Source organism: Zingiber officinale, chromosome 3A (genome assembly GCF_018446385.1).
Source record: "Zingiber officinale cultivar Zhangliang chromosome 3A, Zo_v1.1, whole genome shotgun sequence".
Classification (NCBI taxonomy): domain Eukaryota; kingdom Viridiplantae; phylum Streptophyta; class Magnoliopsida; order Zingiberales; family Zingiberaceae; genus Zingiber; species Zingiber officinale.
This window is the reverse complement of record NC_055990.1, coordinates 29,391,118-29,522,933: the sequence shown is the minus strand read 5'-3', so window position 1 is coordinate 29,522,933 and position 131,816 is coordinate 29,391,118. Positions and strand designations below refer to the sequence as shown.

Genomic DNA, 131,816 nt, shown 5'->3' with positions numbered 1-131,816 from the left:
TACAAACATGACCTAACTTGACTTGGTTGACCATATTAATACCAATCTGGGGTAGTTACAGAAAGATGTTGAGGTCACATGCATATAAACCATTGCAATTATTTTAAAATTTAAACGTTTCAAATGTGGCTCGGATGTATCGGAAATCAATGTGTAGAAAGTTAATGTTAGTGGGAGGGGTAGAATGAGGATGCTACTCAAATTACTATGCTCTTTGGTAAATTCTCATAATTTTTTTTATCATCTATAAGTAAGATCGGATTTCTACGGTAGAAATTCAATCTATGTGTGTGTAAATTAAAATATTGTTATTATTATGTGTCTTGAATTTTTATTCAATTATTTTGTTAAAGAATAATATCTCTTAATAAAAAAAATTAGATTAGATTTGTCTAGTTATTCGAGTTGATCGAGTTATTAAGGTTCATGTTTATAATTTTTAGATTGATTCAAATTTAGATCAAGTTTAGATTTAAATTATTTTTTATTATATCTATGTGACAACTTAACTTGAACAGTTGAATTCATCCGATCTACTTGAATTGACACTCCTAATACACTTAGGGTTATAAACTCAAGAAAGGTAAGAAATTTACCTTCCGCATTTGAACAATTGGGATAGTTAGGTCATTGTTTTGACTATGTTTTATGCTTCTAAATTTATCTTGATGATTAATAAAAAAAATTTTATAGTCGGATGAGTCATAATTAGGATTAGTCAGAGGAAAGGATCTGGATTAAAAAAACTCACTTAAATAATTATTTTAAATAAAATTAATGAGTGAACTCCTCTGTTAGATTCAAGTAGAGTAAAGGAAAAAAAAATACTATTTTAATTGAATCTCATATATTTTTATTTTTCATAATGCTCAAATTATAACGTCATCGAACTTTATTTTATAAGTTTGTATTTCCATGATTAATTTATTAAGGTAAAAAAAATATATGATAAATATTTGTCAGTGAGTTAAAGAATTATAATAAATAAATACATTCTATTCTATTCAATTTTTGTTTTTGATTTTAAATAAAAAAGTTGAGGAAAAAATCATGAATGAAGCAAAATTTTGGATTGTGAGTTTTTTTTTAATAATTGCATTAATCTGCCATATCAACCACAAAATCGCACCACAATCAACCATCCAAAAAAAAAATGAGAAAAGAAATTATTATTATTACTTTAAAGGAAAAAAAGAAGAAACTTTGGGAATAAGTGAGGAAATAAATTACATTCCTACTCTGTTTTAATTTTCTTGGCGGCTGAAGCAGGGGACGGCGACACCGCTGGGAGGAAGACGGCGGAGAGGTCACTGGGTACGGCGAAGAAACACCGGGAAACTCCGTCGCCGTAGGCCTTCCTCTTCGCAGGACGCGGTTTCCTCGGTGGCGGGGGGCACGTCAACAATTCCGGCGAGCTTTGCGCTGGCTTGGGCGTGGCAGGGCAGTCCTCCACTGCTTCCTCGGTAGCCTCCGTCAACGGGAGCAGCGGCAATTGTTCCCCGGCGGCGAACTTCAACCCCATGGCATAGAGTGAACTTTGTAGAACGAGGAGAAGGTAGTGGTGGTGATGATCGTAGAAAGAGGACGAGATTCGAAGGAAGGTGCAAACTAAGGATGGTTAAATAAAATGAGAGAGATGATTTTATAAGTGGATGCATGATAAGGTTTGAGTAATTTTAATCAACTTGAAAAGGCATATGTTTATATAATAATATTTTATAATAATAATTTGATAAAAGTAAAGTAATTTTGCTTCATAAATATATTGAATTTTAAATTTATTTGAACTCAAGACAACTTGTTCTTCAATCCTTCATCTTTTCTTTATAATCATCATCGTTGACTTTTTAATTAAAAACATGTTGCTTGAGGGTGCATGAAATTTTTGAGTGATCCTAGAACCATCAACTCGTCTTGTCTTTCTCTCCTGTAACAAAACAAAAGCTTCTTTTATTTGACGTGATTTTATTAATTCTATAAATGATTTATACCGTCATAATTTTTACCTACCACCAAGGATAAATGCTGAATTGTTATAACAAAAAGTGAAATGTCTCTCGTATTTTAGAAAGTGATAAATTATGAGAAATGTTTTACTCTAACACAATAATCCTTTATATGAGAAATATTAGATATCCAACTGTATTTTGTGTACATGTTAAAAATTGACCTAATATCTGTTGTAACAAAATGAATGCTGAATTGTTGATCATATGAGAAGAGTACAAATAAAATAATAAATCAAAACAATAAATCAATGTAGGCATCTCAATATAATCTGATGGAGACTATGGTTTAGATGGAGGCTCCTGATCATATTTTCTTTCACTTCTTCCTCTAACTCCCTGTTTTTTCACCTTTTTAGCATTAGCAGTTACAGGACAAGACATACACCTTAATTGACTCAAATGCCAATTTGATCAAACCAAAAAAAAAAGGAACTGATACCATAATTACAATCATGAAAGAAAGTCATAGTGTCTGATACCATGATCAGTATGTGCTGATGAACTGTAACGCCCCGATCCAGACGGACCTCACCCAGACCGAATCGGAAACGCCACCAGAATTATCCATCAAGTTGACAACTAACTCCACAGACCACCGGAGGTCCTTTCAACGTGTTTTGTCCTCACTCGGATGCACCCTGAAAAACTTTCCAAGAGGTCATCCATCCTTAGATTTCTCCAAGTCAAACATGCTTTGAAATTTTAAAGTTTGGACTTCCGAAAAAAAGATGCACCTTGATGATATGAATAATATCATCTAACCTTTTAAGTCATACTTAACCAAAATCTCAGAACCGAAATATTACATGAACAGAAATTGAATTTAGGCGAAGATCCTTGGGAAGAAATATTTACACAAAATGAGGTTGCAGCTAATCAAAACAGGAAGATAGAAAACTAATCACATTTGACTAAAAGTAGAAGATACATGTTTGAATAACATTGCCCCTTTTTGCGCGAAATATCTCATCTGCTCGATGTATCACAAGTTCTTGATCAGTGAATATGACTGCAGAATACAGTTCCAGAGACAAAGGGAAAAAATGGAAATGAGCTGATTCAGGTAACAGTGTGATTCTGCTGATTGACTGCAATGTCAAAAAGGGATGCCGAAGTCAATGGTCGCAATTCAGCCAGTGATATTGTAAGTTATTGTCCCTTCTTTTGGTTCTGGCAAAGCTTACATTGTTGATTTAGCCCTGATTTTTGAGAGATCCCTCATTTTGCCCTGAAGACACACAGAAACATGATTTAGCATTAATCAAACTGTAAACCATGTTTGTTTCATGGATAAATATAGTTTATTGTTTTATTTAGTGGAAGTGAAATCTCTCAATAGATTCTTCTGTATAAGTATCACATATTACTGAGAACACCCATCTTATGCAGCGAATGTTGAGACCTTAAGTTTCAATAAACAAACTAATAAACAGAAACAAAAACTAACTGATATTCAAGGTACATTTAATTGAGTATGAGTGACAGTTTTCCTAATTTCTCAATATCTTTTTTTTTTCTCAAGTTTGTCAATGCTTTAACTGGCAGTAGAATAAGAAGAAAGAAAATATTGGAAACTCTTACAATCTTTCCTCATTAACCAAAAACATAAAACAGATCAAGTAGTTGAATCTGTATAGGCAGCTAGTTAAGGATGCAGGGAAATGTTTGATTTCATCAAAATCAGATAGAGATTATTCATCAACATTCAAAAGCAATCATCTAACAATAAAAAAAATCACAGAAGCTGTAAATGTTAAAGGTGATTCATCTAGCAGAAGGAAATATGGCTCGAGTTTAGGAGAAACAACAATTCCAGTCTCTACCGTCTTTGCCCACACAATTCCGCATGGATTGCACAAGGTCCTTTGTCCATCAGGCCCACGGCGCATCATCGGTGTAGACTGTGCGCTAGCGCCGCAGTTATAACATCTGTGCAAATCCATAACTGTATATTAGATTTTCAAATTCAAAATTATTGATCAATATAGTATACATATGAGATCACCAAGCAATAATAGTCAGCATTGATGGTATCTAGAATAATTTCAATATGAGATACAATCATTATCGTCAAGTTATGTTTGTCTCAACTATTTAGGGTTGGTACATGGATTTTATCCTTGAACCCTATGCAAAGCTGTGACTTCTAATATTCAAATATCTTAAACCACTTACTTTACATTAATTAATTTTTCTTAATTTCCATCAGCCTCTATGCATTCACTGATTCAACTTGTTAACTATTGAATCCATAAAAGGACAGTTCGGTGCACAAGACTCCTGCTAATGCGGGGTCTTGAGGAAGGATCGTACGTAGCCTTATCCTGCATTGAAGAGGCTATTTTCGTGACTCGAACTTGTGACCTCTCCGTTGCACCAAGGCTCCCCTTCAACTATTGAATCAATCAAGTGAGAAATTGACATTTGAAATATAGAATAAGATAGCCTACCACCTAAACCAAACAAAAGGTAGATACTTATAGGAACAAGGAACCACTTGATGAGTATAAGAAATTTTATTCCTATGTTCATCATTCCAAAGATTTTAATTTAGGTATTTATATTTTCTATTTTTAACTTTCGTGGTAAACAAAGAACATATGCACACTAGGAACTCCTTTTCCAACAAAGATTATCCAATCCCATTCCTTTGATTGCTTAGCAAACCCAAAAATCTTTCCATTTTACTACTACTGCAGTCTCCAGACAACTAAATCTTCATCATTATTGAGTAATTTTGCTTCTACAAAAATCAAAAACTACAGCAAAAGGCACATATTATTTTGAAAACTTACGCAGATGCCCCTACAATCTTATTCTCCGGTGAACCAGAATCTTGGTCGGCAGCAGTACTATCACTCGTGGATCCAGTAGTCTTTGATTTTGATGATGCAAATTGACCCTTGTTCCGTTGCATCCTGTAACATGTCCAACCAGAAGCTAAATTCCAAAATGGAAAAAGATATACTAAGAAATTTGGAAAGATAAAGATGTTCTTTCTTATGATACAAAAAGAAATTCTTGCTAGTGGTGTTTCATTTTTGTAGCATGGGAGTGTGTTGTCCATATACATAGGTCAGTAATCTATTGCTACATCCTATATATCCCAATGCTACATATGCCAGTGCACATAAGTAAATCTGATAAGGTATTAGAGAAGACAAGCTGTGTCCATAGTGAGACAATCACATGTATAGTCATCAAACACTAAGATCGATAGTTTGCCCTCTATTTTTAGGATGCAATGACTTTTACTGATGGCCGTGCAGGCAACCTTAAGGGCAGAAATGCAAAATTGACTTGCAAGGATACAAGTTGTGCCTAGAAGCAGGAGGATGATCTGAGTTGTAACTAAAGAAAACATTGAAAATAAATAATGATCTTTACATTGCTAACCCACACGGTCTAGCTCTCTAACAATAACAGTTATTTTTGCACTATTCATTGATTGGTTAGAAACAATGATGGTTATGTGTTCTAAAAGATTGATTAGCATAAAAAAGTGAAATGGTCCATAACATTAATCCTCTACATTATTAACAATTGTCATCACTCCCATGATACTACCAAATGAGCCTTAAGTATAGCAAGAGCCTAATGTTGGATATTAAAAGAATAAGAGAACAAGGATATGTACAAGAAATTATAAGGACACATCACCAGATAAAATTCAATAGTTAGAAATTAACAAACATTAAATGGTCCTACAGAGTTTGAGAAACCACAATTCATCTAACTTCTGTAGGCCGAACCTTATAAAATAGCAATAAAATTAAATGGTCCTACCTTGATGCAACTTCCTTGCGAACAGCATATCGTATTTTCTTATCAAAATTCCTATCTTTCCGCTTTTCTCTAAACCTCATCAAGGATGCAATTCTATGAGGAATATCTCCAGGCTGCTGCCATATACCAAAAACAGATAAATTAACAAACGCACTTAATACAATTCTACATCGAGCAATGCTTGACAGTACTTGAATTTGAGTAGAAGATGACGGAAAAGGACTTGATCCAGATTGTGTCTCACGGCCTCCCAGTAACAAAAGTATGGATTGAACCTACAATTTGAAGCAGCAGGTGTAAAAGAAGGAATTTTTTAACTTCAAAAACGGCCTTTTGAACTACAGCAAGCGAAACAAAAAGATAGGGAAAAAAAAACCTGGTCGGCAGAAACAGAATCAAAGACGTAGACAGCGTCCTCAAACGAGAGCGTAAGCCGATTCCAGCCTACCTGTGCTGGTACCGCAGCAAGAGGTTCTTCTGCCTCCATATAGTCGCTCTCCAAGACTCCTACGCCGTCCTCTTCCATCCCGTTATTGCTGCTGCTGCAGTTCGCTTCCTTGTACTGCTGCCAGGCCTGCGCATCGGCGGCGGCAATCAACTCTCCGTTGCCGCCGCCGCCAATTGCGTGGGCATCGCCTACGTTGGGCGGAAGGGCCACGACAGGCAGCGCATGATGATCGGCCGACATGTGGTGGACATGGTGTCCCGGCAACGTATCGACACTAGCCGGGTTCCCGCCAGCCAGCGGGTTTCTGTCTCCGCTCATCGTTGGAAGCCAAAATCCCGATCGCGCGCTCGAATTCTGACAATTTTGTAAATCAATCAGAAAAACCAGGAACCAAAACCAAAACCAAGGATTAACAGGAACCACTCGACAGAAGGATCTGAAAAGAATCACAAGTACAATTATTTTCCAACGCTTGTGATTGCTCCAGGGACGAAGGAAATCGGAGCACAAATCACCACCGCCTTCACGAATCACAGGCAATATCAATGGATGAAATCTGTGGACGTGGAAACCCTAGAGCCGTAGAACGGGAAAAAGGCTGACAGGCGCTTATAAGATTTTCCTTTTTAAAAAGACTTTCCTTTTCAAAGAAACAAAAAATCTAAAGATATTATCAATTTAACTACAATTATGGTAAAAGTTTGACAAATAAATAAATTTATTATTAAAAAAATTCTTTTAAATTTTAAATTATTTTAGGTTCATTATGATTTTTTTCCTAGTCTAAAAAAAATATTGTTTTTATATAGTATATACCTCTCGTGTAGGTTTATTTTCTATTTCTATAGGATTTAGTCTTGTAATATTTTTTTTATTACATATTCAATTGTGAATATCTTTTTGTTGGCACGTAACAATATTAAAAATAGATAAGATTTTAATCAATCCAACTAATTTAATTTAATTTGTTGAAAATACTCTTAATTTATTATAATGGGAAATCACATGTTTGCATATGATGATAGTGAGGTGAATTTGATATATTTTTTTCCTAGTTTATAAAATACAGGATTCAAAAATATAATATTCTAAATTATATAGGGTAGGGTAAAATAAAAGATAAACAAATTATATAGGCTAATGTATATATATATATATATACTTAACTAGTCGTAGCTGTCTCAAATGAACATCACGTCTCAAATTTCATAACACACTAAGAATTGATCAACTTGATTGTAGTCATTAACTGATACAAGACTAAGGAGGTTTTTGATTCTTTTCTAGAAATAGGAATCAAAATGAGAATCATTATATTATGCAATGGGAATGAGTATGAGCATGGATATCACTCTTAAAAGTAATGTTTGGTTAGTTGCATATTTTCTATCAGAATAAATCAAAATTTCTTTTTTTACCCTTAAAGGAAAATAAGAGAAAAAATTAGATGTGAGAGAAAAATATGATGAAAGAGAATGATGAGAGAGAAAATATGATGAGAGAGAAAATATGATGAGAGATAAAGTGTGATGAGAAAGAATGAAGAGAGAAAAAGTGTGATGAGAGAAAATGAGAGTGTAATAGGAGAGAGCATGATGAGAGAGAAAATATGATGTGAGAGAAAGTATGATGGAAGAGAATGAAGAGAGAGAAAATATAATGAGAAAAAAATGAGGAGAGAGAGTGTGATGAAAGAGATTGAGGAGAGAGAAAGTATGATGAGAGATAACGTGTGATGAGAAAAAAAAAAGAACAGTGAGTGTGATGGGAGAGATTGAAGAGAGAGAAAGTATGATGAGAGAGTAAGTGTGTTGAGGAAAAAAAAAGAGGAAATGTGACAATAGAGATTGAGGAGAGAGAAAGTGTGATGAGAGCGAAAATGTGATGAGAAAAAAAAGAAAAAAGAGAATATGATGGGAGAGATTGAAGAGAGAGAAAGTATGATTAGAGAGAAAGTATGATGAGAAAAAAAAAGAGGAAAAGAGTGCGATGGAAGAGATTGAGGAGAGAGAAAGTATGATGAGAGAGAAAGTGTAATGAGAAAAAAGAGAAAAGCGAGTGTGATAGAAGAGATTAAGGGGGAGAGAAAGTGTGTGATAAAATAATGAGAGAGAAAATATGATGAGAGAGAACAAGGAAAGAGAAGTGATATGAAAGAAAAAATATATATATATATTTTGATATTTGATATTAAGGGAGAAAATTTTAGTTTTAGGTCAAGGGTATTTTTGGAATAAGGGAATATTTTGATTGATGAAAATAGGGTAATGACTCATTGAAGGGGAGGTACATGAGAATGAGTTATTACCCAATTTCAAGGATTCATTCCCTTATTTGTATTCCTATTCCTATAATCCAAACATTAACAATGACAATTGATCCGGTGGTAAGGACGGGGGACCCTCATGGGCGGAGGGTCAAAAACACGTGGAGGTCAACCCCAAGTTCGAGCCGAACGAAGGATGTCGAGCCGAGCGGAAGCATGCCGGCCCGAACGGAAGGATGCCCTGCCGAACGGAAGGATGCCGGGCCGAATGGAAGGCTGTCCTGCCGAACGGAAGGATGCCGGGCCGAACGGAAGGATGCCGAGCCGACCTGACATTCGGCCAGGAGCTTCCCGGGCCGGACAGAAGACAACCCGACCATGGGCGGGTTCCGACGCTCATAGTGAAAAGGGTCACCTGGCCGAGCGGATAGCTCGCTCGGCCGAAGCATAAAGCATCGTTGTTGTGGAACACTCTCAGCCGAGCACCCGGTCGGACCGATACCTACGCCCGGTCGAACCTATGCTTGCCGAGCGGCTGGCCGCTCGGCGCGGGAACAGAAGAAACAAAAGGACAAAGGAAATATCGGGGGAACATCTCCTGACAGCGGGTATGTTCAACGATCAGGCCATACGCAAGATCTTACAATAGAGGATCCCGCTGTCCATCATAGATGTGCTCGGCTGTAGCAGTATGGTGTCAGGTAAACTCTTATGACAAGCCCATACCGAGGTATGGACAGAGGACACGTATGCACCTCGGTATATGTGCCCGAGCCTCTTCACAACTTTATATAAAGGGTCCTCACCCTTCGGCGGAGGTACGCGTTCTACGATTTTTGGAGCCCCTTCTTTGTTGTCGAGCTTTGCCTGACTTGAGCGTCGGATGGTCGTCGCCGGGAACCCTTTCCCGGCTCGACTTCTGTGCAGGTTCGCCGGAAGTCCGTGCGGATAGTCAGGAGATCTACGTCAGCCGCTGGAAGAGCGCCACGTGCCCAGCGTCCGTTGATTCAGCTTTCGAATAGGATCAACAATCAATGATTCTTATTCCCATTCCCCACTCCTATTCTCCTAAACCAAACACCCCCTAATTTCTTTTCTGAAGCCCAAAAGAAATTGAAAAACACATATTTTTTTTTCCATATTTTGAGGTTAATATTTGGGTTGAATCTCCATTCCCCTTTTCTTCAGGCTTCTTATTTCAATGTGCAATTTTCAGCTCCAACAATTATTAATTGTCTGAATATTTCAGTTTGTCACCAAATAATAAATCCATTAAGATAAAAATCACCTTCCTGCAGTGTCCAATATTAATTTCTTGATTTATCTTTTCACATATGACTGTGAAACCGATCGTATAAGACAGTTGGATAACCGATTCTATCTTTTTACTATATTAGACGTGAATAGTATTTCCATATATAAGAAAAAACACATCAGACTACAAACTACTTGTTTGGAATTTAATTGTATCTCATTTTTTATTTCGAGTAAAATTATTTACTGGATATGAGTTCGGGTACACAAGGCCTTCGTGACCGTCTATTTTCGATAGTTTGATTGGATCGAACGATCGGGATTCGGAGAAGTGGTGGGAACATGTTAGCTTAAAATTTTCCCTCCCTAAATTTTTTTTAAGGATTTTGAGAAGACCCGAATCTAACGGTGGAGAGCATGGGAAGAGTACGTAGTATCAAAAAGATATCTGTTTTGATACTTGAACTATTTAAAGGGTGAGAGAAGAATCTGTGGAGACGCTTGCGTCGGTTCCTGACAGGGGGAGAGAGAGGGATTAGGGTTTCTCTGAGACGGGGGCCTCCATGTAGCTTTGGTAAGACCAATTTTTACACCCATTTGTTCCTTCGATTCGCTACTTGATGCATTATTGTCATGAATATGCTGCCTTGAGGTGCGAAATTTCCCTCTTTTATCGGATGTTACCTGGTTAGTGAATATCGCACTATCGTCTCGGTGATTATTTTCAAATTTGCTGGTCATATAGCTTGATTGGTGGATTTGATATGTGGGATATTGCTAGATTCGAGGGTATGCAGTGTGGTCCAGTTGACTATACTAGATTTTTTTTTGGAAGTTCATGATGAGGAATGTTTGGTTAGTGTACAGAGGAATCTGTGAAATGATGTTAGAAATGTGAAGTTGTTTTGTTGTATTTAGGTCAAAGATGGTGGATGCCAATATTTGATGGGTTGCTATTACACACTAATGATTTCTACACGGTTCAGGGTGTTTCGACACCATTTCGGATATTTCTAGGGTTCTTTTTTTGGAATGTGGGATTTCTTTTATTTTAAACAATTGAAATTAGAGGAATAATCTACAACATGATTCGATTTGATTAAGAAAAAAAAAATTATTGGTTGTGAACGAATTGGTACAATAGAGGTTAAAGTCAAAAGAATATAAAAGAAGATAGAAAAGAGTGATAAAGTAAAAAATAGAAAAAAGGATATCTACAATCCATCAAGTGTTATAGATAAACGTTTAATCCTATTTGTAAGGACAATAACGCTCTTAGTTGAGCTCAATAAAAGGCTCAAGCTTGGCTCGAGCTTAATAAAATTTCTAATAAACAAGCTTGAACAAGCTCGATAAGTAAATAACAAGCTTGAACACAGCTAAGCTCAGCTCGGCTTGGCTCGTTTACTACCCTATAAAAATTAGACTATAATAATCAGACTATAGAAACAAGTTATAAAATATAACTAGTTGAGATATCATTAGTTGGATTCATCTCAATATGCTTTGGTACATACCAAAATGTACTAAATGTTGACACAGTAGAATCCTTCTTGGCACAGGCAACACGTTCAGTACAAGAGAGAATATCTACGTCAACTAGGATTGATTTTGGTAATTTACTAGTACAGTAAAATTCAGTTATGTCGCTTGATAAGACATAAAATTCCAAATCATGTAACTAACATTTACTATGTTTATCATTTGCAAAGTATGTATTTAAGTTAATACTTGTAAATTATAAATAGAGCATCTACAAATTTTATGTTATTTTGGTTTAATATAAATTGGTTCAAATGAATTATATTAGATTTTTTTTTTGTTCGACATGTGGTCAGCAGAATATGTGGCCCATGCAAGGGCAGTTTAAAATCATGGCTAGGGTTTGGGCGATGTAGAATAGATTGGACCATGATTTAAAGGGATAATTAAGTAGGTTTAGTACAATCTATCCTCAACGAGTAGCAAGAACAATTTTATTTAACTTAGATGTATATAACAATCTCATCTTATTATTTGGTATTTTTTATATTCAGAATAAATTGATAAGGTGGCATTCACACATGTTATTCTATATATTGTGTTAGATAATAAAGTGACTAGTCACATCATCATCATGTGTATTTCTCAACCATTTGTGGTGAGCTTCATGAAACTTATCCTTTTATCGAGCTTTATGCAAGGTTATAAAAGTGCCTACTCACATAAATGATTAAAAGAAGCTTGTGCAAGTTGAATGTTGAGTGGGAATAACATTTAAGTTTGTAGGATTTTCTTATGTGACTAACATTTATTGGGGCTAATGGGCCATTTAACCTAATAGGTGAGATATTGCCACATCAATTTAACTTAGTTTTAACAAATGCTTACCACATTAATTTAACTTGGACCAACACATATGGTGTTGATATGATAAAAGTTCAAGGTTGAGTGGCATGCCTCGGTAATGTTAACGCATGCGGAGGCATTGGCATTCAATGCCTTGACATGCATGATTGCATGTGCATGTATTCTCTTCTTATTAGTTTTGTCACCGATAAGTTGCATCTTGTCAGTCTCATCAGGTGACTATTTAATCTGTGGTTGATTACAGAGTTGTTAAAATTGTCAAATGTCTCCAAGCCATGAAGAATGCCATTGCGATACCTCCAGAAATCCTATTTATAGTGACAAGAAAAAATTTGAACTGTCTCCTAGTGGGACAATAACTTCATCTGGAAGCTGGACTGATGTATCTATGCCAAGTGATGTGTTCATGAGTTCAGGACATATGGCTAATAAGTATGTCTACAAGAGGAGGAAACTACAAGGAAATTCACTTGCTCTTCTCCCAGAAGACAATAATATAACCGATACCGATAAGGAACAATTTGAACTTCCTCCTAGGGAGCCAGTAGTTTCATCTGGAAGCTGGACATCTGTGTCAAATCCAAATGAATTGTGCACAAGTTCAGGACATAAGAGTGACGGATATTCATATGTCTACAAGAGAAGGAAGTTACAAAGAAATTCACTTGCTCTTCTTCCAGAAGATAATAATATAACAGATGGAACACAAAATTTTGGTGCTGAATTGTGCATTGATTCCAAGGACTGCTTGTTGGAAGTTCATAAAGCTGATCCTGAGACAACTCCTGTTGCTGTTCCTACCATAAACATTGACTCATTTCAAGACTCTGGCTTGCATGATATGTGTTCTATTGGAGAATTTAGAGTGCTAGATAAAACAAATATTGTAAAATTTTCGAAATCTACACAGGAGAGTTACCATAATTTAAATGATAGATCTTCATCATCAAAATCTAATTTTGAACTTACTTCGACTTTTATCAAGATACATACAGATGACCCCTCTTCTGATGTTCTGGAACTAGGAGAATTTAATTCAGCAAAGGATCTTTGTATCTATGTACTCAAGAAACATGGGCTGATTGGAAATTGTTGTGCTAGCAGCAGTCATTCTGATTTACAAATTCCGTTTGATGATAATAGCAAGCTTTCTCAGATATGCAAAAAATGTGGGCTATTTGATGACCCACTGCAGATGCTTATTTGTGACCAGTGTGATGAAACATATCATCAGTCTTGTTGTGTTCCTCGTGTGACAAAGATTCCAGGGAATGAATGGTATTGCCAACTTTGCTTCAAGAAAAGGCCAAAACTTCTTATCAGCAAGTCACCTGATACCATAGGTGAAATCTCTGGTCACACATATAATATATCCTCCAGAAAGTATTCCATATCATTCATGTTGAAGGACAGTAAACCATATACCACTGGGGTTCGAATTGGTAAAGATTTTCAAGCTGAAATTATGGACTGGTCTGAACCAGTTACCAAGTACGCCAGCTTTTCACCTCTCATTGAATTTCCTAGTTTGTTGAGATGATATGAGATATGTTAATTCATATTTCTGTTTTGTGGATGAAATCTGACCTAGAGTAGATATTGGTTCCTATTGTTGAAACATTCTCTTGTATTCACTTAAAGATAGAATCTGTTTTATTGTAATCCAAGCCTACAAAATTAAATGTCATATATTGCAAGTGGTACACAAAATTTTCTTGCAATCACATTATTAACCTACATATTGTTGCATTTGAATTCATCTACAAAAATCACTTTTATGGCCATCAAAGAAAAGTTGTATGAGCTTTCATGTAAGTTATTTTTGTGTTTTCCAAAAAACGCAATATGGGACATAATTCACATGTCAAACATTTTATTTACCTTGAATGATGCTACTGAAAATTGATAGTAAATGGAATCCACAAGTTAGATAATACTTGACCCCATGATGAATTAAAAATAAGCTAAGAAGAAACTGTCTTGTTCAAGATGACTGGCTATCTATAAATGTTTACTTTATCCCATAGAGAATGTTACTAGTTTTTATGATAATAACAATACACACTAGCTTTTATTTGTCAATCCTATGTTCATTTCCATTGTTTATTTGGTTCCAATTTGCCATCGAAGATATTCCATTCCTTTGTGCATGCAGTTCCTGTAGAGTGGCTTCAAATTGGTCCCTTAAGCTTCAATTGGTTATCCAAGCCACGATCCATATTGTTCCTGATGTATTCTCATTAATTATGCAGTGAAGATGATTATTTTGATGAACCTTCTGAAATGGATATTGATGAATCCGTAGATTTGAATGTAAGTTGTAAAGCTTTTATCTAAGTAATCTTATTTCACATTGTTTTGGATGCTAAATGTTATAGATTATACTAGGTATGGAGAGGAAGAAAGACACAATGTCCTAGCAGTATTGGTAATTGGGTCCAATGCCGGGAGTTCTTGTCTTCAGATGGACCTAAAGAGGGGATTATTTGTGGAAAGTGGCGCAGGTGAATTTCTTTTTCTTATTTTCTTTTGGAAGATTTAATATCTATTTCTATACCAACAACTGAAAAAAACATACCCAAATATCTTTTTAATTGATTATGGTTAGATTTACTAGCTGAATTCTCATATATATATATATATGTATATATATATATATATATATGTATATATATATATATATATATAGAGAGAGAGAGAGAGAGAGGTTTGCCACCTCATGGTGCACACCTTGTGAGTTGTAATTTTTTTAAAAATTTCTTTAGCATAAATACTATAACCTAAGCCCTAAGCTCTTAAAAAAATACACTTGCTCACAAGGTGTGCACCATGAGTTGAACTCAAAGCTTAAGTATGCTGTAAAAATTTAGAAATTACAGATTTTAGGCTAAGCAAAACTAAATTTAATATGTGAAATACAATTTCAATATAAGAAAGAAGTGAGGTGTAGTTACTTTGGATGGAGTAAAAAGAATCTTTGCAGCTATGAGTTTAAGATATCATGGATCTGTTGGAGATATTGATGAAGACATTGTTAATATGAAAATGATTAAGTGGTTAAAATGAAAAAGAACTTCTTGAGTTTTATTAGATAATTCTTTGTCCCTACGGGAAAATTTTATAAAATTGGTATGACCAATCATACTTCATGGCTGGGATTTTAATTTTTATGTAGTTAGAAAACATATAATTAAGTCTGTTTAATAGAAATGAGAACTCTAAATGAGTTATGAGGCTATCATACTCTACACATTCAAAGAACACTCAGAAAAAATGTATAGTTAAACAAGTAGAATTGATTAAAATTGAAGATGTCAAAGGTGATCCAAGAAAAATCTACTAAACATAATCAAAAGTGATTTAAGAGATCTGTGTACTACTAGGAGATAATCTTATAGAGAACTAAGATCTATGTAATGCTCCTTGTTGAAACACAATTTGTTCTTGTAGTAGGTTACCAAATTTGCTAATCATACAATTTTATTTTGTTGAGTTCTAGAAACTAAGGGTGCGTTTGGTACGCGCGTTTTTCATTTTCATTTTCATTTTCTGGAAAACGCGCGTTTTCTAGAAAACAGAAAACGACTTTTTGTCATTTTTTGTTTTTCTAGAAAATGCAAGCTATTTTTTTAGAAAACAAGCATGAAAAATGCAAACCAAACATCATTTTTCAGAAAACGCGCATTTTCTAGAAAATAAAAATGGAAAACGCGTGTACCAAACACACCCTAAGTGTTTTCAGCATGACTAAAATTGGATATAACATGGCAATGATAAAACAAGAAACAATGACATGATCAAGCTAAGATATTTGGATTTAACTTTCGTCATGAATGGTAGATTCATGGAGAAAGGTATATTTGAAGTGGAAGTGAGCATCAGACAGTCTAGATAGTTAAAGATAATTCTGTAAGATTAAAAATTGAGTTTGATCCTCATCCTTTAAATGCTTCTTCAAGATGTTTCTTGTATGTACTCTAGAAGAGTTTGAAGATGTGGTTAACTCAATGTACATTGCAGGGCTCCTCTTTTCATTGTTCAGAGTGAAGATTGGGATTGCTCATGTGCTGTTCAGTGGGATCCAATTCATGCAGATTGTGCAGTGCCTCAGGTGAGTAATCTATAGTAAATCAACTAGCCTTTTAGGCGATGCTTGTCTGCTTATTTCCAATTGTCCGCTCCTTATTGTATTCCAAGTAACCTATGCGATAATGTGATATTATTGATCAGTGAAATATCTTGTTTTCTGTTATAATTCATTCTACCTCTTTCTGCTTACCTGAGTTCAAAATTGAAACCTTTTTGTTTGTTTTAGCTTGATGGTTTCTTAATACGGCTAATAGTATATAAATGTGATTTATCAGTTTTACAAGTCATAATGTGTCAGGAATTTTATTTGAATTGATCATCTTTGATGGTTTATTGTATGTATTTCACTAATTTTGTCCTGCTCTTGTATACTTGTAGGAGCTCAAAACTGAAGAGGTTCTCAACGATCTGAAACTTGTAAAATGGGTACACGTCAACAACTATATCTGTTATTTAATCCAATGTTTTCCGTAAATTTTGTTGCCTGCATATTTGGTACACCATCTTAGAAATATACTGTCTTTGCCACATGTATAGAATTCATGATACTTGGGGTTAGAATTGAATGTTTATCTAGAAGTCGCCTACCTATCCACTAATATCATGGATTCCAATGTAGTTCTTGTATCTTCTTACATATCAGAAATATATTTGTGATGCATGGAATAGTTAGATAGAGGTGTGTTGATTAGTTGGTTCGATCAGCCAAATCAAAGTTCAAATGCAACCTTGGATTAGAATCAAATCAAACTGAAACTCCCCAACCTTTTATAATTTTACTCATTCTTGTTTCTATACATATCAAACATCTAGATTCCATCCATTGTATAACTTTTGTTCGTTATTTAACCACAACTGGTATATCGGCGAGCCTTGGGTATCTAGATGAGAAATTAATTTAATTAGGCGAGCCAAAATGGCTCTTCACTTAAGGATTCTTAGCATGGATCCTTCGACATTCAAGTTAGTTTTGAGTGCGAATAAGAAGTGCTTGATTGGATGGTGCAAGGAAAGTAAAGTTCTATCTCTAAAACTCAATTTTTTGGCAAGCGTATTAGCTAGCTTTACACACTTGGATTAGTAAATGTCAGTGTCCTCTGAGTCAATGGCTCATGGTTGATATGGCTAGGCCATGCCGAGCTTCCATCTGATGGTGATACATCACCTCCTCGGCGATGCTCGGTCCATAAGGTGTTCCTCAAGGCGACGGACATTCGGCCAGAAGACTTGCCCCTCTTAGTGTGTTCAGTTGAATTGAAATAGATTGTTTGTTTACTTGTATTGAAACTTAGTACTTTTATATTGTTTTGTTTCTGAACATGCCAATGCCATGCAGCTGAGGCATCATCTGAGTGACAAATCGATGAAAGACGACTCCAACTGAAGTGTCGATTTGGAGGATACAAATGCTATGCCCCCTGTTTAGTTTCTTACATCTTACTCTAGGAATTTTGTTGTGTGGAAACTTTACACCATCACACCCATATAATTCTTGTGCATATAAATATGATTTTGAGTACTCGATGTAGACGAGCATTATTTTATTTCCAGATTTTTTGAGAAATGTAAGAGGCACTGGAAGAATGATATTGTTGTAAAGAAAATGAAACAGTTTTGTTGTAAAAGTTAAAGAGGGCAAGTTCCCCCAGTTTTTCTCGAGCTTGCATTTATTCAATTTCTGAAACTTTACTGCTTTTTTTTCACAAAAAACCGCTAGGAGTGCAAGAATCAAGATATTCTTGAGCAATTACCCAGATAGCCCCTGGTACTGAAAAGGTATTTGTGAGTGAGGTCCTTATATTTCAAAATATCTAAATTAGCCCTTTTCATTGTACCAATAATTGCTTGACTAGCGACAAATATAACTGATTGATTAATATTATGGAACAGAATTAAATATTATTATTTTATGAATGTAAAACGATCCGTTGTAGTCTAGCTGGTTAGGATATTCGGCTCTCACCCGAAAGACCCGGGTTCGAGTCCCGGCAACGGAATCCTTTTATGATGCAAAAAATGGTAAAATGATTTTTCGATAAATTTTTTATTTAAAAATGAAAGTTTTTTCTTTCTAGAATGCAAGTGGAATGGCATTTATGTAAAAAAAGAAACAGAAAAAAAACACACACCGAAAGAAGAACGTATTAATGGATCCTGATTTTGTGATCCGAATCCAAATCCGGCCCGAATTATTGGCCCCCGATTATCTAGTCCGATACCCACTGAGTTTTCCCCAAGTCTCCCGGTCACTGCCATAGCTGTCGCCGGCGACCTCCCTCCCCTGCTCGCCGCCCCTTTGATTAGCCCTCGCCACTGCCACCGCCTCCCTCGTCCACCGTACGCTTCTCGAAGTTATTCGATCGATCTGAAGAGTATATTTCTCCCTTTAGAAAAAGTTCAAATCTGGTTTATATTTTATCGTTCCTGAAAACAAAATTGGTGGATCGGGATTCTATGTGCTGTTATTAGGTTGATTTCATGTGAAGATTTTCTTTTTCATGTTCCGTATAGCCAGAAAAAATTATTGCTTGGATTAGTACTACTCTTTCCTAGACAAATAGGGAAGGAGAGATACTGTCTTCATGGCCTTTAGGCAATCTCCTCGCTATGTGTTCCATTTATATCTTCGCCGACGGACTATTCTACTTGTTGTTATTATTATTATTATTTTTTGTTTAGGGATTTGGTTAGTTTCTTTCATTCGTATACTTACATTTAAGGATATTAGCTAGATTAATTCTATTAGAGGCAACTTTAAAAGGGAAGAGTGTTTAACCACAGCTTTGCGAGCAACTGGGTGGATAAACCTTTAATCTCGACCATATTAACTACTTTATTTGCTTATTTATCATTGTCATGTTTGCTTATGAACTTTGAAATACCTTTTCTTAGCTTGTGAGTGTCCTTATGACATGAGAGCTCAATGAGTAACATCGATGAGCTTCACATGGACATATTCTCTAACATAGGTTTATGTGGCAATTAACCATCCTCAAATTCCACCACATCAGCAAGAGTCTAGTTCAGTTTCAGAGCACGTATAAAGCTTTACAGTTTTCAATGTTTTCAGAAGGTGTAAGACTCGAACTTAGTGATGACTATAGGTTCTAAGTTTCCGCCTTAGATTAGTCTGTTATATGTGAATACATACCTATTGCAAAATCAACTGAACTACTGTTGTAATTGTTTGTTTTGCCCATGTGGCTAAATCATACGTTGGTTATGGATCTATTAGCCAATTTGAGAACATGTTTGCTTCAACATGTATTGTGGAGTAATTCCATGTTTCTTTTTGTCCAGAGAATTGCCCAAGCTTGTTTTTCCACAAACTTAAATCAGGAACACAATTGATTCTTAGCCTCTGTGTTCATCCATAAAATACAAAATAAAGCTGTTGAAGCAGTTTGCTTGGTCAGAGATGGGCATGTTTGCTCCTATGGCAAAGTGGATTCCTCAGGATGATCTTTTGTTGAAGAATGCTGTTGAGGTATTAATTCCCTCTTTCCCTTTTCCTTGGGTTATATGGTTGCCTGATTGATGTTGTTCTTGTGGATTTTTTTTATCTGTCTTTGTTGTTCTCTTATCTCCTTTGTTTATTTCTTCACGTGGCTGACTTCATTCAATTCTATAGTAAGAAATGGACCAATGTTGATTTCTTCATAATCCCTACTTATATGAGTGATAGTATAAGTGAGAATGGGTAGACTACTCACTTTCATTCACACTTTAAATTGCTGACAGACTTCCCCATTTGTTATTCATATCATTGTTAGAATTGAATATGAAGACAAATGCTACAGGCCCTTTCATTTGACAGGCTGGTGCTTCTCTGGAGTCATTGGCTAAAGGTGCAGTACAATTTTCCCGACGATTTACCATACAAGAATTACAAAGCCGTTGGTATTCACTTCTTTATGACCTCGATGCATCAGAAGATGCATCTACTCGTTTTATCGAGATTGAGTTTCAACTTTCTTTACCCGGACATTCTAAAGGAAGCAGAATATATGATTCTAAAAGCATGCAAACTTCATTTGGAAAAAGGAAAGGCCAGAGTGTTCAGAGCTATTATTATGCAATGCAAAAGAGAGTTTGCAATGATCCATGTGCTTCAGCTTCTCTTGATTTCGTTACACAAGCTGGTCCACATATCATTAAACCATATGCTAGTAGCCATGAAGATCAATTAACTCATGACAATTATCAAGTCAATGATCTTCCTGGATCAACTAACTTTTATTATGATGCTGAGATCTATGAACATTGTAGGTCAGATGCAGTTGTTGGTGATGATAAAATTCTGAGTCATGCTAATGACCATGTTGACTTTGTTGAAGAGGAAACTTCACATGAGAAAATCGACATAGATTTCTTAGAGCCCTTGTCTGAGGATAATTTAAGCTCAGAGATTGGAGAACTTGGTAATACATGTGATAGCTTATGCTATTTATCTCCGTCTCTTAAGTTACCTTATGAGAGCAGAAATGAGGACAAGAGGATCGATTCAAGTTGTCCTGGTGTGGAATTAGAGCCAGAACTAGATGCTGGAGCATCAGAAACTATTTTAGATAATCCCCATATCTCAGAAGAAGGCATGGAATTCCTGAATCACCACACACACTGTCATGAAGATGATAACCTTCTAATTGGCATGGATATGTACAATGAAGTGAAGCCTTCTTTTGTAAACATAGACTCAATTTTCTCTAGTACTTATTGTGGTGCAAATGAAGCTGTTATGCCCAATTCTGATCAGCATACTGCAACAGAGGTTTCAAAAACATTACTTACTGATATTGCAACTGGCAATGCTTGTAATGTAACTAATGTCAGTTCCTCTCCTTCAGAAGTCCTTTTTCCATCAAATTTTCCAGAGTCAAGTTCTACGACCTGTTTTTTAAACACAGAAGATCAGGAAATTCCGTGCAATGATCACGTTTTTCTTCCATTGTTTTGTTCCTCAAAACATGAAGGAAAGGATGACTTTTCTTCTGCAAAGGGTTTTCCACTGGGCAGAGACAGATCTGTAGGATTGATGACTTCCAGAAAGCAAGAACAGGTTAAGCATTTATTTCAAACATGTAATCACGACAAGATGGATCGTTGGTCACTTCGAGGTGATCACTCCTCTGGCGCTAGCATAAAAGTAGTTCTACTTGTTCATCCCATCCATAAGTTCATATTTAAGCAAGCATGAAAACTATAAGCTTTCTTTTCGTGCAGATTCAACTTCTTATAATGTGCCACAAGGTGTGCTTCCATCACATGCAGAGAAATTTTCCCAGCAATTGTTACTGCCTGTTCCATTAAAAAAATCCCCAACAGACGATAAAGAGGAGAGTTTTCTAGACAGTGGATTTGACATACCTAGATCTGCTGAGATCGAAGCTATGGTAAAATGTGACTTCAACTTCTTTGAATTTGCTGTACTGTAGCTTTGAAATTTGCAATAAATCCATGCTTGGGTTCCACAAGTTGTATAACTTATCTGTGAGCTTTTCTTTCTAGATTCTTGATATGGACTTGGATTTATACGATCAGGGATCTTGTTCCTTTACTAAGGAAGGTAATATTTGCTTATTTGTCTGAACATTTAGAGTAAATATCTGGCAATTTCCTTGGCCCTCTCAAAATGGTTTTATCTGCTGCATGACATAGTGGAACTCCTCCTGCTGAAGTGGAAATGAACATGATATTGGTTTTTTTGGCATGGGCTCTCAATTTACAAGTCCATTATCTTCTGTATTTAACTTAATTTTTTTACAGCCACAGAATTTTATAGCACTTGCTTTCTTTCTCAGCTGCAAGATACCAATCAGACGTGGGTAAGAAGGCAATCATAAGGCTCGAACTGGGTGCTAGATCATTCATAAATAGAGCAATTTCTTCTTGTGGCGCTTTAGCAGTTCTCTACGGTCGTCATTTGAAATATTTCATGAGAAAGACAAAGGTAGTCTTTCCCATTATTGGCCATTTTATGCCTAACGTTCTGAACTTAATTTGAGATTAGAATCTGTTTTATAAGTTATCCAGTCTGTTCCTGAGTTGCTTTACCCATTTGTTCAGGATTCCAATTCTACAGTTTTAATTTTATTCTTCATGGACTTTCATATAGTTGATTTATAGACAATTAGCAGTAATTACCTATATTGTTACTACTAGCAAGATTCTTCTCAGTTTAGGCAGAAGATTGGGATTGAATTAAAAGATTTAAGAATTCTAGTAAGTATTTCTAAGCAACTTCTTCAGGTTTGTATTATATATTAGTAAGGATCATATAACTGCTGCATTTTTCTATCACTATCTCCTTATTTACTTCCTTACTCTTGCGATATAATTTCTCTCGCATTCCTGTACTAGAAGTCTTAAAACCCAGTGAAGTAATGATAAGCTTGCAAAAAAGTCTTCAAACTTAGTGAAGTAACCAATTTGTTATACTTGGCTTCACATCCTCTTTCTCTTTTGAATGTTTTCAACGTAGGTTTCAATGGGAAGAGCAACTCAAGAGGCAAAAGTTGACATTGACTTGGGACGAGAAGGACGTGCCAATAAAATATCTCGATTCCAGGTATAGAGCATTATTTGATTGCAAGCAAAGATACACTTTCGTTTCAAACCTGAAAACTACTGAAATCCCTGATGGAATGTCTAAAGCTTATGCTTAAAATGGATTTCAGATGATTAGAACAAGGCATAAGATTGTTCGGCAGAAAATCATTATTCTCTTGAGAAACACAATTTACACATGGCCATTGGGGATAATCACTTGACCCACCAGACGAATATCTATCTCTATCTTTTTATTCTTGAATTTTTAGGAGGATGAACCTTTTTCTTACAGGCAACAATTAAGATGCGTAAAGATGGATCATTTGTTCTCAAGAACTTTGGTAAGCATTCGATATTCGTCAATGGCAAGGAAGTGGCAACCAAAAGTTGGATACACCTAAAATCTGAATCCTTGGTTGAGGTACGCGGATAGTCAACTTTGTAAACATTCCAACCACACTAGAGTTGCAATTCCTGGTTTAACCGGTTGAACTGGCTGCCCAGTCTGATTTTACAAACACTAGTCCTCGTGACACTGGTCTTACATAGACAAATGCAGTAGTCTGTTCATTTTGGAATGGAGTAGAATCAGCCCAATTCAATATCAGTAATTCATACAGTTGATCACTGATGGATGATGCAGATCGATGTGTTTGTAGGTTATGTCTATGCCACTCATGTTCGAGGTGAACGAGACTGCAGTGAGGCGATACGTAGCGACGTCACAAGACTAGAGGACATGTCAGTAGAATCCAGATAAATATTGTGTAAATAATATTATTATTTGCTTTGGTGGATGCCATGTTTGCGTATTAAGACTGCGACATCTACTCACTGTGTATATGTAAATTGCATACCAATGCTACTAATTACGAAACGAAATCCAGAAACATTAAAAATTTTCATTTAAAATTGAACAAAGAAATGGAACTACATACTACAAGCCACCCTTGGCGATCAATCTCGAAAAAAATTGCAGTTTCAAGGGGATGATTAAACTCCAAATTTACTCAACAAGAAGGTGTATAATTGTGAAAAGGAAAGGAAATTACGGAGAAACTCGTGTGTTTGAAGAATTGTTTGTTGGAAATGTGAATGAAATAAAGAGGTGGAGAAAAAGAAATTTAATTGTGTATGAGTTTTTAGTTTTACATAAAGAGTTTCTTGATTTTATTATTGGTGTAAATTATGACATATGTATTAATGTTGTGAGCATATGCATGAGAAGGTTCTTTCTCACGCATGGGTATGTAGGAGTGCAAATTCAGGGTCTAGATTTACATTGAATTAAGTTGACTCGTGTGTAAGTATGACTTATGCATCAAATGTTGGATCGGCTGAGACAAATTTGTCCAGTGAATGAATCAATGTTTTGCCACTTAAAATCTCTTTTTACTATCTGCTCAATAGTGCAACGAAAATATTAAATCTATTAATGACGATTGTGTAATGTGTTGATAATAATGATTGATATTAGATTCGTTAATCAGGATTCTATAACGTCTCAGCAATAATGACTGATAATAAATCTATTAATGACAATTCTGTAATGAATCGACAATAATGGTTAATATTAAATCCATTAACGGCGATCCCGTAACGTCTCAATAATAATGGCTGACATTAAAATTCAACATTAAATGACCATAATTCGGTCATTCATTGTAGCAGGGGTGAATCCTCTTATACAAGGAGGCTAAATTTTGAGCAAAGGAAAAAGCGAAAGCAATAGTAAAAGAATTCCTCCACCTTTGTTTCCCGATTCTTCCATTTCAATCGTGCATTCGCTTAGTTGAACTGCTCGTGATAACACTTGGATGCATTCTCAGTTAGCCATAAACAATCAGTGTTTAGTTGTGTGCATGATTTTGCAGATGATCTGAGAAAATCTTGAAACACAGCTGGAGGTGAGACGAATCTGTTTGGAGAAAACTGCTTGAAAGCAGGTCTCAGCATCTCCCCACTCGGTGACTCAGCTTCTCGACTCCGCTGGCATCTCCCAAGGCACGTTCACTTAGGAGTCTACACTCAGATTAGGCAATAGGCAACCATCTTCTAGATAACCTAGTAAATTGACCTGACTTTTAGGATCGACAACACGAGATTATTTATTCAGTCATCTCAATAGATAGATTAGAATTAATCTCATAATTTCAATTCAACTAAATTTTCCCTTTATCTCCGACAACATAGTGCCTAACATTATGCGCAACTAAACTTCATAATGCAAAACATAACAAGTATTTTTAAATTTGATGAAAGCATCAACTTTTAATTATTTATTTCAATTCTAATACACAATTTAGAAGATTTAATGTAAGAAATTCTAATACATTAAATTAAGATTTTTTTAAAAAAATTATTTCAAAATTCTAATACATTGAGAGTGATATTTTAAATTAAGAATAAAAAATTTATTTGAGAAATTATCTTACTTGAAATAATATAATTTAACTCGTTAGTTATTTCCATCCTTTATACTTTCAAATAAAAACTATTTGTTGGTATGCGAGATAGACTGAATATGTTAATTTACAAAATTATTATACAAATTTTTTTTTTTAAATTGTACAATATGCTAAATTTAACTAGCTCATCCAATTCGACTGAATTGATTGTCTCAACCAAGGCAAATATGAAATTGAACTCCATCGACCCACCTAAAACCCAACAAAGCATAATTAACTGGTCTAACTCAACTAGCTCATTGGACTTATAGTTAATATAAAAAGGTTCCAGGAGTGCGCACCGAACGAGTGTGCAAGTTATTATTTTCCTATATATATATATATATATAGATCATTTGTCTTGTGAGGATAGTTCATGGTAGCAAAAAGCGAATACGTTCGTCCCTGACATTCCCACCAACCCGTATCAAGGTCAACACGAAAGAGGTTGTGAGGATAGCTCATGGTAGGTATGCACTGTGGGTGTTCATGATAGATTTCCTATATATGGCATTCTTTGTAAAATCAAGTAAAGAATAAAGAAAAAACATCTTCAAAAAATAATATCTTAAATTTTTTTTACAATAACAACCATAAAAACTACCTTCCAAATAAAAATGCATAAGATTAGGATAATCATTCCTATCACCCAAACTCGTACCATTAAATTGTGAAACAAATCCTGTCTATACTGCTAAATGCTGCATCTTCATAATTTCTACCTGATAGAATGCTGCTGTAAATGTTTCATTATGCAGCACATACATTGAATGGCAAGGAGACTTTTCTAAGAAACAAAATTGAGGAGAATCATTCACATCTTATTTCATGTGGACTAAAAAAAATTGATTGGAAATAATGTGGTAAAAATTTGTATGAATATCCAGATTCAGGTTTGATCTGCACCATGTAGACTGTCTTGAAGGTGGAAAAATCCAGAGTTGGCCTGCACTTGTAGCAATGTGACGTTGGATATTAAGAGAGACAACAAGATTTTCGATACAGAATGTAGGTTCAGTATCTTTACTATATCTTTACCTTGCATGTGCCTAATGCCGTTGCATCCTACGGAAGATATTTGAAACGTTCGGAGACCATCTTGGAAGGAACTTAAACAACTGCACAATACGCACGAGAAGTGGGTTAGATCAGCATTTAGATTTGCAACCCAGATCTTGAAAGTTAGACCAAGATAAATTTAAAAGTTAAATCAGTATTGCGTTGTGCGAGGATGAAAGCAGAGGCTAGTTATAAAAACTTACCCAGAGCTTGACACAAGCATCAAGGATGACTGGAACTGAGCATATAAAGATGGTTATTGCAGCTTCATCCACTTCAAGTCCATAGTGCTCGAGAATAACTTCTATCAAAACCTGCCAACCCAATTCAGAATGATACCTGCATTAGAGTATCAACAGTTTTTAGTTGTCGTTAAAGAACATTCAGCGCTACTTTGACCAACATGATTTCCGTGGTGGAATCTTAGATAAAATTTGGTTATTCGTCGTATTAATGATGGTAGATCTGTTGGGCATAGACACCATAGAAGAGGAAGATTAGATACACATAAAGTATCATAATCTTGTGCGATAACTCAATTTGTAATTTAAATTGTTGTTTGTGCCCGCAAGAACAAACTTGTGCGATATACTAGTAACCATAATAGTAACAGAAAAACAACAATCTAGCAAGTAACAAAGACGAAATCCGAGAGGCTACCAAAAGTTTTGTGTGATGCTAGATGGAAAACAGATCATGCTTGATCCTTGCTTATTCGCTTTCTTAGAGAACCTTGCAAATTTACGTATGAACTACAGTGAATCAAACACAAAACATAGCAACATGGTCGAGTGATGAGTAACACTATCGTGTTCCATAACAAATAAGTATCAAAATAAACATAATGATAATACAATAGCGTATTAACAATCAAAGTCCAACAATTAGCATTCTGTCAGATTGCTTGTGTTTGCTATGAAATTTCCAAGTAAACTCCATGTGATTCCACTATTAAGCAAATGGAGCTGAGAATGAAAATCTCACCCTAAGAAGGTGTCAGCGATTAGAATGATAAGAAATGCCTTCCCAGCATCTGTAACGTTATTTAGAAGCTTATATCCTGTAAACTTCAGCAGAGAAACCTGAATATGGAAAGCTGACCAATATAAGTAAAAGAATGCAATCACAGTGGAACGCAAATGAAATAAAGCACAACCTACTATAGAGTTGCAACACAAGTGGCACAAGGATTAATATAATATTGCCATAGCCAAGCAACAAAATGAAAAGTAACAGAAAATGGTAGTGAATCACATGAGAAGTTTAATAAAGACTAAATCTAAGCACTTGAAAGTCAAGTTAAACAGTGTGAAAACTCAAGTGAGAAAAACAATGCAAAAAGTCATGACATTTAGTCAGAAAAGATATAGGCAAGGAAATAAACACACTCGAAGAAGATGTTTGTTTGGAGTACCAGACAATTATCTTAACACAATAAGCATATTATGGTCTACGAATCTCTTGATATATGGCCTTCTCTAGGGCGCAAGTCAGAAGAAATATGAAGTGGTTGTTTCTATGTTCAGAAATTTTCAGATAGGGATTTAATTCTTCAACTTACAGGTTTGTAGAATAGATTTCAATTAGTCCATTTTTCATAATGTTTTCTTTATAGCAAGATTGCCAGCAACCAGACAAATAAAGTTGCATGAAATTTTCATGAGGAGATTTGATAAAAGATGCAGGGGAAATCAAAATGGCATACTAGGTAAAAAAACTAATGATAATTTTGACGATTCATACTTATCATAGGCCTTTCTCCCTTCTCTTTTGAGTTGGCCTAACAATATCTTTTTCTGTCATCTATTCCTGATGTGATTATTATATTTTATTTTGTCTTCCACCTTTGTTGCCTATTAGCAGGACAGATACCAGTGCCATCATCATCTCCCCTTAGTTCTTCCTTAAACCAACCAATTGATGCTGCAACTATTTTATTACTTAAACACAAGAACTTGTGGAGAAATGTAGATTAATATCCAACAGTTTATTATTGCTTATTCATTAAGCAGCATCAAATATATCCTCAACTAAATCCAATCAAGGAATTCAATTAAATTCCTAGCCCCTATTCCTTGTCTCTTCTTTGTGGTTGCTAGAGCTACTCCAATCACATAATATACTATGCAAATCAGTTGAAGATCATAACAATATACAACAACAACCAAGCCTTTTCCCACTAGGTGGGGTCGGCTAAGATCGTAACAATATCAGTGCCATAAATTTACACAAGACCAAACTCATAACCCATTGAGAAGATTGATGTGAAAACTCTAGAGCAAGCAACCCTAAATTTGTTAGATCCTATGTAGAATACTCACTTTGCTCCTATTGAAGTAGATAAGAAGGAACAATGCTAAGCTGTAGACCAAATCTGACCAGATATTTGCGAATGCTCTTCGATTTTCTAATCTCTTTTCATCTCTTAATTCTATCCTGAGAAAACAGCAAACAAAGCACCAATTTCATAAGATATTCAAGGACCTAATAACAATGTTAAATTGCAGACAGTCTATGATAGAAGCAGTATCTTCCAGTTGGTAATACTCTAGAATATTGTTTTATATATTGTGGAAAATCAACAAAAATGTCTATAAAGGAGATATACAGACCACAGAGAAAGTCCAAGAAATTTCAAAGAATTGACTAGCTAAGCTATATGGGACCACACATGTAGTCTAAATGAAGCGAGAAAAGAAAAAAAAAAGTTCGCTTCTATTTGGCAGGACTATTGGAAACATGGAATTACAACCAAGAAAATCTACTAACCTGGGAAAGAGGAACACTGTGAACAAGGAGAGGTATGCGCCAACTTAGAGAATAAAACAAAGAAGAGCACAATCAAAATGTGAAGTAATGACACCAAATGCAGACGAATATAGGAACTTCAAAAGCATATGGAAAAAATACTTGCAAACATGACATGAACACTTATGGGCATAATAAAGGAACATGCAACTTCCTCTTAGAGTTTTACAACATGCTGCATAGAAATTTGTTAAAAAATAGTTATATAAAAGACCAATTAGACTATCTTACGCTTTATGCTGCAACTCCAACCAGACCTCATCATCTGAAATAGAGGGAGCTTTGCCAATCTCGACTTCCAAGCGCAATCTTGCTTTCTCGAGTTTTAATGTATCTATCATCTCAAGCTTTTGTTGTCTCCTAACATCAAGCATCTTGGCAGCAAGTGGCACAGTCTTTACATACCTATTAATCAGAAAAAATAAATATTTTTTACCAACTAATGAGCACCATCTAAAGCTCACTAAGTTCAAAAAATTGGGGGAAGTTATAAGAAACAATATAAGGAGATTTAGCTTGCCACTATAAGTATAAAATCCATAAATGAACTAATTGTTATAGTTCATGTGACAAATTGGCTATAGAATACAAGCATTGATTATGACAAGGCACCAAAATTTGAGCTTTGGTGTAGGCCCCTTTACAGACAATACAGTGATGTTTAAAGCATGTCTATAATAGAAAGAATTTTATGCACCATCAACACCTAATGGTTTCGAATATTTTCCTTAGACACCACTCCAAACCAGTCCATTTCTAACATACTTAAAAATAAAAGTAATTAAATAAAACTTATTAAACAGCCATCACAAAGATAATAGAATCACTGATGGGCAATACCAGAAGTTGAAGGAAGAAAGCCACTATAAAGATATAGCAAATATCCACCAACAGACCCTAGAATCTGAGCTAAGTTTGTTAGGCTTGAGATCCTCTCTACAAACAGTGGAAGATTCATAGGATTGGTTCATAACAATTGAAGTATAAATCACAGGATCCTACAATCTAATAATTACATTAATTCAAACATTTCAAACCTTGCATTATTTTAATATCATATATCATAATTCATATAGTCATATATGATTTACAATATAACTGTGAAGGTGTTGCATTGTTATATAAGTGTAACAAATACTAACTTTTATAAGATGGATCACAAGGACAAAAGTTAAAAAGGATTCTCATGTAAGGGAAACTTTCTTGAATGAATGGTATGAAAGATGTATATTTTTAATGGTTGTTAAGTTTTAAAATATCTGTCAATGTGAGTATATTTTCTTTACTCAAGGTCGACATGATCTTTCCTAAAAATGGCAAGTGGATATAGTATCAGATTAAGGATTAATAAGATTCCAGTAAGTCATATCCTGCTTAGGTTTTGAATAGTTTATACTATGGATTTTGGTTCGTTTAGGCCAATTTGGATTATAACGTTGTGACATCCTAACGTTGGATTGCAATCTTGATAAGCATATTATAAGCTATATATAGAGCCATTCATGTTGCCTAGAGTTGTGCTACTCTAAATCCTCTGTATTACAATATTAGGGGGCGTTTGGTTTACATTTTCCACGTTGTTTTCTGTTTTCATTTTCTGAGAAAATGAAAAACGCGTTTGGTTTGCGTTTTCCACGTTCATTTTTAAGAAAACGAGAGAGCGTTTTCTAAGAAAACGAAAAATGCGGAAAAGTCATTTTCTAAAAAACGAAAAACGCGCGTTTTTCAGAAAATGAAAATGAAAATGGGGCAAACCAAACGCACCCTTATCTTTTTAGACTCTAGTATAGATGTAGACATTGGATTATGAATGATATCAGTATATACGTTACAGTGTTAACACTTGATATGACGATGCATGTAACTGTCAGCACAACCAACTATGATCCCTTGTCTACCCTAGGCAGCTAATGCAAATTTGCAGTCTACACCATAGTTTTCATGGTATCAGTAGATATATTAAAATGTTAACACTTAATATGATGATGAATGGAACCATCAAAATCAACCAACTATGATCCCTTGTCCAGACAAGGCAGCTAATGCAAACTTGTGACCTACACCATAGTTTTCATTGGAGATTTATAAATTTTTGAACATGAATCAGAATGCAAAGCATGGGTTACTAGCTTAGAACCTAGCCATTTAAGTGAGAAAAACCCTGTGCTAAAAAAGATCAAGAAAATTTAAAATAAAATAAAATTGTAGTCAAAACAATATTAGGTTTGGATAAGAGAATTACCTGTCTAAAAATGGCATCATGATATAGTCATGAACTACAAAGTCTAATGCCCATGGAACAAGAATCAACACAGCTAGAAATTTAGCCTGTAAGAAAATCCTTTTGAATCAGTGAATAGCTGTGGTTATCAATGATCATAAAATGTCAAATCCAACATAAACCAAATTTACATGCAAAGAGGATTACAAACAATACGCTACCAACCACAAGATAGGGTGCTAAAATATCATTAGCTAACCAGAAATACATAACAACCTATGCAACAATCCTTATTAATAAAAATACTAATATGAGTATTTATATACCTGTCTTTTTCCAAGATATTCAAAAGTATAAAGGTTCAATTGCTAACAAATATCACTGCTTCAACCTTGTTGCTTTGTATATAAATAGAAACTATGAACTGAAGTATTGAACACAAAAGTTTGAGATAGACATGAATTTGTAAAATACTAACTTTAAAGAACCCATTGATTGTATGATTCTACTCACGTTCATGCTACAAAACCAACAGAAAAATGATTGAAACAGCATGCAGTTGCTGAGCCCAAGTTGAATGTATCTCAGAGACAAAATTTGATCAAAATAATAGTGCAGAAAGGTACACAAGTTTGTAAGCATAGGTGTTTTATAATTTGTTCCTAATGCACAACGATCCTGTATTTTCCAAGAAAGAGAGCATGAATTCCCCAAACGACAAAGCTCACTGATATTGCACGCAAACTGAACCTATGAAACAATCTACGGAGAATGATTTCTTTACATACCGAACTGCTCGAAGCATAACGGAAAACTCTATCTTCAAAAAGCAACTCATCGTCATTCTCTCCAATTGACTCTTTAAAGGCTTCAACAAGACCCTTCTCCCGCATTACCACCTTCGGGTCATCATTCACCTCTCTTGGCGATTCCGCCTCACCGCCGCCCCAATCCTGATACCAGGACGAAGAATGCGAGTTCATCGACTCATCTCCTCTGAGCCAATCCTCCCACGCGCGGTTCTCGGCATTTCTCACATCCTCCTGGGCTTCAAGGAGCTCCACAATCGCCTCGGCGCGGCTCTTCCAAGCCTCAAACTTTTCGGCCTCCGTCACATCCTCCTCGCGCTCCTCCTCGCCTAACTCATCAACACCCAGCACATCCTCCGCGCTCCAGCTGAACCAGCTCTCCTCGTCGACGTCCGAGAAGAATTTTTGCCACCAAGATCTCTTCTTGCGGCGCCCTTTCCTGCTGCAATAGCTAACCAACCGAGACGCACCCCGCTGCCTCCGCCGGCTCCAGTACTGGGGAAATAGCGCGAACAAGTAGCGTGGAGCACTACCGGCGGCGGTACTCCGCGAGCCTCCGAGGAAGATGAGGTTGCCGAGGGACGCAGTCATCGAAGTGCTCGTCGAGGACATGGAAAAGGCGCCACATTTTTCACTCTCAACCACGATTTGGCGGAGCGAACACCAGAGTGAACGAAGAATCCACCAAACTAGAAGGATCGAGGATGGATTATGGAGAATCGATCGAAGACCGAGTTGGAGGGAGAGAGTGGATAACGAGGCAAACGTGGAGTTGTGGTGGCGAATCAGGAGGCGTGGAAGCGCAAGAGATCAGTCGCTTTCTCCTCCTTTCTCTTCTTATTCGTGTTCTACAGATATTAATTAGATAGAAAAGCGAATGCTTAACACAAAATTCTACTTCGGAACAAGCTCTGTATTTCTAAATTCTTTCCCCCCATTTAATTAAAAAACACAAGAAATCAAAACACAAATTTAAATTTTCAACATTTTAAAACATGAGAAATGTTTTTACAACGTTTTACTAACTAGTGAACTACATGAATCTTATCGCTCTATCGTTCCAATCCAATCGAATATAAGCATAACTCATCAGCAACATCTTAGTATACAAACCAAAATCTATCAGCTCTGATGTTCCTACAATGTGTTCCAGTAAAAATCAAACAAAGGCTGTTGTAGGTTTCTTCTTCCTAACTGGGTGTCGAATCGCTGAGGTTGCGGCCGCTGGTTTCGAAAGGAAACAAACACACGGCAATTCCCGAGAGGAAGATCACAAGCTCAAACAGAAGAACTGCTGCAGATTGGTGGCAGCCATGGACCAGGCCGACGGCCACGAGAGGGCACGTTATGCCGCCGATCCTTCCTACCGAACTTGCGATGCCGATGCCGGAAGTTCTCACAGAGGTTGGATATATCTGATGACAGAAGAGTAACATTTTGCTTGTTAGAAGAATACAGAATTGTCGATCCCGAATCAAGCAGTGCTTTGATGCAGCACAGCAACTTTGAAATATTGAACATTATGTTATGAGGTAACTCATTGATGTAAAATCGTCATGTCTACCAAAACTACTCGATATAAGAGAGTCGATAGTTGGCAGTACAATTGATTTAAGAATCAATTTTACCCTCAGATGTTGATGAAGCTCAATTTGAACTAAAGAGTCGAAGGATAGGTAAACTCAGAAAAATATGTGCCCTGAATGAATTCATTTACTCCAGGTGATCTCCCAATACATGAGAAAGGTTCAAATCATAGAATAAAACTTCAACATTGGTCAATTGGGTCAAATCACCTTGGTCGGCCCTGTGTCCGGTAAAATTTCAACCAAAAGTTAAACAGACTTATTGGAGACCCTATTGCTGGACCCTTTTTCGTTTAAAGAGCAACCGAGAGGTATGGCACTGTTAAATAGAAAGACAGGAGTTGAAGCGATATTAACCTATCAAAGAACTGATTTGCTCACACTAACCTCAGGAGCATAGATGTAGACGATGGTGAAACTCGCTGAGATGCTAATCCTTGCACAAAATAGAAGCGCGGTCGTCAATTCTTCTGTCTGAGCAAAAAGCAGTGGAATTAAGACCACACAGCTTACAAAAAGCATAGATGACATGGAGAGCTTGCGGCCAATCCGATCCACAATCGCAGCAGATAATATGAGCCCAGGAATCTCTGGAAAAAAAAAAGAAAAAGACATCCAGGTCTAGACCATGTGATGAACAGGCAAAAAGTGCATCGACCTTTAACTTTTAGATGATGGTAGAAGTTTTAAATGATACCAGCAAAGCTAGTGATAAGCACGTCTTTGTAGAGGTTATCGTTAGTTGTTTGGTTTGACTCGGTGACTTTCGCTGCACAGATCCTATTTCCATTACTTAACTCGGATGTCAGCAGTACAATACCGTAATAGGAGAATGCATTTCCAAAGAAAACCATCCATAGAAGAAGAGTTGTTCTGATTAATTTTTGCGATAGAAGTCTCCTTAGAGCACTGATACCTTCATTTTTTGTATCAGTATCCTTATCGGAGCTGCCATTAGTCCCATTTTCAATTTCAACTAGATGTGTGGCTTCAGAATGATCAGTTATTTCCTCTAATTCCATTTCTTGGTTATCGGAGATAAGCATGCCCAAAGGCATTCCCTTGCTGTTCGCTCTGGCCATCTGTTCCAAAACCTGCATAGCGTCGCAGATTTGTCCTTTCATGCAAAGGTACCTTGGCGACTCGGGGGTGACAACGTAAAATAGGAGCAGAAGAAAAGATGGTAAGGATGAAAAAGCTAGCAACCACCTCCATCCAAATCTGGGCATAATGGCCTGTAAATCCAGTGTGAATAAAGATAATAAGTGGCATCCAAATCTTAATAGCAAAATGATAAACTAAAAGAATTTCAACATCCAATCATAATCAGCTTTTCACCCTATAGAGTAGTATAAACTAATTAAAATTAACGAAAATAACAAACTTATTAACCAAGTTAAGCGTTGGCGAGCAAGGAATTTTATTGAAAGAAAACTAATGAAATTAACAAACTTGGTTGTTGCACCTACCCATGCAATTGAAGCTTCAAATATTGTGCCAATCGTCCAAAAGGCTGAAAAGATGACCATCCATTTACCTCTGTGTGGAGCAGGAATAAACTCCAGGAACCATGAAGCAAGCACAGGCCCACCACCCAATCCAATCCCAACCATAAACCGTGAAAGAAGTAAAGATAAATAATTGGGAGCGAAAGAACTAAGAAAACCAGCTCCACTAGTTACTAGAGCTGTGAAAAGAAAACCTGTCCTGAAAAGGCAAAATGCATGAAGGTAAAAAATAGAACAAAACATTATAATATTTTATAAGAAACATATATTTATGGTATGCAATTCCATTTTCTTCTGAAACCAAACGAAGGTAGACAACACAAACAATCTTTTATTCAAGAATGCTCATAGCATTGCACAAGATAGATCACAGCACATATGAACCTCACAATTAATAAGCTAAATTATTTCCTGCAGTTAGGGAAGTTGTGCAACTTTTGTTGAGAAAAAGTCAAGTATAATCTCAAAAGAGCGAAAAGAACATGTAGTGTACTAAAGGAAGCTGCACTTGTCTTGCACAGGATTAAATAACAAAACGGTTGCAAACTTCAGGTCAAATTCCGATTGTAATATACCACACGTGTAGAGAATTGTTTCCAAATGATTATTGGCTCAAACAAACAAAGAAAAAAAAATGACAATCAAACAGAATCCTTATTCTTGTAACAAAACATGTATGTTTCAAGAAAAAAATGTCAGAGTTCAAGGGATTCCAACTGCCATCTTGTTAGGTACCAGCCCCAAACTCTGATATGGTTTTGTATATAAATATAATTAGGAATACAAGTGATTAATAAATTTAATTGGAAAGTAAGTTCCGAAATATGTGTGTGTCTGCGTAGACAAATATAAATAGGGCAACTGGATAATCTAGGAAAATTAAGGTCCTAGGTGCTTACAGTTGGGGCATAATTTAAAGGTGCGTTTGGTTTGCAAGTTTTTCATTTTCATTTTTTGAAAAACGCGCGTTTCTGAAAAATAGTGTTTGGTTTGCATTTTTTATGTCTATTTTCTAAAAAAAATATATAACATTTTCTTAAAAAATAAAGAATGTCTAAAAGTCATTTTCTATTTTCTAGAAAATGCGTGTTTTTCAGAAAATAAAAATAGAAAACGCACAAACCAAACACACCCTAAGATTTTAAGCATCCACAAGTAACATCAATTTCATACCTTAAAATCGAGATATTAACAGCAAATGAATTACTAATATAGAAAGGTTGCCCTGGTTCATGAGCTAGTATGCATAAAAAAATGGGGAAAATATATAATATTTGGATTACTGAACAATAGATAGCAGAGCAGTAACCTGAGGCCTTATGTTCTTATCAATCAAAATAGGATGTGTATACCAATTCACACTGTTATATAACCGACGTTGGTTATCATTTATGTCCATTATGAAAGAAAAGGCATTAGAGGAACTCAATCTGAACTTGATACCTGTACTATTAATCTACCCATCAAGTAACTTGGACTCTGATATGATTATTGTGTTTACAACCTTCATGCCCATTTAATTTGGAGGAAAAAAAAATTAAAGCACAGTGAATCAAATAACTGTTGGTGGAAGCGCAAACGGAATGTGAGTTCAATAAGATGAGTTGCTTCGGGATAAAGGACTTGCCTCCTTCCGTGGATGTCAGAAATTATGCCCCAACTGTAAGCACCTAGGAGCATACCAGCAAATACGACGCTGGTGATGAAGCTCTCCTGCTGAGGAGAAAGATTCCACTCCAACTGAACAGCTGGCCCAACAAAAGAGAGGAGCATCATCTCCATGGCTTCTGAGATCCAACCCATTCCCGCGTAGCAAAGCACCAGTGCCTGGAATTTGCCAAACCCAATGGATAGAAGGGCGTCATCCATGGTAAATGAAGAGACCCCATCGCCAATCTGCAATACCTAATATACTAATCATCAATCTCGAATGCAAATATAAGTTGGCATCAAAGTAGGCAAAGATAAAGATCACCACACACTATTAATTGATTACTAACTATGCAAATTACCTGATAAAAAGTTCCAACAAAACTAGTAACAAATTTTAATCTGTTTCTGGGGTTGCGAAACATTGTAAAAGTAGTTGAAACAAATGCTTATAACCTATCTTAAACTATTGGATGCTCACATATTATTATCAGATACATCTGAACATTAAGATCCAGACCCAAGTAAAATAGCGAGTCAAGGAATCATAATCAATATGATAAAGTTAAAAGAAAAAAAACCACAGCATCAAATCAACTTCCTGAAAAGAAATGGTTTACTATTTCTCTTCCAAAGATAAAAACAGAACTTTAATGTTATCCAAGTTTCTAATTTCTCACAAATTTGAGGATGATTATTTGGTTAGAAACAAAGTCATATCCCCTGCCCTTGTACATGTTGTTATAAGATTCATAAGAAATATACAAAAAAAAACTAACTATAAGTCAGTACCAAGTATTTACTTTAAAGGTTGAAAAACAGCAAGAGTTGATGATTCCATATGTGTGTCCCTTCAAAAAAAAGAAAAGAAAAAAGAGAGCTAGAATTGTTATCAAAACTGCTCATTGCTGTGAACTGTTGACTGCTTCTTTTGGTCCAAAACTACAGCATATATCCACAGCTTTATTACACAACAAAACTGTAGAACCATATCAAGATTTTGGAAGGTCAATGAACAGCGTGTATTGTTTTTTTTAGAAACGAAGCAGAAACCTACAATAGAATTTTTAATGTTAGAATGGTTGAGTGCAAGTTCGGTCAGAAACTAAATCACATCAGACAAGAAAGAAAAAGACTTTAAACCAAGAACATAATGAATTGATCATTAATTCGCAATATATCCCTCTTTATCATTCTTTTGACTGCTGCACGCACATTTTGCTTAGAAACTACATCGACGATAAAGAAGATACTTGATTAATATGCATGAAAAGAAAGGTAGATAAATCCAGAAAATAAAAAGATGCGAAACCAACCATTGAATCTTCACGAAGACCGATCACTCCTGGACAACTACCGAATCTTGCTTTTTCCTAATCGAATTGCGCTATCTGCATCGAGACGATTGGGGTGTTGCAGGTTAGGAATCATTCAATTCCAGTCGGCGAAGAGAGGGTGGAGGACCAAATTTCAAAGATTAGAGGGTAGAGTCAAATGCGGGGCACGCCTCTCCGATGTCTTCTCCTTCCCCTAAATTTTAGGTCACCATGTCCCACGACTAGAGCTTGTTCGAACCCTAATCGAACCATGTAACTTGATTCTCCGATTGGCAAATTTGGGATTTGGTTGATCAGTTGCGAAGATATTTTCTAAGAAAAGTCAAGTCCGATCAATCAAACTTGTTTATTAGATATAATTTTGGATATTCAGATTTAACTTGACTATTTAAATATTTATTGAATTATTTAATTATTAAAAACCAAATGGAAAATGAACGTCGTAGAAAAAAAGGAGAGAGCGAAGGAGTCGAACCGAGGACAGTTTGTTGCGTTGTCTTTAGTTGAGGCATCTGTTGCAGGCCCCGGATCGGCGCCGCTCGCGTGATCGCTCTGCTCCGCCGCGTCCCGTCTCGTCTCCTTTCTCCCTCGATCCCGTTGCGGAAGCGCGGCATGCTCAGGAACAGCCCCCCGAGTCACCGCCATGATGGGACCTCGCCGCTCCCCCTCGGCATGGACTGGAGCCCTCCCCCCAAGCGTTGGGTACGTTCTCCCTCTCCGCTCATCTGATCTGCGCTTCTCGTTTAGTATTATGCTCCGTCGATGCGAATTCTTGGGTTTCTCCAGTGAATTGTTTGTTCGATTGGGCGAAAATTCGCGCCGGCGACGCCCTTGATTTTTTTTTTTGGGGTTTGTTTGTCGTGTTTTCGAATCTCTAGATATGAGATCCAGGTGGAGCTGACCTTGGGATGTTGATATAGGCTGCTCTTTTTCCGCATAGGTATCGAGCTGGGATTTGGTAGTTCGGTAATGGATAGGGGTTTAAGGGAGAAATGTAGTTAATTGTAGTGGATCAAAATGGATCACATGGAGGAGGAAGAGAGAGAACATGGTCTTGTCACTCGATGTGGTAGATCATATGCACTGAAGTGGCTTACCCCTTACGTAGTGGTCTAGAAGGAAGGAGGTCTGAAATCATTCCTTGTTTAGTATATACTCGGGTTGGTTGCCTTTCTGATTTGGGGACTCTGCTGGTATTACATCATTCCAAGTTTATTACATGAGGTCGGTGGTATTTGTAGCAATTCAATACTGTGTGATCTCCTTCAATCACGTGGATTCTCCTAATGGTTTTAAAAATTTGTGTTGGCATATCTCCATAATCTTCAACCTTTTTGTTCGTGCACAGTCCATCCATGGATGACTGTCCATTAGTGCATTCTAGCAGCTGCACGAGGAAGGTGTTTATTTTCCTGGGGGCAATTTCTGAAACACTGTTATCATGATCCTAGTTTGCATCTTCTGGATTATGTTACATTGTATTGTTCCTAGAGTGTCAATATGGATGCTCTAATATGGTGCTCCAGTTGGGATCATACCTTTTGCACTGGATTTGTGGTTAGTTGGGTGACAATCCAAATGCAATTTAGTTCTATTAGTAAAGTAGCATTCCTGTGTTTAATCTTTGCATTGCATATTAACCTTTTTCATTTTAAAATTCCTAATTTTTCAAACATTTGCAGGATGGAAGGAATACTGTCTGGCCTCACAACCACCAGACTGGTTGGAGCTATTGTGTCATGATTCCTTCTTGGAGTATTCAGACAGAGCCTGGTGCATCCCATGAGAGCTTAAATCCTATTGTTGTAATAAGCACTCTTTGTTTATTATTTTTTACTTTTCTTGAAATTCTAAATGCAATTTCATAAGGAACTAATTAAATTGCCCATGAAGGAATAGCTAAGAAGAGGTTCTTACTAAGAAAATATTGTGAGTAGATGATATCTAACCTTTGTGCTATCATTAATCTGAATAAAATATCAGAATCTGTATTATACAACTCTTTAATTGGAAAATATGCATTAGAATTCAACTCTTTGTCATGGATTAAAATCTCATGCCATCCCAACCCACATGGATTAGCTTTATCATTTTGCGCCCATATTGAGATGTGGTAGAGAAACAACAGCAGTCAAGGTTGGGAGAAGATGGGAAACTCTTGGATTTTCCTCAGCTGCAATATCGTAATTTCTTTGGCAACACAATAATTGCAATTTCCCTCACTGCTGCTGTTGAGGTTGCATAGGAGGACAATTTTACATGTTGAAGACGAGAAGATGGCATGAAGGAGAAGACATTGTCAAGGTCATCAAGAAGTGGAAGGCGAAGAGGAATCTTGTTGACAAGGGAAATAAGGGCAGTGAAAAGAGATGGTGGATGAGAGGGTATCCTGTGATTCCATAATAGGGAAATTGCAACAGTGTGGGAAATTGCTGGTCCAATCTTCTTTGTTTTTTCTGGTTCCTCCATGAAAATTTGCATGTAAGTGGAACACCAGTCCTTGGGAAGTGGTAGCTGCAGCAACAGCAAGTTACCATCATTATCATCATCTTCTTCCTTCTTCTCTTGGCCAACACCAATTAGCATGTCGTCACACGGATTGACACATTGATATTATCTCACGTAGGCTGGCATTCAAGATGTCAGCAAGCAATGAGATTTTGAACCTTGCTTTTTGAACGGAACACATGTCAATGTCATCAGACTTGATATCATATAATTTCTACTATTTCCATGTTTAAATAGTTACAAATTTATGCTTCTCTTTGACTCCAAATATTATGAATAATCACTGAAAAGCAAATTGGAAGGTGTGACACTAGAATGCTTAATTCAGTCTAGTCGTTTCACTGATGTCTTGATCTGTGCGCTTTTTGTCAATATTCATGTTGTCACATAATCTATGATATAAAAAATAGTTGCTTATTTCCTGGGACAATACTATATGTAATTCCTAGTTGATCTAGTGCATGCTTGATGGACTATTTGATAGAGAAAAAATGGTAATTGTTGATAATTCCATTTTTTTCACTATATTCCAGCTATAAAACTCTAATATGGTCTAATTTGTATTTTCACAATAACTTAAGTAGGTAAGTCATAATATAATCAGCATGCTAGATTGGTTATGTCCCACACCCTTTTCTCCATGCAGAGAAAACTGATATATTTTTTAATTCTGACCTGCAACTTAAGGAGCTCCTTCTGGATAAGCCATTTTACAATATTTTTGCCCTATAATAGTTTTTGTGGGTGTTCCGGAGGGAGACAATTACTGTTAAAGCCTTGAAAGTGGGCATTATCTGCTGAGAATGGTAAAGGCAACTAAGAATCCATAGGATAGTAATGTATAAGATTGTTTCCATCTCATATAAAATTATAAATTGCCACTTTCTGTTTTGTTTAACAGTTTTGTTTGATAAAGTCTAGACCTTTAATTCAATAAAAATGTTCTCTTGATTTACCATTTGATGTGGCATGTTGTTCTACAATTTTTCATAACTTTCTTTCTTGGTCTTGCTGTTAACATTATTGAAAAACAGTTTTACAGGATTCATGTGGGTATACAATCCCCCCAAGGCATCAGTACCAGCCACGAGTTACTACGAAGATTCAGTGACTTCCTGAAATTACACTCTGCTGTATGATAAGTTATATTTTAACCTGTTGATATGAAGAGCATTATTCTTTATGAGTTATATCTTTTTGACACTTCTGTCTCTAGAGTTGAAGAGTCTCATAAGCATATCAATAATTGAAGACCATTGTAATGGTGCTTGATAATGCCAAGTTTTTTTATCTACTGAGATTCATAATAGCAAAGAGAATGAGCCTTTTATTCTATGTTTTTCAAGAACTGCATTTAACTTTTAATTCAATCTTGTCATTGTTCAAAAACGAAGAAGAAAAAGGTGGAATAGTAGAATCAACCCAGAAACATACACTGTATTTGAAGACATTAAGTTTATGGCTTAGGAATCTAGACATCTAATGAGCACACACCAATCACAATGTTGAGAATTTCATATGGAGAATCATTAGGTAACCTTAACATTACTGTCTACCTACTTTCTTTAGCCAGGATTGACGTATCTTTTATTATGTGAATCCTAAATGCCCTTTTTAGAAATATAAATAGTGAAACTGATTTAGTGTGCTGACAATGAAATTTATGTTGGTGTCATTTATTTTATTTTATTGGTAAATTATCTCTTGTAATTATGTTTTGAAAATTTTGCACTGTAACTAGAACTTTTAAGATCATCAATTCTTTATCTAGTTAATGAGTACATATTATTGATAGCTGAGGTATCACATATTTTGATAAATATCTATGCTTCAGAAATTGTTTTATACATTTAATGGGGAATTGGAAATTTTAGTTCTTGCTATTGCATTCTGTTTAATACCTCTCTGATACTAATAAAAATATGATGTGCATGGGATAACCTAATTTGCATACTATGGGGAAAGCTTGATTTTTGTTCTCTTGTTTTATTTATTTGATTTTTGAGGTTTCACTTTCTATAACTTTTACTCTTTTCCTTTTTGTAGCTTAAGAAGGCATTTCCAAGAAAAGATATTCCTCTAGCACCACCAAAACATGCTTTTCTGAGAATAAATTCCAGTCGTGTGCTCCTAGAAGAGGTACAACTGTACTAGTATTTCAAATGGTTAGTTCCATGGATTCTGTTGTATTTGCTAAAACTATGACAGCTTACAAACTATATGCTCAACTAGATCTGCCTCTGGCGCCATCAAGTTTAGCCTGGTCTCTAAAGAATATTATAGTCTAACAAATGGAAAAAGTCTTTATTTTACTCTCAATAAGATATCTAACATTCTTTATGTTAGCAAATGAATTGTTTTTTAAGTTATGAATATTTATAGTTTTTTATTTTTCTTTGATAATAACTATAAATTAAACAAGTCTAATTCAATGTATTGCAGAATACAAGTTTTTTCTCTGTTCCTTTTTTTATCCTAAAGTTCATTTCCCTATTAGAATACCAATAATTCTCAAGATGGATAATTTTCTTGCAGAGAAGACATGCTTTGGCAGAATGGATGCAGAAGTTACTCTCTGATATAGATTTATCCAGAAGTGCACAAGTAGCAAGTTTTCTTGAATTGGAAACTGCTGCAAGGTCAGGTAGGCCACACCTACCACATCTGGGTTTATTATTGTCCGTCCAAACATGCTTTTATGTAGTGCATGATATGGAACAGAAACTCATTGAGCTAGTTATTTTTTATGATACTAAAGAACTTTTTATCTAAATTTTCACTTGTCAGCTCACTTGCATACTCATTTTGTATGCAGCATTCCACTATGTTAATAATCATCCTACAGAATCAAGCTCTTCAACTGATGCTGCTGCCATAAGCCCTTCAACTCTAGCTCGACCTAGTTCCAGTGTTCTTGTTTCCAACAATTCAACACTCACATCTATGGTGCCATATGCTTCCTTAGATGGTCTCCATGACAATGCAAATAAAACATCAGACTTTGGTATTGCGAGGAAAGGAAAGATTCAAGCTTCTCAAACTAATGCTGAAGATGTATCATTGGTTCACAATCATTCTGCAAATATAGCAATTGGGAACGGCATCATGGGCGAATCATTCTTTGATCAACCAGAAGATTTCGGTAGGGTTAAATTGAACGATAGGAAAGAGTTCCTTGCTCCACATAGAGAGATAATTGGTGGCAATTCTAGGGGCAGAATGGAGTCTATATCAGATCAGGACCATGATAAACATTCTGGTCATGCTCGTAAGCTCTCTGCTGAAAGCTTTGAGAGTGACATAAGTTCTATTAGAGGCAGTGAACTATCATTTGCTGGAGTCACAAATTCAATTTGGGATGGTTCCTTTGATGCCCCTAGCAGCACTGAAGTTTTAAATGCTGCAGATGGTCCAGGCACACAATTTCTTGAAAATTCGCAAATTGTTCTTCCATATGATCAAAGGTACAAATTAAATAGAGTTCTTGTAACTATGCAACGAAGGTTAGTAACAACAAAAACCGATATGGAGGATCTTATAGCTCGGTTGAACCAAGAAATGGCTGTGAAAGAATACCTTACCACGAAGGTGCATCTCTTGCCATTACTTATTTGCCTGCTTCCTTTATGACTGCATATGTGTTGTCTAATTTAGAATTTTTGTATTAAACTAGTTTTGAATATCTATAGTTTTTAGTGTACCCTTGGCGATTGTTAAATGACTTTCTATGTTATCTCCCTCATGGTTTTATCCCTTTGTTAAAATTGTCTCTAAATTAAGGCGCTTCCTAGAAGTCTATCCATCCCAAACTTCCTCCATATTGAGCATGCTTAATTGTAGAGGTTTTGTAAAGAACTGGCATACCTGTTATTAAGAGTATGTACTTAATTTGTGCTACAGTATATGTTTTGATTCATTGCCGGATGTAGTCTAGAAGATTGCTGTGAGTTGTAAATTTTCTAAGCTATCTTCTCTTGTGATTACTCTTTGCCCTCATCATGTTGGGTCATGACGGCCCACTAGCTTCTGCTTGTTCATCCATGAATCATACACTCGATAGAAGGGTCCTCTCAAATTGTAATATATCATGTACTCGACAATGTCAAATTGTTCTCTATTTTGATACATCCAGTCAGAGAACTGCTGTACACTAGGCACACATAACTGCATAGTTCTTATGAAGAACCAAACTGATTCTACCAAAAGGTGCCTCATTATTTAGAATACATACTGCATTCATTTAAGGCAAGTTACAGCCATGGATCATTTACATTTGACCACTTCAGTGCATGATTTGATTCAACCTTGCCCCTTGCATCCTAAAAACTTGCTAGGAGCCATTCCTTGTCCTAGCTTATCGGCCCTGTTATCCCTCCCCGCCTTCACCAGACTTTGTCACATATCTGAAGTTATGTTCATGTCAGCTTCATTTAGATGGCATGCTCTGTTATTATCCTAGCTTATCTGCCCTACCATCACTCCCCGCCTTCACCAGACTTCGTCACACATCTGAAGTTGTGTTTCTGTCATCTTTATTCTAGATGGCATGCTCTGTAATTATTATTATTTGATGTAGGTCAAGGATTTAGAGATTGAATTAGAAGCTACCGAGCAGAAAGCTAAAGAAAACTTGCAGCAAGCTATCTTAATTGAAAGAGAAAGAGTCACCGAAATGCAATGGGATATGGATGAACTACGGAGGAAGTATTCAGAGATGGAGACAAAACTCTTGTTTGAGGAAGTCTGACCTTTGAATTTTTTCATTGTGGTAATATTATATTCAATTGAGTTTCATGTTCCTGTTTTGATTTTTTTTTTTTTTTTTTTTTTTTTTTTTTTTTGCAGAATGAAAGGAGTTATGCTGAATCAGAAAAGAAAATTGCTAAAGAAGAAAAAGATTGCTTACAGCAGGAGTTAGATAGTAAACAAGAAGAATTAGTGAACATGCAAAAGAGTCTGGAAGAGTTGGAATTGAAATCAAAGGCCGATATCAAAGTTCTTGTCAAAGAAGTCAAGTTCTTGAGGAAATCTCAAGCAGAGCTCAAGGAAATACTGAATCAGTCTGTAAGAGAAAAGACTGAACTAGAGGTAAGTTTGCTGTTTGTTGTGATCTCCTTTGACCATTGAGAAGAAGCTAACTATGATAATGTTCAACTATTCAATATGCTTTATGTGTGTAACATTATCTAGTAATACTTTCCTCCGTATGACATTGGAATTTTATCTTTTCATTGAACATCAGTGAAACTAAACAATAGAAGATAACTGAATGCCTTTACAAACAAAGGAATGTCTGTAAATGTTAATATATAAGTGCATGATTGCAGCTTTACTCATTTGTTTCCCATGATTATACCAGATATATTCTTTTCTTATCTATAAAGAACACTTACTGCAAACTAAGGTTTGAATTATCACTCTTTGCCAGGGTTTCAGCTTTCAACCAAAATGATACTATTTCATCTCCATGTTGGACTGACACTTAACACGCTTTGACGTACTTCAACACACTTAAAATCATGCTGAGATCAACTTAAATGAGCTTTAATTATATAATTCCTTTTCACTTAGTTTGATATTATCTCTGAACATAAAGTTATAGCAATTCGACAATCAATATTGATTCTTGTATCCAAATCAGGTTAACACAATAATATTCCAAGACCCAAATTAAATAACGCTCTTCATAAATTTGGCATTAGAATTGGTTTTTTTTCATATTTATAAACATATCTTAGCTAACCATTGAGAATTGGACTCAGAATGACACATTTGGAACTAGCATGTGTACAAATAAAGGATACAAATTTTTATTCTGGTATCGTTCATCTTTCCTGTTGTTATTGTTGCTGTTTCAATTGGTGTTTCTCTTTTCTTCCTCTTTTTTTATAGTGTCTCATCTCCTCTTTGTGACTAGCAGACAAAACAAAAGGATGTACGATGGAAAGAAAATATTTTCATCTTGGTCAGTTCTAGATAGTACAAGCTGAGAGAGGGTTGTGTTTATGTCAGTATTGTTGAAATTATGTTAGCACAAGTGGCATTTTGCTGTATCTATGTTGGCACAATATTGGTATCATCTGACAACGGAAATGATATATTTTGGGCTATGCGATGATACCAATCGACGCTTGAACCATGCTCCAAGCCGCTCTTGTTGATTAATCATGCCTTTTCCATACAACTACAAAGTTAATATTGAAATTTTTTATGTTGGTTTTTGTAGAATTTTCGAGTTTATCTTATCAGTGCATTTTATTTTATGGAAATGTGCCCTTTCCATGTAATTCTCTCTTGTAATTATATCTGTTTGATTTTATAGTTGAAGAAAAATAAATCAAATTGTATGATCTTGCAATCTTACACTCCTATCCCACAATCCTAATTTATGAATCTCTCTCCATTTTAAGATAAGGTCTCAGTTTTGACGATCTTGGATGCAGCAGATGGAAAGAAGTATATTGTCTCCAAAATTTTGCCTTTTGCCAACTCAGTGCATCAAACTTGTTGCAGTCAATTATATTATACTTATTTTTCCCCTAATGTGATAAACACTTTAAATTGTTGCAGTCTCCATGTCCTGAAATGTCTGACCAATAGTTCCTTAGAATTCTTCCGTTTTCTTTTGCAAATATTAGATGATACTGTAGTTGATTAACTTAATGAATGACAGTGAGACGTGCAATTCCATGCTTCACTCTGTTTTATCATTGTCTTGGTTCTATTCATATGTTTCTTATTCTGTTTCAACGTTTTCTGTCTCATTAGTCTTAGTTTACCACTTCTGAAACCTACTGGCATTTCACCATTCACTTTAATCCATTATTAATTGATTTTATTCAAAACAAATTGTAAACTCAAAACTTGATTGTTTGGATCCCTATATTCCCCAGTCAGTTGAAAACTATGCTGGTAGGATGAGATTTGTGTAGCCAATCTCAAATATTATAATCAGAAATAGCTTGATTATGATGTTAACAGTAGACAAACATGTCTTCTATCGTTGTTTAACTCTTGTTAAAGAAATATGGCATACATCATGGTCATTTTTATTTAATATTGATGAAACAATTTGCTTTAGTTTCTGATTAGATGTGTGTGTTCTTGTGTGCTTAGTTTTTGATCTTCTCTGTTTATTTATTTATTTACTTTCTTTCAAACCAGGGAGTTCTACGGAAGGAAATGCAGAGATGGTCACATGCAAAGTCAGCGAACAAAACTTTTCTTCATGAATGCAGAGTTCTACGTGATCGGCTTCAAGAATGCAGTGTTAATTTTCTCACTGATGAGGAAGATAAGTTCACTATTGATGACTCATCACTCTCTGATGCAGTGGATCTTCTGGCAACATCAGATAATCGGATAGGTCTCCTTCTTGCAGAGGTAGCTTTTCAATGTCATGTTACTTTTTTGTTCACCAATTTTCCCATACATTAGAAGACTAACATTAGCTTAAAGTTTTAGTTACATTTCAATTGACTAGCTCGTTTTGCTTACAATTCTTTGGTAGGAGTATTATGTGTATTTTTTTTCATAGATAGAATAGATATTCATCGGGATGACAAAAGAGTCGGGCAGAAAACTTTTCAAGATAAATCTTCTTCCTCACTACCGTCCAGTCCCACACAAGACAGATCTTTAAAAATATTATTATTTTTCTTCATTTTACACAAAATAAGAGGGGCAAATATGGAACACAATGGCTGGGCAGGTCAGCAGCATGCCTATCAGGGGTGGGTTGAAATTTCCATCCCTAATGTACCAGGGGTGGGTTGCAAAATGATATTGCAAGGCATCTGCTCTCCTTTTGAGGATCCCTGTGTCTCATGACAACTATAGGTGTATAACAAGATTGTTTATGATCAGTTTTGTTATCTACATTTAATTTGGTTTGGTTGTTTAACTATAACAACTGTTAAATTTTAACTGATAACAAAACATGCAAACCGACCAAAATCTTTCTCTAACCCAATAGATAAAAATGGTGATGGCAATCAAACCGGAGGTGATATTGGAGAAAGAACTAAACAAGGAACAAGATTCGTTACTGGGATACCAAAACAGCCACAAGCTTCGTAGTTATTTATTAATTGATAACGTGATCATGAGATGTGACAAGTAATTTACTCTCAACTGAGATAAAAAAGAAAAAAAGGTGAAAAAGACCTGACATGCATAACTATAGTCTATGTTGAACAGTTGACAGTACCGTACAGTCTTTTAAGTTCTCTTTGCTGTGTTGTTTACCTTTGTAATACTTTGGAATGGTAGGGAGATCTTAAAGCATTCGATATTTGCATCCTTTTGTAGCAAAAGGTGATTACACCCATCCTAGGTGCCCCTTATAGCCCATACCCAGGTTATGTGAAGGGATAAATCACAAGGTCAGCTTATAACCGCTAAGTGGCTAGGGGGTGAGATTAGTTTTTCCCCGAGAGCATGTGTTCGCCGGAAATTGATCCCTGCCCCTCAATATTTGCATCCTTGATGTTTATATTAATGTCATTCAAGATAATGTTAAAGTTTGTGTATCCATTCTGAAATAGATTGCAATTTCCTTTACACTAAAATCATTATTTTAGGAGAACCTGCTGGATTTCTCAAAACTATCAACTTAAAACTTCTTTGTTAAGACTTTCTTTTATAGCGAATAAGCGTGATACTGGTGTTTTGATAAAGATTGCAAGACATTATCTGTTTCCTCATCTTCTCAATCAGATACTAACAACCAACAATTATTGTTCAGGCTCAACTCCTTGCAAGAAATGATGAAATGGCATATATAAATGATGATGTTCAATCTACAGAAGTTTCTGAGTCTCCAATTATACCAAACGGTGATACTTCCATGACTGCAGATGACGATGAGATACGGAAAACTCTTACCGATGTGTTCATAGACAATCTGAAATTAAGGAAACAGGTAAACACTGTGATCAGACATGCGCTGAATACAGTTACGAAACAAGAGAAAGAAGACGGTTCCGAAGTCCCTTCCAGGAAGACTGTCCTCAACCGGTTCTTGGAGCGATGAAACAACACAAATGTACATCATCACTTATTCGTATTTGGCTGCGCTGTATATTCCGGTCACATAGACAAGATATGGTCATCTACAGGTCAACAAGGAGAAGAACAAGAACTGCCTGGGTTTTGCATTGACAATCTCGCCTAGTTATGAGTAAAATGGCTTGTTATAAGAGATGTTTTCCTTGATATTTGAGACTCGTACTACCGTGAAATATCGAACAATAGTATATAAAACAGAATCAAATTTGCTGGCAATAACTGATTGAAAAATGAGTATTTTTATTTTCTCCCAGATTCCAATCACTCGTTTATGAACTTTAAAAATAATACAACTAATTCAATTTATTTATTATTCATTTAAGTCGATACTTATGGTTCGAGACTGCAGCCATCGTAAGAGAATCCACTTTTTGTTTCTATTTCTTTAATTTTCTCCCTTTTATGAAGAAAAAAAGAATAAATGTCATTTAAAAAGATGGCGAATATTTGCACACAGCAGCCAGTAATAAAGACAAACCAAAACAAATCTCTCCAAAGAATAAATCTTAAAGGAATTCATCTATCTCTATGCTAAAACAAAAACACTAACAGCCTTTTAACTGTCAAAAGAACCCATTAAAAACATGGATATAAGTTCAGTATTACACACTGAAAATACTGAGAAGAACGCACTTCCACAAAACCATTGATGTACCAAGGTTGTCTCCTCATACGATTTAGTGATTAACGCATGATGTGTTATCATTATGAGGTAAATATCTTCCTTATGTGCTAGTCATTATTCCAAAAGTTAATAACCGTCCGTGATTTACCTCCTCCGTGTTGATCCTGGGACGGATTCATCGGGACGTTAAAGACGAGTGTATTCATTTTTTATCATCATTGATGTACCAAGGTTGATCTATCATCAGAGCATATGTTCTGTGTGGGTCGAAGTCGAACGATGTGGTGCTTGCTGACTATGATTGCAATGAAGACGGTTGAGTCGATCGACTTTGGAAGTGATTGTGGATGGGAAGCTTTGCAGGTTAAAATCATTTGCTCATGATTGTGGATGGATCTTGGCAATCATTCTTAGATTGACTCATTGATTTCGTTGCTACGAATCGGGGACTAATCATGTTGCGCATTAGGCCATCTCGGTTGGACTTGGACGTCAATGGTTGAGCATCCAATTAGGGTCTGACAAACTCGATTGATAGTACGAGCTTTATGGATTTTTCAATCACGCTTTCTTGTTCACTTTCAAAGACACTCACTTTATGCGAGGCTAGACAACCCCCTCATCGACCTCTCTTGTGCCTCCATTCGGACATCTAGACTTCAATGACATTGTACCATAGTCGCATTGGCCTTTGATGCCTTCCACTCAAGCTATCCCTCTCTTTAATTATAATGTTGTTTTGTCTTTTGCATCTAAAACAAAAACTTTTATGGAAATAAAGGCATAAATTGTACATTTATCAGCCAACATGATTTTAATGCAAAATTGAAAGGAAGCATGCCATGGGGAAAACTTTGTGATGGCTTTCGAAAGCACTAATGAAATGGATGTCTTTATTACTTTTGGATTCAAATGATCGAGTTGCCATCTCGATCGACATTGTGTAACTTGTGCCAATCAAATCAAATGAGGAATATCGTGTCATGAATTTAGCCATGTCGCCTTTGTTACAGCACAAGCTACCATTATTGTTGTGGTTCATATCAAAGTAATCCAACTTTAAGAGTAGACGGTTTAATTAAGATAAGCATGAATCTTAGAGATCAATGAGTGTTCAACACATGGTGTAATTACTTCCAGATTGATTTATCTTCGAATTTGTTTGTCTTTATCTCGAGAAAAGAGTGTCTTTTAGATAGTGTACCAAGTGAAAGGTAAACACAAGATCATCATATCTTCAATGAAAGTAAAGTTTGAAGGTCAAATTTTGACAATAAATTCTAAGATCCTTATCTATCACATTTTCACATATCGAAAAAAAAAAAGGTTAAAACATTGCTAACCTTTTTCCTAGTGTGTGAATGACAATTGAGATTTTTCATGACACAGATGAATATAATGATCCAATTCACTGTTGGTACTTTAAAATTATAAGACATGATTATAAAATATAAATATAAAAAATGAAAATTATCATGAAACAATTAATAATTTTGAACTCATTTAGCTACCACTACTTCACCATATATGCTCTATTCCTCCTCTTCACATGGAGGATCATTATTGTAGCATTTTTGTATATCAATAAAAAATTAAATTAATATCTTTTAAATTGATCTTTTAGTACTAGAAGAAGGAAAAAAAGAGGAATAAGTTTAGAAAAATTAGGTGCATGCAAAGCAACAAAGTGCATGCATTGAGAGTTGGCAAACACCTTTAGTACATATACTCTTTGCTTTCTTCTTTATTCCTTCAAGTATTTGAGAACCTTTAGTTGTAAAAATTATCATCAATAGGAATCTAAAAGAGATTAAGCTTGCTTATAAGATAACTTTGATAGATAACCTATATTTAGGCACTAGTGGAGGAATTAATATCGAGTTGATGTTGATTAACTTAGATTCCTCCTAATCTATTTGCCCTCCCAATTTAATTATTTTCTTAGCATCTACATCAAAGGTCGGAATCTAGAGCTTAATATATATTCATCATGAATCTTCTATAGTATACATTATTGAAACTCGATCAATGACTAACTAGATACAACTCATGGAAACTTAATACTTGTTCTCCCGGGATGATATGATCGTTACAACATGGGGTGTTACCATATGAGGTCTTGAAGTCGAAACTCGGTACGTCCAAACATCCCTTCCCTTATGCCTTGGCTACCTGCACTAATGGCTAGTATCCACCCGTGATTTACCTCCTCTGTGTTGGTCTAGGGATGAGTTGACAGGGGCGCTGGGATGAGCGAATCATCTTTTTGCCACATGAAAACTTAATACTTGCCCCCGAAGCTATGGTGCAATGGAAAAAGTCAAGTTATCATCTAGACACCTGCAGTTTAATCCCAAGATTGAGTGTTACATGGTTCAACACGAAGCCTAATACTTACCTATCATTTTTATATTAGCAACATAACTCTTTGAAATTAATGATCACTCAACTTGTTCACTCATGAAACAAAAAACCCTAGAAGTTATATATTTGAGCAAAACATCATTCAATAATATTTATGTTTAGAAAGTGCATTTCAATTTAAAGAAGGAAATAAAAAAACATTCTTCCCTATAATAAACAAAATTAAACTTTTCCTAATTACATTGTAAGTTAATTAACTAATTAATAGAATTTGAGTATCATCATCATCATCACTATCATTTAGCATCATATCATTAAAGTGGATTTGCATTAACTTTTTTTTTTCACTTTTCAAAAGATACCTTAGGCCTCAAACTAATGCAAGTGGCCATTTTCTTTATTTGGAACTCACCACAATTAATGCAATAATATCGCTAAGTACTTATGTTTGTAGTGTGCCTCAAGCAATCTCCTAATAGATAAAATTTGTTTATCATATGGTTTTATTGAAAGATAATTCAGATCAGATTTATTATTAATTATCAGTTAAATTAATTGGATTTTGAACCATTACATATAGCTAATTAGAAATCTTTGATCAAAATATATATATATATATATATATATATATATATATATATATATATTGCAATTAAGAGAACTTTAGAGTGCAATGCTTCACTTTAGCTTTACTTAAAGCTGAAAAGGCTACCAACTTCAAGCATTGCGACATGTCTAATATTTTTTTTACAAGAATCGATTCAAAACTTTAAGGGTTTTAGGGTTTTATAATTTTATCTATTTACTATATAATTGCCTTGAAATTAAGAATAAAATACTAATTAAAACCCTAAGCAAGTTGATCGAGATCCATCAATTGTGGAATGAAGATTATCTATCACATGGTGCATTAGTTAATTAACCACTCTTCTAAGCCGCAAAATAAACTAAACTAAGCAAGCCTTTGATGTTCACAAGTTTGTCGTTGAACTAATAAAATAAGGCTAAATTATATAATTATGATTGATTCCCGAATACTTATTCATTGATAGAATATTTTAGTATTCGAGATTGGAAAAAAAAAGTTTATGGAGGATAGAATTCGAACCTAGATTCTAGAGGTTTAGGGCATTTGATATTTATTCTTGACAATTACATCTTGGCCCTATGCATGTAAAGGCCCCCCTAATTTTATAATACTAAAGCAAATCAATCCCTAGTGCTCACGGGTCATAACCCTAGCTTGTTCTTTCTCTCCAAATCATCGATATACTTCAAAGTCTCATGATCAAAGATCTATTATTCCACGACTCATATATGTCACCGTCACTCTTTATTCAAATGTTCTACACTTGAAAATCAATTGATAATGCAAGTAGAAAAGAAAGAGAACCTTTTGCAAAAGTGGAACTACCGAACTTGAAACCAAAGAACGAATATGAGAACGGTTTTAATTATTAGTTCTAATATTCGATAAACACCATATCAAACCCCAAAGCTCAAGCAAGATACTCAAATAATTCAATTCTTGTATAAACATGCTTACTTTAGAATCATTTGACTTGTTGCGGTTTCTTTTTAATGCTTGATCAATCTCATTTATGGATCTTCCACCTTTTCTTTCTTTCAACTCGATTTTCCCCAAGAAACAATAGCACATTGTGGGGAACATGTGCTTTTTATTGCATAAAGCTTTCGAAAGCAACTAATGAACACAAATTTTCTAAAGGAGTTCATCGTGACTGTTCCTTAGATGTAAGATTTGGTCGAGAATTTGATCTCTATCGTTGATGATCGCTTAATAAAGAGACGGATCGGATTCGGTGGTTGAAAGAGGTCCTTGGTAGAAAATCCTGTGGAGTTCATCTACATAAGAATTTTGTTCCTTCTTCGCGACTCTAAGATGTCACACTGTTTGGTTAGATTAGTAAAATTATGACTTTTTCTAATCCATCGAGGTCTCAGTGTTTCAAATATACTTAAACATATAATTAAGATCTCATGTGAACTATGAAAGAACAATTGAGATGACGACGATGATTGGGCAAATTGATGCATATCCCCCCTTTAAAATGTTAGATTGCAATAGCCAATTAAAGAAAACATCTCTAGTAAAATATTTCGAACATGAGTCACTCGAGCACTTCCTCCACCATGACAATGCACAAAAGTAAGTGTGGGGCTATGCTAGAAGGGCTGTCGAGCTGACGATTTCACCCTTAGCCATAGAAAAATAACAAACACTAGTGAAGTATCTTGACATCTTCATTTAAGGTAACCTTTCTTTCAAGAGGAGAATTAGAGATCAATAACAATTATACGAAGACAATGGTTCGCAATCAACAACAAGGTTAGAGGATGAAGAAAGGGAGGACTAACAATACTTCTACTAAACAACGAGCTGAAGTCATCTCCCCCCAAATGACCACATATTGCACCGATAGGAAAACTTTCATTGTGGCTAATGTTAAAAGAAATCCTGATACAAAACAATTGCATTAGGCTTTAGGAAATTGACCTTTCCTTTAGCCTTTCTACTCTGGTTTGGTAAACCATTCCATGTTCCACACCTTTTCCCCATTATAATACTAATCAATCCTCTTATCTACTTAATCAAATCCCTCAAATTCCATTCTTCCGTTAGATTAGACTTTTAGAGTAGAAAAAGCCTCACAACTCACTCCTCTCCACCACCATCTCCATTCACAAGTGTTAACAAAGAGAAAGAAAAGAAAGAAAGAAAGAAAGAAAGAAAGAAAGCATTTTTGGGCTCTTTGAGCGTTAAAAGTGAGTGAGTGCAACAAAGCATATTGGTGGGCCGCTCTCTCTTATAAGTATGCGTGCTTTCTCCTTAACCATCATCAAACCACCACCCAGTTCCACCTTCACTGATCCACAATGACCACGCCTGAGCCTGAGACGGTCTTCGCCGGCGGCCGAGAAGCTGACGCTTACCCAGCTGATGCAGCATCTGTCTTTCCAATCACCCTCAAGGTAGCTCTGTTTTGATGCTCTGTTTTAGTGCTCTGTTTGTTTTATGTGAATAAAAGGTGAGATTTTTGAGCAGTTTGAGGAGGTGGTGTACAAGGTGAAGATCGGAGGGGGTGGGCGGCAGTGGTGGCGGGGAAAGAGCGGGGCGGCGCCAGTGCTGGAGAAGACGATTCTGAATGGTATCACTGGAGTGGTGTGCCCGGGGGAGCTGCTGGCCATGCTCGGCCCCTCGGGCAGCGGGAAGACGACTCTTCTGACGGCGCTCGGCGGGCGCCTCCGCGGGAAGCTCTCAGGTAAGATCACCTACAATGGCAGCCCGTTCTCCGGCGGCGTGAAGCGGCGCATGGGTTTCGTGGCCCAGGACGACGTGCTGTACCCGCACCTGACGGTGGCGGAGACGCTGACTTTCACGGCGCTGCTGCGGCTCCCGGCGTCTCTGTCGCGGGCGGAGAAGGCCCGGCATGCCGAGGAGGTGGTGGCGGAGCTGGGCCTGGGCCGGGTGGCGCACTCCATGGTGGGCGGCGCGCGCGGCGTGCGCGGCGTCTCCGGCGGCGAGCGGAAGCGCGTCAGCATCGGGCTGGAGATGCTGGTGGACCCCAGCCTCTTGCTCCTGGACGAGCCCACGTCGGGGCTCGACTCCACCGCTGCCGCGCGCATCGTCGCCACGCTCCGGCGACTCGCCGCCCACAAGGGCCGCACCGTCGTCACCACCATCCACCAGCCATCCAGCCGTCTCTACCGCATGTTCGACAAGCTGGTGCTCCTCTCCTCCGACGGCTCCGCCATCTACTACGGCCGCGCAGCCGCCGCCCTCGACTACTTCACCTCCGTCGGGTTCGCCTCGCCGACCGACGGCGTCAACCCGGCCGACCTCTTGCTGGACCTTGCCAACGGTGAGTCCCCTTCCCATGCATCTCTCAAATATGACCTGGAAATTCCATATTTACATATACGCCCTTCAAAATTGGTATTAGAAATTTTCAACCATTCCATTAGGATCAACTATGGGAAGAAGACAAGGCAATCATTAATCGCAAAACTCAGCACGATAAATCCAAAGACAAAGATCACCATCGCGAAGAACATTCAATATTTGTCTAGAACACTAACATATCCAAGCATATTCCCTTCCTACAGAGAAATTTTAGTAGGCACCTTCTTTTACTGTCGGGTCACAATCAAATTTATCATAAACAGTATAATAATTCTAATAAAACCAGAGATGATAAAAGACAATAGTTGCACATGCAAAATGGAAAACCACTGTGCAAGATCCGAAATGCTAATGCATCCTTAAATAGGTACCTTTCCAACTGATGTAGGAATGCGTGTGGGAAGATCGAAGCTGCGATGAAGACAAGTGTCGATGAGATTGATGGCACTGATACTTTAAGTCAGCGTCGAAGGACCCTGTCACTTGCTCATGCATCCCCCTCCTTGTAACTGTTCTCAGTCCCCACAGAAACACAACGCCTCAATAATGGCGGATGAGTTGAGCTGAGCTTGACACGTATTTGTTTGAAAATTTTGGCAGTCCCGTGCCTGTCCTCTCTGCATCATGCGCCTCTCTTTCCATCATCTACTTGCCTACATGGGGAGTGACTGTGGAGGGGATGAGTTGCGGACGTAGACTTGCACTTGCACTTTCATGATCTTTAGCAGCTTGGCAATCAACACCTTGTTGGATAGAAATGATAGATCGTTGATGCCGTTAGGATGCTGAATGCCTTTGGAATGGTTGAATGAGATTGAAACCTGTTATAACAACCCAAGCCAAATCAAATCTGTAGATCAGATTATCACAAATCAAGCAGTTATAGATCTAAATCTGGTATCTCTAAAATAAGAAATAGCTTCTACCATATGAGATAAAAAATCTTTCAGATCGATAGCTTCTACAACATGTGATAAAATCTTCAGTTCCCTTTATGGAACAACGACACATAAGAGCAGTTTACCGTGATTCAAATTTGCACAAAAGTATAAGAACATTAAACAAATTGATATATATATATATATATATATATATATAATGCTCTCTAAACTGACAAATATCAAATAATCTCTAAACACTCTTCACGACGTCTTCTAAATTTAAAACACACTGCACTGTTGAGAAATTTAGTCTTGCGCTGAACATAATGAATTCTTGGGCTATCTAAGCAAGAATGGAAGCTGGATCTACCTCACCAGATCATTCTCTCATATTGCAGAAGTCTGAACTTTAACCAAATGTAGGCTACTTTGGAGGTTTGAATTTATGCTAATGAATTCTTCTATGGAACAGGAATTGCACCAAACTCCAAGTACGCAACCGAGAGCAGTGACTTTGTCAAAGGTGGCTGTGGCTTGCAGCAGGAGCAGAAGGCTGTCAAGGAGGCACTGATCAGGGCGTACAATTGTAATATCGCCACACGATTGAAGGCAGAACTCTGCACAATAGACCTGAACAATTATGGATACACTCAAGAGATGGCTAGTGCCAGTAAGCCACTCTGAACAACCTGGAAGAACACCAATTTGCAAGAACACTTCAGGAGTCATTAATTTGAATTGCTATCTGCTTGGTCGATGCAGTGAAAAGAGAGCAGTGGTGCACAAGTTGGTGGGAGCAGTTCAGAGTTTTACTCAGCAGGGGGCTGAAGGAGAGGAGGTATGAGGCTTTCAACAAGCTGAGGATTTTCCAAGTCCTCAGTGTTGCCACTCTTGGAGGCCTCCTATGGTGGCACACCCCATCTTCTCATATCCAAGACAGGGTAAAATTTTTAGAATTGAAAACGTTGGAGCACACGGTTTATATTTTCTGACAATATCTATCTGATTACTTTATTCATATAATCCTGTTGCAGACAGCATTGATTTTCTTCTTCTCAGTCTTTTGGGGCTTCTTTCCACTCTACAATGCTGTATTTACATTCCCTCAAGAGCAACCGATGTTGCAGAAAGAACAGGCCTCAGGCATGTATCGACTCTCATCCTACTTCATGTCACGCACCGTGGGGGACCTGCCTATGGAGCTTGCCCTTCCAACCGCCTTCACGTTCATCATATACTGGATGGGTGGCCTCAAGCCAGACCCAGTCACCTTTCTGCTCTCACTCCTCATAGTCCTGTTCAGCGTCCTGGTGGCACAGAGCCTAGGCCTTGCAGTAGGAGCAATACTAATGGATGTCAAGCAGGCAACCACCCTTGCTTCGGTCACCACCTTGGTCTTCCTAATGGCTGGTGGCTACTATGTCCAACATATACCAACTTTCATTGTCTGGCTGAAGTACTTGAGCTATAGTTTCTACTGCTACAAGCTCCTATTGGGGGTTCAGTTCACTGACCATGATGCCTATGAGTGCTCCAAAGGAATGATGTGTCCAGTGATAGAATATCCGGCCATCAAATCAGTGGGGCTAAGTCATATGTGGATTGATGTGTGCATCATGGGGTTGATGCTCATTGGCTATCGGCTGGCCGCATATCTTGCACTACATCATCTGCAATGCCGGTAATACCATGTTCAGTGTTGAATAACCTGCAATTGATTGCACTCGAGAAGAAGATTCCATGGTGAGTGTTGAATAACCATTGATTCAAAATAAGGGATTACTGCAACAAGCATTCTCAATTTTTTGAGAATTGACTACTACTGAAGTTTCTACGTTGTACTGTAGGAAAATGTGCAAAGAACTACTGATCAAGTTTTGAGAGTATAGTCTGTAAACAATGGGCAAAATGTTACTAAAATAAGATGTGCAGGATAACATTCCAACCAAAAGGCAAGGACTTAAAATTCTCTAATTGCCAGATATATTCAAATAAGCATTTTCCATAACTAAAGCAATTTGTAGAATAAATTTGAGCACTGTAATGTACTGAACTTAAACATAAGTGTAAATGGAACTTATAAAATTCCATTTTTTTTAAAAAAAAAGACTAGAAAGAATGCACATGAAGCACTTGGAAATAGGAATCAGGACTTACAATATCAGATACTGCTGCAGATTCCTCATTCTCCTCTTGCTTTTAAGCTCAAGGCTTAATTTGTCGAACTCTCTCTTGACTCACACCCATTGACTTTCCTATCTCTTGTAGTGCCTTCATCGTCCCATTTTCCAGTCCAAACCTCAGTAGCATAACCTGCTTGTCTCTAGGATTCAAAATGTCAAGTATTATTCAGATCCTCCTTCATGAAGTGCTTGATGAGAATGTTTTCCGATGTCTCAGCCTCAGGATGAACAATAACTTCCTATAGACAAAGCAAAATAAGATCACTGAGTGAAATAAATTACAAGATCAACAATAACTTCATAAAGTGCTTGTTGGGGGAGGATCTGACATTCCAATCTTCAAAGCAGCCACTTTGGCAACTTCCAAAACTGCTCTAGCAAGAGCAACTGCTTCAGAAGCTGTTGCTGCTAACACTACCTCACATGTTAGGAGAGTTTCAGAAGACAATGTTGCAGCAATAATTGCCTACAGAAGATAGGGCAAAAGATACACACGGAATGGCTGATTGTGCTTAAATGAACCCAATTCAGTATGTTAAATGAGTCTTAAGAGAGAGTGTGCAACATAATACAGTTGTTGAACTGCTAGAAAAAACAACCAAGAAAAACTATGCAGTTAACTTATTGTATTACTAAGCTGTCAGTTGTCTGTAATAAATTATTTTTGGTACAGTCTTCTTATTATGATTTGTTAGTAGAAATACAGGACTGCAAAGAAGAAGAGTATATTTTTTTTATCAGCGAATTAATTCCAATAAATTTGATATGCCTAAGGAATTTTTCTCTAAAAAATTTTAAAATTAGTTTGATGGATAATAACTATACCTTGTTTTTCATAAGCACAATTTTGAATTCCATTCAATAGAGCTTTTTAGCAAAGACCCATTTAGTAACCAATTATCAGGTAACTATGAACTAATCATGTGAAATCAATCTTCCTTTTCAGTTTGTAATATCTATGATCCGGTGGTAAAGACGGGGACCCTCATTGACGGGAGGTCCACGACGCGTGGAGGTCAATGGTCAGGAAGGTCAACCCCAAGGTCGTTCCGAACGGAGTAGCAGACCGACTGAGCATCCAGCCGACCGGTCAGTCGGCCAGGGGTCTCACGGACCGGACGAAAGACAGTCCGACTAGGGGTTGGGTTTCCGATGCTCAAGTAGAGTCTATGGGCCGAGCGGAACGCTTGGCCGAGCCGCATGACAATCAAGCGCAATTCCATCCGAGCACATGAGCAGGGCTTCACCGCCCGGGCCAAGGTAGGCGCATTCCCGGAGACCATGAGCGCCGAGCGGCTGGTCCGCTCGGCCCGGGAGCAGGTGAAAGCGCTAGGAGACAAAAAGGACAGCTAGTAGCTTCATCCTCGAGACACCTGCCGCCGACAAATAGCACGGTCGGCGGCCGAAGCGGACAGAATATCGTACGGCGGAAGTTTCCACCGTCACATCCGAGATATGCTCGGACGATTGCGGAATGACATCATACATGTTTTTCTGACACAACCCTACCGAGATATGTTTGGGGAAGCGTGCACGCATTGAGAAGCGTACCCGCGCCTCCCCGGGGTCCTATATAAGGACCCCCAGACTTCGACGGAGGTATGCAATCTTGATCACTGTAGCCACAGTAGCGTAGCCTTGTTCTTCTTCTTCTTCGCTGCCTGACTTGAGCATCGGAGAGTCGTCGCCGGGAAACCCCTCCCGGATCGGCTTCTTTGCAGGTTCGCCGGAGATCTACATCACCAGTTGAAGACAGCGGAGAGCACCACGTCCCCAGTATCCATCGACTCAGTGCTCAGACATGATCAAATTGGCGCCGTCTGTGGAAACGCACTTGAATCCGAGCAGATACGATGGAAGAAGCTGGACGCCAACTCATGGTGACGCTCTCCCCCGAAGAATTAGACGCGCTCATCCAAGCGCGGGCGGCCAAGATAGTCGAGCAGCAGCAAAAGGCTCAAGCCGATCGGTTAGCGCAACAGGCAACGTCGGCATCAGGCGGTCGGGCGGCACCAGACGCCGTCAGAGGTCGCTCAGGCCAACCTCGACCGAGGATCTTCGTCAGACGAAGCCCCCGCGCGGGACAATAGAAAAGGCAAGGCGCCACGGACAGACTCGTCCCCCGAGCAGATCAATAGACAGTTCTCCGAAGCCATCCTGCGCGACCCACTACCAAGGCATCCGGCGATCGGGGAATACAATGGTACTACTGACCCGGACGACCATCTGGGTAAGTTCGACAACATCGCCACTTTACATCAATATATAGATGGGGTGAAGTGCCAAGCGTTCCTCATCACCCTTTCGGGGTCGGCACAACGGTGGTTCCGGAGACTGCCGGACGGATCAATAACAAGCTTCAAAGAGTTCCGCACGGCATTTCTCCACCACTTCGCGAGCAGCAGAAGCTATCAAAAAACCAGCGTCAGTTTATTCGCCATCAAGCAAGGATCGAGGGAGTCGCTCCGAGCTTACATCCAACGCTTCAACCAGGTGCCCATGGATATCCCGACGGTCACCTTGGAAACTATGATGAACGCGTTCACACAGGGGCTTGTGGACGGTGAGTTCTTCCGTTCGCTCATCAGAAAGCCACCTCGCAGCTACGACCACATGTTGAACAAGGCCAACAAGTACATCAACGTGGAGGAAGCACAGATGGCGAGGAAAAAGGAAGCACCAGCTGAGCCACTAGCTCAAGCCGAACGGAAGCCGCCTTCCAATTATCAACCACCGAGAGGACCCCGCGCAGAAGTCGCCAGGCCTCATCAGCAAACAAAGCCGCACGCCGTTCAACAGGTAGCGGCCGATCGGCCTAAACCGAAAGGGAAGGTATGGACTCCCATGTTTTGTTCGCTCCATCAATCAACTACTCACAACACCCGCGACTGTCGGAGCCTCCCCCCAATCACTCATCCTACACCGAGGAGCTATCGCCGTCAATCACCTTCGCCAAATCGACGACGTCAACACCAAAGTCCCGCTCGGCGTACAGAAAGGAGATCTCCCGAGCGGCAACATAACCAGCAGCACAGGGTCATTCCTCGGGCATCGCATGAACGACCCCGACCATCCGCTCGGGAGGAGGAGAACAGAGGCAATGCATCGAGGGGTGAAATCAACATCATCGTCGGAGGGCCGACCGGAGGCGACTCCAACAGGGCAAGGAAGGCGCACGCCAAGCAGCTGACGATCCATGCGGTTGGCTGCAGTCAGGAGTAGGCGAACGGGCCCGAGATCAGCTTTGGGCCTAGGGACCTCGAAGGAGTTGAGGTCCCGCATGATGACGCTCTTATCCGACGAGCGGTAATAGCTAACTACACTATTCACCACATCTTTATTGATACAGGCAGCTCGGTCAATATAATCTTCCGGAAGGCCTTCGACCAATTACAAATCGATCGAGCCGAGTTACTGCCGATGACAACCCCCCTCTACGGGTTCATCGGTAACGAAGTTTTGCCAGTCAGACAGGTCCGACTAGCTATCTCGTTGGGGGAGGAGTCGCTCAGAAGAACGCGGACCGCCAACTTCATCGTGGTCGACGCTCCCTCCGCGTACAATGTTATCCTAGGACGATCGGCTCTCAACGAGTTCCGAGCGGTCGTCTACACCTTCTGCCAGAAGATCAAGTTCCCGGTGGAAGACCAAGTTGGGGAGGTCCGAGGGGATCAGCTTGCCGCTCGGCGATGCTATGTAGAGATGGTCCGAGTCGAGGCTAAATCCGCTCGGAAAGTGCCACGAGTCGAGTTAAACGCTATAATCGAAAAGCCACCTTCTTTAGTTTATGAAGAAAAAGAGGAGGTACAGATCCATCCTGCCCGACCGGAGGCCACGACTTTCATACATCCGACCTGGAAGCAAGCCAGAAAGAGAAGCTGATCAAATGCCTCCAGAAAAATTACGACGTTTTCGCTTGGTCGACCCACGAGTTGCCAGGAGTCTCGCCGAGCATAGCGCGACACGAGCTTCACGTCCGACCGGATGCTCGGCCGGTAAAGCAAAGGAAGAGGGACTTCAGTGCTGAACAGAATATCATCATCCGAGCAGAGGTGGAGAAGCTCTTAGAGGCCGGCCACATAAGGGAGGTGCAGTTTCCGAGCTGGCTCGCAAACGTGGTGCTGGTCTCCAAACCAGGAAACAAATGGAGACTCTGCATCGACTTCCGGGATCTGAACAAGGCCTGCCCGAAGGATTTCTACCCTCTGCCCCGGATCGATCAACTAGTCGACTCCACAGCTGGGTGCGAGCTAATATGCATGTTGGACGCTTATCAGGGCTACCATCAAGTGTCGTTCGCCCGAGGAGACCAAGAGAAGGTCAGTTTCGTCACTGCAAACGGCACTTACTGTTACAACGTAATGCCGTTCGGACTCAAAAACGCTGGGGCTACCTACCAACGACTGATGAACAAAGTATTCCGGGAGCAGATCGAGCGCAACTTGGAAGTATACGTAGATGATATACCTATTAAATCTTTCCGAGCGGTAGACCTTTATGCGGATTTGGAAGAAACTTTCCAAACACTGAGAAGATATGGGGTCAACCTGAACCCCCAGAAGTGCTTGTTCGGAGCAAAAGGCGGGCGTTTCTTGGGCTACATTGTGACCGAGAGGGGCATAGAGGCGAACCCCAGCAAGGTGAAAGCATTGCAAGATATGCCTCCTCCCAGAAATCTTCGCAAAGTACAGCGCCTCACCGGTCGGATAACGACGTTATCACGATTCATCTCCCGAACGGCTGACCGAAGCCTCCCTTTTTTCAAGATTCTACGCAAAGCTACCAAGTTTCAATGGGACGAGGAATGCGATCGGGCGTTCGAGGAGTTGAAGACTTATCTCAATTCTTTACCCGTGCTGGCCAAACCGGTTGTAGGAGAGCCGCTCCGTATTTACTTGTCTTCGACCGAGCATGCTGTAGGCTCGACATTACTGCGGCCGAACAGCGAAAAGCAGCCCGTGTACTTCTTAAGCCACATTCTAAAGGATGCTGAATCTCGCTACACTGGTCTCGAGAAACTGGCTTTTGCCTTGATCCTCGCCACGCGGAGATTGCGCCCTTATTTTTTAGCGCATACAATCATCGTGATGACGAACAGCCCGCTGGGAAGGGTGCTCCTGAATCCAGAAGCGTCCGGGCGGCTCATCAAGTGGACAACAGAGCTGAGTGAATTCGACATTCAGTATCAACCCCGCTCGACGATTAAGGCGCAGTCCTAGGTAGATTTTGTGACCGAGGTGCAGAATCCCGAGCCCAAAGCTATGTGGAAAATATTTGTGGACGGATCGTCCACTCGGCTCGGAAGCGGAATTGGTATCTTGTTACTTTCCCCTCAAGAAGAGCGGATGCATCTGTCCGTCCGGCTGGACTACCGAGCAACCAATAATGAAGCGGAGTATGAGACCCTCATAGCCGGTCTGCAGGCCGCGCGACACGTGGGAGCCAGCCGAGTGACGTTATTCTCACACTCCCAGTTGGCTGCTCAGCAACTCTCAGGATCCTTCGAGATAAACAACGCGAGGCTCAGGCTTTACGCGTTGGCCTTTGAAAAGCTCAAGACCAACTTCGTCGAGGTTGTCATACAGAAGATCCCCCGAGCCGAGAACCAGTCTGCGGACGAGCTAGCCAAACTCGCCAGTTCAATTTCGCCGATCGCCCTCCAGGAACCAATCGAGCAAGTGCCCCTGGTGGCGCACGTTGACTGGATGGAAGGCCTCACATTCCTGAGCGATTGGAGGACATCCATAATAGAATTTTTGCGATCAGAGGCCATGCCGTAACTATTGAGGAGGAGAGCCGGCCGGTTCACGCTCATCGGGGATCAACTTTACAAGAAAGCGTTCTCCCGGCCGCTGCTACAGTGCGTCAGCTCGGAGGATGCAGAGTACATTCTCCAAGAGGTACACCAAGGATCTTGCGGAGGTCATCCGAGCGGCCGGTCTTTGGCTAGGAAGATTCTGCTAGCCGGATACTTCTGGCCAACTCTACATAAAGACGCCGCTCGGACCGTCGCTACCTGCCTTTCTTGTCAGAAGTACCACAACTTCTCCCATAAGCCTATGAAGGAAATGAAGGCGTCCACAGTATCCTGCCCGTTCGACCAGTGGGGTATGGATATAGTGGGACCCTTCCCTATGACAACCGGGCAACGGAAGTTTTTATTGGTGGCAGTCGACTATTTCTCCAAGTGGGTAGAAATTGAACCACTTGCCAAAATAACCGAGGAGATGGTCAAAAAGTTCATCTGGCAGCATATAATCTGTCGGTTCGGCATCCCTCGTCGGCTCATCTCGGATAACGGTCGGCAATTTGTTGGTCAGGAGCTCGGAGAATGGTGCAAAGGATACGACATCGAACAACACTTCACTTCTGTGGCGTATCCTCAGAGCAACGGTCAAGCCGAAGTAGCCAATCGGGAGATCCTGCGAATACTTCGGGTTCGGCTCGATCACATGGGAGGAAGCTGGGTGGACGAGCTGCCGGGCATACTATGGGTCATTCGCACAACCCCAAAGGAGGGAATGGGGGTAACACCGTTCCACTTGGTGTACGGAGGCGAGGCGGTCGTCCCAGTTGAGGTCGGAGTGGAGTCCGATTGGATCCAAAGCTACAATGGGGATAATGCCGAGCGAAGGCAGCTGGAGTTGGACCTGGTGGATGAAGCAAGAGCTAAAGTAGCCGTCCGGTTGATGGCGTACAGGCAGAGAATGAAGCAGAATTACAACAGGCGTGTAATTCCCAAAGCATTCCAAGTCGATGATCTTGTATGGAAGAAGGTGAAGCCGGTCGGCGATGTGAGCAAAATGACAGCTCCCTTGGCGGGGCCCTTCAGAGTCGTCGAGAAGCTCCGATCGGGTGCATACTACCTGGAAGATGAAGACGGACGACGACTAGATCGACCATGGAGCGCAAACCACCTCCAGCCGTAACGTGCTGGATAAAAGGTGCACCAGTGTAATTCATTTCATGTATGTTCCGTTCGTCTGTATCCTTTGACTGCAGGATTGAAGATAAGAAAAATTGCGGAGTTTGAACGTTATTCACCGAACGGCAAACTACATGAAGACTGTCGAGCGGCGACGTTAAACTCTAGAGTCGAACCGGCGACTATAAACCCCCCGGCAGGAAGACCATCGAGCGGCGACGTTAAACTCTAGAGTCGAACCGGCGACTATAAATCCCCCGGCCTGAAGACCGTCGAGCGGCGACGTTAAACTCTAGAGTCGAACCAGCGACTATAAACCCCCGGCTTGAAGACCGTCAAGCGGCGACGTTAAACTCTAGAGTCAAATCGGCGACTATAAACCCCCCTGCTCGAATACCGTCGAGCGGCGACGTTAAATCCCTGAGTTAAAACCGACGACTATAAACGCGCCGGTCTGAAGAATACCGAAGGCCGCTTGGAAAGAATACGGTCAAAGAAGTAACGTCAACAGAAGCGAAGTCTCATTGACCCATCGTCAAGAAATGCGCAGATAAGTAAGTTGAAAGTCAAATTGAAAGACGATAATGATAACTAGTCGAACGGCGAGCATACAGACAAAACTTCAATACATAGACAGAGACAAGTAAAAGACGCTCCTCACTCCAGCGGATCAAAGATGGGCTCGGGAATGGTCTCTAAAAGGTCGGCCATATCTTTGGGAGGTATAAAGGTTGTCTCCTGGAGGTGGCCCTTAGCTTTCAGATAAGTCGTTGTCGCCTGAATGGCTTCTTCGAAGGATATAACTAGCCGATCGCTAAACTTCTCGCCGAATTCGTCCGAGTGGAGATAGTTTTTCTTCATCGCCTCGAAGCGGCTTGATTCACCATCTTGATATTCTTTTAGCGCGGCTCGGGAAGCGTCAAGAGCGTCTTGGAGATCTTTTTTGTCTAGTTACAGTTTAGCTTCGGAGGCCGATCGGCCCGCCTGCTCAGCAGAAAGCAGATCGGCTAACTCCTTGACACGCTGCTCCAGCGCTCGAGCCTGCACATTCTTGGCCTCTAAATCGGAGATGGCTATGTTTTTTCTGTTGGTCGCCAGCTTCATCTCCCGGTCGTGAGACTTGACCTGGGCTTCAAGGCCCGCTACCTTGGTCTCCAGGCCAGAGGACTTGTGTCGTTCGACCACCAGTAACTTCTCCGATTTGCTGAGCTCGGCTCGGAGTGTGGCATAGGAGGGCCCCTGAGCTGGTGCTCCTCCGGGAATTTGAAGCATTTTTAATTCTTCCTCCAGTGCAGCCAGGCGGTGGCTAACCGCGATGTTCTCTACCCAAGTCTGCGCACAAAGGAAACAATATCATGGACCAAGTCAAATAAGGACGTATGGTGTTGAGAAACATACCCCGGTAGCTTGCTGCAAATGGATGTCGCCGAGCTGACCGGGAGTCATCAAGGCGACGCGGGCTCTCGCGTCCTCCCATATCCTGGCAAACGGTCCGCGGATAGTAATCTGATGCTCAGGGGCGACTGGCCGATCAACCGCCAGAAGAAATTCTTCCGTTGGGAGGTGGAGGATGGCCATAACCACTCGACGGCAGCTCGGATCAGATTGAGCCGAGGTTGCGCGCCCGGATGACTCGCCGAGCGGGGCAGATACTGTGCCAGACCGCTTGAGCCGAACGGAAGCTTGTGGCTGGGAACTTACAGGCGGCGCTCCAAGGGAAGCCATCGGCAAATCAAGCTGGGAAGGAGTTCGGTCCGAAGAAAGGGCCTCGACTGGAGCCAGTGTTGCACGAATACGGGTATCGTATTGGATACGACACGGATACGGGGATACGAAAAATTTTAAAAATATAGGACACGATACGGCTAGGATACGACGATTATTAAAAAATAAAAAATATTATATATATATATATCGTATTAAAAATTAAAAATCCTATAATAGAAAACCATGTTCATATTAGATCAACCATAATATCCATTACAAACAAAAAGTAAACATAACAAAATGCAACACGCCAAATACATCTTAAATAAACAAGTAAAACTGTAAAAAAAATCAAACATCCATATCGGTCTCATCGCCAACACTGCCTTCGTCAGTAAATAAGACCGACTCCAATTCAGCTATGTAGCACGGACACCCCTCCAAAAAAAATTTTGGGTGTGTCGGACACGGACACGACACGCAAATACGTGTGTCGGACACGGCAAAAATCGTGTCGTTGACTTTTTCCAAGTTTGACCAGCCAGACACGGCTAGGACACGGATGAGACACGTTTTCGGACACGTTTGGGCACAATTGTAACAAAATTAAAAATTTCGAGGGTAAAAATGAAAAATAATAAAATTATGAGGACTACTTATTAAAATGACAAAAAAACCCTAAACTACTCTCCCCACTCCCGATTCCTTTTCTCCATCGCGACAAATTGTTTCACGCCGCGAGACGCGACCAGCCGACCATCTCCCCTGCGCTTTCGCCGCGTCGCCTGTTGCTGCTCGAAGAAGTCCGCCATAGCTCCACTGCTCGCAGAACCCAGCAGCAGTTCGTCGCTGCTCGCAGAAGCCCAGCGGCCAGCGTCGCCTCTCTGCTCACAGAAGCCAGCAGCAGCCCGGCGCTGCTCACCGTCTCCCGCCGCTGCTCGCAACAGCTCTCCCGTCGCTCCCCTCTTTCTGCCCAGTGCCCTCTTTCTGGTAAAGTGGTAAGTTTAGTTTTTTGTTTTTTCTTTTGAGATCACAAATTTGTTTTTTCCTTTGGTACGATTTCTGGTAAGTTTAACAATAGGCTCCCCAGTCCCCTGCGTTGCTTCTTATTTCTTAGTTCAGTTAGTTGTTATTTTCAGTTTACTTGCCATGGAAAGTTTTCAAAATGAGAGTGGCAGTGCACATGAGAATGTTGATGATTATTCTCCTTTGTGGAAATTTGTAACCAAGGTGGAAAAGGCAGTTGGAGGAGGAAATGTTACTTGGTCATGCAATATATGTAATAAAGTGTGCAAAGGATCATATTCAAGGGTGAAAGCACACCTGTTAAAACAAAAAGGTGCTGGAATTGCAGGTTGTACAGCTGTTACAATGGATCAAATGAAGCGTATGCAACAACTTATTGATGATGCAGAATTGAGAAAGAAGAATTCTAAACAAAAAGAAGTTCCGCTGCCTTCGTCATCTGCATCATCAAATATGGCTTTAAAATCCTCATTTTGTACTAGTGGTATTTTGCAAAATGATGATCCAACAAAGAAGAGGAAAGGACCACTTGGCCCGCTTGAAAAATCTTTTAACTTGAATGTCATAGATGAGCTCCACTCTGAAATTGCAAAGTTGTTTTACACTGGGGGATTATCTTTCAATATTGCTAGGAATCCTCATTATGTTCGTGCTTTCAGTTTGGCTACTCAACGAACAATTCCAGGTTATCTTCCACCTGGATACAATTTATTGAGAACTTCACTTCTTCAAAAAGAAAAAGCTCATATTGGAAAGCTTTTAGAGCCAACAAAAGCTGCTTGGAAACAAAAGGGAGTTAGTATTTGTAGTGATGGGTGGTCGGATGTGCAAAGAAGACCGCTAATTAATATCATGGCTGTCTGCGAAAGTGGTCCTATGTTTTTGAAGGCGATAAATTGTGAAGGTGAGTACAAGGATAAAGCTTTCATCTCTAAGTTGCTCATTAATACCATAAATGAAGTGGGACATCAGAATGTTGTCCAAGTGGTCACCGATAATGCTCCTGTTTGCAAAGCTGTTGGGCTACTCGTTGAGGCAAAGTACCCACACATATTTTGGACTCCTTGCGTTGTGCACACATTGAATCTTGCTTTGAAGAATATTTGTGCACCGACTGACTCTCTACAAAACAAAGAAGCCTTTGATGAATGCAAGTGGATAGCAGAAGTAGCAAATGATGCTTCAATGATCAAGAATTTTATCATGAATCACAATATGAGATATCCATGTTCAACGATAACTCAAACTTGAAGATGCTATCACTTGCGGATACTCGATTTGCTTCTACGATCATTATGCTTAAAAGGTTCAGACAAATCAAGAAATGTCTTGAAAACATGGTGATTAGTGAAAGATGGGATTTGTACAAGGAGGATGATGTAGTGAAGGCCAGAGTAGTGAAGTACAAGATATCGGATGATCAATTTTGGGAACAAATTGATTATATACTTGCTTTCACAAGTCCAATTTATGAGATGCTAAGGAAAGCAGACACTGATCAGCCTTGTCTTCATTTAGTTTATGAGTGGTGGGATGAAATGATAGAAAAAATGAGAGTTGCTATCTCAAAGGGGCCTCATAGTGGAGATTCAAAGTTTTATGATGTTGTTCATAATATTCTAGTGGAGCGATGAAATAAAAGCAATACACCTCTTCATTGTTTGGCACATTCTTTGAATCCAAGGTAAATCTCTAAAAAATTTTAACTTTCTAAGTTTTAGCAAATTAGAAATATTAGTTTATGAATGATGTTAAACTATCAATCTTTTTATGTAGGTATTATAGCCATGAGTGGCTCCAAGAATCTCCCAATCGTCTTCCTCCTCATAGGGACATTGAAGTTTCAAGGGAAAGGAAAAAGTGCATTGAAAGATACTACTCCAATTCATCCGAACGAAGAAGTGTTAATGAGGAGTTTGCCTCTTTTTCAGCTGCCATTGATGATTTTTCTGATAATGATTCAATGCGTGATCGAGGTTTGATGTCTCCAACTAAGTGGTGGGTTATCCATGGTGCTTCTACACCAACTCTTCAAAGTTTAGCTTTAAAGCTACTTGGGCACCCATCTTCTTCTTGTTGTTGTGAGAGAAATTGGAGCACCTACAATTTCATACACTCATTGAAGAGGAACAAGATAACACCACAAAGAGCGGAAGATTTGGTATATGTTCACTATAACCTTCGTCTTTTATCTAGGAGTCCACATTATAATGAAGGAGAAAGTAAGATGTGGGATGTTGGAGCAGATGAGTTTGATTCCATGGACATGGAGGGTGCTGCTATCCTTGAAATTGCCAATTTGTCTCTTGATGAACCTGAACTGCCTTTCCCACCTTGGTTACAAATTTCCACAAAGGAGAATAATCATCAACATCCTCATGTGCACTGCCACTCTCATTTTGAAAACTTTCCATGGCAAGTAAACTGAAAATAACAACTAACTGAACTAAGAAATAAGAAGCAACGTAGGGGACTGGGGAGCCTATTGTTAAACTTACCAGAAATCGTACCAAAGGAAAAAACAAATTTGTGATCTCAAAAGAAAAAACAAAAAACTAAACTTACCACTTTACCAGAAAGAGGGCACTGGGCAGAAAGAGGGCAGCGACGGGAGAGCTGTTGCGAGCAGCGGCGGGAGACGGTGAGCAGCGGCGGCGACGCTGGCTTCTGTTGAGCAGAGAGGCGACGCTGGCTGCTGGGCTTCTGCGAGCAGCGGCGAACTGCTGCTGGGTTCTGCGAGCAGTGGAGCTGTGGCGGACTTCTTCGAGCAGCAACAGGCGACGCGACGAAAGCGCAGGGGAGATGGTCGCGTCTCGCGACGTGAAACAATTTGTCGCGATGGAGAAAAGGAATCGGGAGTGGGGAGAGTAGTTTAGGGTTTTTTTGTCATTTTAATAAGTAGTCCTCATAATTTTATTATTTTTCATTTTTACCCTCGAAATTTTTAATTTTGTTACAATTGTGCCCAAACGTGTCCGAAAACGTGTCTCGTCCGTGTCCTAGCCGTGTCTGGCTGGTCAAACTTGGAAAAAGTCAACGACACGGTTTTTGCCGTGTCCGACACACGTATTTGCGTGTCGTGTCCGTGTCCGACACACCCAAAATTTTTTTTTGAGGGGTGTCCGTGCTACATAGACTGGAGCGGAGGCCGGGGCAATTGCTACAGCAGGGGCATCGGTCCGCTCAGTCACTGGCTCCACAGATGTGGCTAACTAGGTGTGGAGATCCGTCCGGCGCCGTTTGCGTATTATCAGTAGGGAGTCCTCGGTCGAGTGCCCCGCTTTGTCTGAGGCCGGTTGTCTGGCGGACGAGATAGCATCACCGACCCGTGCAGTAGTAGAAGTCCAAGCGGCCGACTCTCCAACCGAAGGTGAAGCTTCCGCACTTTCCCCTTCGTTTGAGCCGATCGGTTCAATACCCAGATCGACCATCTCCTTCGCGGCTGCCGCCTCCACCTCGGCAGCTTTCAACTTTAGCCGATCGGCAACCTTGGCGCGCCACATGATGTCAGTTGCATAAAAGAAGAATAAATCAGTTAGACCAAAAGGAAGGGGGATAAGGAAAATGCTTACCCATGCTGCTCGGGAGCTTCGTTCTGATCGGGCTCAGTCCGAATATATATAGTACCCCTTCGTGGAGCAGCTTGTTGATGTTGAATCTCTGCCCAGCTAGCAAATTGGCTGCGTGAAGGTAGTCTGGCTGGCTCTTATATTTACCAAGATCCGGCGGGCTCGGCACAGTGGTTTGTCATTTAGTGCGAAAGGACATCCGCTCGGGAAAACGAAGATAAAAATAGTTTTCTTTCCAATGCTTGTTCGAGGTCGGCATCTTGTCGAAGAAGACTAAACCGATCCGAGATTGGAAAAGAAAGGTTCCCCACTCGGACTGTTTGGGGTAGTAAAAGTAGTGAAAAGTCTTAGAGACTAAGGGGATGCCATGCAGCCTAAAAAGGACAACTACCCAGCACAACAACCTAAAGGAGTTGGGGACAAGTTGGCCGAGCGGAAGGCGGAAATAATTACATACCTCAAGGATGAACGGATGAATAGGGAAGTGCAGACCGACCACGAACGGGTCTCGGAAAAAACAAACAGTGCCGGTCGGAGGGTCGTATGGCCGATCGGAAGGTGTGGCTAATATCAGTTCGTGGTCAGAGGGAAGTTCAAAAGTTCGGGTCAGGCTCAGCGCATCCCTCTCATCTAATCGGCTCTCGGTGGTGGTATACCAGAGGCCGGGGGCATGGTCGGATGGGTGAGAAGAACTGGCCATTATCAAAGACAAGGAACGACACAGAGGAAGTCAAAGTTTGGCAAACAGGATGGTCGGAACAGTATCTAAACGAGCACGAAAACAGCGAGAAGTGCGAAGAAAAGCACAAAGGAATTGAAAGGAAAAGGACGAAAGGGCCTTACAAAGGATAGGACCGAAGGAGGCGGTGGTGGATCACCAGAAAGCAAAGCAGCAAGCTCGCCGGAGCGTTGGACGAGAAGAAGCAGAAGCTTTCGGATGCGCACGCGATGTCGTGAAGCGGCCGAAGAGGAAAGATGCTTATAAACATTGGGCTCGATCAACCGGCGCCGTCCGATCCAGGTTAGGGGATCCAAGGAGGGGATCTGACCGTCAAATTCGAAAAAGCCAAAGGTCACATCAGACCTGACGGCTCGAGTGAATGATGACGAATGCGCGACCACGTGGCGCTCACTCACGGGTCGCATTTAATGAGCACCATCATGCGAGCATGGCCGCGTGCTCAGCATTAATGACGGTGATTTACACAAATGCCGAGGAGTTTTCTAGGGATAATCAGCGTGACCGATGCCGGAACGGCGGGACAACGACAGACAAACGAAACTATCCAAGTACCAACCGGGGACATGCCGAGCGGCCTTACCTACTTGCATAGTCCCCGGACGGCCGAACACTAATCTCGGTGGATGAGTGGCAGACACACCACCCAGACGCAGTCCAGTCAGTCGGACTTAGCGACTCCTTCGACTAGACTTGAGGGGGAGGCATGTGATCCGGTGGTAAGGACGGGAGACCCTCATTGACGGGAGGTCCACGACGCGTGGAGGTCAATGGTCAAGAAGGTCAAGCCCAAGGTCGTGCCGAGCGGAGTAGCAGACCGACTGAGCATCCAGCCGACCGGTCAGCCGGCCAGGGGTCTCCCGGACCGGACGAAAGACAACCCGACCAGGGGTTGGGTTTCCGATGCTCAAGTAGAGTCTATGGGCCGAGTGTTCCGCTCGGCCGAGCCGCATGACAATAAGGCGCAATTCCATTCCAGCACATGAGCAGGGCTTCACCGCCCGGGCCAAGGAAAGCGCATTCTCGGAGACCATGAGTGCCGAGCGGCTGGTCCGCTCGGCCCGGGAGCAGGTGAAAGCGCTAGGAGACAAAAAGGACAGCTGGTAGCTTCATCCTCGAGACACCTGCCGCTGACAAACAGCACGGTCGGCGGCCGGAGCGGACAGAATATCGTACGGCGGAAGTTTCCACCGTCACATCCGAGATATGCTCGGACGATTGCGGAATGACATCAGACATGTTTTTCTGACACAACCCTACCGAGGTATGTTTGGGGAAGCGTGCATGCATCGAGAAGCGTGCACGCATCGAGAAGCGTGCCCGCACCTCCCCGGAGTCCTATATAAGGACCCCCAGACTTCGACGGAGGTATGTAATCTTGATCACTGTAGCCACAGTAGCGTAGCCTTGTTCTTCTTCTTCTTCGCTGCCTGACTTGAGCGTCGGAGGGTCGTCGCCGGGAAACCCCTCCCGGCTCGGCTTCTTTGCAGGTTCGTCGGAGATCTACATCACCAGTCGAAGACAGCGGAGAGCACCACGTCCCCAGTGTCCATCGACTCAGCACTCAGACAGGATCAATCTAACCTTCACAGGAGGACCAACAGCTACAGCATATTTTCGGGGTCTCCTACAAAGTAGGTATGTGCTCAATTTCAATCACTGATGGAGCAGACAAAACACACTGAATTCTGCTGCTAATAGAATCTCTACTGTTTGCTGTTCCCAGAAAATGCAAAAACGAATAATGAAAATTGTACTTAACATTAACATGTGAAAATACAAGAAAACATTAAGACACCAATGCCCAAGGGTTCATGGAATGTTATATATTAATTTCAATGTTTCAAAAGCATGTTTCCTTTCTTTTTCTTTTGAAGAAAAAAGACAAGAGTCAAACAATTTGTAGGCGTGTTAAATTTTGATAGCAAATGAGAGTACAATTCATAAACCAAACAAGAGTTATAGAAGGAATATTCATGCATGTCAAATAAATTCAAGAAAATGAAGTGGCAATTTCCTTAGTTAAAACTCATAGTAAGATGTCCAACCTTGCAAAGAAGAGCATAATTATCAGATTATTTCTTGACAAAAAAAAAATTACAAATATACTCCACTCTTGCAAAATTTTGCAAAGCTTAGAATCTCCAAGATGACTGGCTAAATCTTATGAGGCACACATCCAAATGATCTCAGATCCAGGATGTGCTTTTGTAGTTGGTTACAAACTCACAAAGGTTCACCAAAAATGACAATGGCAAATACTCCCTGACTAGCTAGAAAGATTATTATCAAAGCTGGAAACACACACACACACACAGAGCTGAGCACTCTGATTCTTCGTACAGATACGACCCAATTATATTCTCGTAGTCCAAACAAGCTCCATGGAGAACTTAATGCAAATTCTGATTCATTAATCTTTAAATAACCGAAATACCAACTCCCTGACTCCATATTGCACGGGAAAACCAAGAGATCAAATAACGAATGGGAAAAAAAATTGTTGAATCAACAACAACCATCACGTCGATACTTCATGTCGTTCAGGCATATCAACAAGCACCCAAATCACAGCCCGCCTAAAGCAGTTCCAGATTACCAACACGCGAAAAGCAACAAAATGTCAAAGGAGGGGATTTGTATACATACATATAAGGGATCAAATCACGTACGGTGTGAAAGAACATAATATAGAAGGGTGAATGGACTCACGGCGAAGCGAATGGAGAGAAGAAGACCGCTTGAACAGCGGCGGCGCCAAGCACGCCATGGAGAGGAGTCTGCCGGCCGCTCGTAGAGCGATCGCTATCCTTCTTCTTCGTCGCCGTCATTGCGAGAAAGCGATCGAGCGGAGTGGGAAAGCCGAAGGCTGAGGAAAGGGATAAGAAGCGAAGGCCACGGTGGATGTGGTCTTCTCGCGCTTTAGCCGCGCCGACGCCGACATTGGGCGGGTTAGCGGGTAGAAACTGGAAAGCGGATAATAGATCGGGTTATCGGGAGGATGATATCAAATCCGATCCAAATTGCTAATATTTGACTTTGCCTCCCGTAATTTATTTGCTTTCTAAAAATACCCCTTTTACCCCTTCTTCCTCACCTCATTCTCTGTTCTTAGTTGCAGATTCCTTTCTCCGCCTTTCCAATCTGTAGAAATTGAATCCAGGAGAGGAATGACCGCGGCGCTCGTCGAATTTTCCCTCAAGCCTTCGCCTCCTAAGCCCTCCCCTCGCAGCTTTGTCTCCTCCTCGAAGGAATTCCGCAACCACCTCAGACTTACGGAGATCCCACCCAAAAACTGGACTTTGGCCTCAAAAGTCCTACTGGACGATGAAGCCGCTCGAGAACGCGAGAAAAGAGAGCTTTCTCGCGAAGACTACGACGGTCTGATCCATTCCCACTGCTCAAAGGGCCGCCTTGACCGGTCCTTGCACCTTCTGAGCCGGATGGAGGCGGCAGGGATGCGCCCGAGCGCCGCGTCCTACGGCCGGCTCGTCTTCGCGCTGGGCCGCACCGGGAGGACACTCGAGGCGGACTCGGTCTTCCGGGAGATGAAGTGGTCGGGCATCCGGCCCACTTCGAGGGACTACAACGCGCTCCTCGGCGGATTTTTGCGGAAAGGTCAGCTTTTGATGGCCGATCGCGTGCTTGTTGAGATGAGCAAGGAGGGCGTGGAGTGGAATCGACAGACCTACTTCATCCTCTTGGATTCCTATGTCAATTCTGGTCGTCTGGAGGACACCTGGTGGGTTCTCGGAGAGATGAAGGCAAAGCGAATTCGACTGGATTCCTTTGTGTATAGCAAAATCATTAAGCTTTATCGGGACAATGGCATGTGGAAGAAAGCTATGGAGCTGGTAATGGAGATGCGTGAGCTTGGCATTGTGCCTGACGTGAGAATGTACAATGATATGATCGATACCTTCGGAAAGTATGATCAATTGGATGAAGCAGTCAAGGTGTTTGACAAAATGCGCAGTGAAGGACTAAAGCCAGACATCACAACTTGGAACATGCTGATTAGGTGGCATTGCAGGGCTGGTGACTTGGAACGTGCCCTTGGATTCTTTACTGAAATGCAAGAGCAAGGTTTATACCCTGATCCTAAGATATTTCTCACTATCATTAGTCGTTTAGGAGAACAGGGAAGATGGGATGACATAAAAAACTTGTTCAAGGGTATGAAATATAGAGGAATGACAGAAAGTGGCATAATATATTCAGTTTTGGTCGATATATATGGCCAGTATGGTATGTTTCAAAATGCTGAGGAGTGTGTCGCTGCACTTAAAGTTAAAGGCATACAAATGTCTGCTAGCCTTTTTTGTGTATTAGCAAATGCATATGCGCAGCAGGTACAAGGACCGTCTATCCTTTGTTTAAAATTGTCAGTTTGCATGAAAAAAAATTGTTAGTCTATCCGTGTGGTTAATACTTGATCTTTCTTTCATCTGTATGATCTTTTGAACCTTTACTATGCTTGGTTATATGCATACATACATTCCTACATTTGTCTTTGTACACTTTTATTTCATAGGAATTGATTATTTTGGTCATTCATGTGCTTGCTTGTATTAATTGAGATGGCTTCTATTATTTTGAGTTTAGGATCATTCTCTTTTAAGAAATAACTGTCAAGATTCTTCAACTAATTGATTATTTGTATTCTTACATTGTTGATTAGGGGCTTTGTGAACAAACTTTGAAAGTTCTTCAGCTAATGGAAGATGATGGAACTGAACCAAACCTTATAATGTTGAATCTGTTGATGAATGCATTTAGTATTGCTGGAAAGCATTTGGAAGCAACAACGGTTTTTGAACACATCAAGGAGAGTGTAAGTACTTTGCCGAACCATATCAAATTACTTATGTGATCTTCTAGTACTCCCTCTTTTTAGTTATTTTTCCATTTGTATTACATTACAATTAACAGGAAAACTTATTGTTGTCTCTGTAGGGGATTAGTCCAGACGTGATTACTTATTGTACTTTAATGAAAGCATTTATGAGGGCTCGAAAATATGACGAGGTCAGCTTCTTTTCCCCTTTTCTGTTTGTTCTTATGATTATATCCAGTCGAGCATAGTAGAATAAATGATTATGGAAGTAAAATTTAGTCTCATTGATTTTGCCAAGTATTTTACTATGCATTAATTTGACTCTTTTTTCGCTTCGGTAAGTACATATAATTTGCTTGAACTTTAATTTTCTCTTGCTTGACTTCAGATTTCATCCAGAAATTTTCCTGTGTGACAGTTCGGAAGGAGATATGAACCTACTGATTGAGTTCCTTTGATCTTCTTGGAATGCCTTCAGGTTCCAATTATCTATCGTGAGATGGAAAGGGCTGGTTGCACTCCTGATAGAAAAGCGAGGGAGATGTTGCATGATGCCTCGCTCATATGCCTTCAGCGAGGTAATGTGATACATATATTTTCTAAGGCCAAGAGTCCAAGACATGTTCATAAATATTCTCAATTGGCAACAGGTGGTTTTTCTTCAAACTCGAGGAAAATCTCATAATCTGAAGGCCATTAACAAGCTTTAAAGCTAAACAGTCTGGTAATATGTTATTCCAAATGATCATTTATCTGTCTCACTTAATTGAAAACTAGCAATTCACAACTAGTCAACTACTCATGCCTAACTCTTTCCCTTAAGACAAAATAGGTAGGTTGGGGGCTATTAGTGCTCCACACAGAAAGAGAAAGAGAGAGAGAGGAGGAAGATGGACTCGACTTGTGTCGTTGTTAAGTGGAAACTGCACAGCAGCGGACGATGGATAGGACAGAAACAATGGTATTGCGAACCTCGACAAGCACAACAAGCGCATGGATAACTTGTTTTATCAGAAAATCTCAAGGCGCTCCTAGAACTAGAAGATGTTCAAGTTAATAAATTATTAAAACACTACTCCGTTGTATTTTATTTTAAATACTTTTATTCAAATATTATTATTATAATTTTGATCGAAACTATTATAGTCAAACTGCTTTATATTATATCAATTTGAGCATGATTTAAACATATTAAGTCGTATTTCCATCTATGTTTAAGGAAGAGAGGAAAAAAAATAAATAGGGTGTGAAATGATTGAATTGAATAAATTAAAATCGATTAAATAGATTTTTTTTCCGGACAAATCCAATTCCAATTTTATCACCAATCAAATTGATTAATTTGATCTATTATCGAATTAATTGATATAAAATTAATTAATTTGTGAATTAACTGAACATAATGACTGTCCTAACTATTTAACTTTCTTACTGAATTAACTGAACATAGAGAATCGAGTTTACTATTATAGATAATTATTTGACTTTCGTGCTAACTGATCTGTCGATTCCTTGTGAAATTGATTTGGGTGTCCTCAACTAATGGAGATGTATACCCACTGATCCTGTCAGAAATATGTAAAAATGGAATTATTAGTGGTGTGGTTGGAATACTGACTGTATCTCTATGACCCAAAGTGAAGAGGGGTGGTGATCTATCTTCTATGTTGATCAAGTCGTCAAAAGTTCTTTGGTCAATGTCACCTGCAGCAGTGATCGGGTTGTCCCGGTCCCCCTATCCCGATGCTCGAGGCAGATCCAGCGAATATATAAGGGGCCGAATGCATAGTAGAATAGTGAAATGCGTATAGAATAAGAATGGAGAACGTATCCTGACCTCTGGGGGCGCCCTCTGGTAGACGATGAGCTGATCATGGCGTTGGATCTGACTGCGCCGAGTCGGACAAGGTATGGACCTGGAAGACGGCATGCAAACCAAGATATAACATCGGCACGTAGGCCGGAATATGAGAATGATGCGCAGGCCGGAATACAACACACAATAACGGCTCATAGGTCGGCTAATAACAATGGCTCACAATCATAATAGTGGTACGAAGCGCAAAACACAGCAATTCGATGGCCGGAAACACAACAGACGGCCGGAAACACAACGGTGGATCAGATGTCATATCTACGTCGAAAGCCAACTATAGTGAGGACGACTGGGAGGGCGGCGTCGCCTGACCACAAGGGCTGTGAGGAAGAGGGGTAGATCGGAGATCTGTCCAACGCTAATCGGAGTCTAGGAGGCAGTGCGGCGTCTGAAGCCAGAAGGAAGCGGTGGAAGTAGACGAGGAAGTGATGACTAGTAAGCGGCTGTGGGCGTCGGAAAAGATGAGTTGGAGGCGGCGCTTGGCTGCCGACGACCGCTGGAGGTGGCGGCCGTTGGAAGCGATGTCCTAGAGAGCAATGGTCGCCGAAGGCGACAATGTTGCCAGTGTACAGGGGGGAAGGGGAGGCGGCACCGGTGGCGATGTGTGGGTTTCCAGGGCCCAGAGGGCAGCAGCTGCTGGCGGCGCGAGCCAACCTCGCGACGACGTGAGTCCGAGAGGGAGAAGTTGGCGGCGTTAACGCCAGGGTCGCCTGACGTGCGTGAGGCAAAGGCGGTGCGGTGGCGTCGACCTGGAACGACCTAGAGGGATATGTCTCATCGATGTGCCGATGAGCTCAGGCAGAGGCAGCGACGTGAATGCCCAGCGGATGGCGGCGGAAGAAAAGCTCGTACCCCCCTTTCCTCGTGGCGACCGAAGCAAAAAAAACCCCCTTCCTTTCTGTGATGAAAAGTGCCTTTTCTAATACCAAAACCCTCAAAATATGAAATGACCAAAATGTCCCTCTCTTTTCTCCTAATTCCTCAAGGGTCCTTCAGACATATCTGTATCACAAGTCTCCCTCTCAAGTCTAGTCAAAGGAGACTGCAAGTCTGACTGACTGGACAGTCTATCGCAAAGGCTGAATCACTCTCGATAACAGAGTCAAATCGCTGAAACCCACTTAACAATGCCACACAAGCGATCACTATAGTAATTGTGTCGCATGAGAGATGGTAGCAATGCCGAGCGGACTACAAAAAATAATAGCAAGTCAATAACCGGACAGACGCCCAGCAGGCGATAAAAACGTCAAGCGAGCGACGAGTAAAATGATAATCGACCGAGTGAAACGTGGGATGTCGAGCTGAGCGAGCGATGCCTAGCGGGCAACCGAGAAAGTGCTGACATGGCAATCAACAGGATGGCGATCAGGTGGAGACATTGGGCGAGCGGTGTCGAGCGCGTGACTACGAAGATGCCCACCGAGGCATCGGGAGAATGTCAACCGAATCACGGAAAAATGTCGATCGGATGGCCGTAAAATGGGACCGAGCGACCTGAAAATGTCGATCGGGTGACCGTAAAATGCTTACTCGGCAATCAAATAGTATCGAGCGGGATAATACTGTTGGTTAATCCTAAGAAGATCGTACCGGTTCCACTGTACAAAAATTCTGTACAAGTGTCGAACCTTTCCTAAATAACCTATTGTGTTCTTTAGAAGTTAAATTAGGAATCGCAGACGGAACTTAACATCATTGATTCCAAATTTAACTTATCTATTCTTAATGGTTTAGATTTGAATCGCAAGCGGAACTTAATACTATTGATTCAAATCCATCTACATTATAAATTTCATTAAATATTAATTTCTAAAATTAGCTTCTAGGTTAAACATGACGAGGCACAAGACCTTCTTGGATATGGGAGCAACCACCACTTCATAGACAAAGCATTTTAAGGAAAGTTAATATTTAATTTCCTTATATAACTCTAGGTTTAACCAAAAAGAACAATCGAATCACAAATTCGAAAAAAAAAAGAAAAACACAAGCACGAATTACTAATTCGAAAAACTAGATCTAATGCCTCTTGTATTTGGAATTCTAACAAAGAAAAATAACTAGCATGATGCAGAAGAAAATGTTGGAGCAATCTGGGTACCCTAGGTTTTGATGTTTGGGAAAAGGTTTAAGTTAGGTTTATTGTTGTATTTGATATGCATTGTGAGTGTGCAGGATACAGGTACAACAAGGAAAGTCCAAGGGTGAGTCTTGGCGGTGTAAGTCCAAGCATGTAGTCTTGGCAACGTAACTCCAAGTGTGACTTGGCAATGGATGAAGTCCCGGAGGTGCGACCTCTTGGCAAAGGAAGATCCGACAACAATGACAAGGCCGATGGAAGCTCCAGAAGGCAAGACGTGAAGGATGGGGAGGCATCCGAGGGACGCAAGGCTGATGGAGGAGGCTAGAAGGCTAGGTCTAGGTTGGTCGGGCGAGAACGAGTGCTGAGTGAATGTACTCGGGGTAAAATCCCAAAATTAGGGTTTACTGTAGCAGTATTGTAGCGTTACGGTAGCGTTACTGTAGCAGTCGACTGGTGGTTTCATCAGTCGACTGGTGCAGTCGACTGGGGCAGTCGACTGGTAGCGAACAGAGGGTTGCTATCGAGCCTTTGGGCTGCAACGGTCGAATTTCCACGAAGGGTAGTCGACTGCATGTTTTGGCAGTCGACTGGTAGGCGGGGTTTTCTAACCCGTGACCTATATAACCAAGCATTGGAAGCTTGGTTGAAGTTAACAAAATTAGTGGTGGTTAACCCTAATTAGAGTCTCCAAGTGCCCAAGTGATCTAGCGTGCTTGTACGAGGTTGTGGCGAGGTTTCTCCACCCACAAGGTGCTACGCGAGCTAGCTGGAAGTTCTCCGGGGAATCATCCACCGACGGATCGGGCTCGTCCACCTTATAGACAGCTGTGGAATAGGAGCTCTATCTCCGAACCACGTTAAATCAACGTGTTAGGTTTGCTTTCTATTGTTAGTGTTTATCTTGTATTTCCGCTGTGCACACTAACCATTGTAGGAAGCGACGATTTGGGTGAGACGTTATTCACCCCCCCTCTAGCGGACGTCAAGGTCCCAACAAGTGGTATCAGAGCAAGGTGAGCTCTTGTTGGACTAATCGCCAAGAGAGCGACTAGAGGAAGAAGATGGAGTCGGAGGGACCTCTCGGATGGGACATCCGAATCCCACCTCCATACGAGCGCGAGGACTTCGACTATTGGAGGAAGCGCATGGAGATGTGGTTCCAAATGAATTGGGACCAATGGATTGAATTGAAGGAACCGTTTAAAACTCCAACGGACAAGAAGGGAAAACGTCTCCGACGTCGATATTGGACCAAGGAGCAAAGGTAGCAATCAGAGACGGACAAGGAGGTAACTAAAATTTTAATTAATTTATTACCTCTTAATGCGATATTGAATGTAGGTGAATACGATAACGCAAGTGACCTTTGGAAAAAGGTAATTGCGCTTCATGAGAGTCTTACACCAATCCAAGGAGAGGAGGAGCCCAAGGAGAATGACTCATTCGTCCAAGAGGAGAATGTTAGGATGTATACTAAAAGCCTAGCTTTTGGTATAAACATTTATCTAGAAATAAGAATCACATTGGTCAAATGTCTATATTTACGATAAATGTAGTTGCTCAATTAATTTATATTGTAGATAACATGATGTGTGGTGACACACACAGAAGATCATGTTATCAGTACCTTATAAATTATAAACAGTAGCTCACGAGCAAAATGGAAAGGAACAGACCATTGGAAGGTCGTAGTGTAATTAGGAATTAGTTTATCTTAACTATATAATTACACTAGTACACTTAGAGTGTATTGAGTAGGACCATTAGAGGTAGTTTCTTTTATACCGACTTTATAAAGAAACAAAGACCTCAGTTATTATGGAAGTGTATGCTCTTAATCCTAATATAATAACAAGCACATGTATTTGATATTTATTTCTTTAATTTATCAAAGGGTGAGATTTAGTTCGATGAATCAATAAGCCCGATAAGTTGGGAAATGATATCACTTATAGTGTGTGTTGTTGATTATAGAAGGAAGCTGTGTCCTAGAGATACTAGGTTGATAATGTCCCCAAGAGGAGCTCATAAGGATTGTCATGTTAAACCCTGCAGGTGGACTTAGTCCGACATGATGATAAGGTTGAGTGGTACTACTCTTGGACTAAGACATTAATTAAATGAGTTGTCAGTAACTCACTTAATTAGTGGACATTCGATATCTTAAACACAGGGAGACTAATACACTCATAATAAGAAGGAGCCCAAAAATATAATTTGGGATTGGTGCGGTAGTTCAATAATAGTTCTCTAGTGGAATGAATTATTATTGATAAAATTAAGTTGTGTGTTCGGGGCGAACATGGGATACTTAATTTTATCGGGAGACCAAAATCAATTCCTCCTCTCGGTCCCTATCGTAGCCTCTTATTTATAGAGTACTATACCCACCTATACCCACCTTCTATACCCATCTAAAGGGGGCCGGCCAAGCTAGCTTGGGAATCAAGCTAGGGTCGGCCTAAGCATGGTTTAGGGTGGCCGGCCCTAGCTTGAACCCAAGCTAGAGGGGCCGGCCATAATTAAATTAAAAAGAATTTTAATTTTAATTTTTATTATGTGGAAGATATAATTTATTAAAGAGAATTAAAATTAAAATATCTCTCTTGAAAAGGATCTACAAAAGATTAAAGAAAAAGATTAAATCTCTTTCCTTATTTGTAGATTGGAGAAATATTTTATTTTCTCTTTAAAAATTATTCACATGTTAAAAAATTAAAATTATAGAAATTTCTTTTTATCAACCATGAAGGGATTATAAAGAGAAATTTTATTTTTTAAAATTTCCAAAGACAAATTAGGAAGTTTTAATTTGTTGATTAAAACTTGTCTAATTTATTTCTCCATGATGTGACCGACCATTATAGTTTAATTGGGAAATTTTATTTTACTTTTCTCAATTAAATCATGTCAAGGAAATTAAGGAAATTTTATTGTAATTAAATTTTCTAATTTACCAAGGCTAAGGAATATAAAAGAAGGGGTGGGGGTGCCTTCATGAGATACAACCTCTATTATTTCTCTCCCTCTTTTCCTTGGTGTTGTGGCCGGCCATCATCCTCTCCCTCTCTTCCTCTTGTGGTGGCCGAATCCTTCATCTCCCTTAGAGCTCTTGTGGTGGCCGGATACTACTTGGAGAAGAAGAAGAAGAAGGAGAGAAAGCTTGCATCTCTTGGAGCTTGGTTGATGTTTTGTTCTTCATCCTTGGTAAAGCTTCCTTATTGTGGCCGAACCTAGCTAGGAGGAGAAGAAGGTGGTTGGTGTTTTTTCATCTCGGAAGATCGTTGCCCACACAACGTCCGAGGTTAGAAGAGGAATACGGTAGAAGATCAAGAGGTCTTTCTAGAAGGTATAACTAGTAATTTTTCCTTTCCGTATCATACTAGTTATTTATGGAAATAATACCAAATACAAGAGGCTTACGATTCTAGTATTTTGAATATGTTTTTCGATGTTATGTTCTTTTGTTTTATTTATCCTTGTGATTTGATTGTTTTTTTCTGTTAACCTAAAGTTATTTTAGGAAATTAAATATTAGCTTTCCATAAAAGGTTTTGTCTAGTCGGTGGTGGTTGTTCCCATATCCAAGAAGGTCGTGTGCCTCGCCACGTCAGTACTGGGAACCAATTATGAAAATTAATATTTAATGGAATTAATAACTTAAGGTGATTTGGGTTGAACGTGTTAAGTTCCGCAGGAGACCCAAGTCAAAACCTAAAAGAACGAATAGATTAAGTTTTGGATCAAACGTGTTAAGTTCCGCAGGCGATCCAAAATTTAATTTAAAAGAACACATAGTAGCTAGGAAAAGGTTCAGACCTTTGTACAAAATTTTTGTACAGTGGAACCTCTAGGTTTTCCGAGTAGCAACCAACAATTGGTATCAGAGCTAGGGTTTTGCCTCTGTGTATTTGGTATTAGTTTAATTTTGCACATGTCATACATAATTTAGGCAGGTTAATAGTAGGATGTGCTAACTTTGTGAATGCAGGATCCAACTATTATGGCTTATAGTTATTATGTGTGTGATTGGACCCTTGGACATGTCAAGGGCATTTTATTGTGTGTGCATGATTGTATTATAAAATACAGCAGGAGCTGTATTTAGTTTTATTAGGATTTTATTTTTTGATCTAGTTACATGTACATTCCTTTTATGGAATATAGGATCGATGGATGTAAATTTTATTTTATGTTCGATCTAGTTTACATGTACATTCCTTCGAGGAATATAGGATCAAAAAATGTAAAATTCTATTTATGTCGCGGATCGAATCTTGCAAGGCGTGGAACCTTTTGAGGATCAGAGGCGCAGCGGAACAAGGAGCAAGATGGATGCGACAACTAGACCCAGTGGCGGTGGCCAAAGATGGCAGCAGCTAGGGTTGGCGACACACGGAGGACAACAATAGATAAAAGCCATAATAGTTGAAAATTAGTTTTTCTATTTATTACTTTTTATGCTGTGTTGTGTGTGCTTGTTAGTATGCATGCTAAGTAGGCTAGCATAGTCAAAATTCCTCACTTTAAATAACTAAGTGGGAGAGGGATTTATTTTAAATAAATTCCACGGTCTCCATTACTGGTTTATAAGTGATGCAACAAACTTGCGCGTTGGCTCTGAGTGTCTTCCTCCATATCGGATGAGCTTGTTTGCGGATCACTAGATTAAACTTCCATTTTGGATGACTATAGGAAGTTAATTAAGAGCGTGTGATCTTCCCCATCGGAAGGGGCATAATCTTATTAATGGACTTAGTGTCAAGTAATGGTATACACTTAGGCACGTCTAATAGTATCCTCCCCATCGGAGTCACTGCTATTATTTGTGTGACTGAAGAAAACCAACTATTAATTTGTCAAATAAATAGGTTGACAAGATAATAAAATTAAAAACTCTTCTTACAAATGTTTGATTTTGTATACATCCACACTATCGTGGTATACAAAATTCACGGTGTTTGAGGTAATTTTATTTGTAATAAAGATTTATTGACAAGATAATTAATGGGTAAAACCCTCCTCTTACAAATGTTTAAGTTTTGTATACGTCCACACTATTGTAGCATGCAAAATTCACGGTGTTTGAGGTGTTGGTGAATTTAAATAATATTGTTTTGAGGAATCAATGTTATTTTAAATTAAAAGTTTTTGATCAAATATTTGATCAAAGACAGATCAATTATTAATTTTATTCATCATAAAGTAAAGTTGACGAGATAATAAAATTAATGGATAAAATCACCTCTTTGATTTTGTATACGTCCACACTATCGTGGCATACAAAATTCATGGGGATTTTAAGGAATTGATCTTGACCAAATATTTTTGTGATTTTTAGGATTTAAAATATTTGTCAATTTCCTAGTTGTTATACTATAGAAAAGACTTAGTAGTCTTAATTGTAATGATTGGAAATAGGACTTGGACATTAAGGTAGACTGTCTTCTTAGAACTAAGAACAATTAAGGTGTATTTAATTCATTAGTTGAAACATGTCTAGTGGTGTTATCTAGCAGAACCTGGAGTGTAGATACAGATACCATTAATCATTCTGCAATTCATTGCAGGGTTCCAGGAAACCCGACAACTATATGAAAATAAAAAACACCGTCCACATGGGCACTACTGTAAAAGTAGCAGCTGTTGCAGTGGGAGAGGTTTATTCTCTAATAGGAATAAAATTTGGATTATTAGAAATTGTCTTTACATACTAAGTTTAGAAAGAACCTGATTTCAGTTTCTAAACTATTATAGAATAGATATTGTGTCTATTTTGATAACAAAGTTGTTATCAAGAAAAATAGGGAAGTTATTTATTCTGGTATGATGGTTGACAATTTATAATCCAATAACTCCCACGATGCAACAAATGGAAATTAGTAACACATCTTCTAATTTTAAGAGAAAGCAACCTTCGGAGATGAACCAATTATATCTTTGACATCTAAGGCTAGGTTATATTAACTTGAGTAGGATTCATTGGTAGCTGATGAACTTTTGGGTTCATTGGTAGTGGAAATCTTTCTAACCTGCTAGTCTTACTTGGAAGGAAAAATAATCAAGAAGCTTTTAAGTCTAAGGGGTATGGAGCCAAAGATATGTTGGAATTCTGATTTGTGTGATCCTATGACTATCCAGACAAGAGGTAGTATTGAATATTTCATCTATTTTATAGACAATTATTCAAGATACAAATACATTTACTTAATGTGTCGCAAGACTAAGTGCTTTGATTAGTTCAAAGAGTACTAGGCTGATGCGGAGAAACATCAAAGTAAAAGTATCAAGACACTACGGTGAGATGGTAGTGGCAAGTACCTCTTGGGAGAATTTAGGAGTCACTTATCAAAAGTAGGGATTCAATCCCAACTAACTACACCTGGTACACCCCTACAGAATGGTGTAGAAAAAGGAAGGTATAGGACTCTTATGGAAATAAGTAGATTGATGAGTTATTTAGAATATTACCAAAATTATTTTAAGGATATACTCTGGAAACGGAAATGAATATAGTACCTTCCAAAGACAGAACTCTCTACTCATATAGAATTGCTGAATAGGCGTAAGCCTATTTCGAAGCGTATTCGGATTCGGGTAGTCCAGCACATATGCAGAAGAGAGACAATGATAAGTTGGACAGGAATTCACTTGTTTGTGGGTTATCCTAGAGAAATGAAAGTAGGTTTATAGTCTTAAAAATCAGAAGGTCATTGTTAGCATCAATGACCGATTTTTAGAAAAGGACTATGTAATAAACCTTGTGCCCATAAGAAAATTTGTTCTTAAGGAAATAATAAAAGACATGTCTAATCTAGTACCAACTGTACAAGATGAGATACCACAAGGAAACTGCAACACGTATCACAAATGATACACAATTGCAGAAAGTGTCTTGTCGTAGTGGGAGGGTTGTTAGGCAACCTAAAAGGATTCATGTTTTGGGAGAGTTTTTTAGACTCGATCTCTGGAGGACATGAACCTAATCTCCGGACATATGACGAAGCACTCCAAGATAAAGATGCAACATCTTGGCAAAGAGTAATGAATAATAGAATATATGTATTCTAATAAAATCTGGAAGCTTGTAGAAACACCAAATGGTGTAAAAGCCTTTGGGTGTAAAAAGGTCTATAATAGGAAAAGAGGGATAGATAGGAAGGTAGAAACTTTCAAAAGCAAGGCTAGATGAAAAAGGAAACTTTTTCACTGCTAGCCATGCTTAAAGTCTATCCGGATTCTTTTATCTATTTGGCAAGTGGATGTCAAGACAACATTCCTTAATGGAAGTCTTGAAGAAAGCATCCATATAAAGCAACCAGAAGGGTTCATTGCAAAAGGCTAAGAGCATCTTGTGTGCAAGCTCAATCAGTCTATGGATTGAGGCAAAGCTTCAAGGTCTTGGAACATCCGGTTTATCAAAGTAATCCAGACCTATGGATTTATTTAATAACCGGATAAGTCTTGTGTATACAAAAGGTGTGATGGAAACGTGGTGGTATTTCTTGTACTATACGTAGATAACATTTTTGGTAGTCGGAAACAATATCAAAATGTTGTCAGAAGTAAGGGTATGGTCGTCCAAATAATTCGATATGAAGGACTTGGGAGAATAAATATATTCTTGGGATCAAAGTAATAAGGGATCGCAAGAAAAGAATATTTTACTTATCTCAAGCTTCATATATCGGAAAAAATCCTTTCTCGTTTTAAGCATGCAACACTCCAAGAAAGGTTTCTTACCTTTTTAGCATGGAGTAACTTTATCTAAAGAAATGTCTCCGTAGACATCAAAGGAGATAGAGGAAATGAAGACAGTTCTTTATGCTTCGGCTGTTGGAAGCCTAATGTATGCTATGCACGAGATTAGAAATCTGTTTTGCCAAGGGCATAATTAGCAGATATCAAAGTAACCCTGGACAAGGACATTGGACTGCAGTAAAGCATATATTGAAGTACCTTAGAGGCACTAGAGATTATATGCTAGCTTACAAGGCAGTTAATTTAGTCCCTGTGGGTTGCACGGATTTTGACTTCCAGTCGGATAGGGACAATAGTAAGTCAACCTTAGGGTTTTTGTGTTTACTTTAGGAGGTAAAGTCATAACTATGAAAGAGTGATAAGCATAGGTGCTTTTCTGGACTCCACCATAGAAGCTGAGTATATGGCAAACCTCTGAGGTAGCCATAAAAGTTGAATGACTCAATAACCTCAAGATAGACTTAGATATGATTTCTGGTTTGTCCAAAGATTATTACAATTTATTGTAATAATATTGGTGCAGTAGCAAACTCGAAGAAACTATAAAGTCTATAAGGCAAGTAAACACAATAGAGCGCAAGTACCACCCAATATGAGAAATCGTATAAACGAGGAGAAGTTGTTGCCGCCTAGATTGCATCAGGTGATGACCTATAGATCCTTTCACTAAGGTCCTTAAGGCAAGAGCTTTTGATGGACATGTTGAAGGATTGGGAATCAGATGAATGACAGCAGATACAGCAGCTTAGTCTTTTAGTATAAGTGGGAGATTGTTAGGATGTATACTAAAAGCCTAGCTTTTGGTATAAACATTTATCTAGAAATAAGAATCACATTGATCAAATGTCTACATTTACGATAAATGTAGTTGCTCAATTAATTTATATTGTAGATAACATGGTGTGTGGTGACACACACAGAAGATCATGTTATCAGTACCTTATAAATTATAAACAGTAGCTCACGACCAAAATGGAAAGGAACAAACCATTGGAAGGTCGTAGTGTAATTAGGAATTAGTTTATCTTAACTATATAATTACACTAGTACACTTAGAGTGTATTGAGTAGGACCATTAGAGGTAGTTTCTTTTATACTGACTTTATAAAGAAACAAAGACCTCAGTTATTATAGAAGTGTGTGCTCTTAATCCTAATATAATAACAAGTACATGTATTTGATATTTATTTCTATAATTTATCAAAGGGTGAGATTTAGTTCGATGAATCAATAAGCCCGATAAGTTGGGAAATGATATCACTTATAGTGTGTGTTGTTGATCATAGAAGGAAGCTGTGTCCTAGAGATACTAGGTTGATAATGTCCCCAAGAGGAGCTCATAAGGATTGTCATGTTAAACCCTGCAGGTGGACTTAGTCCGACATGATGATAAGGTTGAGTGGTACTACTCTTGGACTAAGACATTAATTAAATGAGTTGTCAGTAACTCACTTAATTAGTGGACATTCGATATCTTAAACACAGGGAGACTAATACACTCATAATAAGAAGGAGCCCAAAAATGTAATTTGGGATTGGTGCGGTAGTTCAATAATAGTTCTCTAGTGGAATGAATTATTATTGATAAAATTAAGTTGTGTGTTCGGGGCGAACATGAGATGCTTAATTTTATCGGGAGACCAAAACCAATTCCTCCTCTCGGTCCCTATCGTAGCATCTTATTTATAGAGTACTATACCCACTTATACCCACCTTCTATACCCACCTAAAGGGGGCCGGCCAAGCTAGCTTGGGAATCAAGCTAGGGCCGGCCTAAGCATGGTTTAGGGTGGCCTGCCCTAGCTTGAACCCAAGCTAGAGGGGTCGGCCATAATTAAATTAAAAAGAATTTTAATTTTAATTTTTATTATGTGGAAGATATAATTTATTAAAGAGAATTAAAATTAAAATATCTCTCTTGAAAAGGATCTACAAAAGATTAAAGAAAAAGATTAAATCTCTTTCCTTATTTGTAGATCGGAGAAATATTTTATTTTCTCTTTAAAAATTATTCACATATTGAAAAATTAAAATTATAGAAATTTCTTTTAATCAACCATGAAGGGATTATAAAGGGAAATTTTATTTTTTAAAATTTCCAAAGACAAATTAGGAAGTTTTAATTTGTTGATTAAAACTTGTCTAATTTATTTCTCCATGATGTGGTTGGCCATTATAGTTTAATTGGGAAATTTTATTTTATTTTTCTCAATTAAATCATGTCAAGGAAATTAAGGAAATTTTATTGTAATTAAATTTCCTAATTTACCAAGGCTAAGGAATATAAAAGAAGGGGTGGGGGTGCCTTCATGAGATACAACCTCTATTATTTCTCTCCCTCTTTTCCTTGGTGTTGTGGCCGGCCATCATCCTCTCCCTCTCTTCCTCTTGTGGTGGTCGAATCCTTCATCTCCCTTGGAGCTCTTGTGGTGGCCGGATACTACTTGGAGAAGAAGAAGAAGAAAGAGAGAAAGCTTGCATCTCTTAGAGCTTGGTTGATGTTTTGTTCTTCATCCTTGGTAAAGCTTCCTCATTGTGGCCGAACCTAGCTAGGAGGAGAAGAAGGTGGTTGGTGTTTTCTCATCTCGGAAGATCGTTGCCCACACAACGTCCGAGGTTAAAAGAGGAATACGGTAGAAGATCAAGAGGTCTTTCTAGAAGGTATAACTAGTAATTTTTCCTTTCCGCATCATACTAGTTATTTATGGAAATAATACCAAATACAAGAGGCTTACGATTCTAGTATTTCGAATATGTTTTTCGATGTTGTGTTCTTTTGTTTTATTTATCCTTATGATTTGATTGTTCTTTTCGGTTAACCTAAAGTTATTTTAGGAAATTAAATATTAGCTTTCCATAAAAGGTTTTGTCTAGTCGGTGGTGGTTGCTCCCATATCCAAGAAGGCTGTGTGCCTCGCCACGTCAGTACTAGGAACCAATTATGGAAATTAATATTTAATGGAATTAATAACTTAAGGTGATTTGGGTCGAACGTGTTAAGTTCCGCAGGAGATCCAAGTCAAAACCTAAAAGAACGAATAGATTAAGTTTTGGATCAAACGTGTTAAGTTCCGCAGGCGATCCAAAATTTAATTTTAAAAAACACATGGTAGCTAGGAAAAGGTTCAGACCTTTGTACAAAATTTTTGTACAGTGGAACCTCTAGGTTTTCCGAGTAGCAACCAACAGAGAAGGACCAATCGGATGTTGATACGTGTTCAACATCCGAGGAGGAGAAGGAAGATGAGGAGGTATCATCCACATCTTCAAGGGAGGAAGAAGTGGAGTCGTCCACATCTTCAAGTGAAGAGGAAGAAGAGCAATCCAAGGAAGAGGAGATCTTGAAAGCTCAACCCTCCACTTCAACTACCAATAAGAGCACAAAGGACCACATCAAATGTTTTGAGTGTGGTAAGATGGGGCACTACAAGAGTAGGTGTCCTTCGCTCAAGAAGGTAAAGGAGGTAAACCCTAAACTCACTAAAGTTAATTTAGAAACTAATGTGAGTTGTAAGAAGAAGAAGAAGGAGAAGAAGCACATTAGGCGTTTCACGTGTGGTGAGTGGGGACACTACCACACAAAGTGCCCAAGGAGAGGAGAGCTCAAGAAATTGGCGCACTTGAAGAAGTGGAGGAAGAATGGAGGCTTATGTCAAGGGGGAGCTCCAAAGGTAAAGGGTAAGGTAAACCCTAATTTGAATTTAAGTTCAAATTCAAATTCCTCCATGCATGTTAAAAATAATATGAATTATTTTCCCATGCATATTTATGGTTTTAGATATAATGATAGGAATAGGATTAATGTAGGTGATAACCCTAGGAAATCATTTTCAAATGATAGAGCTAAAAGGAAACAACCTATCTTGCCTAAGGAGAAGAAGGTGGTTGAAAACCTAGGCATTAATCCCAAGAAAGAGAGACATATGTCTAGGAAGGTGGGTAGGTTTAGGGATGCCCAAGGTGGACATGTTGACTTTAGGGTTAGAACCCTAGAATTGGAAAATCAAGCCTTGAAGACAAAGCTTGAGGAAATGGAGAAAATCCTAGAGAGGTTCATTATTGGATCTAAAGGACTTAACATATATTTGGGTGGTCAAAGACCCAAAAATGTCAAATTAGGTCCCTCCAAGACCAAAAGGAGGTCAAGTGCTAAGGTAGCACATGACATTGGTAAGGGAGGTGTGACCAAGGATAAGGGAGAGTCATCTAAGGCCAATAAGAAGGAATATGCTAGGGTGGCATATAATTATGGCAAGGATGGGATGTCCAAGGTTAAGGACAAGAAGAAATTAACCAAAGACAATGTGTCTAACGTTAAGAAGGTGAGTTTTGTAGGCCAAGTGTCACCCGAGGTGCACCGAAGTGGCCTAGCCATAGTGGATGAGTCACCAAGGGAGGTGACTAAGGTTAAGATTCCTAAGGTTAGGAAGAGCTTTTGGGACCCATGGTAGATGGGTTATCAAATGTGCCAAGTGGTTAGGAGACAGACTTAAGCCTCTAACCTAGTGGGTTGGCACAATTGGGATATGTTTCATGCATGGAAATATGAATTGGGTTCATATTGCATGAAAATTAGTTTTTGATGTATATATGTCATATAAACTAATGCTAGGGATGCATTATGGTTTAGTATGGGCAAATACATCAAGAGGAAGCCAAAACTAGGACTTTAGGTCAAGGTTCAATTGAACCATTTAGCTAGTTTTGAATTTTGTGTTAATCTTGGGATCTGTGATAAATATATTTTTATATATATTTTTCCCAAGTAGACATGGATAAAAATAGATCTCTCCACAAAATTTGAGATTTTTTGGAGGTCTGTGGAATTTTTGACGTATTTCTAAAAGTGGGTAAAAAAGGTTGATTTTTGCCAAAAAAAGAGTACCAGTCGACTGGTACAGTTACCAGTCGACTGGTAACAGTAATTTTCATCACAGAGGACCTCTGTAAGCTCATTTTGACGAGGCCAGTCGACTGCTGGTTTTACTAGTCGACTGGTAACACTGTTCATGAGCACATAATGTCTCTGTAAGCTCATTTTGACGATGGCAGTCGACTGATACTTATAGCAGTCGACTGATACGGTCTGAAAATATTTTTTTAAGCATTAGAAAATGACCAAAAGAGTGGTGAACATGTATGTAATCTTATGGGGGATTGATACATAATGTTTATGGTCATTAGAGGTCAAAGAGTCCAATAATTGGGATATTGTTGGAGCTCTTTTTGATGTATGGCAAAGGGGGAGAAGTTTAGGTTTAAGTGGGAAACTTACATACCTTTGCAAGAAATCCTAGCTCAAGGGGGAGCTTAGGTGAAGGGGGAGCGATTGCTCATTTATTAGCAAAAGGTGAGAAGTTTACCTTTGCAAGAAATCCTAGCTCAAGGGGGAGCTTAGGTGAAGGGGGAGCCTAGGATTAGGTTCCATGATTTATGCATGTGTAGATTACATATATTTATTTGCATATGTATTGCTATATTGTTTCCCTAACTTAAACGGGTTGCCAAACATCAAAAAGGGGGAGATTGTTGGAGCAATCTGGGTACCCTAGGTTTTGATGTTTGGGCAAAGGTTTAAGTTAGATTTATTATTGTATTTGATATGCATTGTGAGTGTGCAGGATACAGGTACAACAAGGAAAGTCCAAGGGTGAGTCTTGGCGGAGTAAGTCCAAGCATGTAGTCTTGGCAACGTAAGTCCAAGTGTGATCTTGGCAAAGGAGGAAAGTCCAAGGATGAGTCTTGGCGGTGTAAGTCCAAGCATGTAGTCTTGGCAACATAAGTCCAAGTGTGACTTGGCAATGGATGAAGTCCCAGAGACGCGACCTCTTGACAAAGGAAGACCCGACAACAATGACAAGGCCGATGGAAGCTCCAGAAGGCAAGACGTGAAGGATGGGGAGGCATCCGAGGGACGCAAGGCTGATGGAGGAGGCTAGAAGGCTAGGTCTAGGTTGGTCGGGCGAAAACGAGTGCTGAGTGAATGTACTCGGGGTAAAATTCCAAAATTAGGGTTTACTGTAGCAGTACTGTAGTGTTACTATAGCAGTCGACTGGTGGTTTCATCAGTCGACTGGTGCAGTCGACTGGTAGCGAACAGAGGGTTGGTATTGAGCCGTTGGACTGCAACGGTCGAATTTCCACGAAGGGCAGTCGACTGCATGTTTTGGCAGTCGACTGGTAGGCGGGGTTTTCTAACCCGTGGCCTATATAACCAAGCATTGGAAGCTTGGTTGAAGTTGACGAAATTAGTGGTGGTTAACCCTAATTAGAGTCTCCAAGTGCCCAAGTGATCTAGCGTGCTTGTACGAGGTTATGACGAGATTTCTCCACCCACAAGGAGCTACGCGAGCTAGCTGGAAGTTCTCCGGGGAATCATACACCGACGGATCGAGATCGTCCACCTTACGGACAACCGTGGAGTAGGAGCTTTATCTCCGAACCACGTTAAATCAACGTGTTAGATTTGCTTTCTATTGTTAGTGTTTATCTTGTATTTCCGCTGTGCACACTAACCATTGTAGGAAGCGACGATTTGGGTGAGACGCTATTCACCTCCCCTCTAGCGGACGTCAAGGTCCCAACAGAAAATTACTAGTTATACCTTTTCTTTGTAAGCTAATGACCTCAAGATCTTCTGTCGTATTCCTCGCCTCGCCTTGGACGTCGTGTGGGCGACGATCCTCCAAGATGAACACCACTCAAAAGTGCTTCTCCTCCTTCTAGTATTCGACCACCACCACCAAGGAGCAAAATAGAGCAAAGGGAGAAGAGAAGGAGAGAGGGCCGACCACCAAAAAGATCACCAACAAGAGAATAAGAATTGTATCTTGTGAGGCCTCCTCACCCCTTATTTTATATTACTCGTCCAAGGCAAATAAGGAAAGAATTTTTACAAAAATTAAAATCTTCCTCTAGTTTTTCCTTTTCCCTTTTTATTTTTCTTTTTCTTTCTTCTTGATTGAATCAATTACCAAATCAATGATTGTCTTGATTTAATCTTGGCCGACCCCTTGCTTGGGCACCAAGCAAGGGTGGTCGGCCACTTATAGGAAGGAATAATAATTTTTTTTTTAATAAAATTTTACAAGAAGAAATCCTCTTATAAAATCTTACAAGCTCTCTTTCCTAAAGTGGATGTTAAAAAGGAAGAGAAGTTTTAAAAATTAAAGCCATGTTTTAAAATTTAAAATTTCTCTTCAAAAATTTCCTTTTTTTAACATAAATAGAAAATTTTAATTTTTAAAACTTCTCTTCCTTTTTTTTTTCTAAAACCATGAGGATGGTTAAAAAAGGAAAGTTTTAAAACTTTTAAAACTCTCTATTAAATCATGTGACCTAATTCAAATAAGGAAAGTTTTTTTAAAAATTAAAATCTTTCTTTTAAAACTTATAGTTTTCTACAAAGAGAAGATTTTAAAAATTCAAAACACCCCTCCTATTTGAATTTATTATGGCCTACCCCTACTTGCTTGGTCACCAAGCAAGAGGGCCGACCCTCTTAAGGAGATGCTGGTCGGCCATTGCTTGGTCACCAAGCAATGGGCCGACCTCCTTTCTTGGACACCAAGAAGGGATTTTATTTGGATGGACTTGAGACTTTAATGAGGCTACGACAGGGACCTAGAGGAGAAATTGATTTTAGCCTTTCGATGAGCTTGAGTATCCCGTGTTCGCCCCGAACACACAACTCAAGTTTATCAACAATAACTCATTCCACTAGAGAGTTATTGTTACACTACCGCACCAATCCCAAATTATATTTATGGGCTCCTTCTTATCATGAGTGTGTTAGTTTCCCTGTGTTTAAGATAATGAATGCCCACTAATTAAGTAAGTTACTGACAACTCACTTAATTAATATCTAACTCCAAGAGTAGTACCACTCAACTTTATTGTCATGTCGGACTAAGTCCACCTGCATGGTTTAACATGACAATCATTATGAGCTCCTCTTGGGGACATTCTCAACCGAGATAACTAGGATACAGTTTCCTTCTATAATTAACAACACACACTATAAGTAATATCATTTCCCAACTTATCGAACCTATTGATTTATCAAACTAAATCTCACCATTTGATAAGTTAAATAAATAGATACTAAATATATATGCTTGTTATTATATTAGGATTAAGAGTACACACTTTCATAATAACTAAGGTCTAGTTCTTTTATAAAGTCAGTATAAAAAAAACTTACCTAAAATGGTCCTACTCAATACACTTAGGGTGTGTTTGGTTCAAGTCATCATCTATAACCTTGGTTATGTGATTACCAGGTAATCACATAACAAAAGTTATGGGGAATACAACATAACTTATTAGGTGTTTGGTTCAACTAAGATTATGCAATTACTTAGTTTTACATTTACTAATTTACCCTTTAACTTTTTGAATTAAGTTAATTGAATGAAAACCTTTTTTATCTCTTCTCTCCCGTGACTTCTCTTCTTCCCTGCCATTGTTTCCGAACTCCAATAACGAGTCTCTTCCTCATTCACACGCGCATCCATCGGCCCAACCGCGACCACCGCCGACGCCGCACCTACGTTCTCCACAGGCGTTGCAAGCGGCCACGATCTCGCTGCGGAGCGGGGACTGAAGCTCGCATGGTCCCTCCGCAAGCAACCAGCGCTGCCTCCTCCGCAAGCAACCGGCACCGGTGTCGCCTCCTCCGCAAGCCGCTGGTGCGCCATCTCCATGAAGAACGAACAGGTACAGAGCTTAGAGGGAAGAGAAGGCATAGTGATGTCGCGATCGACATCCCTGCTCATCTCCTCTTCGACGGTTATGGCGAATTCAGATCCATTACACCCTTCTTTTCTTGACAATTCTCCTGAATAATAGAAGAACAGAAATTTTCATTACTAATTTGTGGCAAAACATAAAAAAGAACATATTTTTATGGAAATAGCTGTTAGATCATGCTTCTTCACCTTGAGAGAAGCAGTTGAACATGCCGTCTAAGCCCTCCCTGAGTTCCTTGTACCCTTTGTAAACCTTGAGATCAATCTTCCTCAAGTAAGGAGGTCCATCCATGCTAACCTTCACGAACAACCCAGAAGCCTCTGACTCCACCTTCATCGCCTGGAAGCTGTTCTTCCTGTACGTTCGGATCGGCGACCAACCAACCACTTGAGCCCTAGAATTTCACCAAACACCTACCCGTCGCCCGCAGCTGGAGTCGTCGCCCGCAGCGTTATCCTCCGGCAGCGACCTTTTGCTACCCCTTGTAGCCAGCTCATCGGATCCCGACAAACCAAGGCGTAGCTCGGTATCCTCGACGTAGCTCGCCATGCCAACCGACTTCTTCTAAACCCAGGCATGAGCACAGGAAGCTACCAATTGATCCAAAACTGCAACCTCGGGATAAAATGGTCGAAGATAACGATCTGGTTGCCGACGAGATGACCTTGTTATGGATTTATAGCATAATAGAAACAGGGGAAGAGGAGGAGGAGGAGTCGATGACAAGCTCTCCGTCAGTGCGTGGAAACAAAGCTTTCCTCTTCGGGTAATTTTGGAAAAAAATATTGATAACCCCGAAATCGTAGAAAACCTAAGGTTTCCAAGGTTTTTTGATTCCTGGTTCTATTCCCTAATTGCTGATGTGGCGGGAATGTTGCATTACCCGGAATCACGAATTACTTAAACCAAACAAGATTATCGTTGATAACCAACTAAGGTTATCAGCGATAACCCGAACCAAACATGCCCTTAGAGTGTACTAGTGTAATTTATTAGTCAAAATAAACTAATACCTAATTACACTACGATTATACCAATGGTTTGTTCATTTCCATCTTAGTTGTGAGCAACTGTTTATAATTTATAAAGAGTTGATCACATGATCTTCTGTGTGTGACACCACACACCATGTTATCTACTTTATAAATTAATTGAACAACTATATTCAACAAATAAATATAGATATTTGACCAATGTGATTCTTTTATTTCAAAAATAAATGTTTACAAAAGCTAGGCTTTTAGTATACACTCCAACAATCTCCCACTTATACTAAAAGACTAAGCTATCATATCTGTTGCCATACATCTGATTCTCATCCCTCCCACATGTCGATCAAAAGCTTTCGCCGGAAGGGCCTTAGTGAAAGGATCTGCCAGGTTATCTGTTAATGCAATCTTGACGACGACAACTTCTCCTCGCTTGACGATGTCTCGTATCAGGTGGTACTTGCGCTCTATATGTTTACTTGCCTTATGGGCTCGTGGTTCCTTCGAGTTTGCAACTGCACCGCTATTATCACAATAAATTATGATGATTTTGGGCAAACTAAGAATCACATCTAAGTCCATTAGGAAATTCCTTAGCCATACTGCTTCTTTGGCTGCCTCAGAGGCTGCCACATACTCAGCTTCCATGGTTGAGTCTGAAACGCATTTCTGTTTAATACTCCTCCATGCAATGACTCCATCTCCTAAAGTAAACACATAGCCTGATGTAGACTTACTGTTGTCCTTATCTGATTGAAAATCCAAATCCGTGTAACCCACAGGGAGCAAATCGTCTGCTTGGTAAACTAGCATATAATCTCTAGTCCTTCTCAGGTACTTCAATATATGCTTTACAGTAGTCCAATGTCCTTGTCCAGGGTTACTCTGATATCTGCTAACCATGCCCACGGTAAAACAGATATCAGATCTTGTACACAACATTGCATTCATTAGGCTTCCCACAGCCAAAGCATAAGGAACTGCCTTCATGTCCTCTATCTCCTTTGATGTTTTCGGAGACATCTCTTTAGATAAGGCTACTCCATGCCTAAAAGGTAAGAAACCTTTCTTGGAGTTCTGCATGCTAAAACGAGCAAGGATTGTATCTATATATGAAGCTTGAGATAGACACAACATTCTTTTCTTGCGATCCCTTATAACTTTGATCCCAAGAATGTGTGCATATTCTCCTAAGTCCTTCATATCAAGTTGTTTGGACAACCATACCCTTACGTCCGATAATACTTTAACATTGTTGTCAATTAACAAAATATCATCTACGTATAGTACAAGAAATACCACCACGTTTCCGTTACACTTCTTGTATACACAAGACTCATCCGAACACTGAATAAATCCATATGACTGGATTACTTCATTAAACCGGATGTTCCAAGATCTTGAAGCTTGCTTTAGTCCATAAATTAACCGATTGAATTTGCACACTAGATGCTCTTTGCCTTTTTCAATGAACCCTTCTGGTTGCTTCATATGGATGTTTTCTTCAAGACTTCCGTTAAGGAATGCTGTCTTGACATCCATTTGCCAAATCTCATAATCCATATGAGCAGCAATAGATAAGAGTATCCGGATAGACTTTAGCATATCTACTGGCGAAAAAGTCTCCTCATAATCGATTCCCTCTTTCTGAGTATACCCTTTCGCAACAAGCCTTACTTTAAAGGTTTTTACCTTCCCATCTGTCCCTCTTTTCATTTTATAGATCCATTTGCATCCAACGACTTTTACACCATCTGGTGGTTCTACAAGCTCCTAGACCTTATTAGAATACATAGACTCTATTTCATAATTCATTGCCTTTTGCCAAGATACTGCATCTATATCTTGGAGTGCTTCGTCATATATACGGGGATCAGGTTCATGTTTACCCGGGATCAAGTCCGAAGACTCTCCTAAAAACATAAATCTCTTAGGTTGCCTTACAACCCTCTCATTACGACGAGGCACTGTCTCTGGTTGTGTATCATGTGTGACACGTGTTACAGTTTCTTGTGGTACTTCATCTTATACTGTTGGGACTAAAGTAGACATGTCCTCTCTTATTTCTTCTAGAACTATTTCACTCATGGGCTTATGGTTCATTACATAATCTTCTTCTAAAAATCGAGCATTGGTGCTAACAATGATCTTATGATTTTTAGGATTATAAAACAAACCACCTTTCGTTCCCTTAGGATATCCCACAAACAGACAAACTTCTGTACGTGATTCCAACTTGTCAGTATCTCCCTTCAGCACATGTGCTGGACTACCCCATATCCGGATATGATTCAGACTAGGCTTACGCTCATTCCATAATTTCATGGGAGTAGAAGGAACTATTTTAGAAGGTACCATATTCAAAATGTACACTGCTGTTTCCAGAGCATATCCCCAAAATAAATTTGGTAATTCTGAATAACTCATCATCGATCTAGCCATTTCCATAAGAGTCTTATTCCTTCGTTCTGCCACACCATTCTGTTGGGGTGTACCAGGTGCAGACAATTGAGATTGAATCCCAACTTCTGATAAGTAATTCCTAAACTCTCCAAAGAGGTATTCGCCATCACGGTCAGACCATAGTGTCTTGATACTTTTACCAAGACGTTTCTCCACATCAGCCCTATATTCTTTGAACTTATCAAAGCATTCAGACTTGCGGCGCATTAAGTAAATGTATCCATATCTTGAATAATCGTCTATAAAGGAGATGAAATATTCATAACCACCTCTTGCCTGGATAGACATAGGACCACACAAATCAGAATGAACCAATTCTAACGCATCTTTGGCTCTATACCCCTTGGCCTTAAAAGGTCTCTTGGTCATTTTACCTTCCAAGCAAGATTCACATGTTGGAAAGTTTTCCAACTCTAATGAACCCAAGAGTCCATCGGCTATGAGCCTTTGAATCCTACTTAAGTTAATATGACCAAGCCTTAGATGCCAAAGATACGTTTGGTTCATTTCCGAAGGTTCTTTTCTCTTATTAGAGTTAGAAGATGTGTTATTAATTTCCATATTTTACATTGTGGGAGAAATTGGATTTAAAGTATATAAATTACCAACCAATGCACCAGAACAGATAATCACCTTATTTCTCTTTATAACCACATTGTTACTAAAGGAAACATAATATCCATCCAAATACAGTTTAGAAACTAAAATTAAATTCTTTCTAAAACTGGGTACATAAAGACAATTTCTTAAAATTAAACTTCTATTCCTATTAAAAGATAAGTAGACGTCTCCCACTGCAACAACCGCCACCTTAGTAGCATTGTCCATGTAGACGGTTATCTCTCCTTCAAATAGTCGTCGAGTTTCCTGGAACCCCTGTAAAGAATTGCAGACATGATCAGTGACTCCCGTATCTACACACCAGGTGCTGGTAGATAACACCGCTAAATATGTTTCAACTACTAGAGCATGAGATATACCTTTATTGTTCTGATTCCTACGAGGACAGTTCGCCTTCCAATGTCTTGACTGCTTGCAGATGAAGCACTTGCCCTTCGGCTTCTTCATTCCAGCTTTTTATCCTGTACCCTGAGCTTTATTCACTCTCTTTGCTGAAAAGACCTGTTTCTTCTTCTTCTTGCCTTTCGACTTAGAAGAAGAACCATTTTCAGCATAGTGAATATGAGAACTGTGACGAAATATACCTACTGCTGCATGTAGTTCTGTCAGAAGTTCCGCCAACGTATACTCTCTTTTGTTCATATTATAGTTCAGGCGGAACTACTCAAAACTTCTGGGTAGCGTTTGGAGAATTATATCAACCTGGGTTTCCCCATCGATTTCTCCTCCAAGGACTTGTATTTCATTCAGATAAGCCATTATTTTGAGGATATGATCCTTTACGGGTGTCCCCTCAGACATGGTGGCTGTCATTAACTTTCTCATTGCCTCTTGCCTAGCAGTCCGACTCTGGTGCCCAAAGAGTTCTTTGAGATTGTTCATTATATCATAAGTAGTTGGTAAATCTTGATGCTGATGTTGCAATACATTTGACATTGAAGCCAAAATATAACACCGCGCCATCTCATCTGCTTTTACCTATTTTTTATGATACTCAATCTCCTCTAGGGTAGAGTCACCATTAGGTGTATCTGGGCATACCTCTGACAGTACAAACTTATAGCTTTCAGCAGTTAAGACAATATCCAGGTTTCTTTTCCAATCTATATAGTTGGGACCAGTAAGTCTATTCTCTTTTAGAATAATGGTCAGTGGGTTGAAAGTCATCCTAAGAATCACAAAATAAATTTTGGTCAAGACTCTAAATTTAGAATAATATTGATTCCTCAAACAATACTATTTAAATTTACCAACACCTCAAAACACCGTGAATATTGCATGTTACATTAGTGTGGACGTATACAAATTCAACATTTGTAAGAGGAGGGTGTAACCCATTAATTTTATTATATTGTCATCCTAACTTTATGACAAATAAAATTAATAGTTGGTTTTAACCTATGCTAGCATACACCACATGCACATAAATATCACAGTAAATAAAAGCAATAAATTTGGAAATTAATTTTCCAACTATTATGGTCTTTCCCATCACTGTCTTCAGTATGCTCCCACCCTAGCTGCTGCCTACTTTTGTTGGAATGTATACTGAAAGCCTAAGCTTTTGCAAACATTTATTTTGAATAAAGAATCACATTTGGTCAAATTGTCTACATTTGCTTGTAGTTGTTCAATTAATTTATGTTGTAGATAACATAGTATGTGGTGTCACATACAGAAGATGATGTTATGAGTACCTTATAAATTATAAACAGCAGCTCACAATCAAAATGGAAAGAAACAAACCATTGGAAGGTCGTAGTGTAATTAGGAATTAGTTTATCTTGACTATATAATTACACTAGTACACTTAGAGTGTATTGAGTAGGACCATTTGAGGTTGTTTCTCTTATACTGACTTTATAAAGAAACAAATACCTCAGTTATTATGGAAGTGTGTGCTCTTAATCCTAATATAATAACAAGCACATATATTTGATATTTATTTCTTTAATTTATCAATGGGTGAGATTTAGTTCGATGAATCAATAAGCCCGATAAGTTGGGAAATGATATCACTTATAGTGTGTGTTGTTGATTATAGAAGGAAACTGTGTCCTAGAGATACTAGGTTGATAATGTCCCCAAGAGGAGCTCATAAGGATTGTCATGTTAAACCCTGCAGGTAGACTTAGTCCGACATGACGATAAGGTTGAGTGGTACTACTCTTGGACTAAGATATTAATTAAATGAGTTATCAGTAACTCACTTAATTAGTGGACATTCGATATCTTAAACACAGGGAGACTAACACACTCATAATAAGAAGGAGCCCAAAAATGTAATTTGGGATTGGTGCGGCAGTTCAATAATAGTTCTCTAGTGGAATGAATTATTATTGATAAAATTAAGTTGTGTGTTTGGGGCGAACACGGGATGCTTAATTTTATCGGGAGACCAAAACCAATTCCTCCTCTCGGTCTCTATCGTAGCCTCTTATTTATAAAGTACTATATCCACATATACCCACCTTCTATACCCACCTAAAGGGGGCCGGCCAAGCTAGCTTGGGAATCAAGCTAGGGTCGGCCTAAGCTTGGTTTATGGGTGGCCGGCCCTAGCTTGAACCCAAGCTAGAGGGGGCCGGCCATAATAAAATTAAAAAGAATTTTAATTTTAATTTTTATTATGTGGAAGATATAATTTATTAAAGAGAATTAAAATTAAAATATCTCTCTTAAAAGGATCTACAAAAGATTAAAGAAAGAGATTAGATCTCTTTCTTATTTGTAGATTGGAAAGATATTTTATTTTTTCTCTTTGAAAATTATTCACATGTTGAAAAATTAAAATTATAGAAATTTCTTTTTATCAACCATGAAGGGATTATAAAGGGAAATTTTATTTTTTAAAATTTCCAAAGACAAATAAGAAAGTTTTAATTGTTGATTGAAACTCTTCTAATTTTTCTATTTGAGGTGGCCAACCATGATTAATTGATTAAGAAATTTTATTAAATTTTTCTTAATTAATTGTTGTCAAAGAAAGTTAAGGAAATTTTATTATAAATAAATTTCCTTATTTGCCAAAGCCAAGGAATATAAAAGAAGGGGTAGGGGTGCCTTCATGGGTGACAAATTCTATTGTTCTCTCCCTCTTTTCCTTGGTGTTGTGGCCGGCCATCCTCTCTTTCTTTCTTCCTCTTTGTGGTGGCCGAATTCTTCATCTCCCTTGGAGCTCTTGTGGTGGCCGGATACTACTTGGAGAAGAAGAAGAAGAAGGAGAGAAAGCTTGCATCCCTTGGAGCTTGGTTGGTGTTTTTTTTTCTTCTTCCTTGGTGAAGCTTTCTTGTTTTGCCCGAACCTAGCTAGGAGGAGAAGAAGGTGTTTGGTGGTTTCTCATCTTGGAAGATCGTTGCCCACACAACGTCCGAGGTTAGAAGAGGAATACGGTAGAAGATCAAGAGGTCTTTCTAAAAGGTATAACTAGTACTTTTTCTTTCCGCATCATACTAGTTATTTTTGGAAATAATACCAAATACAAGAGGCTTACGATTCTAGTATTTCGAATATGTTTTTCGATGTTGTGTTCTTTTATTTTTTTTCCTTGTGATTTGATTGTTCCTTTCGGTTAACCTAAAGTTATTTTAGGAAATTAAATATTAGCTTTCCATAAAAGGTTTTGTCTAGTCGGTGGTGGTTGCTCCCATATCCAAGAAGGCCATGTGCCTCGCCACGTCAGTACTGGGAACCAATTATGGAAATTAATATTTAATGGAATTAATAACTTAAGGTGATTTGGATCGAACGTGTTAAGTTCCGCAGGAGATCCAAGTCTAAACCTAAAAGAACAAATAGATTAAGTTTTGGATCAAACGTGTTAAGTTCCGCAGGCGATCCAAAATTTAATTTAAAAGAACACATGGTAGCTAGGAAAAGGTTCAGACCTTTGTACAAAATTTTTGTACAGTGGAACCTCTAGGTTTTCCGAGTAGCAACCAACAATGTATCGAGAGCTAGGGTCTTAGTTGGTATTTTTAGCATTATTACATTACATAATTTAGGCTGGATAATAGTAGGATGCTAACTGATGGATTGCGTGGATCCAACTATTATGGCTTATAGTTTTATGTGTGTGATTGGACCCTTGGACATGTCAAGGGCATTTATATGTGTGTGCATGATTGTATTATAAAATACAGCAGGAGCTGTATTTAGTTTTATTAGGATTTTATTTTTGATATAGATACATGTACATTCCTTTTATGGAATATAGGATCAAAATTGTAAAATTCTATTTATGTCGCGGATCGAATCTTGCAAAGCGTGGAACCTTCTGAGGACCAGAGGCGCAGTGGAACAAGGAGCAAGATGGATGCGACAGCTAGACCCGGTGGCGGTGGCCAAATATGACAGCAGCTTGGGATGACAACACACGGAGGACAACCATAGATAAAAGCCATAATAGTTGAAAATTAAATTTTCTATTTATTGCTTTTATATTGTGCTGTGTGTGTATGTTAGTTTACATGTTTAGTAGGCTAGCATAGTTAAAATTCCTCATTTATAAATAACTAAGTGGGAGAGGGATTTTTAAGTAAATCTCATGGTCTCCATTACTGGTTTGTAAGTGATGCAAACAAGCTTGCGCGTTGGCTCTGAGTGTCTTCCTCCATAACAGATGAGCTTGTTTGTGGATCACTAGAACAGACTTCCATTTTTGGATGACTATAGGAAGTTAATTAAGAGCGTGTGATCTTCCCCAACGGAAGGGGCATAATCTTATTAATGGACTTAGTGTCAAGTAATGGTATACACTTAGACACATCTAATAGTATCCTCCCCATCGGAGTCACTGCTATTATTTGTGTGACCAAAAGACACCAACTATTAATTTTATTTGTCAAAAAGTTAGGTTGACAAGATAATAAAATTAATGGGTTAAAATCCTTCTTTTACAAATGATGAATTTGTATACGTCCACACTAACGTGGCATACAAAATTCACGGTGTTTTGAGGTGTTGGTTAATTTAAAATAGTATTGTTTGAGAAATCAATATTATTCTAAATTTAGAGTTCTGACCAAAAGTTATTTGTGATTCTTAGGATGACTTTCAACCCACTGTCCATCATAATTCAACAGAATAGATTTACTGGACCTAATTACATAGATTGGAAAAGGAACCTGGACATTGTTCTTACTGCTGAAAGCCATAAATTTGTACTGATTGAGCCTTGTCCTGAAGCACCTACTGGTGAATCTACCCAAGAGGAGATTGAATATCATAGGAAATGGGTAAAAGCAGATGAGATGACGCGGTGTTACATTTTGGCTTCAATGTCAAATGTATTGCAACATCAGCATCAAGATTTACCAACAGCCTATGATATTATGAACAATCTCAAGGAACTCTTTGGTCATCAGGATAGAGCTTCTAGACAAGAAGCCATGAGAAAGATAATGACAGCCACCATGCAAGAGGGTACTCCTGTGAGGGATCATATCCTAAAGATGATGGCTTATCTGAACGAGATACAGATCCTTGGAGGAGAAATTGATGGGGAAACCCAGATCGATATGATCCTCCAAACACTGAGCAATTTTGCTTGAATTACAATATGAATAAAAGGGTATATTCATTGGCGGAACTACTATGAACTTGATGAGAAGGATTATTTCACAATGCTCAAATTCACTATCGAAAATGGTTCTACTTCTAGTGAGAGGAAGAAGGAGAAGAAACAAGTCGGTTCAGCAAAGAAAGTGAATAAGTCTCAGAGTACGAAAGCTGGAGTGAAGAAGCAGAAGGGCAAGTGCTTCATCTATAAGCAGGCATGGAAGGTGGACTATCCTCGTAGGAACCAAAACAAAGGTATATCTCATGCTCTAGTTGTTGAAACATGTTTAGCGATGTTATCTACCAGCACCGGTGTGTAGATACGGAAGCCACTGATCATGTCCTTGCAGTGGTTCCAGGAAACCCGACGACTATCTGAAGGAGAAATTACCGTCTACATGGGCAATGCTACTAAGGTGGCAGCTGTTACAGTGGGAGACATCTACTTATCTTTTAGAAGAAATAAAAATTTGGTTTTAAGAAATTGTCTTTATGTACCCAGTTTTAGAAAGAATTTAATTTCAGTTTCTAAACTGTTTTTAGATGGATATTCAGTTTCTTTCAGTAACGATGTAGTTATTAAGAGAAATAAAGTGATTATCTGTTCTGGTACATTAGTTGGCAATTTGTATACTTTAAATCCAATTTCTTTCACAAAGCAAAACATGGAAATTTATAACTCATCTTCTAACTCAAATAAAAGAAAAGAACCTTCGAAAATAAACCAAGCATATCTTTGGCATCTAAGGCTTGGTCATATTAACTTAAGTAGGATTCAGAGGCTTATAGCTGATGGATTTTTGGGTTCATTAGAGTTGGAAAATTTTCCAACTTGTGAATCCTGCTTGGAAGGTAAAATGACCAAGAGGTCGTTCAAGGCCAAGGGGTATAGAGCCAAAGAAGTGTTACAGTTGGTTCACTCTGATTTGTGTGGTCCTATGTCTGTCCAGACAAGAGGAGGTTTTGAATATTTTGTCTCTTTCATAGACGATTATTCAAGATATGGATACATTTACCTAATGCGCCGCAAGTCCGAGTGCTTTGATAAGTTCAAAGAATACAAGGCTGATGTGGAGAAACGACTAGTAAAAGTATCAAGACACTACAATCAGATCGTGGTGGTGAATACCTCTTAGGAGAGTTTAGAAATTACTTATCAGAGGCCGAGATTCAATCCCAACTGTCCGCACCTGGTACACCCCAACAAAATGGTGTGGCAGAACGAAGGAATAGGACTCTTATGGAGATGGTTAGATCGATGATGAGTTATTCATAATTACCAAATTCGTTTTGGGGATATGCTCTGGAAACAGCAGTGTATGTTCTGAACTTAGTACCTTCTAAATCAGTTTCTTCTACTCCTATAGAATTATGGAATGGGCGAAAACCCAGTCTAAGACATATTCGGATTTGGGGTAGTCCAGCACATGTGCTGAAACCAGATGCTGATAAGTTAGAATCTCGTACAGAAGTTCGAGTGTTTGTGGGAAATCCCAAAGGAACGAAAGGTGGTTTATTTTATAGTCCTAAAGACCAGAAGGTCATTGTTAGCACCAATGTCCAGTTTTTAGAAGAAGACTATATAATGGATCACAAGCCCAGTAGTAAAGTTGTTTTAGAAGAACTAAGAGAGGACATGTCTACTTTAGTACCAACAGTACAAGATGAAGTACCACAAGAGACTGCAACACGTGTCACACATGATACACAACCACGATGCCTCGTCATAGTGGGAGGGTTGTGAGGCGACTGATAGATTCATGTTTTGGGAGAGTCTTGGACTTGATCCGGGTAAACATGAACCCGATCCCGGACATATGATGAAGCACTCCAAGATATACATGCGCAAAAGGCAATGAATTCTGAAATAGAGTCTATGTACTCTAATAAGGTCTGGGAGCTTGTAGAACCACCTGATGGTGTAAAAGTCGTTGGATGCAAGTGGATCTACAAAAGGAAAAGAGGGACAGACGGGAAGGTAGAAACCTTCAAAGCTAGGCTTGTTGCGAAAGGGTACACTCAGAAAGAGAGAATCGATTATGAGGAAACCTTTTCACCGGTAGCCATGCTTAAGTCCATCCGGATACTCTTATCCATTGCTGCTCATATGGATTATGAGATTTGACAAATGAATGTCAAGACAGCTTTCCTTAATGGAAGTCTTGAAGAGAACATCCATATGAAGCAACCAGAAGGGTTCATTGAAAAGGGCAAAGAGCATCTAGTGTGTAAGCTCAATCGGTCCATTTATGGACTGAAGCAAGCTTCAAGATCTTGGAACATCCGGTTTAATGAAGTAATCCAGTCATATGGATTTATTCAAAATCTGGATGAGTCCTGTGTATATAAGAAGTGTAATGGAAACGTGGTGGTATTTCTTGTAATATACGTAGATGATATTTTGTTAATTGGCAACAATGTCAAAGTATTATCAGACGTAAGGGCATGGTTGCCCAAACAATTTGATATGAAGGACTTAGGAGAGTGTGCACACATTCTTGGGATCAAATTTATAAGGGATCGCAAGAAAAAAATGTTGTGTCTGTCCCAAGCTTCATATATAGATACAATCCTTGCTCGTTTTAGCATGCAGAATTCAAAGAAAGGTTTCTTACCTTTTAGGCATGGAATAGCTCTATTTAAAGAGATGTCTCCTAAGACATCAAAGGAGATAGAAGACATGAAAGTAGTTCCTTATGCCTCAGCTGTAGGAAGCCTTATGTATGCAATGCTAGGTACGAGACCTGATATTTGTTTTGCCGTGGGCATGGTCAGCAGATATCAGAGTAACCCTAGACAAGGACATTGGACTGGGGTAAAGCATATATTAAAGTACCTGAGAAGGACTAGAGATTATATGCTAGTTTACCAAGCAGACGATTTGCTCCCTGTGGGTTACACGGATTTAGATTTCCAATCAGATAGGGACAACAGTAAGTCTACATCAGGCTATGTGTTTACTTTAGGAGATGGAGCCATTGCATGGAGGAGTGTTAAGCAGAAATGCGTTTCAGACTCAACCATGGAAGCAGAGTATGTAGCAGCCTCTGAGGCGGCTAAAGAAGCAGAATGGATCAGGAACTTTCTAATGGACTTAGATGTGATTCCTGGTTTGCCCAAAATCATCACAATTTATTGTGATAATAGCGGTGCAGTTGCAAACTCGAAGGAACCACGAGCTCATAAGGCAAGTAAACATATAGAGCGCAAATACCACCTGATACGAGATATCGTGAAGCGAGGAGAAGTTGTCATCGTCAAGATTGCATCAGCAGATAACCTGGCAGATCCTTTCACTAAGGCCCTTCCGGCGAAAGCTTTCGATCAGCATGTGGAGGGGATGGGAATCAGATGTATGGCAGAAGATATGGCAGTTTAGTCATTAGTATAAGTGGGAGATTGTTGAAATGTATACTGAAAGCTTAAGCTTTTGTAAACATTTATTTTGAATAAAGAATCACATTTGGTCAAATTGTCTACATTTGTTTGTAGTTGTTCAATTAATTTATGTTGTAGATAACATAGTATGTGGTGTCACATACAAAAGATGATGTTATCAGTACCTTATAAATTATAAACAGCAGCTCACGACCAAAATGGAAAGAAACAAACCATTGGAAGGTCGTAGTGTAATTAGGAATTAGTTTATCTTGACTATATAATTTCACTAGTACACTTAGAGTGTATTGAGTAGGACCATTTGAGGTCGTTTCTTTTATACTGACTTTATAAAGAAACAAAGACCTCGGTTATTATGGAAGTGTGTGCTCTTAATCCTAATATAATAACAAGTATATATATTTGATATTTATTTCTTTAATTTATCAATGGGTGAGATTTAGTTCGATGAATCAATAAGCCTGATACGTTGGGAAATGATATCACTTATAGTGTGTGTTGTTGATTATAGAAGGAAACTGTGTCCTAGAGATACTAGGTTGATAATGTCCTCAAGAGGAGCTCATAAGGATTGTCATGTTAAACCCTGCAGGTGGACTTAGTCCGACATGATGATAAGGTTGAGTGGTACTACTCTTGGACTAAGATATTAATTAAATGAGTTGTCAGTAACTCACTTAATTAGTGGGCATTCGATATCTTAAACACAGGGAGACTAACACACTCATAATAAGAAGGAGCCCAAAAATGTAATTTGGGATTGGTGCGGTAGTTCAATAATAGTTCTCTAGTGGAATGAATTATTATTGATAAAATTAAGTTGTGTGTTCGGGGCGAACACGGGATGCTTAATTTTATCGGGAGACCAAAACTAATTTCTCCTCTCGGTCCCTATCGTAGCCTCTTATTTATAGAGTACTATACCCACCTATACCCACCTTCATACCCATGAGAAGGGGGCCGACCAAGCTAGCTTGTGGTTCAAGCTAGGGTCGGTGGGTGGCCGTCCCTAGCTTGAACCCAAGCTTAGGTGGCCGGCCCCCATTAAATTAAAAAGAATTTTAATTTTAATTTTTATTATGTGGAAGATATAATTTATTACAAAGAATTAAAATTAAAATATCTCTCTTTAAAAGATCTACAAAAGATTAAAAGAAAGAGATTAGATCTCTTTCCTTATTTGTAGATTGGAAAGATATTTTATTTTTTCTCTCTGAAAAATTATTCACATGTTGAAAATTTAAAATTATAGAAATTTCTTTTTATCAACCATGAAGGGATTTTAAAAGGAAATTTTATTTTTTAAAATTTCCAAAGACAAAAAAGGAAGTTTTAATTGTTGATTAAAATTATCCTATTTGCTCTACATGAGGTGGCCGACCACATACAATTAATTAGGAAAATTTATTTATTTTTTTCTTAATTAATTGTTGTCAAGGAAAGTTAAGGAAATTTTATTATAAATAAATTTCCTTATTTACCAAAGCCAAGGAATATAAAAGAAGGGGTAGGGGTGCCTTCATGGTGTACAACCTCTATTATTTCTCTCCCTCTTTTGTTCCTTGGTGTGGCCGGCCATCATCATCATCCTCTCCCTCTCTTCCTCTTGTGGTGGCCGAACCTCTCTCTTCCCCTTGGAGCTCTTGTGGTGGGCGGATACTACTTGGAGAAGAAGAAGAAGAAGGAGAGAAAGCTTGCGTCTCTTGGAGCTTGGTTGGTGTTTTGTTCTTCATCCTTGGTAAAGCTTCTTTGTGGCCGAACCTAGCTAGGAGGAGAAGAAGGTGGTTGGTGGTTTCTCATCTCGGAAGATCGTTGCCCACACAACGTCCGAGGTTAGAAGAGGAATACGGTAGAAGATCAAGAGGTTTTTCTAGAAGGTATAACTAGTAGTTTTTCCTTTTCCGCATCATGCTAGTTATTTATGGAAATAATACCAAATACAAGAGGCTTACGTTCTAGTATTTCGAATATGTTTTTCGAAGTTGTGTTCTTTTGTTTTATTTTTCCTTGTGATTTGATTGTTCCTTTCGGTTAACCTAAAGTTATTTTAGGAAATTAAATATTAGATTTCTATAAAAGGTTTTGTCTAGTCGGTGGTGGTTGCTCCCATATCCAAGAAGGCCATGTGTCTCGCTACGTCAGTACTGGGAAACAATTATGAAAATTAATATTTAATGGAATTAATAACTTAAGGTGATTTGGGTCGAACGTGTTAAGTTCCGCAGGAGATCCAAGTCAAAACCTAAAAGAACAAATAGATTAAGTTTTGGATCAAACGTGTTAAGTTCCGCAGGCGATCCAAAATTTAATTTAAAAGAACACATGGTAGCTAGGAAAAAGGTTCAGACCTTTGTACAAAATTTTTGTACAGTGGAACCTCTAGGCTTTCCGAGTAGCAACCAACAACACTACCTAGAAGTTTTGAGCAATTCCGCCTGAATTACAATATGAACAAAAGAGTATATTCATTGGCGGAACTACTGACAGAACTTCAGGCAGCAGAAGGTTTGTTTCGTCACAATTCTCATATTCACTATGCTGAAAATGGTTCTACTTCTAAACCGAAAGGAAAGAAGAAGAAGAAATAAGTTGGTTCAGCAAAGAAAGTGAATAAATCTCATAGTACGGGACCTAAAGCTGGAATGAAGAGGCCGAAGGGCAAGTGCTTCATCTGCAAGCAGTCAGCGCATTGGAAGGCGGACTGCCCACGTAGGAATCAAAACAACAAAGGTATATCTCATACTCTAGTTGTTGAAACATGTTTAGCGGTGTTATCTACCAGCACCTGGTGTGTAGATACAGGAGCCACTGATCATGTCTGCAATTCCTTGCAGGAGTTCCAGGAAACCCGACGACTAACTGAAGGAGAGATTACCGTCTACATGGGCAATGCTACTAAGGTGGCGGCTGTTGCAGTGGGAGACGTCTACTTATCTTTTAGTAGAAATAAAAATTTGGTTTTAAGAAATTATCTTTATGTACCCAGTTTTAGAAAGAATTTAATTTCAGTTTCTAAATTATTTTTAGATGGATATTCAGTTTCCTTTAGTAACGATGTAGTTATTAAAAGAAATAAAGTGATTTTCTGTTCTGGTGCATTAGTTGGCAATTTGTATACTTTAAATCTAATTTCTCTCACAAAGCAAAATATGGAAATTTATAACTCATCTTCTAACTCAAATAAGAGAAAAGAACCTTCAGAAATGAACCAAGCATATCTTTGGCATCTAAGGCTTGGTCATATTAACTTAAGTAGGATTCAGAGGCTTATAGCCGATGGACTTTTGGGTTCATTAGAGTTGGAAAATTTTCCAACTTGTGAATCTTGCTTGGAAGGTAAAATGACCAAAAGGTCTTTCAAGGCCAAGGGGTATAGAGCCAAAGAAGTGTTAGAATTGGTTCACTTTGATTTGTGTGGTCCTATGTATGTCCAGGCAAGAGGAGGTTTTGAATATTTTGTCTCTTTCATAGACGATTATTCAAGATATGGATACATTTACCTAATGCGTCACAAGTCCGAGTGCTTTGATAAGTTCAAAGAATACAAGGCTGATGTGGAGAAACGACTAGGTAAAAGTATCAAGACACTACGGTCTGATCGTGGTGGTGAATACCTCTTAGGAGAGTTTAGGAATTACTTATCAGAGGCCGAGATTCAATCCCAACTGTCTGCACCTGGAATACCCCAACAGAATGATGTGGCAGAACGAAGGAATAGGACTCTTATGGAGATGGTTAGATCGATGATAAGTTATTCAAAATTACCAAATTCATTTTGGAGATATGCTCTGGAAACAGCAATATACGTTCTGAACTTAGTACCTTCTAAATCAGTTTCTTCTACTCCCACAGAATTGTGGAATGGGCGAAAACCCATTCTAAGACATATTCGGATTTGGGGTAGTCCAGCACATGTGCTGAAACCAGATGCTGATAAGTTAGAATCTCGTACTGAAGTTCGCGTGTTTGTGGGATATCCCAAAGGAACAAAAGGAGGTTTATTTTATAGTCCTAAAGACCAGAAGGTCATTGTTAGCACCAATGCCCAGTTTTTAGAAGAAGACTATATAATGGATCACAAGCCCAGTAGTAAAGTTGTTTTAGAAAAACTAAGAGAGGACACGTCTACTTTAGTACCAGCAGTACAAGATGAAGTACCACAAGAGACTGTAACACGTGTCACACATGATACACAACCACAGACAGTACCTCGTCGTAGTGGGAGGGTTGTAAGGCAGCCTGAGAGATTCATGTTTTTGGGAGAGTCTTCGGACTTGATCCCGGGTAAACATGAACCTGATCCCCGGACATATGATGAAGCAATCCAAGATATAGATGCAACATCTTGGCAAAAGGCGATGAATTCTGAAATAGAGTCTATGTACTCTAATAAGGTCTGGGAGCTTGTAGAACCACCTGATTTTGTAAAAGTCGTTGGATGCAAGTGGATCTACAAAAGAAAAAGAGGGACAGACGAGAAGGTAGAAACCTTCAAAGCTAGGCTTGTTGCGAAAGGGTACACTCAAAAAGAGGGAATCGATTATGAGGAGACCTTTTCACCAGTAGCTATGCTTAAGTCTATCCGGATACTCTTATCCATTACTGCTCATATGGATTATGAGATTTGGCAAATGGATATTAAGACAGCTTTCCTTAATGGAAGTCTTGAAGAGAACATCCATGAAACAACCGAAGGGTTCATTGAAAAGGCAAAGAGCATCTAGTGTGTAAGCTCAATCGGTCCATTTATGGATTGAAGTAACTTCAAGGTCTTGGAACATCCGGTTTAATGAAGTAATCCAGTCATATGGATTTATTCAGTGTCCGAATGAGTTTTGTGTATATAAGAAGTGTAACGGAAACGTGGTGGTATTTCTTGTATTATACGTACATGATATTTTGTTAATTGGCAACAATGTCAAGGTATTATCAGACGTAAGGGTATGGTTGTCCAAACAATTTGATATGAAGGACTTAGGAGAGTGTGCACACATTCTTGGGATCAAAGTTATAAGGGATCGCAAGAAAAGAATGTTGTGTCTGTCCCAAGTTTCATATATAGATACAATCCTTGCTCGTTTTAGCATGCAGGATTCCAAGAAAGGTTTCTTACCTTTTAGGCATGGAATAGCTCTATCTAAAGAGATGTCTCCGAAGACATCAAAGGAGATAGAGGACATGAAAGCAGTTCCTTATGCTTCGACTGTAGGAAGCCTAATGTATGCAATGCTATGTACGAGACCTGATATTTGTTTTTACGGCATGGTCGGCGAGGTAACCTAACCGACAAGGACATTGGGCTGCACATATATTAAAGTACACGAGAAGGACTAGAGATTATATGCTAGTTTACCAAGACGATTTGCTCCAGTGGTTACATGATTGATTTCCAATCGAGATAGGGATAACGAAAGTCTACATCGGGCTATGTGTTTACTTTAGGAGATGGAGCCATTGCATGGAGGAGTGTTAAGCGTAATCGTTTGAGACTCAACAATGGAAGCGAGTATGTAGCCCTCGAGGCGGCTAAAGCGATATGGCTCAGGAACTTTCTAATGGACTTAGATGTGATTCCTGGTTTGCCCAAAATCATCACAATTTATTGTGATAATAGCGGTGCAGTTGCAAACTCGAAGGAACCACGAGCTCATAAGGCAAGTAAACATATAGAGCGCAAATACCACCTGATACGAGATATCGTGAAGCGAGGAGAAGTTGTATCGCCAAGATTGCATCAGCAGATAACCTGGCAGATCCTTTCACTAAGGCCCTTCCGGCGAAAGCTTTCGATCAGCATGTGGAGGGGATGGGAATCAGATGTATGGCAGAAGATATGGCAGCTTAGTCATTAGTATAAGTGGGAGATTGTTGGAATGTATACTGAAACCCTAAGCTTTTGTAAACATTTATTTTGAATAAAGAATCACATTTGGTCAAATTGTCTATATTTGTTTGTAGTTGTTCAATTAATTTATGTTGTAGATAACATAGTATGTGGTGTCACATATAGAAGATGATGTTATCAGTACCTTATAAATTATAAACAGCAGCTCACGACTAAAATGAAAAGGAACAAACCATTGGAAGGTCATAGTGTAATTAGGAATTAGTTTATCTTAACTATATAATTACACTAGTACACTTAGAGTGTATTGAGTAGGACCATTTGAGGTTGTTTCTTTTATACTGACTTTATAAAGAAACAAATACCTCAGTTATTATGGAAGTGTGTGCTCTTAATCCTAATATAATAACAAGCACATATATTTGATATTTATTTCTTTAATTTATCAATGTGTGAGATTTAGTTCGATGAATCAATAAGCCCAATAAGTTGGGAAATGATATCACTTATAGTGTGTGTTGTTGATTATAGAAGGAAACTGTGTCCTAGAGATACTAAGTTGATAATGTCCCCAAGAGGAGCTCATAAGGATTGTCATGTTAAACCTGCAGGTGGACTTAGTCCGACATGACGATAAGATTGAGTGGTACTACTCTTGGACTAAGATATTAATTAAATGAGTTGTCGGTAACTCACTTAATTAGTGGACATTCGATATCTTAACACAGGGAGACTAACACACTCATAATAAGAAGGAGCTCAAAAATGTAATTTGGGATTGGTGCGGTAGTTCAATAATAGTTCTCTAGTGGAATGAATTATTATTGATAAAATTAAGTTGTGTGTTCGGGGCGAACACGGGATGCTTAATTTTATCGGGAGACCAAAACCAATTTCTCCTCTCGGTCCCTATCGTAGCCTCTTATTTATAATGTACTATACTCACCTATACACACCTTTTATACCCACCTAAAGGGGGCCGGCCAAGCTAGCTTGGGAATCAAGCTAGGGCCGGCCTAAGCTTGGTTTATGGGTGGCCGACCCTAGCTTGAACCCAAGCTAGAGGGGGCCGACCATAATAAAATTAAAAAGAATTTTTATTTTTATTTTTATTATGTGGAAGATTTAATTTATTAAAGAGAATTAAAATTAAAATATCTCTCTTAAAAGGATCTACAAAAGATTAAAGAAAGAGATTAGATCTCTTTCCTTATTTGTAGATTGGAAAGATATTTTATTTTTTTCTCTTTGAAAATTATTCACATGTTGAAAAATTAAAATTATAGAAATTTCTTTTTTCAACCATGAAGGGATTATAAAGGGAAATTTTATTTTTTAAAATTTCCAAAGACAAATAAGGAAGTTTTAATTGTTGATTGAAACTCTCCTAATTTTTCTATTTGAGGTGGCCGGCCATGATTAATTGATTAAGAAATTTTATTAAAATTTTCTTTATTAATTATTGTCAAGGAAAGTTAAGGAAATTTTATTATAAATAAATTTCCTTATTTGCCAAAGCCAAGGAATATAAAAGAAGGGGTAGGGGTGCCTTCATAGGTGACAAATTCTATTGTTCTCTCCCTCTTTTCCTTGGTGTTGTGACCGGCCATCCTCTCTTTCTTTCTTCCTCTTTGTAGTTGTCGAATTCTTCATCTCCCTTGGAGCTCTTGTGGTGGCCGGATACTACTTGGAGAAGAAGAAGAAGAAGGAGAGAAAGCTTGCATCTCTTGGAGCTTGGTTGGTGTTTTTTTTTCTTCTTCCTTGGTGAAGCTTTCTTGTTTTGGCCGAACCTAGCTAGGAGGAGAAGAAGGTGTTTGGTGGTTTCTCATCTTGGAAGATCGTTGCCCACACAACGTCCAAGGTTAGAAGAGGAATACGGTAGAAGATCAAGAGGTCTTTCTAAAAGGTATAACTAGTAATTTTTCTTTCCGCATCATACTAGTTATTTTTGGAAATAATACCAAATACAAGAGGCTTACGATTCTAGTATTTCGAATATGTTTTTCGATTTTGTGTTCTTTTGATTTATTTTTCCTTGTGATTTGATTGTTCCTTTCGGTTAACCTAAAGTTATTTTAGGAAATTAAATATTAGCTTTCCATAAAAGGTTTTGTCTAGTCGGTAGTGGTTGCTCCCATATCCAAGAAGGTCATGTGCCTCGCCACGTCAGTACTGGGAACCAATTATGGAAATTAATATTTAATGGAATTAATAACTTAAGGTGATTTGGATCGAACGTGTTAAGTTCCGCAGGAGATCCAAGTCTAAACCTAAAAGAACAAATAGATTAAGTTTTGGATCAAACGTGTTAAGTTCCGCAGGCGATCCAAAATTTAATTTAAAAGAACACATGGTAGCTAGGAAAAAGGTTCAGACCTTTGTACAAAATTTTTGTACAGTGGAACCTCTAGGTTTTCCGAGTAGCAACCAACAACTTTAGCCACCGCCATCGGGTCGAGTTATCGCATCTATCTTGCTTCTTATTCCACTGCGTCTCTGGTTCTCCAAAAGCACCACGCCTCGCTAAGATACGATCTGCGACAAATATAGAATTTTACATATATCGATCTTATATTCCATAATGGAATGTACATGTATTCTAGATCGAACAAAAATAAAATTCTAAAAATAATACAGCTCCTGCTGTATTTGATACATACAATCATGCACACAAAATAATACCCTTAACATATCCAAGGGTCCAATCACACATAATATCTATATGCCATAATAGTTGGAGCCTGCAACCACAAAGTTAGCACATCCTACTATTATCCTGCCTAAATTATGTATGACATGTGCATAATTAATTTGAAAACCAAACACACAGAGGCAAACCCTAGCTCTGATACCAATTGTTGGTTAGTCCTAGGAAGATCGTACCGGTTCCATTGTACAAAAATTCTGTACAAGTGTCGAACCTTTCCTAAATAACTTATTGTGTTCTTTAGAAGTTAAATTAGGAATCGCAGACGGAACTTAACATCATTGATTCCAAATTTAACTTATCTATTCTTAATGGTTTAGATTTGAATCGCAAGCAGAACTTAACACTATTGATTCAAATCCATCTACGTTATAAATTCCATTAAATATTAATTTCCAAAATTTACTTCAAGGTTAAACATGGCGATGCACAAGGCCTTCTTGGATATGGGAGCAACCACCACTTCATAGACAAAGCCTTTTAAGAAAAGATAATATTTAATTTCCTTATATAACTCTAGGTTTAACCAAAAAGAACAATCGAATCACAAATTTAAAAAATAAAGAAAAACACAAACACAAATTACTAATTCGAAAAACTAGATCTAATGCCTCTTGTGTTTGGAATTCTAACAAAGAAAAATAACTAGCATGATGCGGAAGAAAATTACTAGTTATACATTTTCTTTGTAAGTTAATGACCTCAAGATCTTCTGCTGAACACCCCTCCTTGTTTGAATTATTGTGGCCGACCCCCTCTTGCTTGGGCACCAAGCAAGGGGCCAACCCCTTAAGAGGATATGGTGGCCGACCATTGCTTGGTCACCAAGTAATGGACCGACCCCCTTCTTGGACACCAAGATGGGTCTTTCTTTGGATGGACTTGAGGCTTTAATGAGGCTATGACAGGGACCTACATGAGAAATTGGTTTTGGCCTTCCGATGAGCTTGAGTACCCCATGTTCGCCCCGAACACACAACTCAAGTTCATCGATAATAACTTATTCCACTAGAGAGTTATTATCGCACTACCACACTAATCTCAAATTACATTATGGGCTCCTTCTTATCATGAGTGTGTTAGTTTCCCTGTATTTAAGATAACGAATGTCCACTAATTAAGTAAGTTACTGACAACTCACTTAATTAATATCCAGCTCCAAGAGTAGTACCACTCAACTTCATTGTCATGTCGGACTAAGTCCACCTGCAGGGTTTAACATGACAATCCTTATAAGCTCCTCTTGGGGGCATTCTCAACCTAGATAACTGGGACACAGATTCCTTCTATAATAAACAACACACACTATAAGTAATATCATTTCCCAACTTATCAGGCATTTTGATTTATCGAGCTAAACCTCACCCTTTGATAAGTCAAAGAAATAAATATTAAATATATGTGCTTGTTATTATATTAGGATTAAGAGCACACACTTCCATAATAACTAAGGTCTAGTTCTTTTATAAAGTTAGTACAAAAGAACTTACCTAAAATGGTCCTACTCAATACACTTAGAGTGTACTAGTGTAATTTATTAGTCAAGATAAACTAATATCAAATTACACTACTACTATTCCAATGATTTGTTCCTTTCCACCTTAGACGTTAGCAACTGTTTATAATTTATAAAAAACTGATAACAAGATCTTCTGTGTGTGACACCACACACCATGTTATTTACAATATAAATTAATTGAACAACTACACTTAACAAATAAATGTAGGTATTTGACCATTGTGATTCTTTATTTCTAAATAAATGTTTATACAAAAGCTAGGCTTTTAGTATACACTCTAACAATCTCCCACTTATACTAAAAGACTATGCTGCCATAAATGCTGCCATACATTTGATTCCCAATCCTTCAACATGTCCATCAAAAGCTCTTGCCTTAAGGACCTTAGTGAAAGGATCTACAGGTCATCACCTGATGCAATCTAGGCAACAACAACTTCTCCTCGTTTATACGATTTCTTGTATTGGGTGGTACTTGCGCTCTATTGTGTTTACTTGCCTTATGGACTTATGGTTTCTTCGAGTTTGCTACTGCACCACTATTATTACAATAAATTGTAATAATTTTTGGGCAAACCAGAAAACATATCTAAGTCTATCATGAAATATCTGAGCCATACAGCTTCTATGACTGCCTCAGAGGTTGGCACTTACTCAGCTTCTATGGTGGAGTCCAAAAAAATACCTTTGCTTATCACTCTTCCATAGTTATGACTTAACCTCCTAAAGTAAACACAAAACCTCGAGGTCGACTTATTATTGTCCTTACCTGATTGGAAGTCAAAATCCGTACAACCTACAGGGACCAAATTATCTGCCTTATAAGCTAGCATATAATCTCTAGTGCCTCTAAGGTACTTCAATATATGCTTTATCGCAGTCCAATGTCCTTGTCCAGGGTTACTTTGATATCTGCTAACTATGCCCTCGGCAAAATAGATTTCTGATCTCGTGCATAGCATACATTAGGCTTCCGACAGTCGAAGCATAAGGAACTGCCTTCATTTCCTCCTTTGATGTCTTCGGAGACATCTCTTTAGATAAAGCTACTCCATGTTGAAAAGGCAAGAAACCTTTCTTGGAGTTTTGCATGCTTAAAACGAGCAAGGATTGTTTCGATATATGAAGCTTGGGATAAGTAAAATATTCTTTTCTTGCGATCCCTTATTACTTTGATCCCAAGAATATATGCATTCTCCCAAGTCCTTCATATCAAATTGTTTGGACAACCATACCCTTACTTCTGACAACACTTTGATATTGTTTCCAACTATCAAAAATGTTATCTACGTATAGTACAAGAAATATCACCACGTTTCCATCATACTTCACAAGACTCATTCGGTTATTAAATAAATCCATAGGTCTGGATTACTTTATTAAATCGGATGTTCCAAGACCTTGAAGTTTTACTTCAGTCCATAAACTGATTGAGCTTACACACAAGATGCTCTTTGCTCTTTGCAATGAACCCTTCTGGTTGCTATATATGGATGTTTTCTTCAACACTTCCATTAAGAAAAGCTGTATTGACATCCACTTGCTAAATCTCATAGTTCATATGAGAAGTAATAGATAAAAGAATCCGGCTAGACTTAAGCATGACTACCTGTGAAAAAGTTTCCTTTTCAACAAGCCTTGCTTTGAAAGTTGTTACCTTCCTGTCTATCCCTCTTTTCCTATTATAGACTTATTTTTATCCAATGGTTTTTACACCATTTGGTGATTTTATAAGTTCCCAGACTCTATTAGAATATATATATTCTAATTCTGTATTTATTGCTCTTTGCAAAGGTGCTGCATCTTTATCTTGAAGTGCTTCGTCATATGTCCGGGGATCAGGTTCATGTCCACCAGGGATCAAGTCCAAAGACTCTCCCAAAACATGAATCTTTTAGATTGCCTAACAACCCTCCCACTATGACGAGGCACTTTCTGCAATTGTGTATCATTTGTGATACGTGTTGCAGTTTCTTGTGATATTTCATCTTGTACAGTTGGTACTAAATTAGACGTGTCCTTTAATTTCCTTAAGAACAATTTTTACTCATGGGCTTGTGGTTCATAGTATAGTCCTTTTCTAAAATCGGGCATTGGTGCCAACAATAACCTTCCGATTTTAAGGACTATAAACCTCTTTTCATTTTTCTAGGATAACTCACAAACAAGTGAACTCATGTCCAACTTATCAGTGTCTCTCATGTACTAGACCACCCAAATTCGAATATGCTTCAGACTAGAATTACGCTCATTCTGTAATTCTATGGGAGTAGAGAGTTCTGACTTAGAAGGTACTATGTTTACTTCCATTTCCAGTGTATATCCTTAAAACGAATTTGGTAATTTTCTGAATAACTCATCATCGATTTAATTATTCCACAAGAGCCTTATACCTTCTTTCTACTACACCATTCTGTTGGGGTGTACCAGGTGCAGTTAGTTGGGATTAAATCCCGACTTCTGATAAGTGACTCCTAAACTCTCCTAAGAGGTACTCATTACTATGATTTCACCGTAGTGACTTGATACTTTTACTTTGACGTTACTCCACATCAGCCTAGTTACTCTTTGAACTTAATCAAAGCACTTAAACTTGTGGCGCATCAAGTAAATGTATCCTTATCTCGAATAGTCGTCTATAAAAGAGACGAAATATTCGAAACAACCTCTTGCCTGGATAGTCAAAGGTCTACACAAATCAGAATGAACCAATTCCAACATATCTTTGGCTCCATACCCCTTAGACTTAAAAGCTTCTTGGTTATTTTTCCTTCCAAGTAAGACTCGCAGGTTGGAAAGATTTTCACTACCAATGAACCCAAGAGTTCATTGGTTATTATCCTTTTAATCCTACTCAAGTTAATATAACCTAGCCTTAGATGCCAAAAATATAGTTGGTTCATTTCTGAAGGTTACTTTCTCTTATTAAAGTTAGAAAATGTGTTATTAATTTTCATATTGCATCATGGGAGTTATTGGATTATAAATTATCAACCAACATACCAGAACAGATAACTTCCCTATTTTTCTTGATAACAAATTTGTTATCAAAATAGACAGAATATCTATTCTTTAATAGTTTAGAAACCGAAATCAGGTTCTTTCTAAACTTAGTACATAAAGATAATTTCTGAAAATCTATATTTTATTCCTATCAGAGGATAAACATCTCTCACTGCAACAATTGCTACTTTTGCAGTAGTGCCCATGTAGACGGTGTTTTTCTTTTCATATAGCTGTCGGGTTTCCTGGAACCCTACAATGAATTGCAGACATGATTAGTGGCATCTGTATCTACACTCCAGATACTGGTAGATAACACCACTAAACATGTTTCAACAACTAATGAATTAAATACACCTATATTGTTCTCAGTTCTAATAGGACAGTCTACCTTAATGTCCAAGTCCTATCATTATAATTGGGACTACTAAGTCTTTTCTATAGTATAACAACTAGGGGATTAATAAACATTTAAAATCCTAAGAATCACAAAAATATTTGGTCAAGACCAACACTTTAAAATCCCCGTGAATTTTGTATGCCACGATAGTGTGGACGTATACAAATTCAAAAAAGAGATTTTGTCCATTAATTTTATTATCTCGTCATCCTAACTTCATGACAAATACAATTAATAGTTGGTCCATCTTTGATCAAATATTTTGGTCAAAACTTTGAATTTAAAATAACATTGATTCCTCAAATAATATTATTTAAATTCACCAACAACTTAAACACCGGGAATTTTGCATGTCACGATAGTGTGGACGTATACAAATTCAAACATTTGTAAGAGGAGGGTTTTACCCATTAATTATCTTGTCAATAAATCTTTATGACAAATAAAATTACCTCATACACCGTGAATTTTGTATACCACGATAGTGTGGACGTATACAAAACCAAACATTTGTAAGAGGAGTTTTTCCCATTAATTTTATTTTCTTGTCATTCTGACAAATAAAATTACCTCATACACCGTAAATTTTGTATGCCACGATAGTGTGGACGTATACAAAAACTCGACATTTGTAAGAGGGGTTTTAATTTTATTATCTTGTAAACTTATCTTTTGACAAATTAATAGTTGGTTTTCCTTTGGTCACACAAATAATAGCAGTGACTCCGATTGGGAGGATACTATTAGACATGCCTAAGTGTATACCATTACTTGACACTAAGTCCATTAATAAGATTGTGCCCCTTCTGATGGGGAAGATCGCACGCTCTTAATTAATTTCCTATAGTCATCCTAAATGGAAGTTTGATCTAGTGATCCGCAAACAAACTCATCCAATATGGAGGAAGGCACTCAGAGCCAACGCGCAAGTTTGTTTGCATCACTTACAAACCAGTAATGGAGACCGTGAAATTTGTTAAAATAAATCCCTCTCCCACTTAGTTATTTAAAGTGAGGAATTTTAAACTATCCTAACATACATCACATGCATACATACACATCATAGTAAATAAAAGCAATAAATATGGAAATTATTTTTCCAACTATTATGGCCTTTTCCATCACTGCCCTCCGTGTGCTCCAACCCTAGCTGCTGCCACCTTTAGCCACCGCCATCGGGTCGAGACGTCGCATCCATCTTGCTTCTTATTTCGCTGCGCCTCTGGTGCTTCAAAAGTACCACGCCTCGCAAGCATCCGATTCGCGACAAAAATAGAATTTTACATGTGTCGATCCTATATTCCACGAGGGAGTGTATATAAAATCTAGATCGAAAATAAATTTCTAAAATCCTAGGGCTAATACAGCTCCTACTGTATTAGTTACATACAATCATGCACACACACAATAATGCCTTTGATATGTCCAAGGGTCCAATCACACATAACATCTATAAGTCATAATAGTTGGAGCCTACAAACAAAAAGTTAGCACATCCTACTATTATCCTGCCTAAATTATGTATGACATATGCATAACCTATTTGAATTCTAAACACACAGAGGCAAACCCTAGCTTTGATACCAATTGTTGGTTAGTCCTAGGAAAATCGTACTAGTTCCACTGTACAAAAATTTTGTACAAGTGTCAAACCTATTGTTTTCTTTAGAAGTTAAATTAGAAATCGCAGACGAAACTTAACATCATTGATTCCAAATTTAACTTATCTGTTCTTAATGGTTTAGATTTGAATCGCAAGCAGAACTTAACACTATTGATTCAAATCCATCTACGTTATAAATTCAATTAAATATTAATTTTCAAAATTGGCTTGCAGGACTGCATGGCGAGGCACATGGCCTTCTTAGATATGGGAGCAACCACCGCCGCCTAGACAAAGCCTTTTAAGGAAAGCTAATATTTAATTTCCTTAAATAACTCTAGGTTAACCGAAAAGAACAATCAAATCATAAATTCGAAAAACAAAGAAAACACAAACTCAAAAAATAAATTTGAAAAACTAGATCTAATGCCTCTTGTGTTTGGAATTCTTACAAAAAGAAATAACTAGCATGATGCAGAAAATAATTACTAATTATACCTTCTCTTTGTATGCTAATGACCTCGAGATCTTCTGTCATATTCCTCGCATCACCTTGGATATCGTGTGGGTGACGATCTTCCAAGATGAACACCACTCAAAAGCTTTCTTCCTCTTCCTCTAAAATCCGGCCACTAACACTACCAAGGAGAAGAGAGCAAAAGGGAAAAGAGAAGGGGAGAGGGAAGGGACGACCACCTAGAGAGACTCCACCAAGAGAATAAGAATTGTGTCTCATGAGGCCTCCTCACCCCTTCTTTTATATTACTTGCCCAAGGCAAATAAGGGAAGAATTTTTACAAAAATTAAAATCTTCCTCTTGTTTTTCCTTTTCCTTTTTAATTTTCCTTTTCTTTCCTCTTGATTGAATCAATCACCAAATCATTAAATGATGATTTTAATTTAATTTTAATTTGGCCAGCCACCTTGCTTGGGCACCAAGCAAGGGTGGCCAACCCCCTTAAAGAGGAAGAAAATATTTTATAAAATTTTACAAGAAGAAAAACTCTTATAAAATTTTACAAGCTCTCTTTCCTAAAGTAGGAGTTAAAAAAAGGAAAGTTTTAAAAATTAAAATCATGTTTTAAAATTTAAAACTTTTCTTATAAAATTTCCTTTTTTTAACATGGTGATCGAAAATTTAAATTTTAAAACTTCTCTTCTTTTTTTTCTTAAACCATGAGGATGGTTAAAAAAGGAAAGTTTTAAAACTTTCTTTTAAAACATGTGGCCTAATTCAAATAAGGAAAGTTTTTAAATTTAAAATCTTTCTTTTAAAAATTATACTTTTCTACAAAGAGAAGATTTTAAAAATTCAAAACACCCCTCCTTTTTTGAATTATTGTGGTCGACCCCCTCTTGCTTGGGCACCAAGCAAGGGGTCGACCCCTTAAGAGGATATGGTGGCCGGCCATTGCTTGGTCACCAAGCAATGGACCGACCCCCTTCTTGGACACCAAGATGAGTCTTTCTTTGGATGAACTTGAGGCTTTAATGAGGCTACGACAGGGACCTAGAGGAGAAATTAGTTTTGGCCTTCTGATGAGCTTGAGTATCCCATGTTCGCCCCGAACACACAACTCAAGTTCATCGATAATAACTCATTCCACTAGAGAGTTATTATTGCATTACCACACCAATCCCAAATTATATTATGGGCTCATTCTTATCATGAGTGTGTTAGTCTCCCTATGTTTAAGATAACGAATGCCCAGTAATTAAGTAAGTTACTGACAACTCACTTAATTAATATCTAGCTCCAAGAGTAGTACCACTCAACTTCATTGTCATGTCAGACTAAGTCCACATGCAGGGTTTAACATGACAATCCTTATGAGCTCCTCTTGGGGGCATTCTTAACCTAGATAACTAGGACACAGATTCCTTCTATAATCAACAATACACACTATAAGTAATATCATTTCCCAACTTATCGGGTATTTTGATTTATCGAGCTAAATCTCACCCTTTGATAAGTCAAAGAAATAAATATTAAATATATGTGCTTGTTATTATATTAGGATTAAGAGCACACACTTCCATAATAACTAAGGTCTAGTTTTTTTATAAAGTCAGTATAAAAGAACTTACCTAAAATGGTCCTACTCAATACACTTAGAGTGTACTAGTGTAATTTATTAGTCAATATAAACTAATACCTAATTACACTACTACTATTCCAATTGTTTGTTCCTTTCCATCTTAGTCGTGAGCAACTGTTTATAATTTATAAAGAACTGATAACATGATCTTCTGTGTGTGACACCACACACCATGTTATTTACAATATAAATTAATTGAACAACTACACTTAACAAATAAATATATGTATTTGACCATTGTGATTCTTTATTTCTAAATAAATGTTTATACAAAAACTAGGCTTTTAGTATACACTCTAACAACACCAATCCCAAATTACATTTATGGGCTCCTTCTTGTCATGAGTGTGTTAGTCTCCTTGTGTTTAAGATAACGAACGCCCAGTAATTAAGTAAGTTACTGACAACTCACTTAATTAATATCTAGCTCCAAGAGTAGTACCACTCAACTTCATTGTCATGTCGGACTAAGTCCACATGCAGGGTTTAACATGACAATCGTTATAAGCTCCTCTTGGGGGCATTCTCAACCTAGATAACTAGGACACAGATTCCTTCTATAATCAACAATACACACTATAAGTAATATCATTTCCCAACTTATCGGGTATTTTGATTTATCGAGCTAAATCTCACCCTTTGATAAGTCAAAGAAATAAATATTAAATATATGTGCTTGTTATTATATTAGGATTAAGAGCACACACTTCCATAATAACTAAGGTCTAGTTTTTTTATAAAGTCAGTATAAAAGAACTTACCTAAAATGGTCCTACTCAATACACTTAGAGTGTACTAGTGTAATTTATTAGTCAATATAAACTAATACCTAATTACGCTACTACTATTTCAATTGTTTGTTCCTTTCCATCTTAGTCGTGAGCAACTGTTTATAATTTATAAAGAACTAATAACATGATCTTCTGTGTGTGACACCACACACCATGTTATTTACAATATAAATTAATTGAACAATTACACTTAACAAATAAATATATGTATTTGACCATTGTGATTCTTTATTTCTAAATAAATGTTTATACAAAAACTAGGCTTTTAGTATACACTCTAATAACACCAATCCCAAATTACATTTATGGGCTCCTTCTTGTCATGAGTGTGTTAGTCTCCTTGTGTTTAAGATAACGAATGCCCAGTAATTAAGTAAGTTACTGACAACTCACTTAATTAATATCTAACTCCAAGAGTAGTACCACTCAACTTCATTGTCATGTCGGACTAAGTCCACATGCAGGGTTTAACATGACAATCCTTATGAGCTCCTCTTGGGGGCATTCTCAACCTAGATAACTAGGACACAGATTCCTTCTATAATCAACAATACACACTATAAGTAATATCATTTCCCAACTTATCGGGTATTTTAATTTATCGAGCTAAATCTCACCCTTTGATAAGTCAAAGAAATAAATATTAAATATATGTGCTTGTTATTATATTAGGATTAAGAGCACACACTTCCATAATAACTAAGGTCTAGTTTTTTTATAAAGTCAGTATAAAAGAACTTACCTAAAATGGTCCTACTCAATACACTTAGAGTGTACTAGTGTAATTTATTAGTCAATATAAACTAATACCTAATTACACTACTATTATTTCAATTGTTTGTTCCTTTCCATCTTAGTCGTGAGCAACTGTTTATAATTTATAAAGAGCTGATAACATGATCTTCTATGTGTGACACCACACATCATGTTATCTACTTTATAAATTAATTGAACAACTATATTCAACAAATAAATATAGACATTTGACCAATGTGATTCTTTTATTTCAAAAATAAATGTTTACAAAAGCTAGGCTTTTAGTATACACTCCAACAAATACCGCCCGGGAGAGGATCGCGAGAGATCTAAAAGTACGACATCGGTGTCCCGAGTGGGTGCGAGGCTCGTGCAACCGAAGGGCATGGAACCCGCGAGGTACCCTAGTTAGAGACTAGTGAAAATACTCCGGTATGAAACTGGTGGTGATACTCTGATCCGAGACCTGTGGAGATACTTCGGTTTGAGACCATTGGAGATAGCTCGACCCTAAACGGGAGAGATAGAGGCTCCAATATGCTGTTCCGAGATCAGTGAAGACTGCTCGACCCCGAACGGGGGAGATAGATACTCTGACCGTGACCAGTGAAGACCGCTAGACTCTGAATGGGGAAGATAAGGAATCTGATAAGCTAGTTTGAGACTAGTGAAAACTGCTCGACCCCAAAAAGAGGAGATAAGACATCTGATATGCTGGTCTGAGACCAATGAAGACCGCTAGACCCCGAATAGGGGATAGGAGATATAATAAATTGGTCCGAGATCAGTGAAAATCGCTCGACCACGAACGGGAGAGATAAGAGCTCCAATATGCTGGTCTGGGACCAATGAAGATCGCTCGACCCCGAACGAGGGAGATAGAGGATCCGATAAGCTGGTCCGAAACTAGTGAAGACCTCTCAACCCCGAATGGGAGAGATAAGAGCTCCGATATACTGATTCGAGACCAATGAAGACCGCTAGACCCCGAATGGGGGAGATAGGGGATCCAATAAGCTAGTCTGAGACTAGTGAAGATTGCTCGACCCCGAACA

The 131,816-nt window shown here is 38.7% G+C and overlaps 9 protein-coding genes, 1 long non-coding RNA gene and 1 other non-coding gene across 25 annotated transcripts; 7 read left to right on the top strand and 4 right to left on the bottom strand.

Moving 5' to 3' along the window:
- Positions 1-2,811: 2,811 nt before the first annotated feature.
- LOC122051611 (GATA transcription factor 17-like) lies at positions 2,812-6,828 on the bottom strand. 4 transcript variants are annotated; one of them, XM_042612819.1, is made up of 7 exons: positions 6,700-6,828; positions 6,172-6,597; positions 5,987-6,070; positions 5,796-5,911; positions 4,805-4,927; positions 3,833-3,938; positions 2,812-3,237 (listed from the first exon to the last, which is right to left on the bottom strand). In XM_042612819.1, exons 2-7 carry the CDS (start codon positions 6,559-6,561, stop codon positions 3,190-3,192), a joined length of 867 nt encoding a protein of 288 aa, XP_042468753.1. In that variant the 5' UTR covers positions 6,562-6,597; positions 6,700-6,828; the 3' UTR covers positions 2,812-3,189. The 4 variants fall into 4 exon arrangements, with proteins under 4 accessions (XP_042468753.1, XP_042468754.1, XP_042468755.1 ...); XM_042612820.1 differs by lacking the exon at positions 6,700-6,828 and having other exon boundaries at positions 5,796-5,908; positions 6,172-6,686; XM_042612821.1 differs by lacking the exon at positions 6,700-6,828 and having other exon boundaries at positions 6,244-6,686.
- Positions 6,829-10,230: 3,402 nt separating this feature from the next.
- Positions 10,231-17,860, top strand: LOC122051610. Of its 2 annotated transcripts, XM_042612818.1 has the most exons (7): positions 10,231-10,337; positions 12,357-13,603; positions 14,365-14,425; positions 14,501-14,616; positions 16,133-16,223; positions 16,580-16,627; positions 17,538-17,860. In XM_042612818.1, exons 2-7 carry the CDS (start codon positions 12,375-12,377, stop codon positions 17,583-17,585), a joined length of 1,593 nt encoding a protein of 530 aa, XP_042468752.1. In that variant the 5' UTR covers positions 10,231-10,337; positions 12,357-12,374; the 3' UTR covers positions 17,586-17,860. The 2 variants fall into 2 exon arrangements, 1 of the variants encoding a protein (XP_042468752.1); XR_006131466.1 differs by lacking the exons at positions 16,133-16,223; positions 16,580-16,627; positions 17,538-17,860 and having other exon boundaries at positions 14,268-14,425; positions 14,501-14,589.
- Positions 17,861-18,125: 265 nt separating this feature from the next.
- Positions 18,126-18,198, top strand: TRNAE-CUC. The gene has a single exon. It is a non-coding gene; the product is annotated as a tRNA-Glu (tRNA).
- A 215-nt stretch (positions 18,199-18,413) lies between these two features.
- Positions 18,414-23,566, top strand: LOC122051609. 3 transcript variants are annotated; one of them, XM_042612815.1, is made up of 9 exons: positions 18,414-18,573; positions 19,502-19,688; positions 20,019-21,318; positions 21,425-21,594; positions 21,710-21,767; positions 22,003-22,151; positions 22,683-22,769; positions 23,043-23,171; positions 23,410-23,566. In XM_042612815.1, exons 2-9 carry the CDS (start codon positions 19,620-19,622, stop codon positions 23,482-23,484), a joined length of 2,037 nt encoding a protein of 678 aa, XP_042468749.1. In that variant the 5' UTR covers positions 18,414-18,573; positions 19,502-19,619; the 3' UTR covers positions 23,485-23,566. The 3 variants fall into 3 exon arrangements, with proteins under 3 accessions (XP_042468749.1, XP_042468751.1, XP_042468750.1); XM_042612817.1 differs by lacking the exon at positions 18,414-18,573 and having other exon boundaries at positions 19,547-19,688; positions 20,002-21,318; XM_042612816.1 differs by lacking the exon at positions 18,414-18,573 and having other exon boundaries at positions 19,551-19,688; positions 19,975-21,318.
- Positions 23,567-25,778: 2,212 nt separating this feature from the next.
- Positions 25,779-32,935, bottom strand: LOC122051608 (chloroplast envelope membrane protein-like). Of its 2 annotated transcripts, XM_042612813.1 has the most exons (8): positions 32,074-32,935; positions 31,307-31,392; positions 29,296-29,469; positions 28,578-28,692; positions 27,241-27,338; positions 26,460-26,595; positions 26,236-26,315; positions 25,779-26,143 (listed from the first exon to the last, which is right to left on the bottom strand). In XM_042612813.1, the coding sequence occupies exons 1-7, from the start codon at positions 32,704-32,706 to the stop codon at positions 26,247-26,249; spliced, it is 1,311 nt and encodes a 436-aa protein (XP_042468747.1). In that variant the 5' UTR covers positions 32,707-32,935; the 3' UTR covers positions 25,779-26,143; positions 26,236-26,246. The 2 variants fall into 2 exon arrangements, with proteins under 2 accessions (XP_042468747.1, XP_042468748.1); XM_042612814.1 differs by lacking the exons at positions 25,779-26,143; positions 26,236-26,315 and having other exon boundaries at positions 26,460-26,570; positions 32,074-32,932.
- A 121-nt stretch (positions 32,936-33,056) lies between these two features.
- LOC122051607 (organic cation/carnitine transporter 7-like) lies at positions 33,057-38,504 on the bottom strand. Of its 2 annotated transcripts, none has more exons than XM_042612810.1 (6): positions 38,155-38,504; positions 36,816-37,093; positions 35,150-35,387; positions 34,378-34,915; positions 34,068-34,270; positions 33,057-33,509 (listed from the first exon to the last, which is right to left on the bottom strand). In XM_042612810.1, the coding sequence occupies exons 1-6, from the start codon at positions 38,155-38,157 to the stop codon at positions 33,285-33,287; spliced, it is 1,485 nt and encodes a 494-aa protein (XP_042468744.1). In that variant the 5' UTR covers positions 38,158-38,504; the 3' UTR covers positions 33,057-33,284. The 2 variants fall into 2 exon arrangements, with proteins under 2 accessions (XP_042468744.1, XP_042468746.1); XM_042612812.1 differs by having other exon boundaries at positions 36,816-37,084; positions 38,155-38,503.
- A 113-nt stretch (positions 38,505-38,617) lies between these two features.
- Positions 38,618-50,005, top strand: LOC122051605 (PX domain-containing protein EREL1-like). Of its 6 annotated transcripts, none has more exons than XM_042612806.1 (10): positions 38,618-38,877; positions 39,858-39,980; positions 41,718-41,816; positions 42,730-42,822; positions 43,219-43,327; positions 43,499-44,271; positions 45,260-45,421; positions 45,529-45,771; positions 47,848-48,066; positions 49,430-50,005. In XM_042612806.1, the coding sequence occupies exons 1-10, from the start codon at positions 38,788-38,790 to the stop codon at positions 49,715-49,717; spliced, it is 2,199 nt and encodes a 732-aa protein (XP_042468740.1). In that variant the 5' UTR covers positions 38,618-38,787; the 3' UTR covers positions 49,718-50,005. The 6 variants fall into 6 exon arrangements, with proteins under 6 accessions (XP_042468740.1, XP_042468739.1, XP_042468738.1 ...); XM_042612805.1 differs by having other exon boundaries at positions 38,620-38,877; positions 39,858-39,977; positions 45,260-45,424; XM_042612804.1 differs by having other exon boundaries at positions 38,621-38,877; positions 45,260-45,424.
- A 5,355-nt stretch (positions 50,006-55,360) lies between these two features.
- LOC122051602 (ABC transporter G family member 14-like) lies at positions 55,361-59,498 on the top strand. Its single transcript, XM_042612801.1, has 5 exons — positions 55,361-55,735; positions 55,809-56,625; positions 58,020-58,217; positions 58,310-58,488; positions 58,582-59,498. Exons 1-5 carry the CDS (start codon positions 55,640-55,642, stop codon positions 59,230-59,232), a joined length of 1,941 nt encoding a protein of 646 aa, XP_042468735.1. The 5' UTR covers positions 55,361-55,639; the 3' UTR covers positions 59,233-59,498.
- Positions 59,118-61,127, bottom strand: LOC122051604. Its single transcript, XR_006131465.1, has 3 exons — positions 60,060-61,127; positions 59,705-59,969; positions 59,118-59,255 (listed from the first exon to the last, which is right to left on the bottom strand). It is a non-coding gene; the product is annotated as an uncharacterized LOC122051604 (long non-coding RNA).
- Positions 61,128-69,511: 8,384 nt separating this feature from the next.
- Positions 69,512-70,639, top strand: LOC122050299. The gene has a single exon (XM_042611217.1). The coding sequence runs from the start codon at positions 69,512-69,514 to the stop codon at positions 70,637-70,639; it is 1,128 nt and encodes a 375-aa protein (XP_042467151.1).
- Positions 70,640-76,769: 6,130 nt separating this feature from the next.
- LOC122051603 (pentatricopeptide repeat-containing protein At5g42310, chloroplastic-like) lies at positions 76,770-79,401 on the top strand. Of its 2 annotated transcripts, none has more exons than XM_042612803.1 (6): positions 76,770-78,048; positions 78,378-78,530; positions 78,653-78,724; positions 79,012-79,111; positions 79,184-79,257; positions 79,357-79,401. In XM_042612803.1, exons 1-5 carry the CDS (start codon positions 76,867-76,869, stop codon positions 79,216-79,218), a joined length of 1,542 nt encoding a protein of 513 aa, XP_042468737.1. In that variant the 5' UTR covers positions 76,770-76,866; the 3' UTR covers positions 79,219-79,257; positions 79,357-79,401. The 2 variants fall into 2 exon arrangements, with proteins under 2 accessions (XP_042468737.1, XP_042468736.1); XM_042612802.1 differs by having other exon boundaries at positions 76,771-78,048; positions 79,366-79,401.
- Positions 79,402-131,816: the final 52,415 nt, after the last annotated feature.

Coding starts and splice junctions, on each gene's coding strand:
- LOC122051611 (XM_042612819.1), bottom strand. CDS start 6,561: ATGAGCGGAGACAGAAACCCGCTGGCTGGCGGGAACCCGGCTAGTGTC. Junction 6,071..6,171: donor ATTCTGTTTCTGCCGACCAG/GTTTTTTTTTCC, acceptor TTCAAATTGTAG/GTTCAATCCATACTTTTGTT. Junction 5,912..5,986: donor CATCTTCTACTCAAATTCAA/GTACTGTCAAGC, acceptor GGTATATGGCAG/CAGCCTGGAGATATTCCTCA.
- LOC122051610 (XM_042612818.1), top strand. CDS start 12,375: ATGTCTCCAAGCCATGAAGAATGCCATTGCGATACCTCCAGAAATCCT. Junction 13,604..14,364: donor TGGTCTGAACCAGTTACCAA/GTACGCCAGCTT, acceptor TTAATTATGCAG/TGAAGATGATTATTTTGATG. Junction 14,617..16,132: donor ATTTGTGGAAAGTGGCGCAG/GTGAATTTCTTT, acceptor TGTACATTGCAG/GGCTCCTCTTTTCATTGTTC.
- LOC122051609 (XM_042612815.1), top strand. CDS start 19,620: ATGGGCATGTTTGCTCCTATGGCAAAGTGGATTCCTCAGGATGATCTT. Junction 21,595..21,709: donor CTGCTGAGATCGAAGCTATG/GTAAAATGTGAC, acceptor TTTTCTTTCTAG/ATTCTTGATATGGACTTGGA. Junction 21,768..22,002: donor TTGTTCCTTTACTAAGGAAG/GTAATATTTGCT, acceptor TTTCTTTCTCAG/CTGCAAGATACCAATCAGAC.
- LOC122051608 (XM_042612813.1), bottom strand. CDS start 32,706: ATGTCCTCGACGAGCACTTCGATGACTGCGTCCCTCGGCAACCTCATC. Junction 28,693..29,295: donor TTGGAGTTGCAGCATAAAGC/GTAAGATAGTCT, acceptor CTGTTTTCTCAG/GATAGAATTAAGAGATGAAA. Junction 26,316..26,459: donor ATGCTTGTGTCAAGCTCTGG/GTAAGTTTTTAT, acceptor CGTATTGTGCAG/TTGTTTAAGTTCCTTCCAAG.
- LOC122051607 (XM_042612810.1), bottom strand. Junction 35,388..36,815: donor TCTGACATCCACGGAAGGAG/GCAAGTCCTTTA, acceptor TTGCCTTTTCAG/GACAGGTTTTCTTTTCACAG. Junction 33,510..34,067: donor TCTACATCTATGCTCCTGAG/GTTAGTGTGAGC, acceptor TTCTGTCATCAG/ATATATCCAACCTCTGTGAG.
- LOC122051605 (XM_042612804.1), top strand. CDS start 38,788: ATGCTCAGGAACAGCCCCCCGAGTCACCGCCATGATGGGACCTCGCCG. Junction 45,425..45,528: donor CAAAACTCTTGTTTGAGGAA/GTCTGACCTTTG, acceptor TTTTTTTTGCAG/AATGAAAGGAGTTATGCTGA. Junction 48,067..49,429: donor TAGGTCTCCTTCTTGCAGAG/GTAGCTTTTCAA, acceptor ATTATTGTTCAG/GCTCAACTCCTTGCAAGAAA.
- LOC122051602 (XM_042612801.1), top strand. CDS start 55,640: ATGACCACGCCTGAGCCTGAGACGGTCTTCGCCGGCGGCCGAGAAGCT. Junction 56,626..58,019: donor CTTGCTGGACCTTGCCAACG/GTGAGTCCCCTT, acceptor TCTATGGAACAG/GAATTGCACCAAACTCCAAG. Junction 58,218..58,309: donor TCAAGAGATGGCTAGTGCCA/GTAAGCCACTCT, acceptor TGGTCGATGCAG/TGAAAAGAGAGCAGTGGTGC.
- LOC122050299 (XM_042611217.1), top strand. CDS start 69,512: ATGGAAAGTTTTCAAAATGAGAGTGGCAGTGCACATGAGAATGTTGAT.
- LOC122051603 (XM_042612803.1), top strand. CDS start 76,867: ATGACCGCGGCGCTCGTCGAATTTTCCCTCAAGCCTTCGCCTCCTAAG. Junction 78,049..78,377: donor CAAATGCATATGCGCAGCAG/GTACAAGGACCG, acceptor ATTGTTGATTAG/GGGCTTTGTGAACAAACTTT. Junction 78,725..79,011: donor GGGCTCGAAAATATGACGAG/GTCAGCTTCTTT, acceptor GAATGCCTTCAG/GTTCCAATTATCTATCGTGA.